The following is a 144,179-nucleotide window of genomic DNA, read 5'->3' as shown; positions in this document are numbered from 1 at the left end:
AGAAAAGCAGCAATTCTAGAATAGAAAAGTGACCACTTTCTGGAAGGTAGGATCTGCGGAGAAGTGAATCCAAAGCTACAGGAAGAAAGACCACGAGGTAGGGGCCGGCTCCTGGCAAGCAGTGGAGCAATGGAGCACAAATTCAGAACTTTTAGAAGTCGGCTCCATTGAGGGACGTCACTCCAGAGGCTAAGTGGGGGTGGAGCCCTTGCGGGGATGGTGTGGTCTCAGGACATGCAGGGACAGAAAAAGACCAGGGGTACCTGAGTGTGGCAGAGCTCCCAAGTATCACAGTGGGGAAGCCAGCTACAGAAATGGAGCTGAGGAGAGGGTATCAGCTTGGGATTACCTTAATCTGTGATCTGAGGTGCAGTCGGGCCACTGCTGTTCAAGCAGGAAACCCCACAAGTGGCAGATCTGGAGAGACCCTCTCCTTCCTCTTCTGGGAGGCGTGGGAGCACACTGCAGGAATCAGCTGGGTTTGGAGACTCCAAACTGGGCCATGCACCAGAGACAGAAACACTTGGTCACAGGCTGGGTGAGCTCAGAGCCCGGTGGGAGACCAGGGAAATGGGAGTGATTGAGCACTTTTCTCTGAGTGTGCACTGAGAAGTGTGGCCCCAAGTTCTTGGCTCCTCTGGGCCAGAGATTGGGAGGCCACCATCTTCATTCTCCACCTCCAGAACTCTACAGAAAGCATTCAGGGAACAAAAGCTCCTGAAAACAAACCCAAGCAGATTACTTAGCCGGGCCCCTGGCAAGGGCAGTGCTAATTCTGCCTCGGGCAAAAACATTTGAGAATCACTGTAACATTTTAAAGTTTTCCTCTTTCCTGTTTTAACCTCTTTAAACTATTTTATCAATACCTTTTTAAAAAATCTTTTTAAATTTTCATTGTTATAGTCATATTCTATCCCTTCATTGTATTAAACTTATTTTTTTTATACATATAAGTGTTTCTTTCTTGAAAATTTTGGGATACCGTTTCTTCTAACAGATCAAAATATACCTTAAATCTAGTGTGTGGCTTTGTTCTACTCTCCAGCCTGATCACATTCTCTTTTTTTTTTTTCTTTTTTCAACCAACTTATCAATTCCTTTTTTAGAATCTTTTTTTTAATTTTCATCTTTACAGTCATATTCCATCCCTTCACTGTGTTTACCCTTATTTTTGTATTTATATATAAATACAAAATATTTCCTTTCTTTAAAATTTTGGGAGGCAATTTCTTCTAACAGACCAAAATACACCCAAAATCATGTGTGTAGCTCTGTTCTATTCACCAGTCTGGAAAAAAAAAATTTACATATACACACACACACACACACACACACGTGTGTATATATATGTTTCCTTCCTTTCCTCACTCCCCAGTTTCAGGTCTCTTCTGATTTGGTTATTTTATCTTTTTGTGGGGTCATTGCTACCCTTTTAGTATTTTGTTCCCTCATTCATCTATTCTTATCTGGATAAAATGAAAAGGCAGAAAAACCCACCTCAAAAAAAAGAACAAGAGGCAGTACTGACAGCTAGAGACCTAATCAATACAGATATTAATAAGATGTCAGAATTAGAGTTCAGAATGACAATTTTCAAGATGCTAGCTGGGCTTAAAAAGCATAGAAGATACAAGAGAACCTTTTTCTGGAGAAATAAAATCCCTTCCTGGAGAAATAAAAGAACTAAAATCTAACCAAGTTGAAATAAAAAAAGCTATTAATGAAGTACAATTAAAAACAGAGGGTCTTACTGCTGGGATTAATGAGGCAGAAGAGAGAATTAGTGATATAGAAGACCAAATAGTGGAGAATAAAGAAGCTGAGCAAAAGAGACATAAACAACTACTGGACCACAAGGGGAGGATTTGAGAGATAAGTGATATCATAAGATGAAAAAATATTAGAATAATTGGGATTGCAGCAGAAGAACAAAGAGGGGGGCAAAAGGTATATTGGAGCAAATTATACCAGAGAATTTCCCTAATGTGACAAAGGGAACAAGTATCAAAATGCAGGAGGCACAGAGAACCCCCCTCTAAATCAGTAAAAATAGGTCAACACCCTGTCATCTAACAGGAAGACTTAGAAGTCTCAGTGACGAAGAGAAAATTCTGAAAGCAGCTTGGGACAAGAGGTCTGTAACATACCACAGTGGAAATATTAGATTGGCAGCAGACCTAGTCACAGAGACCTGGCAGGCCAGAAAGGACAGATATGATATATTCAGAGCACTAAACGAGAAAAATATGCAGCCAAGAGTACTATATCCAGCTAGGCTGTCATTGAAAATAGAAGGAGAGATAAAAAGCTTCCAGGACAAACAAAAACTAAAAGAATTTGCAAACCAAACCGGCCCTGCAGGAAAAATTGGAGGGAAATTTGAGAATCACTGCAACAGGACACTCCCCCAAAAGTCAGCAAGAATATCCAGCCAAGACCAAGTTCACCGATCAATGAGAACTGCAAAACTTCAGAGCTAGGGGAACACAGCATATAGAATTCATTCTTAGCAAAGAGAGAGCCTAAAAGTAACAGACCAGAAAGGAACAGAAACAATATACAGTAATAGTCACCTTACAGACAATACTATAGCACTAAATTCATATCTTTCAATAGGTGCTTTGAATGTAAATGAGCTAAATGCCCCAATCAAAAGACACAGGGTATCAGAATGGATAAAAAAATTTAAAAAGACCAATCCATATGCTGTCTGCAAGAAACTCATTTTAGATCTAAAGACACCTCCAGATTTAAAGTGAGGAGGTGGAAAAAAATTTACCATGCTAATGAACATCAAAAGAAAGCTGGGGTGGCAATCCTTATATCAGATCAATTAGATTTTAAGCCCAAGACTATAGTAAGAGATAAGGAAGGACACTATATCATACTTAAAGGGTCTGTCCAACAAGAAGATCTAACAATTTTAAATATTTATGCCCCTAACATGGGAGCAGCCAACTGTATAAACCAATTAATAACAAAATCAAAGAAACACATTGACAACAATACAATAATAGTAGGGGACATTAACACCCCCCTCACTGAAATGGACAGATCGTCTAAGCAAAAGATCAAAAAGGAAATAAAAGCTTTAAATTACACACTGGACCAGATGGACATCACATATATATTGAGAATATTCCATCCCAAAACAACAAAATACACATTCTTCTCTAGTGTACATGGAATATTCTCTAAAATAGATCACCTCCTGGATCACAAAGCAGGTCTCAACAGTACCAAAAGATTGAAATCATACCACGCACATTTTCAGACCACAATGCGTTAAAACTTAAACTCAACCATAAGAGGAAAGTTGGAAAGAACTCAAATACATGGAGGCTAAAGAGCAACCTACTAAAGAATGAATGGGCAAACCAGGAAATAAAAGAAGAATTTAAAAAAATTCATGGAAACAAATGAAAATGAAAACACAACTGTTCAAAATCTTTTGGATACAGCAAAGGCGGTCCTGAGAGCAAAGTATACAGCAATAGAAGCCTTTCTCAAGAAACAAGAAAGGTCTCAAATACACAACCTAACCCTACACCTGAAGGAGCTAGATAAAGAACAGCAAATAAAGCCTAAACCCAGCAGGAGAGGAGAAATAAGAAAGATCAGAGCAGAAATCAATGAAATAGAAACCAAAAGAACAGTAGAACAGATAAGCAAAACTGGAAGCTGGTCCTTTGAGAAAAATAATAAGATTGATAAACCCCTGGCTGGACTTATCAAAAAGAAGAAAGAAAGGACACAATTAATAAAATCATGAATGAAGGAGGAGCGATCACAGCCAACACCAAAGAAATACAAACAATTATAAGTACATATTATGAGCAACTATACACCAGCAAATTTGACAAAATGGAAGAAATGGATGCACACTTAGAGACATATAAACTACCAAAACTGAACCAGAAGGAATTAGAAAACCTGAACAGACCCATAACCAGTAAGGACATTGAAGCAGTCATCAAAAATCTCCCAAAAAGAGTCCAGAGCCAGACAGCTTCCCAGGGGAATTCTGTAAAGCATTTAAAGAAAAACTAATACTTATTCATCTGAAACTGCTCCAAAAAAAATAGAAATGGAAGGAAAATTCCAAACTCATTTTATGAGGCCAGCATTACCTTGACTCCAAAAACCAAAGATGCCCACCAAAAAGGAGAATTACAGACCAATATCCCTGATGAACACAGATGCAAAAATTCTCACCAAAATACTAGCCAATAGGATCCAACAGTACATTAAAAGGATTATTCACCAGCGAACCATAAGAGACTATGGACTCTGAAAAACAACCTGAGGGTTTTGAAGGGTCAGGGGTGGGAGTTTGGGGGAACAGGTGGTGGGTAATAGGGAGGGCACGTTTTGCATGGAGCACTGGGTGTTGTGCAAAAACAATGATTACTGTTATGCTGAAAAAATAAATAAATTTTAAAAAAAAAGGGATTATTCACCATGACCAGGTGGGATTTATTCCTAGGCTGCAAGGTTATTTCAACATCTGTAAATTGACCAATGTGATACAATACATTAATAAAACAAAGAACAAGAACCATAGGATACTCTCAGATGCCGAAAAAGCATTTGACAAAGCACAGCATCCTTTCTTGATCAAAACACTTCACACTGTAGGGATAGAGGGTACATACCTCAATATCATCAAAGCCATCTATGAAAAAACCGCAGCAAATAGCATTCTCCATGGGGTAAAACTGAAAGCTTTTCCCTTAAGTTCAGGAACATGGTAGACCTGTCCACTATCACCACTGCTATTCAACATAGTACTAGAAGTCCTAGCCTCAGCAGTCAGACAACTGAAAGAAATAAAAGGCATCCGAACTGGCAAAGAAATCAAACTCTTACTCTTTGCAAATGATATGACACTATATGTGGAAAACCCAAAAGACTCCACTCCAAAACTGCTAGAACCCATAGAGGAATTCGGTAAACTGTCAGGATATAAAAATCAAGGCACATAATTACATTTCTATACACCAACAACAAGACAGAAGAAAGAGAAATTAAGGAGTCAATCCCATTTACAAATGCACCCAAAACCATAAAATACCTAGGAATAAACCTAACCAAAGAGGCAAAGAATCTGTACTCAGAAAACTATAGAGTACTCATGAAAGAAATTGGAGAAGACACAAAGAAATAGAAAATCATTCCATGCTCATGGATTGGAAGAACAAATACTGTGAAAATGTCTATGCTACCTAGAGCAATTTACACATTTAATGCAATCCCTATCAAAATACCATCAACTTTTTTTTAAGAAAATGGAACAAATAATCCTAAAATTTAAATGGAACCAGAGGGGCACCTGGATGGCTCAGTGGGTTAAGCCTCTGCCTTCTGCTCAGGTCATGGTCTCAGGATCCTGGGATCGAGCCCTGCATCGGGCTCTCTGCTCGGCAGGGAGTCTGCTTCCCTGTCTCTCTCTGCCTGCCTCTCTGCCTATTTGTGATCTCTCTCTCTCTCTGTCAAATAAATAAATAAAATCTTTAAAAAAAAATAAATAAATGGAACCAGAGAAGACTCCGAATAGCCAGAGGAATATTGAAAAAGAAAGCCAAAGTTGGCAGTATCACAATTCCAGACTTCAAGCTCTGTTACAAAGTTGTCATCATCAAGACAGTATGATACTGACACAAAAACAGACACAAAGATCAATGGAACAGAGTAAAGAGCCCGGAAATGGACCCTCAAGTCTATGGTCAACAAATCTTTGACAAAGCAGGAAAGAATGTCCAATAGAAATAAGACAGTCTCTTCAACAAAGGGTGTTGGGAAATTGGACAGCCACATGCAGAAGAATGAAATTGGACCATTTCCTTACACCACACACAAAAATAGACTCAAAATGGATGAAAGACCTCAATGTGAGACAGGAATCCATCAAAATTCTTGAGGAGAACACAGGCAGAAACCTCTTGAACTTAGAGGCAGCAACATCTTCCTAGACATATCACCAAAGGCAAGGGAAGCAAGGGCAAAAATGAACTATTGGGACTTCATCAAGATCAAAAACTTTTGCACAGCAAAGGAAACAATTAACAAACCAAAAGACAACTGATAGAATGGGAGAAGATATTTGCAAATGGCATATCAGATAAAGGGCTAGTATCCAAGATCTATAAAAAACTTAGCAAACTCAACACCTGGAGAACAAATAATCCAATCAAGAAATGGGCAGAGGACATGAACAGACATTTCTCCAAAGACATCCAAATGGGCAACAGAAACATGAAAATGTGCTCAACTTCACTGGGCTTCAGAGAAATACAAATCAAAACGTCAGTGAGATACCACCTCACACCAGTCTGAATGGCTAAAATTAGCACATCAGAAAATGACAGGTGTTGGCAAGGAACCCTCCTACATCATTGGTGGGAATGCAAGATGGTGCAACCACTCTGGAAAACAGCATGGAGGTTCCTCAAAAAGTTGAAAATAGAGCTACCCTATGACCCAGCAATCACACTACTGGGTATTTACCCTAAAGATACAAATGTAGTGATCCGAAAGGGCAAGTGCACCCAAATGTTTATAGCAGCAATGTCCACAATAGCCAAACTATGGAAAGAACCTAGATGTCCATCAACAGATGAATGGATAAAGAAGAGGTGGTATATTTATACAATGGAATACTATGCAGCCATCAAAAGAAATGAAATCTTGCCATTTGCAACAACATGGATGGAACTAGAGGGTATTGTGCTAAGCAAAATAATTCAATCATAGAAAGACAATTATCATATGATCTTTCTGATATAAGGAATTTGAGAGGCAGGGTGGGGGGTCATGGGGGAAGGGAGGGAAAAATGAAACAAAATGGAACTGGGGAAGGATAAGAGACTCTTAATCTCAGAAAACAAACTGGAAAAACAAACAAACAAATTCCAACAACTGGGTTGCTGGTGGGGAGCAGAGTGGGAGGGATAGGGTGGCTGGGTAATAGACATTGGGGAGAGTACGTGCTATGGTGAGTACTGTGAGTTGTGTAAGACTGATGAATCATAGACCTGTACCTCTGAAAAAAATAATACATTATATGTTAATTTTAAAAAGAAGAAATAAATTAATAGACTACAGAACGATGAGCAAGAGATATGGACAGTTCACAAAGTAATGTATATTATTCTTAACCCCCTATGAAAAGAATCTCAATCTTGCTCATAATAAAAATAAAGCAAATAAAGACTATACTTAGTCACTCAGGCAAAGCGACAAAAACCTAGAAGTTTGACAATCTACTGTTGCAAGATTGGAAGAAATATGCATTCTCATACATTTCTGGTTATAGTAGAATGAAACCATGGATCAGAAATAGGCCGTATCTGTAAAAATTCATATGTCTTTACACCTCAAGCACTTCTAGAACTCCATCCTCCTGGCAAAAATAGCAATTATGTATACAATTATATTGCAGCATCACTTATTACAGTAAAAGTCTACAAGCAGACGAAATAGCTATCAAACAGAAACTGACTCAGGGGTGAGCAAATTACAGCCCTTGGGCCAAATCCACCAGTCTGTTTTTGTACAGCCTTTAAGTTAAGACTGGTTTTACACTTTTAAAGCGTTTGGAGGGGGAGGAGAGGGAAAAGGGACAAGTAAGTTTCTATCTTGTCCTTACAAAAAAAGTTTGCTGAAACTGTGAGTGGGTAAATCAACATGGTACACCAAGACAGTGAAATTCTACACTGACAAAGAACAATGAAGGGGTGCCTGGGTGGCTCAGTGGGTTAAAACATCTGCCTTTGGCTCAGGTCATGATCTCAGGGTCCTGGGATCGAGCCCCACATTGGGCTCTCTGCTCAGTAGGGAGTCTGCTTCTCCCTCTCTCTCTGCCTGTCTCTCTGACTACTTGTGATCTCTCTGTCTGTCAAATAAATAAATAAAATCTTTTTAAAAAATCGTTAGGAAAAAAAAAAGAACAATGAGAACTAAATGCAGTAACTGCAATGGACTGACACATACAGAATCTCTTTCAATACATAGGTTGATAATAATGTTAAAGAAACCAAAAAGAAAACCATGCATTGGTCACTTTGTGAGGATACTGTTATAGACTGAATGTTTGTGTCCCCCGAAGATTCATGCATTGAAGTCCTAACCCCCAATGTTATTGTATTTGGCAATAGGGGCTTTAGGAAAACATTAGGGTATATGAGGTCATAAAGCTGCAGTCCTGATGTAATAGGACAAGGTTTTTATAGGAAGAGACACCAGAGCACTCTCACTCTCCCACCATGCAAAGTATCAAGGAAAGAATATGTGAGCACATTGCCCAACCGCGCCACCTGCATGCAACAGAAAAGGAGCATCTCCCCAAAATCTGAACGCAACTGGGAACTTTGTCTTGAATATAACCTTGACCTCAAGAAGTGTGAGAAAATCAGTGTATTTAAACCACCCAGTTTATGGTATAGTGTTATAGCAGCCCATGCCAACTAATACAGATGCCAAAATTCCAACTTATTTTCTAACAGAAAAATAAAAGGAAAAAAAAATGAAAACATTTAACCTGATTTTTCTGAGTAAGCAAATAATTTGTTAAAGAAATATCCCACCTAATAAATCAAGAAGAAATGATAAAATTTAGTATCACCATTTCTGTCATCACTAATAAAATACTGTTTCTAGGCCATTATAATTAGTAGCTGCTACCGTTACAAAGAGGGACAAGACATCATATGCCTCTAGATTTTTTTTTAATCATCATTTCTAAGTCATCTGTTAAAAAAAAAAAAAAAGCCTTAAACTAGTTACGCCTTTAAATGTGGTGACTAGTTTGTAGAAAGTACAGGGGACTGAAAAATGTTTTTAATCACACTACAGAAATAAACTCGGTAAAACTCAGACTGTGGGAATTTCTACTGAAAAAAGTGACCAGATTTTTTTCAACAAATGAATTGCCAAGAAGATACATAGAAAACCTAAAGATTAAAACAGACTTAAAAGACTTACAAATAAATTAAAAGATAGGGGTCTTGTCTAGATCCAAAATTAAGCCAGTTGTGAAAACCATTTCTGAAGCAATTGAGGAAATTTAACGTTTAAAATTACAAAATCAACACCTGTCAGAATGGTTAAATTAACAACACAGGCTACAACAAGTGTTGTTAAAAATGCTGAGTAAGGTGAATCCTCTTGCACTGTTGGTAGGAATGCAAACTGGTGCAGTTTGGAAAACAGTATGGGAGTTTTTCAAAAAATTAAAAATATAACTACCTTACAATCCAGCAATTATACTACTAAGTATTTACTGAAAGGATACAAAAGTACTATTTCAAAGGGATACATGCACCCTGATATTTACAGCAGAATTATCAATAATTGCCCAACCATGGAAATAGCCCAAATGCCCACCCACTGATGAATGGATAAATAAAATGTCATGTACACACACACACACACAATGGAGTATTATTCAGCCATTAAAAAAAAATGAAATTTTGGAGAGGAGTCAAGATGGCGGAGAAGTAGCAGGCTGAGACTACATCAGGTAGCAGGAGATCAGCTAGATAGCTTATCTAAACATTGCAAACACCTACAAATCCAACGGGAGATCGAAGAGAAGAAGAACAGCAATTCTAGAAACAGAAAATCAACCTCTTTCTGAAAGTTAATCTAATATATATATTTTTTCTTACTTTTTTATATTTTTTCTTTGAATTCTTTTTTAAATTTTTTCTTTTTTTTTCTGAACCTCTCTTTATCCCCTTTCGACCCCAAGATTTGGGGTCTCTTCTGATTTGGTTAAAGTGCATTTTTCTGGGGTCTTTGCCACCCTTTTACTATTTTACTTGCTCTTTCATATACTCTTATCTGAACAAAATGACAAGGCGGAAAAATTCACCACAAAAAAAAGAACAAGAGGCAGTACCAAAGGCTAGGGACCTAATCAACACAGACATTGGTAATATGTCAGATCTAGAGTTCAGAATGACGATTCTGAATGTTCTAGCCGGGCTCGATAAAGGCATGGACGATATTAGAGAAATCCTCTCTGGAGAGATAAAAGTCCTCTCTGGAAAAATAAAAGAACTAAAATCTAACGAAGTTGAAATTAAAAAAGCTATTAATGAGGTGCAATCAAAAATGGAGGCTCTCACTGCTAGGATAAATGAGGCAGAAGAAAGAATTAGTGATATAGAAGACCAAATGACAGAGAATAAAGAAGCCGAGCAAAAGAGGGACAAACAGCTACTGGACCACGAGGGGAGAATTCAAGAGATAAGCATCCTTCTAAAGAATGAATGGGTCAACCAGGAAATTAAAGAAGAATTGAAAAAATTCATGAAAACAAATGATAATGAAAACATAATGGTTCAAAATCTGTGGGATGCAACAAAGGCAGTCCTGAGAGGAAAATATATAGCAGTACAAGCCTTTCTCAAGAAACAAGAAACGTCTCAAGTACACAACCTAACCCTACACCTGAAGGAGCTGGAGAAAGAATAAGAAAGAAACCCTAAACCCAGCAGGAGAAGAGAAATCATAAAGATCAGAGCAGAAATCCATGAAATATAAACCAAAAAAAACAATAGAAAAAATCAATGAAACTAGGAGCTGGTTCTTTGAAAGAATCAATAAGATTGATAAACAATAGAAAAAATCAATGAAACTAGGAGCTGGTTTTTTGAAAGAATCAGTAAGATTGATAAACCCCTGGCCAGACTTATCAAAAAGAAAAGAGAAAGGACCCAAATAAAATCATGAATGAAAGAGGAGAGATCACAACTAACACTAAGGAAATACAGACAATTATAAGAACACACTATGAGCAACTCTACGCCAACAAATTTGACAATCTGGAAGAAATGGATGCATTCCTAGAGACATATAAACTACCACAACTGAACCAGGAAGAAATAGAAAACCTGAACAGGCCCATAACCAGTAAGGAGATTGAAACAGTCATCAAAAATCTCCAAACAAACAAAAGCCCAGGGCCAGATGGCTTCCCAGGGGAATTCTACCACACATTTAAAGAACTAATTCCTATTCTCCTGAAACTGTTCCAAAAAATAGAAATGGAAGGAAAACTTCCAAACTCATTTTATGAGGCCAGCATCACCTTGATCCCAAAACCAGACAAGGATCCCACCAAAAAAGAGAACTACAGACCAATATCCTTGATGAACACAGATGCAAAAATTCTCACTAATACACTAGTCAATAGGATTCAACAGTACATTAAAAGGATTATTCACCAGGGGCAACTGGGTGGCTCAGTGGATTAAGCTGCTGCCTTCGGCTCGGGTCATGATCTCAGGGTCCTGGGATCGAGCCCCGCATCGAGCCCCGCATCGGGCTCTCTGCTCTGAAGGGAGCCTGCTTCCTCCTCTCTCTCTGCCTGCCTCTCTGCCTACTTGTGATCTCTCTCTCTCTGTCAAATGAATAAATAAAATCTTTAAAAAAAAAAAAAAGGATTATTCACCACGACCAAGTGGAATTTATTCCAGGGCTGCAAGGTTGGTTCAACATCTGCAAATCAATCAATGTGATACAACACATTAATAAAAGAAAGAACAAGAACCATATGATACTCTCAATAGATGCCGAAAAAGCATTTGAAAGTACAGCATCCCTTCCTGATCAAAACTCTTCAAAGTGTAGGGATAGAGGGCACATACCTCAATATTATCAAGCCATCTATGAAAAACCCACCGCAAATATCATTCTCAATGGAGAAAAACTGAAAGCTTTTCCGTTAAGGTCAGGAACACGGCAAGGATGTTCCATTATCACCACTGCTATTCAACATAGTACTAGAAGTCCTAGCCTCAGCAATCAGACAACAAAAAGAAATTAAAGGCATCCAAATTGGCAAAGAAGGAGTCAAACTATCGGTCTTCGCAGATGATATAATACTATATGTTGACAACCCAAAAGACTCCACTCCAAAACTGCTAGAACTTGTACAGGAATTCAGTAAAGTGTCAGGATATAAAATCAATGCACAGAAATCAGTTGCATTTCTGTACACCAACAACAAGACAGAAGAAAGAGAAATTAAGGAGTCAATCCCATTTACAATTGCACCCAAAACTATTAGATACCTAGGAATAAACCTAACCAAAGAGGCTAAGAATCTATATGCAGAAAACTATAAAGTACTCATGAAAGAAACTGAGGAAGACACAAAGAAATGGAAAAATGTCCCATGCTCCTGGATTGGAAGAATAATTATTGTGAAAATGTCTGTGCTACCTAAAGCAATCTACACATTTAATGCAATCCCTATCAAAATACCATCCATTTTTTTCAAAGAAATGGAACAAATAATCCTAAAATTTATATGGAACCAGAAAAGACCTCGAATAGCCAAAGGAATATTGAAAAAGAAAGCCAAAGTGGGTGGCATCACAATTCCGGACTTCAAGCTCTATTACAAAGCTGTCGTCATCAAGACAGCATGGTACTGGCACAAAAACAGACACATCGATCAATAGAACAGAATAGAGAGCCCAGAAATAGACCCTCAACTCTATGGTCAACTCATCTTCGACAAAGCAGGAAAGAATGTCCAATGGAAAAAAGACAGCCTCTTCAATAAATGGTGCTGGGAAAACTGGACAGCCACATGCAGAAAAATGAAATTGGACCACTTCCTTACACCACACACGAAAATAGACTCCAAATGGATGAAGGACCTCAATGTGAGAAAGGAATCCATCAAAATCCTTGAGGAGAACACAGGCAGGAACCTCTTCGACCTCAGCCGCAGCAACATCTTCCTAGGAACATCAGCAAAGGCAAGGGAAGCAAGGGCAAAAATGAACTATTGGGACTTCATCAAGATCAAAAGCTTTTGCACAGCAAAGGAAACGGTTAACAAAACCAAAAGACAACTGACAGAATGGGAGAAGATATTTGCAAACGACATATCAGATAAAGGGCTAGTGTCCAAAATTTTGGGGGAATTTAGCAAACTCAACACCCAAAGAACAAACAATCCAATCCAGAAATGGGCAGAGGACATGAACAGACATTTCTGCAAAGAAGACATCCAGATGGCCAACAGACGCATGAAAAAGTGCTCCACATCACTCGGCATCAGGGAAATACAAATCAAAACCACAATGAGCTATCACCTCGCATCAGTCAGAATGGCTAAAATTAACAAGTCAGGAAATGAGAGATGTTGGCGAGGATGGGGAGAAAGGGGAACCCTCCTCCACTGTTGGTGGGAATGCAAGCTGGTGCAACCACTCTGGAAAACAGCATGGAGGTTCCTCAAAATGTTGAAAATAGAGCTACCCTATGACCCAGCAATTGCACTACTGTGTATTTACCCTAAAGATACAAACGTAGTGATCGGAAGGGGCACGTGCACCCGAATGTTTATAGCAGCAATGTCTACAATAGCCAAACTGTGGAAAGAACCTAGATGTCCATCAACAGATGAATGGATAAAGAAGAAGTGGTATATATACACAATGGAATACTATGCAGCCATCAAAAGAAATGAAATCTTGCCATTTGCGACAACGTGGATGGAACTAGAGGGTATCATGCTTAGTGAAATAAGTCATTCAGAGAAAGATAATTATCATATGATCTCCCTGATATGAGGACATGGAGATGCAACATGGGGGTTTAGAAGGATAGGAGAAGAATAAATGAAACAAGATGGGATTGGGAGGGAGACAAACCATAAGTGACTCTTAATTTCACAAAACAAACTGAGGGCTGCTGGGGGGAGTGGGGGTTGGGGGGGTTATGGACATTGGGGCGGGTATGTGCTATGGTGAGTGCTGTGAAATGTGTAAACCTGGCGATTCACAGACCTGTACCCCTGGGGATAAAAATACATTATATGTTTATATAAAAAAATTTTTTAATGAAATTTTGCCATTTACAAACGATGTGGATAGAGCTAGAGGATATTATGCTAAGCAAAATAAATCAATCAGAGAAAGACAAGTACACATAATTTCACTCATGTGGAATTAAAAAAAAAAAAACAGATGAACCTATGCTAAGAAAAAAAGAGAAAAAAGAGGGAAGCAAACCATAACACTCTTAAAGATACAGACCAAACTGAGGGAACCGAGGGTTGATAGAAGTGGGCAGGGGCACGGACCAACTTCCATTTATAATCAAAATTCTTCATATGAAAATGAAACCAGAAAAAAAGGAAAAACTGCAGCATCACCACCACTCCCCAGAGGCACTGGGGATGAAGTATGTATTGTGAATTTTCAAATTGATAACTACCTATGGTTTCATTAACAATTAATCACCAAGCATGAACATTGCTCTGAAAATTCTATTCTTCTTGGAGCCCAAGTTACACATCATCCACAATGATCCCCCTTTCTAAAGTCACTGTGCCTTACATCCCACATCCCACAGACTTTTATTATAAACCACTGGCTCCCAAATTTGGTTAGGAAGCAAAATTACCTCAACTGTCTTTTTTTTTTTTTTTTCTCAAAATACAGATTTTAGAGCCCCATCCCAGCTCTACTGAATCAGAAACTCTGTGGGTGGTGTTCTTCTCCTCTATTTTTAACAAGTTTCCAGTAATTCACATGGAGTTAGCACAGAACTTACTCTGGCACTAAAATTTAAACCAATATTCCTGAAGATTTTAATAACATCCATGTCCCCTTTTGATAAATATGAAGATTTTATATCTACCTTTAATGTTATTAATACAAGCATAAAAATTTAGAGAACTTGTGAACTTTTAGATGTTTATGTGTACGTGTGTGTGTGTGTGTGTGTGTGTGTATGCACATGCCACCTCAGCTCTCCAAGATTCTCCATCCAACCCTTGAGTTGATCCTCTATTTCTTTAATATTAAGATAAGGTAGTTAAAGTCATCTTCAAACAAGTACTATGTTGTATCTCTTTCATCAACTCCTTCACAGCCATTAGCTTCACCATTTGGCAGGGTAATTCTTTCATTCAGGAATTATTTCCTAAATATCTAATATATGCCAGGCATTGTGCTAAGGATACCACAGTATGTAAGACATGGTCCTTGCCCTTGGGAAAACTGCATCCTAGCACAAAAGAGACAGCTAATAAGATAAGTCAAAGTGGTGATGACTTCTTTAGAATATAACATTAATAGTGGTGCAATTGGCTGATTTTTGAAGTGATCTCTACTTTTGAAAGGGTATTCTGGAAAGATTCCTATGAAGAGATTAACATTTCATGAAAGACTTTACACACTGAGAAGGAATCAATTATGAACTGGTAGAGAGGATGTTCCAAGTAGAGGAAATGACAAACACAATGTCCTGAGGCAAGTTCTACATTCAGGAACAGAAGGAAGACCAGACTTCAGAATGGGAAGCATGGAACTGGGTGATATTTTGAAGCATTAATTTTTATTTGATTGCTGTAGTAAAATGTGAAGAGTGAATGCCACTTTCTCTCACAAACATCAAGAAGGGAACAAAGTATGTAAATGATTTTTTTGTTTTTGCCCTAAGTGATGACCAACAATTTTTGTCTTTCAGAAACTGAAGCAAAAGTTGCCAAATTCCTCAAAAACACTTTTCTGCCCTGCCTCAGGTTGTTATAGTTGGGGGTGAGCAAGGAGGGTGGTCAAACCAACAAATAGGAAGACTTCTCAGCTGAGAGAAGTACAGAACATATGTTGTAGTCTGGGGAACCATGGCTAGAGCTCTTCAAACCCAAACTGAACCAAAAAGATAGAGAGGCACTGACCTTCATGGGCCAAGAAGGGCTTGGACAAGTTCATCTGTGAGAAGCAGAGTAGGCAGAAGGTTAGAGCCTTTTTCCAATTGCAGAGAACTGCTAAAATCTACAGAGAATTTTCACACCCTTGGAAGGTGTAGAAGCCTTTAGAATACAACTGAAATTGAGCATCTCTCCTAGAAAAATACAGAGATCAAAAAAGTCAGTAAAAATCAGAAAAATAAAGAAATGTGACTTTTCCTGCCCTTGAGAATTATATAAGACAATTCATAGCAACCACAGTAAACAGTAACTACAATTAAACCCACAACAAAATAAAAACAAGATTACCAGTACTTGGTGCTTTCTGGTATGATTTCTAGTCTTTACAAACATCCCATGAGTCAAGGGTCCTTCCTCCACTCCCCTTATTCCCAGTTTAATGATGGGCCACTGAGACTCACATTATGACATTCCTTAAGGTCATAATAATTCATAAGCTATAAATCCACTCACATACTAGTGCTAAGCACAGTGCTAGGCACATTGTTGTTACTAGTAGATTTATTTCACCAAGTACTTAATCTGCCAGTTGAAGAATCTCTAATTCAAGGATTAGTTGGTCTGGTTTACTATGAGTTACTGGTTTACTATGTTACTAGTTACTATGCAATTAGTCTGTTACATAGACTAGTAACACAGAGCTACTAGTTACTATGTAACTAGTCTGATTTACTATGGTTACTACTAGTTGGTCTGGTTGACTGAGTCACTGATGTATTCAGTATATATAATTTAGGAATCTACTATTAATGAAGTGCTATGATCCTAGGGACAATAAAATAAGACAGATGCTCTTCTAAGCAAGCAACAATCTATCAGGAGATTAGAGCATAAGCCAAGTACAAGGAATCAAGAAAGACTGAACATCTCTGGGAAATTTAAAGGGAGGAAAGATGACTTGCTTTGGGATACCAAAGAGAACTCTTACAGAAGAGGCATGAGACAAAGAAGTAATTTTAGATTCCCAGTGACAGTCAGAACCACCCAAATCTTGTTCATACTTTGATGAGGGCTGCCTAAGCAATTATCTTGTATATTTGAGTATCATAAACTAGCCTAATTAATTCAAAACATCCCAACCTTCTCTCTCAGCAGTGGATTTCTTCCTGTATTACAGGGATATCTTCATCAGTTCTAGTCTTTACACAGCTCAAGTGAACCCCATTTTTCCCCAGAAGAGAAAATAACCAATCTCCATAGACATTGCGCTACTCCAGATAGTTTTTATGCTGTACTGACTCCCAAAACAATATAAAATTATGTAAGATTACATATATATTTTGCATATATGTGCAATATGTATTTACATATATGGAATATAAATATGCAATTACCTTGTGACTGCCTGTCCTTTGACTTATTCTTTTTCGGCCAAGTCCACCCCATGCACTGGAGCTGGGGAAAGGATGGAGGCCTGAAATTATGTCCGTCTTACATTACCCCACCACTGCAAGTGATTAGACTCAGACCTGCAGCTTCTTTCAGTATCTCAAACTGAGAAGATGGACATTTGGGAATTATGAAATGCCTTTTCTGGCATGAATATTTGAGAACACTTGGTCGGGAGAGAGAAAATGTCAACAAATATGAAGAAACAACCAGAAGCATTAATCCATGTAACCCACAAGAGGTGGAATTACCAAGAGGGTAACTGTCTTGGCTCCTGATGATTTTTCTCCTCCTGGGTCTAGTCCCTTAGATTCTTACCATAAATTCTCCTTGGTTTTCTTAAGCTAGTTAGACTGTTTCTGCTACCTGCAACTAGAAGAGCACACATACATACACAGGACAAGAAGAAAAAAAAAATTGTGACACACACTGAACATGGGAGAAATCACTTTTTTCCATTTGGTGAAGCAAACAAAATCAATTCCATCAGAAGGCAACAATTCACGTGATGGTGAGTACCAGTACCCAACAGCGGGTCTGTGTACTTTTATGGGCGGGGGGCTAGCACTGCCTGTTCCCCAGCTAGGACTGGGAAGGCACTGGAGGGTGTCTTTCACACCCTCATGATCACGGCAATTTGAGAGCAGAAACTAATGAATCCCACAGTTGGGTTTGGGAAGCTTTTGTCTCCTTCAGCACCGGGGAAAGCCCAGCTGGCTTTACTGAGGCACGGGGCTGGGAGGAGTACACAGGAGGAAGCCAGTTTCCCAGGTCGAAAACAATTACTGAAAAATTCTATCCAGGAGCCATGTTCCAAACCACAATGTGCAATGGTAAGCAGAAAACAAGTAGCTGTGAACAAAAACTTCTGCCTCTGTGTCCCCTTCAGATGACAAATTTTATCTCTATTGGGTTAAAATCTTCCTCCCTTTCATTTGCTTCTGCTTCCATAACATGACCCTCTATCTTGTCTCTTCTCTGAATTTTCTTGGCTACAGACCATGCTGTTTTGTCCTCTTTCTACCAGAAGATACACATTCTGAGTAGGATCCAGGTCAAATTCATTTCCCAAATTGAATGGTATAGTGCCTCACACAGAAAACCTGTTTATGAACACGGACTCTGCCACTCACTTCCTGTGTGATCTTGGAAAATGTTCTTCTCCAACTTTGATCTTCCTTACCTATGTAACAGAGCTAATAGCCCCTCGCTCTTGGATTATGGCTAAGTGACCACTAAGATGTCGGTAAGTTATACTTCATGAATAAGCACAGTACCGGTAGTAGGCATTACTAGCAAGCACTAGCCTAATCAGTGACTGAGCCAAACCATGCCCCCTTCTCTCCTACACATTGTCATCACTGTCCTGCCTGATTTCTATTTTAACTCCACAAGTGCCCAAGTAGCCAGGATTCATCCACTCTACCAGTAGGGGGAACTAGCCTAGGAAGAAAGCACGAGATAACCATGGTAGTAAGTACAGGATAAATGACTGCCTTGTGCCCAGCTTTGAAATGTACAAAAATTATACCTGCTCATGCCAAATTAGAAATGGCTTCTAAGTGCCTGATGCTACATTCATCACCATGTCCCACAAAGATGCTGACTGAAGGTTTTCAAAAACTTCAAAAGGCTCTTGAAATAACTGCATATTCATTAGGCAAATTAGTTCTAGATTATTTTTAAAACCATAACTTGGGGGGAGAAAAAAAGACCAACAAAGAATTTCAATAGAATTATGCAGGAGTTGTGTTTGGAATACAAAAATGGAGAATACTATTCATTCTTTTTGAAAGCATTAAATGATATTTTTTGAAAAAAAAAAGAAAAAAACAAGTAGAAGAGGGAGAAGGGAAACTAAAAATAAAAGGGCAATAGAGGAAAAAAAAATCTCTCTATGAAACTTGGACCTGGGGAAGTATATAGAATTTCTCTATCAGTTTGGGTTATGGGGAAACGCATGTGTTGCCACCTCTGATGGGAAATATCATTGTGAAAATAATAGCGACCCTCAACATAACATTACATTGGCTGAAGTAGGTGATTATCACAGTCTGACCCCTAAAACAAGTGTCTGCAGTGATCTTGCTCATTGAGAAGCCATGATCTGGTGTAATGGACTGGGCTACATTTTTTTAGGCTCCATTACTCCTAAAGGAAAAAAAAAAAAAAGCAGCTACCACTTCACCCACACATCTTAAGAGGGTGGAGAGTCAGGAAAGGCAAAGCAAAGCTACCAATGTGGTGTAAGGTGGCTCACAGCTTCCTTCTTAAAGCACATTACAAAATGGAAAGACAAGTTCCAGAACATGGGCTTAGGCAGGGCTCTTCAGAAGCAGGGAGTGTAGACGCAGGTGTTCACCATGTGGGAAGGTTAAAGGATGCACTCCACTCCTGAAGCCACATGTGGACAGTATTAAGGTATAAACTGAAGAGCCCAGCAGTAGTTCTGGTTACTTGCCAGTGCCCACAGAGGTTGATCACTTCACCATATGCACAGGGCTGGCTGCCTTTCACCTGGCAGAGAAATCAAGAGGTTCATTCCAAAACCAACCCCGTCTTCTATGATTATAAGCACAGAGCTACACTATAGGACTAGTATAGGAGGTAGAAATTGAAAAAATGATTAGAGAATTAAATTTATAATTACAAACCACAGCTAGTGCTCTGGAGTTAAAAAAAAAAACAGAGCTACAGAGAAAAATAAAGGGCATTATTAACACTGGGGGAAGGTGAATAGGCAGAGAAGACCAACATTTTTTTGACAGTATAGTACAGTGGTTAAGATCCCAGGCACAGCTGTCCAAAAGATTTCCACTTAAATGCAAACCAGCTCCCTTTCTAGCTCTGTGACTCTGACTTTGGGTAGGTCATTTCCAAGTTTCAGTTCCCTCATTTGCAAAAATGGGAATAAGAATACCTAAATAATACCTAAAGATATCATGGTGTTTTCACTAGAGTATAAGCACTTTTCAGTACAATTGTTATTTTCAGACATAAGAGTCTGAAGCAGATCACACCGGTATATTAGTTTGCTAAGGCAGTCATGTAAATGCCATAGACTCGGTGGCTTCAACAAGAGAATTTTATTTTCTCAGAGCTCTGGAGCACTTAAGTCCAAGACAAAGGTGTTGGCGGAGTTGGTTTATCCTAAGGCTTTGCTCTTTGACCTCCCGGTGACCACAGCAAGAAGATGACCACAGCACAGGACCTCTCCTGTGTACACACACATCTCTGAGATCTTGCGTCCAAATTTTCTTTTCATAGAAGGACACCAGTGAGAATGGGTTACAGCTCATTCCAGAGGCCTTGCTTTAACTTAACAACCTCTTTACAGGTCCTATTTCCAAACAGTCACATTCGGAGGCACTGGGGGTTAGGGGTACAATATATTATTTTGGATGGTAGGCAATTTAACATGTAACCACAGGTTGATTATGGAAGCTAATGGATCATAAAAGATGCTGCTTAGTCACTAGCCAGTCAGAGCAAATGCTGATTATACAGAACACAGAGAATTGACACAAACAAGTTATTGTTCCTCTTATGATTATGACCATTCAGTGAATTTTATTAACATTGCCTTTACTCAGGGACATGCCATCTTTTCAGGGACAGAGATCCAATGTTTCCTAGAGGCCTGATTCCTGAAAGCAAAGTACTCCTCAGTCAATTTCAACTTCTACACCCTGCCTGTCCCTAGAATTAGGCAAATACCTGGTGCCTTAAAAGTTACCTAGTGAGAAGAGACAGGGCGACAACAGTTGCATGGGAAAGGAGAAGGAGACTAGGGAAGATCGGTATTTGAAGACAAAGACCAAGAAGAAAAACTTTAAGTGGAGCGAGGGAAAGCACCATGGAAAGGGCTAGTTATAGCATCCTGGGTGCAGGGTGCTTCAGGAGTCCCATACCCAGATTTAGTTGCAGTCCAGGGGTCAAGAGTCAGAAACTTCACATGGTCAGAGAGACTCCCCGCACACCTCATTTACATCAAACAGATTCTTCCTTTTCCTCTGAACCCAAATGACTGGTTTGGTTTCCCTCCTGTGGGGTGTCAGAGTGAAGACTGTAGAACTAAACTATATCACCCTCTTTCACAGTATCTTCTTATCTCTCTCCTTCAGCTTGGTCGGCCTTTATTCTGTTCTGTCCATGTGCCGCATTGCATCTCTCATTTACGCCTTCATTTCATCCTTGTGACCTCGACAGCTCTGTTATTTTACAAGTAATGTTTTGTGAGTCGCCAAGGGTCACACTACAAAGTACGGGCAGAGTTAGGACATGAGTCCGGATTAAGTCTGAAGTCTGTGCTCTGAAGCACCGTGATATCCAGGGACCGTACATCCAGGACAGAGCAAGTGTCAAAGGACCAAGCCTGGGCCCAGGTAGTGAGCAGCAGTAATATGTAGAGGACAGATTGTAGCCGTGGGGGCAGTCAGCACCACCAGGGCATAAACAGGTACCATGGAGCCTGAGGTCAATGCCAAGATTTTAGGTCATGGTATTAGGAAGAACTGAGGACAAAAGGAAGCTCCCAGGTCTGAAAGCAAGGAGGAGGTACAAGGTTGAGTAGTTCATCTTTGATTCCTCCTCTCTCTCATTCTCTACATCTAATTCATCCCAAAATATTGGTCTCACCTCCCACATAGTTATCATTCTTTGGCCTTTCCTTCATCCCAACTACCACCCACCTCGTCCAGATGTCTCAGTTGGTCTCTCTACTCCCAGGTTTGCCCCACTACTACTTTCATTCTCCTGCCACCACAGTGTTCTGTCACATAAATCTGATTCTAGCACTTTCCATCCCATATGTCTTCTGTAGCTCCCCATGGTCCCTAAGAGATGGTGTTGGATGGAATGTTTCCAAGGCTTTCTGTGGTTCAGCCGTTTCCAACCCCATCTCTCACTTGTGAGAGTGAAAACTCTCCCATCAGTATATCTGAAGTCATCCAGAATGTTCTCTCTAGTCTCCAGATTTTTGGCAGTATTCTGCCTGCTGTCTAGAGCACATTTTCTGTTACCACACCTCAAGTCTCAGCTTGGACAGCACTTTTTGGAAGCCTTCTCTGCAACAGTAAGAATTGGAAAGATAAACTTCGTCGCATCAGAAGCTCCCTCACCACCATTTCTTTCAACCCTCAACAGTCACTACCAAGGCAACTATCATTGTTATGATGTCACATCCATTTCACGAGTGCTATGAAAAACTGTGGGTGTAGACTATTAATCAGAAGAATAAAGAGAGACAGACTGGAGAACAATTACCTATAATAAATATTAAGTAATTATCACCGGAAAAAACAAGAGATTGAGCATATGGAGGAGAGAAAGCCACTAGTTCAGAAGGGGAAATGGACCTGCTCTGTACAGAGCAGTATCACTAATCACCTTCAAAAGGAATCCAAAACCTTGATAATCCTCCACACCCTTGTCCCTGATAGCTTTTGTCTCAGAATTCTGAGCAAACTTCTCTAGGCTTTTCTGAGGAAGAACACAGAAAAGCTGCTTGATTTCTCTGGTCACCTGGGTCCTTGATATCACCATTCTTTGAAAATCCTTGGTCCTTAGTTTTCCAAGTACAGTGCAAACGGACAGCATGGAGATACGGATCTTCTTAAGCAAGCCAAATGCTGTTCTGCCTTTGTTCTTTTTCCATGAGACAAAAGTAGCCATTAATGAGCAAAATACACATGTAAGCCTACCCACACTAACTCCCTCCAAGTCTAATTACGTGCTCCCTACCATCCTGTGGTTAGTCTACACAATTGCCTCATGAATGTCCCCCCCACATATCTAGGACTAAGTTCTCTGAAAATGGGAGCCATGTCAGAGTTATTCATTTGTTAAATCCGCTACCTACCAGGGTGCCTGCATTTAATGGTATGTTCCACCATTGGAAATTGTGGTTTTGAATAAATGTTTATGCCATTAACAGCCCACACATGGCCATCACTGTTCACCAGTGGGACATCGATACCTGAAGTATTTTCCCTCACTGCTCACCCCCACCACAAATTGTGGCAACAAGAGCTAAATGTGGGGATGGTCTCCCCCCAGGCACACCTAGAAACATCCTCTTCAACTGCTTTAGGAATAAAAGGAAAAAAATAAATAAATAAAGGCTCAGCTAGGAGTGAGAAAGCTGTGAAATGGCAGAGTTCATTTAGAGTTGATTTGGACATCTTTTCTTAATAACATCTAGACAAATGTTTAAATGTACTTGAGGTCCAATTCATGAAATTGAAAGTAGAACATGGGCTCAGAACACCAATTACTTGCCTCTTTGTCTCCCCCATTTCTTTGAGAAAATTTAGTGAGCTAACTCCTAGCATGCCAATATAATAAAGGACCCGACATTTGGGTAAATTATAGATTAGCTGCATCAATTGTTCAGCTTTTAAAAAGAATTTTCCAAATAAAAAGTTTTTTTTTAATTTTAGTGCATTTTGTTCAATGTCCTACAGTTTTGAAAAACACATCATAATAGAACTGAAATTGTCTCATGGCATTTAACTACATTTGGTCTAATTTTCCTAATGTTTTTCCTGTCTGCTCTATTAAAGCAGGACAAATTGTCACTTTGAGATGAAGACTAAATGAAGAAATAAAATAACTACAGACTTTTTTTTTTTTTTTTTAACAAATAGTCACTCAGACCTGGAGGTACTAGATGACAACCAAGCAAATGGTGAGGTTTAAATGGGAAGTAGGTGTTCCCGATGGTTTTCAGCATTTCAGAGTGCTGTTATTTTCATAAGCTGGCTGTGTCACCAGGACAACTCTTCTGGGCTGGGGCTATAGGGTCTTCTGACCTCTGAGCCTCCTGGCAGATTTAAAAGGAAAGAGTACAAGACATGAGGTCAAGCATAGCTGCACCATTTGCTGGCTGCATGGTCCTAAAAAGCCCATGGGTAGAAAACAGACAAACCTGGGGCGCCTGGGTGGCTCAGTGGGTTAAAGCCTCTGCCTTCGGCTCAAGTCATGATCCCAGGGTCCTGGGATCGAGCCCCGCATCGGGCTCCCTGCTCAGCAGTGAGCCTGCTTCCTCCTCTCTCTCCGCTTGCCTCTCTGCCTACTTGTGATCTCTGTCTGTCAAATAAATAAATAAAATCTTAAAAAGAAAACAGACAAACCTGAACTGAGAGACCCCCTACAAAATGACTGGCCCAGCCTCTTCAAAATGTCAATGTCTTATAAATCAAGGAAAGGCCAAGGAACTATTCTAAAGAAAAGACAACTAAAGAGACTGAACCCAAGGCATCATCCTGGACTAGAATGCTCGATCAGAAGGAAGAAAAAAAAAAAAAATTCCATAAGGAACAATGTCAAGGCAACTGACAAAATTGTCATTCTTCTGCTGATTTGTTACCTTTTCACATTTTTTCATCCTAGGGAAAACCCCATGAAGAGAAGAACATTAAATATGTCTGCTTATGTATCACTAGTATTTAAGGGGCCTTCAAGGAGGTCTTTGAACCCATGAATGAATGCTTGAGTGGGATCAGCTCTGCCAATCCAAGCATTTCCACAAACCGCCACGACTTCTTAGTTCTGTGCATGTTACTTCACAATCAGTTATTTCTTTTAGTTCTCTTCAAATCAATAAATCAAGTTAAAGAAAGGCTATGAGCTCCATTTTTCAGATTAATCACCACACCATCTCACCCAGGTCCCTAACGCCACTGATAAAACCAAGACCGGAATGAAGTTCTGGCACCACGGGCTTTGTTCTTTCATCACATGGTGCAGCCCCAGGAAAGCAGGCACGTTCAGTCTTCCCGTCTGATCCGATACCTCTCAGCAGCATCTGGAAACTTGATGTGTGAAGACTTGACAAGGCTTCATTTTCCTCTGCTGCTTATCTCTGACACAGTGCCTTCGGCGGCTGAGGGTGATGGGAAGGCTTTTAACCTGGTGAATCAATAGCTGATCCCTGTCCACCTCCATCACTGGAGTGACACGTGGCAGCCTCAGAGACATCCCAGGTCTTTAAGGCATCTTGTTTGTTGCCCTTGAGTCCCACTTTGGCAATTTTCACCACATTAGCTTGTCCTTTGGATAGGAGATGAAACCCCTGGTAATCACATAGGGCATGACTTTCGTCAACAGCAATGGTCGCTGCATTTTTGTCCTTGCTCCGGCAAAGTAAAAAGCAAGCACCGTGATTTTCTAAGAAGTCCTGGGCAAGGGATTTATTAAGCTACCTACGAAATTCCAATTTCCACTTACAAGGAACTTGCAGTCCAGTGGGGGAAAATGGGCAATCGAGCAGTTAAATGGATGCCTTCAGAAGCAAAGGACAGGATAACATGGGAAGGGGGGAGAAATCAATAAAAACCCTTTCCAAGGAGAAGGATACCTCTGCTGACATCTGAAGGATGTGTGACAGTTACCCAGAAATTCTCAACATTCGTAAGAGAAGGGATGGTGCCTTCAATGGTCTGAAGTGACAGAGGGAACACCAGAAGAACCTGAAAGAGTTCCCCGTGCCAAGAACTTAAGGTGTAAGCTAGGCACAGCAAGAGATGTAGCCATAAAACCAGCCAGGGCCCGAGCGCCTAGACTTTATCCTAAGGGCAATGGGAAGCCAGGATTAATTCTCCATCTGATGATTTTTCTTCAGGCTTACTTGGAAGGATCGTATGACACTGCACAGAGACCAGTACTGCTTCTGTCAAGGTCTCCTCGGGAAACAAACCACACTACTTATTTTAACAAAGCAATCTTCAAGGAAAGAGTTATTAATCAAATGTTGGAAAAACATAAAGACCAAAAGGAGACATAGAGACATCAATGTAGTAACTGCCAGAAGCAGTTACCATTTCAAGGGCCACAGAAGCAAAGAGAACAAGTTGGCGTTATCAAAGCGTGTAAGCTGAGGGGAGGGGCGCTGTAGAGTTCCAGCCCAGCTCTCTGAGGAGAGGATGCTGCGTGGTTGCAAGTCGAGAAGACCCTGCAGAGGTGGGGATTTAGCTTTCCGAAGAAAAGCTGGCTGGGAGGTACAGAGATTTCCAATAGGCCGCCATGGCATAGGGCCGTGCCAGTGTTAGACCAACAGACTGGAACCAACTATCACTGGCAAGGTGAAGCAGCACTGCTGCGTTACATAAACAGGTGACAGCAAGGGCCTTCTTCCTTCTCCAGCTTCACATCTTCTTGGCTCCCCCAACCCACCAGGAAAGCCTCCCAAGAAGCCATGTGACAAATGCGGTCAGCAGAGTCCCAGCCCCAGTATCACGAAGCTGAGCAACATGGGCATACCTGCTACTAAGGGACAAAGGTTATGGACCACCACCTCCAAGGTCTGCAGCCTTCTGGTTCCCAGGGAAGGGGAGCAAAAGAAGGAAACGAAACCCATCCTGGAAGGCTAAAATACAGGGAAGGAATCTGGGCATTGGGAGAATCATGGCGGCCCTACTTTCACGGACTGGAAGAGTCAGGTTCATCAGGCTCAGCTGGAGGCCACAAACTGCCACAGGCAGTTTACCCAGGGGCTCTTCAATTTCACGTGTAACCCCCACTGCAGATGCTCTCCTGAGACTCCACCTTTCCCTAACAATGGCTGTCATACAGGTGGAACCCTCTAACCTCCTTCCCCTCTCTGAGCAACCACCTCTTCTCTGACCACACTCAGTGTGAAATACCAGATCAGCCTAGCAGAAGAGCACCTGCCACATGCCGAAGCCCATGCCCATTGGAACCCCTCATTCTCCTAGCCGCTGTGAGTGCTTCAGGAGGTTTGGGGCTCCAGTTCAGCCCCGTGAGACTGAGAAACAGGCTCTGCTCTGCCATATGAAGCCAGAAACTGCTGCAGCCATAGAACCACCACAGCTGGAAAGCCTACTTAAACATGGGACTACAACATCCAAATGAGAAGCCCAGTGCCGAGAAATGGATCCTGGTGACATGAATGGAGTCTTGAGCTACAACTAAAGCCAAATCTATTGTCTGCAATTTTCAGGTAGGTCAACTATTAAATGTCCGTTGTTGTTTTTTTTATTCAAACTTTTTGAAGTGTAACAGCAGTGTCTTCCACCTTTTCTCCACTTGCAAACAATTTTTTCTTGTCCTCCCCCTGGATCACAGTACCAGCAGGAAAATGTCTTCATACAATAAAAAACAACCCTATTAAACAAAGTAAAAATTGTTTAACTTCACTAGTAACCAAAGAAATGCACATTACAAAGAGAATGAAGGCTTCTTAAATTGCCCCCTTAAAAATTTTTTTTAGGGACATCTGGGTGGCTCAGTTGCTTGAGCATCTCAGGGTCAGGGTCCTGGGATGGGTCCACTTGTCTGGCTCCCCACTCAGAAGGAATCTGCTTTTCCTTCCCCCTTGTGTGCTTGCACACTGTCTCTCTCTCAAAATACATACATACATATATACATAATCTTTTTGGGAAAAAAAAAACTTTAAAAAGGACAATAACAACTCTAACAAAATTATGATAAAACAAAACATGTGCATTTCTGTATTGCACATGACTGGGTAAATTGGTATAGCTATTGGGAAAGCACATTGTAACATGTATTCATGGCCTAAAAGTGCTCAGTATCCTTGACCCAGTAATCACACACTCATACATTTATCCTAAGAAGGTAGTTACAGAGATAATTCTCTATCTGGTTTGACCCTCCTGGTAGAACTCTAGTTGACTCATGTCCTATTTGATGACATTAAACTGTACACCACGTTCTACATATAGAATACGGTGTTCCTACCCATATGAAGGATGCTACATTGGATTTCTGTCTGTCCTAATGAAGCTTGGGTTCACTTCTCTTTTGGAGTTTATACTCATCTTGTTAAACCTCTCACATATAACAATTATGCATATCCTGCTTTGTGAGTCCTTCACATGTTTGTAACGCCCTTCTGCAAGAAGACTCGAAGTTCTCCTTACTGTAACCCTCCAATATCCCAGTCAACAAACACGTGGCCCATCCTACCACATAGCGCAAACTGTGGAGCAGCTAGCACAGAACCAGTCACAGCTAGCGATGCATCAAGAGACTAGGATCAAGGGCTTTCTGGGAGTATTTGCACTCAAAACAGGGGGAAAGAGAGCCGAGACTAATCTCAAATGAGTCAGTCGTAATGGAATTCCAAGCAGCTTCAGAAATTATCTCAGATTCCTAAGTTTTCCCGTGGTACTAAAACCTTAACACAAAGATGACCCATGGCCACACGTATTCAGTTGCCCCTTTCTGGAGCCAAGGAGAAGCAGAACATGGATGGAGTCTGCAGGAGCTCAGGCTCCTAGGACTGCAGTATCTCCTGATACTTCATGCTCTTTTGTAACTCTTTGTCTTTAAACATTTTCCTCTCTCCCTACAATCCCCCTTCCCCCGCTGGCTACCTGATGAATTCCTTCATCAATGCATAACAGCAGCAAGGCCTGCTCTGTGCTGTTTGCTCTAAATCTCTCCTTCCCGGAATGCAGGAGAATGCTGTTCCCTGCATTTATTATTATTCGTGACAACATAGCTTGGCCTCCAATTACTTCTTTACCAGGCTAATGTTTCCAGAATACCATGAACTCCGACTTTGTCTTTTACCCTTGCATTCCAGCAAGGTCACATTCCAGTACGGACACAAAGCATGGCCTATAAACACTTGTTTAATTAGCAATACATTTTACAATGATTGCACCTGAATATTTTGAAAGCTGTTGGGGTGAAAATGTTTCTGTGTACTCTTGTCCAGGCAGTCCTGCAAGTTTGTATGTATACAGACACACAGACACAGACATACTTGCACATGCCAGGAGGCCTCTCTTGTATGCTCTCTGTGTTTCACTATTAACAAAGGGAGTTCTTGGCCAGCTGGAGACTTACCCCTGAATAGCACCACACATCAATCACAAGAGTTTGGGCTGATACTTCAAGAGGTAAAAATATTCAGTGTTTTCACCCAAAGCATGACATTTTGTCTAATGTTATTAATTTTGCACCATTAACACTTTATACTACCAAGAAAAAAAAAAAAGAAAGAAAGAAATGCTTCTCAGGTCAACAGTTACAAATGGCTAAGGAAAGACAGATTAATTCCTGCAACAGTGAGTTTAAATTATCCAGATGACAAGTATTTAAAAAACAATTTGACAGAGATTAATTAGCTCTGTGTCTTCATACAGGAAAATCTTCCGTTTGGCTTGAAATAACACTCTGGTCTGCGTAGGGTGTTATGTATACAGCTATGGTTTACTTCACTCGCTCTGTGTTTACCTCAATTTCCACTCTGAATTCTCCACTCTCACTCAGAGCTTTTCCCCCAGTTATATAATGCCTCCATTAACGAACACATTATTACTTGTACTTGGTGGGTTACCAACCCTATTTTCAGGAGAAGCAACCATTTGGTAAGAAAAAATGCAGGTGGACCTCCCCGGAAGACATTCATGAGGCAGCTGCCTCATACTCCAGATGTATTTAAAAAAAAAAAAAAAAAGAAAGAAAGAAAAGCCTACTTTTCAAAATTATTCCCCATAAATTCCTTAAATTACTGTATATACTCATGTTGAGCTTTATATACGAGTTTGAGAAATTAAACCTAAATACACCATCATATAGGTGTGCATTTATCTTCAAGTTGCTTTTTTGGAAGATTATTCATAGTAGGGGGAAAAAAAAGGAAAATAAAGGAACCAAGCAATTCCTTTTTCTTTATATATATATATATATATATATAAAAGAATTGGAGTATTCAAGTACGCCAACACTACAAGTAACATTGCAATGGAACAGAGAAGTATCAGGAAGATGGTTTTGATTCAGTGATAGGGAAAAAAAAAAAGTCATAAGCAGTATTTGAAGCAGCAAAAACTATGGTTTAGAGCATGGATTCTGGAGCCCAACTACCTTGGTTCAAAGCCCAGTTCCAGCGCTCACTAGCTGGCGGGCTTCAGCCCGGTTACTTCACTTCCTGATTCCTCAGTTTCCTCCTCTGTGAAATGATGTAATATTAGCACTTCCACCATCAGGCGTTGCGCCGCATAAATAAGGATAAATGAGGCTTAGAACTTAGAATAGAGCTGTTCATGCAGTTCATGTAGTGCAATATCGACACTGGCTCTTAACGTTTAGAGTAGGTTTGTTTTTTTAATACAATGAAAATATTACACACACACACACACACAAAAAAAAAACTTGAGAGTATGCCAAATATTAGCAATGATTAAGTCCATAATAAGGGCAATTTTTACATTTTTTTAACTCTCCAGGAATAAAGATAGCACTTTTTTGTTGAACATTTGTAATTTTTAATTAAAATCACCTTTCCAGGGGTGCCTGGGTGGCTCAGTGTGTTAAAGCCTCTGCCTTTGGCTCAGGTCATGATCCCAGAGTTTTGGGATCGAGCCCTGCATCAGGCTCTCTGCTCAGCAGGGAGCCTGCTTCCCTTCCTTCCTCTCTGCCTGCTTCTCTGCCTACTTGTGATCTCTGTCAAATAAATAAATAAAATCTTTTTAAAAAATAAAAAATAAAATAAAATAAACTTTCCATTTATGCTTTTGGCTATCAATAAAACACCATTTTTTTTAAACTAGCACATTAGAAAGTAATATATCCGCAGGTTTTACTTGAAACTAAGCACAAATCCATTTCACAAGTTAAAGAATTCAAAGTCTATGATATAAAGTAAGGTAGGGCTATGGTTTTGTTTAATGTTTTATTCCCTGGCATCAATTATCCCTATATGGCATTCAGAAATGTCACTCATTTATTCACGTAATTATTTTAAGTATCTGCTCTGAGGATAGAATGCATAAAGCCCTTGCCCTCAGGTATTTTTACATTCTCTTGGGGAGCGAGTGGGGGACCAAAACAAAGTATCAGTAACATTTGCAGGATGTTGGATGACGATTGGGTCTGCAAATTAGGAAGCAGAGGTGCAAGGCTAGGGCAGAGTGGAAGGAACCAGAGAGAGCGCTACAGTTTTAGAAGAGGGGAGTTACTAAGCCTTGCCAAGAGGTTGGTAGACACCAGAACTGATGAAAATTTCTCTGGTGCATATAAATATTCATTCCATCATTCCAGCAAAAGTTACTGAGCACTCGGTCCATGTCAGGTCCCGGGATGGAAGTCAAAGATGCTGCAGTGTCCGAGCTGTCACGGGTGCCGCTGTGCTCAACCAAGTCTAAAAATCGTATGGTCACAATACTATCTAGCCCTTTACAGGAGAATTTTCTTGACCCCCTGCTCTTAACTATGATCTCATCTGAAAAACTCATTTGAGGATGTGGGGAAAATCATTCTCATGACAATCTTTTTAAATAAAAACATTCACAGAGTTGGGAAATGTGGACTGTGCTTTTAAGGTTTAATACATTTAATGCTTGAGAGGAATTACAAGAAGACATTTTGTGACATTTGAAGCTGTTTCGATTTCAGCTGCCAGTTATCTGACACTCCAAAATAAAAATCACTAAAAATTTGCAGCCCGCTTTACTTCTAAGTTCACAGAGGAGACCTGTGATTCTCCCGATGCCCCTCAAACGCAGATATCCTTCTTAGAGATGTTGTGGTTTGCAAGGCAATGAAAACCTATACATTCAGGACTTTGGGTGTTATTAACTAAAAATAGCATCTATGCCTCTTTGCAGGCTCAAACACAGAAACTTCCATTTTAAGTCTAAAGAAAATTCATGTTTCAATTACATTCCACGAAATCTCAAGTATTCACTCCTTCCAAATTTTTTACTCAAAACCTACTAGGTGCCTAGCATTGCCATTGCATAAGGAACAGTTACATTTCAGACACCGTCAGTCGATTTAGTATTACATACCCTCACCAATGCCACTTTCACTTTTTTTAATTTTAAAAGTTATTTTTCAATGATCTCTACACCCAACGTGGAGCTTGAACTCACAACCTCGAGATGAAGAGTCCCGTGTTCCTCCGACTGAGCCAGCCAGGCACCCCAGTATTTTCGCTTTTAAGTGAGAGGAAGCAAGTATGTCCCTATTATCTAGGAATTTCATGGTATGTTAAATAACAGAGAATTCGAACACAGATATAAATAATCCTATCATTTAAATTGTCCAGAATGTGTGAAGAAGGTTCTAGAGAATAACAGGACATCTCAATCCTATTTGAAGACCAAGAAAGCTTCTTGGAGGAGGTGGCATCCGTGATGGGAACAAGAGGAACGGGGCCAAGTAAATTATATGTAAAACAGTACCCTTGTCCCTTGTTCCAACAGTTACACACTGAAATGCTAAGGATTTGGCTAAACTGGGAACAGGATAGAGTATTTAACATACTCAAGTTGGACATTTTATTTTTACCCTTCTACATACAGACATAAACTTACCAATAGCTCAGCTGAGTCCGGAAGAACAGCCAACACGTCCACTGACCCAGGAAAAGGCAAATCCTACATCTAACTCAGCCTGGCTCTGTGACCACAGCTTGCCATTGTCCCAACGTGCACCCATTCCCAGCTCCTCGACCCTAAGGAAACTGGCCAGGGTTGGAAACACCTCCCAGCTCCCATTCCAGTTTGTGGGACACTGGACTATTCTGAAGAGAAATCAATTTCAGAGCCATTGGATTTTACGTTAAGGTTTCCAAATGCAAAGAGAAGAAAATGTCAAAAGCTGTCATTTAAGCTCAACCCCATGCTCTCTACAACTCCGGCAGCCCACTTACCCCACCCTCATTGACACAGCTGCTCCATGTATTTCTTTTCTGGAAAGAACCATCAAATCTTTGGACTCTTGGACATTCATGAAAATAGACACTGGTGCTTTATGAAATGCCATTTCCCCTTTACCTGCTTTCCTGGTCCCGACACTATTTCTTCGTTGCAGGGGATGCCGCCCAGAGTCAGGAAACAAAGCCTAGGATCTCAGGCTCTACAGCCACCGAAGTAGAAAGCCATTCTCCCTTTACAGCAAACATGGATGTGGAAAGACATAACCACACATCTATTTGTCATTTAATTCTCACTTGACAGTGGAAGAAAAATAATGAGAGAAGAGAGATGTGACCTCCACCACTCTCGTGGCTATTTAGAGGATGCTTCCCAAACATCAGTGGTACCCGGAGGTTGTTCTATAGTCACCAACGGGTCCCAACTCTCCTCTCTTCTGAATATTCACCTGTAATGATTCTGGAACCAAAAGAGCAGAATTCGAATCCCTAATCTTGTTCACATTGGCTCTGTGATCTTGGGCAACTGAAATGATTCACCTGAGCCTCAGTTTTTATACCACATGCTCAAAAAAATATTAATTTACCTTCCTATATCCCCCTTGCTATTCTGCTGTTTTCATAAGCAGGGTAATAGGGATTAAAGACTATTAAAATGTATCTCTCATTATGGTATAGAGCCACTGCCTTGAGCGTTCCAAGAAACAGCCCCTCCCAGAATCCCCAGAATCTCTTCATAGTCCAGCAACTAAAGGCTAACTCACATATCTGGGACATTTAAGACCCCACAGCTGGTATCCTTTCTGATTCATTGACGCCCAAGACATTCCAAGTGCCCCCAAAGTATCTGTACTTGTTCCAGAGATCCCAAGGGCTAGCCATGCTTCACCTATGCATTCCTCCAGGCCGAGGATCCCCGACCAACCTGACACACACATACAGGGCAGTCTAGCCACTGTGCTCCCAGATGTCATTATCATTCCACTGTCAGAGGGTGTCCTGAGTGGCACGGTGGGATAGGTATGCCTTTGGAGGCAATGTAGCCACTGTAACCCAGCTGAGGAAACCCTCTGTGCCTATCTGGCCCCCGGAAGGCTTTGACTCCCCACCTTGGGATGACATTCCCTCCAATTATCTGGTGGCCACTGGTGGAAATTTCAGCCACTGGTAGCCAGGTTCTGAGAAAACCAGAAAAAGATGGGTAGAGCAGATGGTCAGGCCAGGAGATAGGAGCCACTGCAGGCTCAGACCAATGGCAGGAAGTTCCAACTGCATGGCTCACACTCCCCAGAGAATACAGTGAAGACCAAATATAAACTTGGTCATCTCAGAGACAGAGGGTACATGCTTAACCTTCCCATTGCACCACCGTTTGGCCTGAAGTGTATTTTCAATTTAATTAAACATGACATTCTAGTAAGCGATTTTCATGGCTTAGTTAATAGGACAAAATTTGGCTATATAAAAATCTTGGGCAACATTTTAAAATCTGGGGGAAAAACTTTAATGTAATTGCTTAGTTCAGCAGAAGCTCAAAGAGGGCCTTAAACAGTATTACTGATTTTAAAAGAAATTCTGTACTTGACTGCAACTCACCTAATGACTTGAACAAAATGGTAGGTACAAGACTTAGATGTAATACCCTGTCAAACCACAAGGTGTCATTTAGTACACCACAGCCATGCCACCAAAAGAGAACACCAGTGTCTAAAAAAAGTAAAATAAAAATCTCAAGATCAGTAAATTTTGTTTTAATGAACTATGTGTATTACAATCTCATTCTCGGTAAGCAGTTTTTTGAGTTCAGAAGTTTAAAAAGAACACTTTATGTATAGCTTGATTTATACATTAACTATACTACTGTAATGTAGTATATATCTTAAGTATTTTTACATTACCACCCTGGCATTTACTAACCAAAAAAGTGTGTAGGTGGGTCAGCTAGCACAATTATCATCTTCTTAGTTGTTATGCAAGCACCACCACTTTGCACAATACACACCGGCAAATCTGGATGTCCCACAGACCACTCCTCGTCTATGATTGAGGACAGAGCTGTGCACCATCAGGATATCCAGATAAAGATCAAGGAAAATGACAGATGTGCACTGTTGTTGTTGTTATTGTTGTTGTTTTGGGTGTGGGAGGAGAGATTCTCAGCATCCCTCCTTAGGGGGATCAACCCTCCCTTACTTCATGTGGTCCAGCCAGAATTCATCAGGAGCCTTTCTGTGGCCTATGGCCTGAGTTAAACAGCATTAAAAAAACAACAAATATTTTAAAAAGCAGCCTCATACCATATGACAGTCAGAATCTGGGAACATTGATCTCACAATCTAAGAAGACAAAAGGGAAAGCTGTTCAATCCCATCAAGGTACCTTAGTCTTGAAAGGCTTAAACTTTTCCGCAGCAATCCCACTTCCAGTCGACTTCCATTTACATCTTGTTGGCCAGAACTGAGCTATATACACCTTGTAAGCCAACCACTCACATGAGGGAAGAAATGGTCTCAGTGATGCCATTCAGGGTATTCCCTACATTCCAGAACACCCCTAAGACAACTTCAGCCCAAAGTCAAAGGAGAGTTCTTAGACTTAAATTCTACATCTACTACACAAGTTCACCAAGATAGAGCTTAAGAATGCCAACTCATTTAGATTGATATTTCTGTTTCTGTCAAAAGACACCAAACACTGTAAAATAAACCAACCACTTACCTTTTGACCCTGACAAAAATGTATACACTAACTATGCAAATATGAAGCTGGGTCCAAATTATGGGCAAGATTAACCCTTCCTCTACTTTCCATGCAGTACCTGTTGGCCATCAAGTAACAAGTATGTTAAGCCTTTGGAAGAAGTCCAATTACCAAGCAAACAATCTTTTCAGAGTAGACAATTAACAGACACTATTTGCATAGGAGGAGGCTTTTTTTAATGCAAATTGTTACAACACAGGCTAAATGACTTCAACAATCTACCCAGGGTGGGCTTTCAAAGAAATTTATGGATTCATCCTTCCCAAGGACTCCCGGCATTTCGGCATTTCGTGTTGGTTTTTCCTCCAGTTGGGATAGCTTCAGCATCAGACTCCATATGACAGAGATGCTGTCCACCTACACAACAGCTCAAGCTTCACTCTTACGACAAAATGGCTGCCTCAGATTTAGATCCCACATTCTTATCATTAATGATCTATGGAAAACAGTAAGTCAATTCATGGCACATAGCCAGGTCTTAGGACCTTGCATTGTCCAGAACAGACTTATTTGGCTAAACCTAAATTAGTAACTGCAACCAAGGGGAAGAATATGAAGGTTGGCATGGGTCAGTCATAGTATATCTTCTCCTCTGTCAATGGGATCAGCCCCCCCCCCCCCCCAGCCACACTTAAGTGGGTATGTTCAGAATATAGTCCAAGGGAGGGAGTGGAAAGCCATGATTATTGGTCCAGCAAACAACAAATTGCTCCTACACATCTGAGTTTGTACTTCCTTGGAAGAATTTTTCCAGCAAGCCTCCAATTTCCAGGAATATTTCCGAGCTACATTGTACTGACCACATGACTCATGATTCATTCAATTTAAGACAAAAAAAGATTAATGAAACCATGGCATTTATTCTGCAAGTACCCTAGAATCAGTCAACATACCAGAGGCAACTTCCTCAGTTGGTTCATGGTTTTGTGGCTACAGCTCTCACAGATGAAGCATCATGTCAAAGTGGTTTCTGGATTCATCCTCCCTGTCCTATAAGCGTCCCTAATCAAGCTTAGAAATTTAGTTGCTGGCATTAGACACAAAGATGTGAAACCAAAATTGGGCTAAGGGATGACATGCCAGCCCACATTAGCACATGGATCATTGTCACGCATAACACTGAGCACACTGCTCAACCAGGAAAAAATTCCAAAACCTGCATCTATCCATCAAGCTCCCAGCTGCAGCCTAGACCCAAAGCAAGAAATACGGAGGGAATGCTCAGCTTCCAAGGATCTATCAAGCAAGGAGATGAAAAATGAGCATACCAGGACCTGTAGCCCAAATAGGATGTACTATTCCAACAGCTCAAGTCCCCAACAGTCAACGAGCAGTAGTGGGTTGCACTCTGAACATACCCGGGATTGGATTCAGAAGACTTATTTGACAAATTACTTTGCTGCTTGGGTAATTCATTGTGTATCTGTAAGACTTGGTTTCCTCTTCTGTAAAATGGGAGCAATATAATGAAATAGGTTACTTTTGAAGCAACCACATGGCTTATAAAGGAGCCACACTGTAAATACAACAACCGTTTTCATAATCATTGCACATGATTGGACCAGGAGTAAAATCTGGCCAATACTGGGCCAACTCTATTTCTTTCCCACATAGTATTTAGAATTAGGCCTGAAAGGGAATAATTAGACTCCTTGAGAGTGGTGGGACCAGGAACATGGAACCTCATGCTGTCATCATGGAGAGTTCATCTCTCGTACTAACCAGAAGAGAGAAACAATCTATGCAAAAAGATTTTAAAAGACACACAGAAGAGCTGAAAGGGAATCAGGAGAGTCCCAGCTGCATTCTAGGCCCTTGCAAAAATCCCAGCTACAGTCCTGCCAAAGTGTTCCATGGCAAATCCCTTAATCTTACATCAATCCTCCTCAATACCCTGCTCTGGTTAAAACATTTAAGTTGGTTTCTGCTACTTTTAAGCACATAATTTTTTAAGAATTCCTCATGTCTCACTCCCTAGGCAGCTCTGAGAAATAAGTGAGATAATATGATTTGCCATAGGCAACCTAGTATAAAAACTGATAAGGAGGATTCATTTCACGATTGACAAAAACAACTGATCTGACCAAAAGTTCTGAGTTTAATGAAAAACAAATTATGTGGCCAAAAGGAATCTGTTAACCTGTAAAGATGTTTAAGATTTGTCATTAAGTTGATCATCAGGTTCCCAAAATAGAATTTTGTACCAGGAGTCAAACTTCTGTAAAGAGCCAAATCGCAAATGAGTATTTGAAGCTTTTTGGGCCACATGATCTCTGTCCTAACTACTCTATGGAATCAAGAAAGCAGCCATAAGTAATATGTTAATAAAAAGATGTGGTTGCATTCCAGAAATGCTATTCGTGGACAACAAGTGTAGATTTCACTTAGGTTTTTCAGGTCACAAAATTGTATTCTTCTGATTTTTTTTCTCAGCCATTAAAGATACGAAAACATATTTTTAGCTGTGAGCGCTACACACATACTAACACACACAGCTTTGAAAATCAAATTAAATTAAAATCCTGCGTTTCAGGGATACTTATTTTCTTTTTAATAACTGTAGGGGCCTATTTAGCCAGAGTGGCCCCACCTCGGTTGAACAGCCATTTTGTTGTTTATGCAGTAAAACTTAAACTGACCCTGCCCTCCCCGGGGGGGGGGGGGGGGGTTGGGGGGGTGGGAGGGGACTTACTTAAAAGCAAGTCGGGAAACCAGTCCCATGTAACAAAGCCCAAATACAAGGGTGGGTCAGGTCAGGTGGAGATAACAGCCAATGCAGGCATGAGTCCGGTCAGGTGGAGACATCCAATCAGTAACACACTGATACTGTCTCCCTAGCTACTAAGGGGTGTGGGCCCCACCTTTTGGGTGCCAATTCTGACCAAGGTGATAGGCTAGTTCAAATAGCTACTATGGGGTGAATTGTAATTCAATTGGCCACCCGCGTGTGACCTAGCATGACTGTGCAGCTTTCTCTGTGTGTTACAATCTCATTGGCCACCTGTGTGTGGCCAGGCCCAACCACATGGCCTTTGCTCTATAAGTTAGTCTGTAAGGCAGGGAGGGGTCGCCTCTTTGCAAGGGACGGCCCTGGCCAGTCAGTTTGATTCTCCATGCTTGGCGCGAAATAAAGCTTGGCTTGACCTTTGCTTTGTATCAGTCCCGTTCCTTTGACCATGGACCCATTATTGGGGGACCCAACAATAACATATATTTTCTGTTTTCCTAGCATAGGCATGTATTACTTAATTTTAGTTATATATTTTAAAAAGAAAAAAGAAATGATGTCATGAAATGTCATTCAAAGACAAGGAGAAGGAAGAAAAAGGTCAGGGTTGGAATGTGCAAGCCCTCCTGTGCCCTCCATCTTCCTGGGGGCTAGTCCAGGAAGTCTCACTGAAAGCCAGGACTGTACCACTTGGGAACGCAGGAAATCCTATCTGAAATGAGCTTCCCCATCAATACAGAGATCCTTTACCAAGTTCACAACCTCAACTATCCTAGCCTCCAGTTCCATGAGTCATATTAAAAACCCACAGCCTGGAAGGACATAGTTTTGGGTTTGTTTTTTTTTTAAGATTTTATTTATTTATTTCACAGACAGAGATCACAAGTAGGCAGAGTGGCAGGCAGAGATGGGGGAAGCAGGCTCCCTGCTGAGCAGAGAGCCCCACAAGGGGCTCGATCCCAGGACCCTGAGATCACAACCTGGGCCAAAGGCAGAGGCTTAACCCACTGAGCCACCCAGGCGCCCCAAGAACACTGTTTCTAATTGTGGCAGATCCAGATTGAGCAGGTAGTAGTTGCTTTTCCTTTTAGAACGTGAAACAAGATGAAACCAGAGAGGGAGACAAACTATAAGAGACTTTTAGTCTCAGCAAACAAACTGAGGGTTGTTCGAGGGAGGCGAATAGGAGGGATGGGGTGGCTGGGGGATGGACATTGGGGAGGGTATGTGCTATGGTGAGTGCTGTGAATTGTGTAAGACTGATGATTCACAGACCTGTATCCCTGGGGCAAATACATTATATGTTAATTTTTTAAAAAGGGGGGGTTAGCATCCATCCCAACTAACCACAACGCTGCATAGCAGCCCTTTTAGCTTACCCCCCAGCAGGGGCCGGAAGGAACTTAGGTGCGCTGTTGCGTGTCAATGTCCAGGGCTTACCTCCTGTGTGCCAGGCATGATGCTAAGGGCTACTCAGAAGACACACTCTCTCCACCACTAGCAGTACAGCATGCTCCCCAATCCTTCCTGTCAAGGCTTACTTTAATAAATATGAAGTTAAAAGCGCACCAACCATAATGGTGCAATACTCCTGGAACACAGGGTTTCATTTTAATCCTTCACTTGACCTTCCATGTCTAATCACCCTAGCTGTGAAGAGGCTCAGAAAGGCACAGTGATTCTCCCCAGCCAGCAAGTGGCCAAGTCAGGATTCAAACACAGATCTTCAAGTCACTAAGCATCCATGACCAAGGGCTTAGGACAAATGCAGAATTTCAGGCCCCACACTCAGACCTCATAGTGAATCTGCATTTTTGACAATCCCCAGGTGTCATGTGCCCAATAAAGTCATTGCCCTAAGAAACTTCTTCAGATTATAAGGAAAGAAACGGGCTGTACTAAGTGCCTGTGGGTAAGGCATTGTGCATTGGAAGAGATTTTTTAATGACAAAATTATCCCCATTTCATGCCCATTAGTGTTGATATATAGGTGAGGAACCAGAGGCTGAAGGAAGTACCTTGCCAACAATCACGGTCTGTGAAAAACAGGGGATTTGACTCCAAAAACCCCAACACCTCTCCATCTGCCCTTCCTACTTTCATATCAGGGACTCAAAGGAGGTGGAGGACCACACAGCCAACTTGGAAGATGGTTCAGGTGACCTTTGGGAATGGAGTTTACAACTGATGTCGTAAACAGAGTCATTTCTATTTTATACATTCAATTTTTAATTTTAATAGGCTGCATTAGGGCACAAGAGATATAGGGTACTTAATTTTGTCCATGAGAAATTTTTTAACCTCTTCTAATTAAGGATGTATAGTATCCTTATGAGGTTTGTCCAAAAGATGCTGAAATGGCTGCCTTTGGAATGGTCAAGTTCCTCATCGGTATTAAAAGTGGAAACAGAAATTAGTCTCAGGGCAACTATTAAATCCTCGGTCAGCTGAAGAGAAATGTCTCTGATGAACACTGAGAAATGTTGGATCTTTTCAAAACAAGGAAAGACTGAACTATTATTTTCTAATTAGGTCAGGAGGGTGGGGGCATTTACTTGTTAACAAGTAAATGAGTAGTATCAGGAAATTACTACTAAATACATCCAACACTGCCCCAGGAAATCCAAGGCCTTCCACAGGGGTGTCTCTAGAGAATGCTGGGGGACCCCGGGTGGATACAGCAGGCATGCCGGAGCTCCTCCCCACATCCAACTACAACGTCACCTCTCCCAGTACCTGGCTTGTAATTTACATTTACCGTGCAGTCTCCTCGCTACAAAGTCACTAAAATGTTGGCAATCCCAGCTCAAGAAAACAAGATGAATCAAGAAAGAAGAGGATTCGGGGTGCCTGAGTGGCTCAGTGGGTTAAAGCCTCTGCCTTCAGCTCAGGTCATGGTCTCAGGGTGCTGGGATGGAGCCCCACATTTGGCTCTCTGCTCAGCAGGGAGCCTGCTTCCCCCTCTCCTTCTGCCTGCCTCTCTGCCTGCTTGTGATCTCTCTCTCTCTCTCTCTCTCTCTCTCCTATATCTGTCAAATAAATAAATAAAATCTTTAAAAAAAAAAAAAGAAAAGAAGAGGATTCTAACACTATTAGCTATGGAACCCTGAGCAAGTGGCTTCACCTCCTGGGACCCCATGTTCATCCTTCACAAGACAGTTCAAGTCTGGTTCCATTATTTTTAGGGTCCTTCGTGTTCTGATGTAGTTTTATTTCATCATTTTAATTACCATCCAATTTCATTTTTTCTTTTGCTTTATTTTCTTTACAACAAGGCTTTTTTTTTTTTTGTAGGAAGACTTATTTTCAAAGACATATAAATTAAATTAAACTAAAAAATCCCTCCCAAGTATACCCTGAATTTGCATTGCTTTTAACAAAAGCTAGCAGAGATGTTTTCCACGTTCTCGCCTGGGGAGCAGAGAATTTAAAGTCAAGCTGTAGGGAGAGCTGGAGCCTTCAAAAGCAAGTAATGCTTAATCTGTTCTATTTCTGAAGCACGAAATAAAACCAAACAAAAAAGAGAAATAAGCTACCGCTTCACCAGTGCCAAGTTTTCTCATGCATAAATAGAGATCCATCCAGAAAAACAGCCTTCTCAGTCGGGTGGGACAAATCCTTGTGTGCTTTTGTGGAAAATTCCCCAAACTGGCATCAAGGACACGGTCACAGCTGCCGCCATGTATGGCCAGAAAACCACACAGAAGCCGTGAGATGCCATGAGTTCTGCTGGGGCGAGTGAAAGAAAAATCTACTCCATCCCTTGATCACATAGCATAAACAAGAGTGACAGTTCTTGAGCTGACTCCAAGACCATACTGAGCAAACCTTGTGTAAGAGAAGTCTGGTATTAGACCTTCAGTCTCCATTGTGTGGGTGTCTTTTCTTGGCCCACCAAGGCCCCTCCCTCCCCTATCTCCTCCGCCATGAATTTGAGAGGTTAGTGCTGCTTCCCCATGGACCTACCAGTAGTCCTGACCACGAACCTCAAGTAGTTACCAAGTCAGGTACCAGCACCAGTTCTGGCCACACATTCTTGCACTTTATCTGTGTAGACCTGTCCTTGATTTTTTTTTTTTCTTATTTGTTGCTGTAAGTCTCGGAATGTTAAAACACAAAATCCAAGAACTTCCCCACTGCCCACCATAGTTTATGTCAAACACTACCTCACACACAGTGAGCGCTCAACAAATGTGCACTGAATGAATGGATGGTCTTGACTCACCCCTTGCAGAGCCAAATTGACTTGGATGGGGGCCCCCCATCTCAGAGTGTTTAGGAACCTCTTTCTCATCTTCAAGGGCAAGTTAAGACTTCATCTCTCTCTACGTTTCCTTTTAATGTTACACTGCGGTAACACTAAAGATTTTGAAAACATGAAAAGGCAACCCATAATACCATCATCAAAGCAAAGCACTTCTGTTCACACATAAAGTATTTCCTTTCAGTTTTTATTCATAAGCAGATACATAGTTTTCACAAAATTACAGCCAAAGAATGTTCACCATTTTACTGGGTTGCTTTTTATACTTACTATTATACACATTTTCTAGGCTACTGAGTATTTTTATAATATTAATGATAGCTACCATTTCAGAGTTTATTTGCCAGGCACTTTTCAAAGCCTGGTATTACCTTGTTTTATCTGCATAGTAAGTTAAAGGTACATAGTATTATTTCCATTTTGTAGATACCCCTTCCAGACAAGGCCCTTACACATGCACACTGTAGTTCTCGACCAATTTCAGTAGGAAATTCTTTTTAAGAATGACTGGCTACAACTTATATCCATCAATGGAAAGTGCCAATGAACAATGATGCGTCTCATCTGTAGAGATTATACCTCTTTTAAAAATAATTACTCACGGGGCGCCTGGGTGGCTCAGTGGGTTAAAGCCTCTGCCTTCGGCTCAGGTCATGATCCCAGAGTCCTGGGATCAAGCCCTGCATCGGGCTCTCTGCTCAGCAGGGAGCCTGCTTCCTCCTCTCTCTCTTCCTGCCTCTCTCCCTACTTGTGATCTGTCTGTCCAATAAATAAATAAAATCTTTAAAATAAAATAAAATAAAATTCACATGGAAGAAAGACGCATAGGCCCACATATAGCTCAGTCAACTTTAAAATAGGAAGTTAAAAAGCTGGCAAGCAGATGCTAAAACACACTACAAAGCAGTAATAATAAAGTAAACCAGTGGAGCAGAATAAATATCTTAGAAATCCTTATGTGTATATGAAAACCTCGTATGTGACAAAATGCAAGTAAAAAAGGGGTTGTTTAAAAGAAGGTGTTGAGAAAATTTGTTCACTACATGGCGGGGGGGGGGGCGGAATCAAACTATAAAAACATTCTAACACTATACAGGGGCGCCTGGGTGGCTCAGTGGGTTAAAGCCTCTGCCTTCGGCTCAGGTCATGATCCCAGGGTCCTGGGATTGAGCCCCACATCGGGCTCTCTGCTCTGCAGGGAGCCTGCTTCCTCCTCTCTCTCTGCCTGCCTCTCTGCCTACTTGTGATCTCTGTCAAATAAATAAATAGAATCTTTTAAAAAAAAAATTCTAACACTATATAAATAGGGAGACTCTGGATAGGCTTAAGATAGAAAAGCAACAGAACTATAGTGTTAACTAAAAAAAAAAAAATTTCTTGAGCTTCATAAACAAAATAAATAAAACAAAAACATATACAGGGAATCCGGCTGGCTCGGTGGGTGGAGCATGTAACTCTCCACCCTGGGATCATGATTTTGAGCCCCCTGCTGTGTATGGAGATAACTTAAGTAAACTTAAGCTTAAAAAAAAAAAAAAAAGGTACCAACTAGTTGGGGAAGGAGGGAAAAGGTGATTGATCTGGTTGCATCACCACCCGGGTGGGCCCAGAGCACGGAGAGCACGTAAATTGGCATCACTCCACAATTGCACTAAAGTCCACAGATCAACTGTAAGAACAAATAAAACCGCAAACTGCTCAAGACTTCGGCCTCACTACTAGATCAACAACAGTGACTCCTTCAAAAAGCTCTTATGGAAAATGACAGAAACCCAGGAAAACTGGGGAGGGACAGACAATGAAGATACTAGCCCTACACACAGAGAGCAGGCTGAGACTGAAGAAGTAAGCAGGCACAAGCCCCCCCCCACATTAGTGGGGAACAGATACGAAAAAACAAGATAACTTACCTAGGAAGCTTCTCTTAGACGCTGCAAAATTGGGAGAACTCCACCCCCAACTGCCCTGTCTGATGAGTTTATAAAGAGGCCTTGACTGGCTTCCACTGTGAACATCACACGGATGTTCTTAATAGCACAAAGCTCTCTCCACACTGTGTCCTTGAAAATGACTCCAGCTGGGGGAAGGTGGGAGGAAGGGAGAACCTCTGATTGCCTGGGTTCCAGACTATGGGTCAACCAAAGGTCACATCCTCTTGATGACCTCCTCCAATAGGAGACAGTTGCCTAAGACTGAATTAAAAGCACTTCCAGAAAGAGAAAGGCCATACTAACTGTGACAAAACTTAGTAAGAAGAACAACTACTGAAAAGGGAGTTAAAGGTTTGCAGGACCCAAGGTGGCAGCCTCAGAAAGGAACAACATCTGAAGGAAGAAGAAACATTTTAGAGTCTAGGTTGGTAAGGGAAAAGGAAGCATGTAGAGGAAATTTGATATCCTACGAGACCAAAACACATTTTTTTTTAAATATTTTTATTTATTTGACAGAGAGAAATCACAACTAGGCAGAGAGGCAGGCAGAGAGAGAGGAGGAAGCAGGCTCCCTGCGGAGCAGAGAGCCCCACGCAGGGCTCCATCCCAGGACCCTGGAATCATGACCTGAGCTGAAGGCAGAGGCTTTAACCCACTGAGCCACCCAGGCGCCCCAACACATTTTTTTAATCTTTATTTTATTTTAATTTTAAGAGAGAGATCACAAATAGGCAATGAGGCAGGCAAAGAGAGAGGGGCAAGCAGGCTCCCCACTGCGCAGAGAACCCAATGCGGGGCTCGATCCCAAGACCCTGAGATCATGACCTGAGCCGAAGGCAGAGGCTTATTTTTTTAACCGGAGAATGCCTGGCAGTTTTCTTGCTATGACAGATAGACAGATGGACAGATTATTGACAGATACACATTACAGACATCACATCTCACTTCCCAGTCATGAAAGTTGCTGAAATAAACACTTTCAGTCTTCCCAAACCTGATCCTGATCTGTTTTAAAGCAAAACAGACTCCAACACAGTCTACATGGACAGTCTACATCTCTACAAACTTGGAAGTATAAACCTGAAACCTAAAATTGAAAGCTTTAAAACCGGTGAAATTCTCCCACACCATGCCAAAATGACAGAAGAAAACTACAGAAGCAGAAGAAACTGCATAGCACAATACTCCAAACCAAATCCAGTATTTTCAACCAAGCACATGGAACAATAAACATACCTGAGTCAGATTATTAAAATCTAAGGAACCAGAATGGACATAAAACAGGAAGAAATAAAGTAAAAGTAGATGAAATGAAATACAAGAAAAAGAAAAAAGTCATCTCGGGAACCAAAAATTAACTTGCAATTTGCCCTACTAAGTTTAGAACCAAATGAACATTTAATAAGTAGAAAGGATACAGAAAACCAACTAAGATAATAAATATAAGATAAAAACATAAGAAAAGGTCAAAAATAAAGTCGTTTACATGGAAGATGAACCAAGGTGATCCAGTTAAGGAAAACAAAACAACGCAGGGGCACGTGGCTAGCTCAGTCAGTAAAGCCAGCAAGTCTTGATTTCGGAATTGTGAGGAGCCCCAGGTTTGGTGTCCAGATTACTTAAAAATAAAATCTTTAAAAATAACAATAGGGGCACCTGAGTGTCTCAGCCATTTAAGCATCTGACTCTTGATTTCAACTCAGGTCATGATCTCAGGGTTACAAGATCAAGCTGGACATTGAGCCTCCAGGTCGACGGGAAGTCTCCTTAAAAGGTCTCTCCCTCTGCCCCATCCCCGCAACCACTTGCACACATACTCTCTCTCTTAGAAAAAAATAATAAATTTTTTAAAAACACAGTACAATAGAACCAATATTCTAAAATATAACCGTGAAAAGATTCAGGAAATGACAGAAAATCTAAATCCGCATACGAAACAGGCCCACGAGGTACCTGGGGAAATTAGCCCAGAATAATCAACGCTCAGATATATCCTAACAAAACTATTAAACTTGAGAGATAAAGAAAAAACCTGTAGCCTCCGCTCAGGCAAAAGAACTAGAAATTTTAAAAGAGCAAGAAAACTCACCTGGGATCACTCTTCCCAAGAGCAATATACAAACCAAGGCAGGAAGCAAAAGCAACATTTGCAAGAACTCAAGGGGCAGACATGCAAAAAAAGGAGTTTATATCCAGCTAAGCTGTTCAATAAAAAGGCCATAAATACACTGTAACTTAAAAAACATTTTTTCAATGCAAGAACTTGGGGAATACTGTACTCATGAGTCCTTGAAGAATCTGCTAAGGGGTGAATTTCATCCAACCAAGTTATGACTAAAGAAGTTTAGGCAAAAGGAGTGACAGGAAAGATTTAATACATCTAATTTTAGATTTAAGGCTAAGTCAAAAATGGAGAGAAGAGCAGAATAATATAAAATGCCATATAGTCCAACAAAGGAAATACGAGGTGAAGAAAAAGTGAAAGGGAAAAGTAGAAAAGAGAATGAATTCACTGAGGTTACACAGAAGTATTTCTCAAACTTCTTGTCCTCTGAAATCCTTTACACTTCTCAAATTTTTAAGAACTTCAGAAGGTTTCTGCTTATTAAATTTTTTAAATTTACATTCAATTAGCCAAGGTATAGTACATTATTAGTTTTTGATATAATGTTCAATGATTCATTAGTTGAATATAATTAATACAGGTAGCAATATTTTCCATATTAGCAGTTAAACCTGCAAAGTTATTTACTTAAAAATAACAATAATAAACCTGTCACATGGTAACATCAGTAACAGTTTTATGAAAAATAATACTGTTCCCCTGAAATATAGTGAGAATAATGGCGTCATCTACATTTTTTGCAAATCCCTTTAAGGTCTGGTTTAATAGAAGATAGCTGGGTTTCCATAATGCTTCACACATTTCATTAGCCATCAGGGTGATAACATTATCAAGTATCATATAGCCCCTGGAAAGCGTTCATGTGAATTCTTGAGAAAAAGAGAGCAGGAAAGCAAAATGATGTCTTAGCGTTATTATGACAACGGTTAGACTCACAGACTTCCTGAAAGGATTTCTGAGACCTCAGGAGACAGCAGTTTCAGAACTTTCATTGTGCACAGGAAAGTAAAGAGTGGGAGGATACATTAGAAACTGACAAATTAGGGGCACCTGACTGGCTCAGTAGGTAGAACATGTGACTCTTGATCTTCGAGTTGTGATTTCCAGTCCTACACTGGATATAGTGTTTACTTAAAAATTAAAATATCAAAAAAAAAAAAAGGAAGCAAGCAAGCAACTGACAAATTAGATAATGAAGGTTAAGGAAACAGTGGAGAAGGGCATTAAAAAGGTGTAAGTACAAAGGTTATCACTGAAACACAAAGAAAATTAAAAATTAAAAAGCAAAGCAAACTTGTCAAGCAGAGAAACAGAAAAATAAAATAAATATTTTGTTAAAATCATAAGGTAATTATAATTGAAATAAAATGAGTGTATAGAGAATCTAGCAAGCATATCAGTAAATGTGAACTGGCTTAACTCATCTTTCTTTTTTTTTTTTTTTAAAGATTTTATTTATTTATTTGACAGACAGAGATCACAAGTAGGTAGAGAGGCAGGCAGAGAGAGAGGGGGGAAGCAGGCTCTCTGCTCAGCAGGGCTCCCAGGCACCCCAACTCATCTTTCAAATTTCATCTTTCAAAATTTCATCTTTCAAAATAAAAATATTTCCAGGGCGCCTGGGTGGCTCAGTGGGTTAAGCCTCTGCCTTCAGCTCAGGTCATGATCCCAGGGTCCTGGGATGGAGCCCTACATCGGGCTCTCCGCTCAGCGGGGAGGCTGCTTCCCCTTTTCTCTCTATGCCTGCCTCTCTGCCTACTTGTGATCTCTGTCTGTCAAATAAATAAATAAAATTTTAAAAATACATAAAATAAAAAATCAAAATATTTCCAAAATGACTCACAAAGAAATATCAAATCTATGATGTATACAAGAGTTATGCCTGGAAACCAGTGACTCGGAAGGACTAAACGCAAAGTGATGGATACGGACACAATAGGCAAAGGAAATCAGTAAGAAAACAGTGTCTGCAATGCTGATAGCAAAGTAGAATGCAAGCCAAAAACAAATTAAGGAAACAAAAAGACCACTATTAATACTACAAGCTGTAATTCAAAACAGAGATAAAACATTTAGAAATATCTATATACCAAATAACACAGCAACCATCCTTATAAAGCAGAAACTACAGGAGAAGCAAATACAAATACATAAAGGAAACTGCTAATGTACTTGAGCAACTTATTCTCGTTATAACATAGATCAAGGGGACAAAAAATTAATAGGGCTATAGAAGACTTAAATAACATTGTCAGTAAAACAGATCTTAGAGGGCCGTGGGTAGCTCCGCAATTACGTGTCTGCTTTCAGCTCAGGTCACAACCCCAGGGTCCTGGGATAGAGTTCTGCATCAGGTTCCTTGCTCAGCAAGGAACCAACTTCTCCTCCCCCCACCCCCTGCCCATCGCTTGTGCTCTCTCATGTGCTCTCCCTCTCTCTCAGTAAAAAAAAAAAAATCTTAAAAAAACAAAAAACAAAAAACAGATCTTACAGAAACATGTCGAACATTAAACCCCTCAAATAGAAAATACATTCTCTTCTCAAGCCCTAATGAACATTTGCAAAATGAATCAAATACTAGGTCACAAAGAAAGCATCAGTAAGTCACACAGAAGAAATAGTATAAACTCTAATTACAATTTCTTCTTAAAATTAAGAAAAATCTTGCATCTGGGAATTAAAATTTTCCTCTTTTTTTTTTTTTTTTTTTTTTTTATTTATTTATTTGACAGCGAGAGAGAGAGATCACAGGTAGGCAGAGAGGCAGGCAGAGAGAGAGGGAAGCAGGCTCCCCGCCGAGCAGAGAGCCCGACGCGGGACTCGATCCCAGGACCCCGAGATCATGACCCGAGCCGAAGGCAGCGGCCCAACCCACTGAGCCACCCAGGCACAGCAAACACAGGATGCCTGGGTGACTCAGTCGGTTGAGCATCTACCTTCAGCTCAGGTCATAATCCCGGGGTGGTTCTAGGATCGAGTCCTACATCAGGCTCTCTGCTTAGCAGGGTGCCTGCTTCTTCCTCTGCCTGCTGCTCCCCTTGCCTGGGCTCTTGCTCTCTAACAAAAAAATAAAAATCTTTTTTTTTTTTTTTTAAGATTTTATTTATTTGACAGAGATCACAAGTAGACAGAAAGGCAGGGGGCGGCCGGGGGGAAGCAGGTTCCCTGCTGAGCAGAGAGCCCCATGTGGGGCTCAATCCCAGGACTCTGGGATCATGACTAGAGCCAAAGACAGAGGCTTTAACTCACTGAGCCACCTAGGTGCCCCACAAATAAATAAAATCTTAAAAAAAAAAAAAAAAGGCAAACACAACCCCAAATTTCAAATTTCTAAAATGTAATAATAATGGGGATGCCTGGGTGGCTCAGTCAGTTAAGCGCCTGCCCTCAGCTCAGGTCATGATCCTGTGTCCTGGGATCAAGTCCTACATTGTGCTCCTTACTCAGTGGGGAGCTTGCTTCTTCCTCTGCCTGCTGCTATTTCTGCTTGTACTATTATGCTCATTCTTGCCCCCCCCGCCCTCTGGCAAATAAATAAATAGAATCTTTTTTTAAAAAATGTAATGATAATGGAAATACTACCTATCAGGATCTATGGAATATATTCAAGTAATAATCAGAAAAAAGTAATTGACTGGGGCACCTGGTTGGCTCAGTGGGTTAAGCCTCTGCCTTCAGCTCAGGTCATGATCTCAGGTCCTGGGATCGAGCCCCGCATCAGGCTCTCTGCTCAGCGGGGAGCCTGCTTCCTCCTCTCTCTCTGCCTGCCTCTCTACTTACTCGTGATCTCTCTCTGTCAAATAAATAAAAATCTTTAAAAAAAAAAGAAAAAAATAAGAAAAAAGTAGCTGACTTACATATTTGTAACAATAAAAACAAATATAGAAATTAAGTTGCAAACTAAAACTACATTTTTTAAACTCCAGGGGGACCAAGTCATGGTAAGGGAAGCCCACAAAACTCTGAGAGTTACTTCCAGAAAATGTTTTTTAAAAGAACAACCAAGTTCACTAAAATGAAGCATATAAAAACAAAATAGTAGTTAAAAGTGAAAACTAATATAGCAGAGAAGAGAAATACATGAAATTTAATAAATCAGAATTTTGATTTCATGTATTGAATTGTATTGTAATACATATATTGAATACATGAATTTCATGTATTATATTTATTTATGAAAATAAATTTCATGTATTTTGAAGAGTATTTAGGAAGTGGGCATATCACTAGTTAGCCTAATCAAGAAAAAAAAGGAAAGAAAGCACAAATATATAAAGAAATAATAAGAAATGGCCACTGAGATAAAAGAAAACTAAAATCATGAGACCACTTCGCTTACCTCTAGGCAAATAAATTTAAAAACCCATATCAAATAAATAATTTTTTTGTTTCATTTTAAGATTTTATTTATTTGAGAGAAAGTGAGAGAGATCACAGATGGAAAAGGAGAAGCAGACTCACCACTGACTGAGAGGAGAGCCCAATGCAGGACTTGATCCCAGGGCCCTGGGATCATGACCTGAGCCCAAGGCAGCTGTTTGACTGACTGAGCCACCCAGGTACCCCTCAAATGAATAACTGTTACTGAAATCCTTTAAGTACAGTTAGGAAGCTTAAATGGGCTAATTTTCATAGGAAAAAAAATAGAGAAATGTATCAAGTTTATATACCCCACAAAAGAGCAGCAGGCTCAGAAAGTTTCACAATGAAATTTTACTGAACTATCAATAACCAGACAACCCTAATGTAATAAAACTTGTCCCTAAGCATAGAACATAAAGGATAAATTTTGAAATCATTTTATGAAGCAAATATAGTGTTGATAGCCAAATATGGCATAGTCCAAATTTTTTAAAGATTTGTCTGTTTGAGAGCACACACGCACACAAGCGGGGGAGGAACAGGCAGAGGGAGAGGATGAAGCAGATTCCCTGATGAGGACCCCATCCCAGGACCCCGGGAATATCACCTGAGCTGAAGGCAGACGGTTAACAGACTAAGCCACCCAGGTGCCCCAACATAATCCAAATTTTTTAAAATAAAATTACCAACTAATATAATTTGTGACAATTGATTTTAAAATATTCAGTATTTATTAGCCAACAGAATCAGTCCCCACACTGTGAAAATAATATGCAGTAACAAGGCAGGATTCGTTCTAGGCACTCAAAGTACACTCAATATGGGAATTCTATTAGCAGAAAATACCATAAATTTAAGGAGAAAAGTCATGTCATTACCCTCATAAATGATGAAAACTTATTTATTTATTTGACACAGAGAGAGAGAGATCGCAAGTAGGCAGAGAGGCAGGCAGGGCAGTGGGGGGTTGGGGGGAAGCAGAGAGCCTGATGCAGGGCTTGATCCCAGGACCTGAGATCCTGGGATCTCAGTTAAGGCAGAGGCTTAACCCACTGAGCCACCCAGGCACCCCTTTGATGAAAACTTTTTAAAAATTCAACATCCATTTCCAATAAACACACATGCACCATGATTCCCAAACTACATCTTCCTCAGTGTAAAAACACTACTGATATGTGTGAGATGTGTACCTCCAAGATGGCCTTAATGATCACTATACCCATGAATTCACCTCTGCGTATAGACCTCTCCCCTTTCTGAGCAGTGCTCATCTGTGGACCCAGTACACAAACCACAGAAATGATGTGGCATGGCATCCAAGGCAAAGTTACAAAAAACAACTGCAGTGTCCACCTGTTCTCTCAGATCATTTGTCTGGTGAAAGCCAGCTTCCATGTTTTGAGGATACCCTAACAGCCCTATGGAGAGGACCGCACGGTGAAAAACTGTGGCCATCGACTTACCACCTCTTGAATGAGCCATCTTAGAACCAACAGCTTAGTCTCAGTTATCCGCAGCCCCAACCACCATCCTGGCGACCCCTTCATGAAACTCCTGAAACTCCCGAAGGCCAGAATCGTAGTCCACTCCTGAACTGTGACCCACAGGAAATGTGTGAGCTAATAAATGGTTATTATCGTGTTCAGACACCAAGTGTAGAGGTTATTTGTTTAAAAGCAAGAGATAACTAGTACAACCTGTATAAGACAACCTTAAAAACACCATTGAGGAGCGCCTGGGTGGCTCAGTGGGTTAAAGCCTCTGCCTTCAGCTCAGGTCATGGTCTCAGGGTCCTGGGATCGAGCCCCACATGGGGCTCTCTGCTCAGTGGGGAGCCTGCTTCCTCCTCTCTCCCTGCCTGCCTCTCTGACTACTTGTGATCTCTGTCTATCAAATACATAAATAAAATCTTAAAAAAAAAAAAACACCATTGAAAGACGCAAAATCAGATGTGATCAAATGGAAAGGTGATCCGTGTTGTTGGACAGGACAGCTCAGCACTATAAAAAGAGGACTTCTCCCTACTCTAATGTATAAACTTAAAGCAATCACAATAAAAAATACCAGTAAGGTCTTTATGAAGCTAGGTAAGTCACAACAAATATTCCTAAGGAAAAACAAATAGGCATGAAGAGCTAGCTAGTGCACAGCTATGAAAAGGGACTAGTCCTATCAGATATTAAAACAGTCTATAAAGGGGGGGAGGCACCTGGTGATTTAGTCGGTTAAGCATCTGCCTTCCGTTCAGGTCCTGATCCCAGGATCCTGGGATCAAGCTCCGCATCCGGCTCCTTGCTCAACAGGGAGCCTGCTTCTCCCTCTCCTCCCTACTTTTACTCTCTGTCTCTCTCTCAAATAAATAAATTTTTTTTTTAAAGTCTATATAGGTTCCATCATTAAAACGGTGTAACAGTACCGGCACATGAACAAGCAGGCAGACTGGTGCAGAAGCATAGAGCAAAAGCCCACAGAAAGACCCAAGCACCTTTGGAAATATTACGTATGATAAATGTGGCTCTCAAACCCCTGGGCAAAGGTGAACATTTTTTTTTTTTAATTGTATTAAGACAACCGGAGGGTCTTTTGGAAAAGATGCAAGTAATGCATTCTTCACATCATACGTAAAAAAACTCCACATGGATCCAGAGATATAAAATGTAAAGTAAGATTTACTTATGCAGATATACAGGTAAAAAATTCAACCGTACTAGTCCTACAAGACAACACAACTGAATTTATCTATAACATGAATATAAGAAAACTTTCTAATGAAGACTTAAAATCCAGTTGAAAAACTTAAAAGATAAATGTGACTATATAAAAACCAAAAATTTTTTTCATGGAAAAAACCACATGACAAATGATAGCTGGTGAAGAATATTTGCATCACAATAGATCACAAATAAAAAGGTATTATCCTTAATATACTTAAAAACTCATAAAGGGGAAAAATGACCAAAACCTCAATAGAATGATGAATTAAAGGCACAAACAAGTCATAAAAAAAAAAATGGTCCTTAGTCACATGAAACTATCTTGATTTTACTTGTAATAAGAAAAAAGCAAATAAAATTGCACTGCGGTACCATTTCTCCTCTCTGGGGTCGGCAAAAATTTTAAAAGCTTGGCACCACATTGTGCTGGCAAGGCTGTGGGGCACTCTCTTTCACCGCTGGTGGGAAGGCGGATGATAGAGCCCTTGCAGTGGGGAATTCAGCAATCTCTAACAAAATTACGTATGTGTTTCCTTTTCATTTAACAATCCCAGTCCTTGGAATTTACCCTGAAGATACACCTCTAACAGTAAGAAAATACATGTGCATTAGGTTCCCCAATGGAACATTATTTGTAAATGCAAACTATTGGTAATGACCTAAATCTCTGCATAGGGGATTGATAAAAATCAATTATGATTCATACTCACAATGGGGTGCTTTATAATAAAGAATAAAAAAGATCTCTGTGAGTTAATATGAAGTGAGTTCAGCACATATTGATGTGACAAATACAAAATGCAGATGTATTTATATTCCCTTATTTCCCACAGACACAGTGTTAATGTAAAAGTAGCTAGTTACAAAGGAAAAAATGGTCATTGGCAGACTCAGCTTAATTAAGTAACCAAAGTTATCACTGTCCGTAATGTTATAAATTGGTAACATGTGCCTCCTGATGTGATGTCCTGAGAATATACTATCAGCTTTGAAAAAAAAATCATAATCATGAGAAAACATTACACAAACACATACTTTGGAACAACGTACAGAAAAAAATAGTAAGGGTATGAAAAATAAAGACTCCTGAGAGACAGGAAGAAAGGCAGGCAGGCAGGTAAGCAGCAAGCAGGAAGGCAGGTAGGAAGGAAATAAAAGAGATATGACAGATAGAATCCTGGATTGGAGGGAGAAAATAACTATAAAACTCAGTATCAAGACAATTGACAAAATTTGAACTTGCATAGTGGATGAGATAATATTGAATCAGTGTTAAATTCCCTGATTCCATGCTTGTACTCTGATTATAGGTTGTTCCTGTTCTTAGAAAACATACACTGAAATAACTAGGAGCAAAGAAATACGTTTGCAATTTATTTGTGAATGGTTCTTTAAAAAACAAAGTATGGGCGTCTGTGTGTGGAGGTGGGGAGAAAGACAGTGGTAAGTACATGGAGTAAAATGTTAGTGAGCCTGAATAAGTAATATACTGGAATTCCTGTGTATTAGTTTTACAGCTTTTCTGCAAGTTCGAAGTTCAAAATGGGTTTTTAAACGTGCATTTCCATTTAACAAGTCACAACATAGACAACATTCACCAGTGGTTGAAAGTATGAGAAAAGAAATTTGGAATGGCTAAAATCTGCAAGCACATGACTGATTATAAAAGGAATTCCTGCAAAGGAACAACAACAAAACAAAAACAAAAACAAAAAAACAGCTATCCCAATAGAATAAAAGACAAAGGTTATGAACAACTTACAGAGGTAGAAACCCCCAAAAGCTACCAAATGTATAAAAAAAAGTTCTCAGAATCACTGGTAATTTGAGAAATGCAAATTTAAAAAAACAACGAAGTATCACTTCACTCTATTTTATAAAAGTAAGAAATCTAAGTCAGTCTAAGGATTGGCAGAAATATGCAGATGTAGGAATCCTTACGCCTTGCTAACAGATATATATATATACTCCTACATCATATACATATGTGGAACTATAAACCAGTATAGCCATTCTATATAACAATCTGGTACTACTTAGTTAATCAAATTAAATATATGTACACTGTTAAAGAAAATCTTCACTGGACACTCATTAAAAGTGTCAAGGAAGACTTAAAAACTATTGCAATAGGGGAGAGAGACTTAACTCAACTCTTCTGAAATGAAAGGTGCGGGAATTAAATGCTGGGGTGAGCTAACGGAAAACTGCTGGAGAACATTCGCAGTAAGGTCGGTCCATGTGACCAAAACATCTAGTCCGATAACCATCACTCTTCAGAGTTAGGCTCCTCCCCTCCCTGGGATATGGAGACTATATTCTTCCTTGATTACATTTCATAGTTCCTTAAGAAATATATATCTGGGGTGTAGACATTTATAACACAACTGCAAGCTTTCAGAAGTAAATATACTGAGAAAAGAAAAGTCAGGGACTTATAATCAGGAGGAAACTTCTCTAAAGTTTAGTAAAGCTGAAGGGGATATTAAGAGAGTCTTAGACAACACCCACTGGCAACTTCACTCCTGATGATGGAAATATGGAAAGATGAGAGAACTAGAAAGAGGGAAAGAGAGAGGGGGACAGGCAAGTAGATATGTACTAGTGTGTCCACTATAGGTTGTACTCAGGATGAAGGAGTTGGAGCCCCTGGATAGGTTAAATGTGGTGGGTACACATTATGGAAATGATACATAATTCCTCACTAAATCCCTTTGGCCTGATTTTTGCATCAGCTGTAGATTTTTACCCTGACAGGTTCCTACCCTACTACGTGTCTATCAACTTTTCAAAGTTAAGCTTTCTCTTAGACAGTGGGAGCTTGGTCCTCCCATACACATTGTACACTGGCTCTTAAGGCTTCTGTCTGCAAGTGACTCATGTCTCGGCCAGCAGCATTCCACTGGCCAAACTAATTCACTTGGTCATGCCCAGTTGAAATGAATGAAAGAAAAATTCAATCCTACCATACGCACAAAAGGTAGAGAGCACGTAATATTTAATGAGCTGCACTAACACTAGCAGACTGCCAAAATGCCAAACTTAAAAATGGTTTGACTGTTCATGAGAGACAGAAAGATCCATGGTAAAGAATTACTGGTGATTTTACGGAGGCATGAATTTGAATCATGCATGTTAATGAGATGAGGATGGTTGGAGAGAGCACCAAAGCAAGTTTCTTCTCAAAGAATGAACCAAGGTAACTGCCCAACATCCACATCATGTCCCATCACACTGCAACTTCACTATTCTCTGTTGTTGCAAATGCACTCATTCTTATAAAAGAAACTTAAGTTCCACAGGGGAAATTATCTGCTATAAATTTGAGGACTATCAGAGTTCTTGGGACATTTAGTTTTGAACATCAGGGTCCATTCACCAATTCATCGGTCGCCTCTATTGATCATGGCAAATGTTCATATCAACTACTGTTCTCAGTCACAGCACCTCTCAATTTGTAAGACTCAGAGTAACTAAGATGTATACCAACTGGAATTCAATGAGTCCAATGTATGAGACAGTCATACATCAAAGTGGATTGGGAACTGTGGACTTCTTTACCCTAAGCTATTAGTGTGATACAGGAAAGGGCAACAGATGTGGAGCAGAGACTCACTAGCTGAATAATCTTAGGCATGACATTGACCCATTCTCAGCCTCAGCATCATTATCAGAAAATGAGGCTATACTCCAGCAGATGATCTCCCTCTTCCTTGCCTCATTTTGTTCCTTGTACTCCTCACTCCTTTTAAAATTATGCTATGAGAAACTCAAATTAGGAAAGAGAAAAGTTTATTTGTCTCCATTCTGAAGAATCTAAACACCCAGTGTCCTTCTTTAAAAGGAGACCAGGTCCTAAGGAGCTACTTTGCACCTTTCAGCAGGGACAGACTAGAGGACTCACGCCCTGATACCATAAGGGAACCAGAACCCTGATCTCCACAGAAGGAGATCAAAGAAACTAGAAGCCTCTGAATGATCTCTTAGCATGGACCAAAAGGCGGTTCAGTGAGGAAAGTAAAAACCTCTCATACATCACCTTCTGCATTTTTCATACCTGAATGCCAACCTGGACATTTCATGAAAAACCAATGGTTACAATAATAACTGTTATCACCAGAGGCAGCTGAAATCAATAGGTTTTCAAATCATTATGACCTCAAGGATTATAGTGTATGTCAGCGTAGAATTCCTCAGAGACCATCTGGGTAGGGGCATATTTGAAGTCCTTTAATTTGCTGGATGGAGAACCATTACTTACAGTTTTCATGCCCTAGACCCTCTTCCCATCTGTTTAATCGGGGACTCTCTCAGTCTTGAGGAATGAGTTATTCACACCAGCATGGTCATGCCAGTTAGAGAAAATGTTTCCAACTAAAGTAAGCTGGGAGAGTTCTTCTGGGTCACTTGGGGAAGGGTTGTCCAACAGACTTTCTGGGTTGATGAGCATGATCTGTATCTATGCTGTACTACACAGTAAAGAGCCAATAGCCACGGACAGCTGTTGAGCACCTGAAATGTGCTTAAAGTCACTGAGAAATCTACCTTTCGATTTTATATCACCTTAATTTAAATTTGAATTTAAATAGTCACATGAGGCTAGGGGCTACTGTATTGAATAGTGCAGATTAAAGAGAAGGTTTTTGACCCACAGACCTCCCAGTGTCCAAGCACAGCCTTCAGAAGACATACAAGTTGGCCTAAAACTGTGTATAAAATGTCAACTATGCAAGACAATACTATTTATCTTCCAATAATACATAGTTATTCTAGATTAAGTATTAAAGAAATTAGGGTGGGTATCTACAGGGGTGTGGATGAGAGGTGAAGGTGAAAATAACTAACATAAAATAAAATAAAATAAAAATAAGAGCATGGATCTGCACAGACTAAAAATGATAATGGAGCATGAACTGAAGAGTATAATAACTCAACTCTTTGTGCCCAAGATACAAAAAAGAAAGAAAAAATTGTCTGTACGGGTATTTTTCAAGGTCAGACTTAGCTTTCATCAAATTCTCAAAGAGGTGCAAGATTCCACCAATATGTCAAGAATCTCTGAGCTAGGGGTGAGAAACCTCAGAACAGAGGGATAGAAATAGAATGTGGGTTAGTTAAATAATATAATAGACCATTTTTATCTGACACAGTTGGGATTGGCAGTTGGCTAGTTAACCAAAAAAGTGAGAAATTTTATCTTAAAGTGAGAAGACATAAAAAAATAGTACTCGTCAAATATTTTTATTTCAATTTATAATAAATGAAAATACATGTATTTGCCTTTACCAGTCTTCTGGTGTGGAGCCAAGGACTTTTCCTTGTGAATGAGTGCACTGACTGGATTTCTACATTATATTTCTTCCATAAATCAAAACCATAAAGCGTTTTCTGGTTTCCATTGAGCTTCTCTAAGTAGAGCAAGAACATAAAGACACTTCTGAAGCAATCTCAGTGGGGAATCCTTCTAGACTTTCACAATTTTGCCAAAATGTGCTAGCTATCTAATCCTCATGTAATTCAAAAACAATTATTTTCACTGTAACTTAATGACTCTTTCCAAAGCAAGAAACTGGATTTCATAAAAATACCCTCTCTTATTCCAAATGCCAACAGACGTGGTAGGCAAAATAAGTGCCACCCAAAGATGTCCATGCTCTAACCCAAAGATGTCCATGCTCTAACCCAAAGATGTCCATGCTCTAACCCAAAGATGTCCATGCTCTAACCCAAAGATGTCCATGCTCTAATCCTCGGACTCTATGAATACCTTGCTTTGCAGGACAAAAGGAACTTTGGAAATGTGATCTTGAAACGGGGAGATTATGCTAGATTATTTGGTGAGCCCAACATAAGCATAAAGGTCTTGTGAAAGAGAGAGACGGGGAACCAGACAGAAATATGAAAATACTATGCTACTGGCTGAAGATGGAGAAAGGAGCCAGTCACAAATCAAGGAATGAGGATGGCATCTAGAAGCTAGAAAAGGGAACGATTTCCCCCTTAGAGTCTCAGGAAGAAACACAGCATCTTAACTCTAGTCCAGTAAAATCCATTTCAGACTGACCCCCAGTAAGATAATAAATTTGTATTGTTTTAAGCCACCAGGTTTCTCCTTATCTATTAAAGTGGCAATAGAAGACCCATACACAGTTTATAGAACAGTTAATTAAATGATTATAAATGAGCATAAACTGATTTAGGATGCAAACAACCCTTGCAAAACATGTAATACAATGAGTGAGACCAGACGTGGACAAACATGAGTGAGGTACACCAGCAAAGATTATTCAAGATGATATGGGCATCAATTAGCATGTTCTATAGGAAAATGGTGAGCATTCAGCCATCCAGCCAACCAAGCTCTTAATCCTGAGAGAGTTTACTGGCTCCTTTTGAAGTGGTCATTATATGTCAGGCACTGTACTAATCACTTTACAACCATTCTGTAAACATACACTAATCTCAATTATTTTTCACCAGTGAGGAAGCTTAAATTCAGACTTGAAATGATTTGCCTCAGACCTCACAGCTAGTAAACGGCAGACTTACTAGCCAACACGTGCTCTGTGATCCCTCTGATTCAAAAGCATAGGCTTTTAAAGCCCCTTCCAAACTGGAGTTTCTACAATTCCCAGATGCTAACTCAAACACCCCATTTTATAGATGACAAAATTGCAATTAGTCTGACTGACCCTAGCTCGAGTACCATAGTAGTCAAGGTCATAGCAAGAAATAGAATAACCAAACATGATAATTTGAAAGGAGGTGTATAAAGGACTTCTCACAAAACATGTTTTACACACACTCAGAAACACATCAAGCGAGGGGCACCTGGGTGGCTCACTCAGTTAAGCGTCAGACTCTTGGTCTGGGCTCAGGTCACAAGCTCAGGGTTGTGGGATCGAGCCTGGTGTTGGTGTCAGGCTGTGGGCTCAGCAGGGAGTCTGCCTGAGAGTTCCACTCCCTCTGGGCCTCTGTGCTCCCAGCTCCCCTCTCCCACCGTTCTTTCAAGAAAGGAAGGGAGGGATCAAAATGGAGTTTACTCCATCTCAAGCAAAGAGGGCAAATAAGATCACATGACAAGGACTAGACACAGTATTAATAGTCTGTAATCAGAAAATAGAAATCACGAGCTACAGAGACATTTTCTTTGATGTATCTAGCATTACACAGCATTACTATGAAATTCCTTATTTTTTTTTTTAAAGATTTTATTTATTTGACAGAGAGAGAGAGATCACAAGTAGGCAGAGAGACAAGAAGAGAGGGGTTGGGGGGAAGCAGGCTCCCTGCTGAGCAGAGGGCCCGATGCGGAACTCAATCCCAGCACCCTGGGATCATGACCTGAGCTAAAAGCAGAGACTTAACCCACTGAGCCACCCAGGTGCCCTACCATGAAATTTCGTTTGAGGTTTGATAAATATGTGGCCACACAAGGACTACAGTTCGGCCACCTCCTCCCAGTGTCACTTAACCCAGAGTGAGCCTTTGAGTCCTCATCTGTAAAACATCTCCTACCATCTTCACAGGGTTGCTTCAAAAATTAAATGAGATAATGGATATGGAAGTGCTTAGTAAATAAACCAAAACGTCCCCTACAGATAAGAGAGATGAAGATCAGCATAACCAACTATATCACGAGATGAAAGCAATCTACTAAGGGCTCCCTCTGGAGTAAAATTTTAGCTCATCAGAAAAATGCTGGGTTTTGTTTAAAACCATGTTGATGTTACAGGCTTGTCACCCAGGACCTCCCATCACTGCCTCTGATGTCTGAGAAATGCAAATTAAGTAGCATTTTAAAAGAAAGCAAGATGACAAATTGAAGTCCAGACAGGTTCCTCTGCAATTACAACCTAACACTGCAACTGGTTCTTGCTAAAATGCTTTCATTAAATCCAACTGCTCAATGCCCTTTCGCCGTGCATGGTTTTCAGCTGTGGCTCTACAGTCACACATGCATTATAAAATTAATATGCCAAAATCACAGGCACTTTGGCCTTGAAGTTTTACTCAAGTTCTTTAAAGTATAAACAATACAGTGATGACTGGGCTGCCCAGTCCTCTTTTCTGAGGGAAGTGTTTTTGTTTGAATGTATAAATTGGTGAGTCAGAATGGATGCTAAGTGAATTGTCAAAAGGACTATCTTAATTTTATATCTCTCATACTCCTGAGCAAAATATTTACTAACTAAGCACTAGAAAGGAGAGGGTGGCAGGTGGACAAGCAACCGATGCAAAGAGGCAATTCATAAAATATATGTAAGTGATCAGTAATATTTAAAAAAAAAACAAAAACAAAAAAACCTTCAACTATAAGCTCCATGACACCTTGGGCTTGCTTTGGTGAACTGTTCTATCTCCACAGCCTCCCATAGAGGTAGGAACATAGCAGACACTTACTATTTACTGACAGGATAAATGAACTTCCCTGGTGTTCAAGTAAGTACAAAATAAAACTGTAGTTAAATCACCATTATCTATCTAACAGATAACCAAAATTTATTTTTTTTTTTTCATGATGAAACCTGATGTTGACAGGGCACAGAAAGAGCAAGTGTCAGTATGACTCTATTTTGGAAATTATTTGGGAGGTGGAGAGAAAAGAGAATGAATGAGAGAGAAAGAAGGAAAAATGTAGAGACTGGGGGTCTTTAAATTCATCTATTCCAGCTGCCTCATTTTGCAAATGACAATGTCACTCATTTGGTCAAGATGGGACTGGCTCCTGGCCTCAAGAAGCCAAACGGTGGAGACAGACACTGGACAAAGTTATTGCAAGCAGAAATGCAAAGTGCTATCGAGGAGTGTAAGACACCCAGCCTAGAGTGCAGTGAGGACAGTTTCCTGCAAGTGACACTTCAGTGAAGACTTAAAAGAAAGATGAACTTAAGTAGAAAAAGGAGCCCAAAGGCTTTGGACTTTAAAGAGTCAGTCATGGTACAACTAAAACTCCTAGACATTATATTTGAAACAAGATAAGATGACTAAGAAAAGTGGAGCAAAGAAGGCAGCCTATCTAAGGAACTTGAGATCCAAAGAACAACACTGCAATGCGTTTGCTGGGTTTTCATTTTGCTTCATATATGCGAGACTGAGCTCTGGAGAAGCTAGCAACCTAGAAATGCCTCTTTTCTGAGAAAAATATAACATCCTGCTCTCTCTCGGCAAAGGACCAGGAAAGGAGCCACCCAGCAAGATAGAAAACATTTAGAAGACAGTCACTGGGGACACCTGGGTGGCTCAGTGCATTAAGGCTTCTGCCTTTGGCTCAGGTCATGATCCCAGGGTCCTGGGATCAAGCCCCATATCAGGCTCTCTGCTAGGCAGGGAGCCTGCTTTCCTTCCTCTCTCTGCCTACTTGTGATCTCTCTCTGTCAAATAAATAAATAAAATCTTTAAAAAAAGAAAAAAGAAAAAAAAAGAAGACAGTCACTGTACTCCATGCCGTAAAAAATACTATGGCTGCTACCTCAACCCATGCCAGCAAAGGCCAAGTGAGGAGCCCCGACTTCCACTCTCACTGGACTTTAACGGAGGTTCACGATCCCCCTGCCAGGGTGATGTGAGAGAACACTGAATAGGGAGCTGGGACTTTCATCCCCACCAAGTGGTAATGAAAACCCTCTCCATCCCCTCAGTGGAGACCATGTGAGGGGACTGAACTTCTACCTCTACCTGGAAGGAAGGAGCTATTCCCTTCCCTCTCTGCAGAGGTGGTGTCAGGGGAGACCCAGTGGAGAGTCAGAGTATGCAACAATACCACAGTAACAGTGGAGACCAGGTAGGGAGCAGTAATGAGGTACTTTTATCCCTCCTAACTAAGAAGGTATCAGTGGGGACTAGCAGAGAGCCAGAATCCCCAATCCCCAGAATCCCCACCACACTATAACAGGGAAGGTCTCCCTGTCCCACAGATGTCTATGGAAACTAGGCAGGGAACTTTTACGCCATGTACCAGTTAATAAAGCAGTACCCACCCTTTCCCCTGCTGGAGTGGTATCACAACAAGCCAGCTAAAACAGACTGTCTAAACAAGATCCAGCATCTCATAACATAATACCCCAAATGCCAGAATTCAGTCAAAAATCATTCTTCATATCACAAACCAGAGAGATCTCCGGACAAAAGCAAAAAATAATCAGTAGATGCCAACACCAATATGAAAGAGACATTAGAATAATCTGGCAAATATTTCTGAGTAATCATAAATGTGCTTCAGTGAACAGTTACAAACATGTATGACACAAATAACAAAATAGTCTACAAAAAGAAAGACTAGAAAGAAGAACCAATTAGAAATTTTAGAACTGTAAAAATAATAATCAAAGTTAAAAGCTCCATGGATGAGATCAAAAGGAGAATGGAGGGGACAAGAACAACAACAACAATTTGTAAACTGAAAGACACAGCAATAGAAATTACTCTATCCGAACAAGAGAGAAAAAAATGAAGTGAAGAAACAAAAACAAACAGAGCTTCAGGAACCTATGTGGCAATAACAAAACATCTAACATTCCTGTCATCATAGTTCCAGAGTACAGGAGAAAGAGACTGGGAAGTACCAAAAAGAGTACCTGAAGAAATGACTGGAAATTTTACAAATTTGGCAAAAGACATAAATTGGCAGGTTGAAGAAATTAAGCAAACACCAAACAGATTAAATCCAAAGAAATCCACATTGAAACACAATGCAGCCAAACTTTATAAAATTAAAGGCAAAAAGAAAAAAATATTGAAAACAGTAGGAGGGAAATGACAACTTACCTATAATAGAAAAATAGTGATTTTTCTCCCATCAAAAGCCATAGAAAGTGGCTTTTGCCACTTTCTGCAAGTGACACTTGCAGATGCCATAGAAAGTGGCACAAACATATTTCAAGTGCTAGAAGAACTGTCAATCCTGAATCCTATCTGTCTGATGAAAATATCCTTAAGGAATTAAGTGGAAATCAAGATGTTTTCAGATAATGAAAACTTGAAAAACTTTGTTTCTAGCAATTCTATCCTAAAAGAATGGCTAAAGTAGTTCTCTAAACAGAAAAACAATGATAAAAGAAGAAAATTCAAGATATCAGGAAGGAAGGAAGAATACAGTAAATAAAATATGGGTAAAAGCAGTAAGCTTTCCTTCTCCTACTGAGTCTTTTAAATTATTGCTGATGGTTAAGCAAAAGCTGTAACACTGTCTGATATGGTTCGCACCACATGTAGAAGAAATATTTCATTCAGGCAATTAACTATAAACATGAAGAGGCAGGAATGTAAAGGGAGGTAAGGTTTCTACACTTCACTCAAACTGGTAAAATGATGACACCAGTAGACTGCAATAAGACACACAAACACACACACACACACACACACACACACACACACACACACACATCCAAGGGAGGAAAACAAAAACAGAACAAAGGAAGAAAAAAACAGAACAAACAGAAATCAATTAATAAACTGGAAGACTTAAGCCCTAACATAGCAATAATTACATTAAATATAAATGGTCAAAATCACTAATTAAAAGCCAGAAATTGGCATAGTGCTTTAAAAAACATGGCCAAACTGTATGCAAGAAACTCACTTCAAATCTAACCATACAGGCAAATTGAAAGAAAAATAATTGAAAAAGATGTAACACACAAGTATTAATAAAAACAAATATAGGAATTCTTATTAAAGGCACTCTAGCTAGAGGAAACTTCAGGGCAATTAAAAATACCAGGGATCGAGAGAAAAGGGATATATATATATATATATAGAGAGAGAGAGAGAGAGAGAGAGAAGGGTTAAGCCAAAATGAAGATACCTCAAACTTAAATGTGTATGTACTGAACAGCAGAGCTGCCAAATATGTGAAGCAAACAATCAATAGAAATAAAATGTGAAGCAGACAAATCTATAGTTGTAGATGGAGACCTCAATATCTTTCTCTCAACAATTTATAACACAAGACAGAAGATATGTATATAGAAGAATTTGAAACTAACATCAACCAACAGGATCCAATCAATATTTGTAGAATGCTACACCCAAGAGCAGAATATCCATTCTTTTTCAAGTGCCCATGAAACATATACGAAGACAGATTATACATCCTGGGCCGGAAAAGAAGACTCACCATATTTAAAGAAATAAAATTATACAGGTGTGTTCTCCAACCAGAGTGGAATCAAACTGAAATCAATAGCAGAAAGACAGCTGGAAAATCTCCAAACAATCAGAAAGTAAACAACACACTCCTAAATAATCCATGGGTAAAAGATAAAGTCTCAAGGGATATTTTAAAAATACACTGAATTGAATAAAAATGAAAATATACCATATCAAATTTTGTGGAACACAGTTAAAGCAGTGATAGGAGGGAAATTTATAGCACTCAGTATATACATTAAAAAAGTGAAAAGTCTGAAAACAATAATCTAACCCCCCACCTGAAGACCTAGAAAAAGAACAGAAAAATAAACCCAAATCAAGCAGAAGACAGAAATAATAAAAAGCAGAAATCCATAAAACACGCCAGTAAAGTGATAGAGAAAATCAATGAAATGGAAAGCTCGTTCTTTGAAAAGATCAATAAAACTGACAAACACCTAGCAACTGACAAAGGAAAAAGAGAAGACACAAATTACTAGTATCAGGAATAAAACAGAGCCTATCATTAAAGACCGAGCAGACATCAAAAGGTTAAAATGAAAACAGAAAGTACTACACATGTAAATTTGAAAATTTAGATAAAATGGACCAATTCCTCAAAAGAAACACAAATTACCACAACTCACCCCAAATAAAATAGAACATTTTAATTCCATTTTAAAAATACCACATTTGTGGGCATCTGGGTGGCTCAGTGGGTTAAAGCCTCTGCCTTCAGCTCAGGTCATGATTCCCAGGGTCCTGGGATCAAGCCCCACATCGGGCTCTCTGCTCCACAGGGAGCCTGCTTCCCTCTCTCTCTGCCTACTTATGATCTCTGTCTGTCAAATAAATAAATAAATAAAATCTTTACCAAAAAAATACCATATTTGTGATTAAAAATCTCCCTCGAAGAGAAAGCTTAAGCTCTAGGCAGTTTTGTTGGAGAATTCTAGCAAACATTGAAAGAACACCAACTCAACACAATCTCTTCCAGAGACTGGAGTGTTCACTATGTGCCAGGCGCTGTTCCAACAGCTTTTACATGTCTTGAGCTCATTTAATCCTTTGGATAACCCTAAAAAATGGGCCCTATTATTACTCCCTCCCATATGAACAAACAAAGCCCTGAGAATTTATATACACACCTAAGGTATGACATAACCAGGACTCCAATTTAGGTTTCTAGGATATATCTGGACAAATCAATGCTCAGATTTCTTGTACATTAATCCTAATCTATCTCCCAATAGATAGTCAAAATTCACTTTTTCAAAGGGAAACTCAGAGCTGGCCAGGACATGTTCTTTCAACAAGAAACTTGGGATACTACCATAGTTGGCATTCTCTGTAGAAATATGTGTTTTGTAAACAAAAGTAAAGGTTACTCCTGTTGGCAACTGCCATACAATTTCCATCTAGATGACAGTTAAAACATATCTGAGAGAATACAACCAGAAAAGAGGTTTATTATTGGAAATGGTTAAAAGCTTCACTATAGGAGAACCAGCCGCACCACTATAATTACAAGAATCAAGAATCAAAACACCGCTTCATTAATTTTTTTCCTTGTGTTTGTTATTTTACCCCATCCAAACTAATTATACCCCTTCCCATGGATTTTATTTAACCAGCACTGTAGACAGAGTGCTTAGAAAAGCTGCAGTATACAGGTATATCTGAACTGCCTCCATTTAGGAAAATACGGTATGTCAAAAACATTATACTGACAAGCAAAATTTGCCCAACTAGTGTTTTCTCTCAACCAAAGAAGAAATATGACTACCTCCCAATAAATGAGAGAAAAATAAACTTTAACAAATTCTCTTCATACTTACGTACCTCCTTCTCAACACCAAGGACTCGTGCATTAACTTAACCCTCAAAATAATCCGTGATGCCCCTGATGGCAAGGCCCACCCAAGTTTACAAGATATTTGCCCCATTTTGTATCACAAGATATTGGCAGGGGAGGGCCATGCTGCTGGGATGCAAGGCTGCCTCTGAGGGACATGGAAATTCTGGGAGTTCTGGGGACTGGGGGTGGGCTACATCAGGGTCTCCCAAACTTTTCCAGAGAGGAACCTGACTCCCACTAGCAGAAGAGGGCCCTGGAACCTTTGGCTACCTGCCAAGTGTTTGCAGTAGGCTAAAGGATGGGTGATGGGCACTCTTGGTATTTTCAACAGATTCAACCTCCTATCACACCTGCCATGTTCTAGGCAGCATGCTAAGCAGCGCTCCAAGCAAAAGGACTTGAGGGCTTCTGCTTTTTCCTAAATTAAGGTTCCATTCCAATCCTACAGTCTACAAAGTTACACGTTTAATACAAAAACAAGGTTTCCCACAAATCTTTGAGAAAAAGGAATGCTTTAAGAGGAGCATTCTGCTCATTATACCTTCATGGTAAATGGCTTCATCCATCCCTCATGGAGATGACTATATATTCCCAAGGGTACAAATACTGTTTTGGAAACTGGAGGTGCCACTCCTCAGGTAGAAGTTTCTGAAGCGGATCAGGGGGAAATAAATGCCTGCCTGACCCTCTACTCTTCCCCAATTCTTCTCTGCAAAATCCTTGCCTTAGTAAGGCCCCAAAACATTGTTAGCACTTATTTTTTCCAGGAGAAATAGTTCTCATAGCACTTGACAGAACAATTAACACCTAAGGAAACAAGTTATAAAGCTAGCTTCTGACTTCGCACATACAAAAAGACTACTTTCCATACTGGAATAGTTCCAACTGTAATCTGATGCTTCGTTTAATCCAATTTAAAACTGTAATTAAAAACTGTAGCCATGTAGTGTCTCAAATGTGCCTCCAAGTTTTCCAAAGTCTTTAGATCCAATCATGAAGACCAGGAGAAAGCTGCAATAAACTTCTCTGTGTCTATGAATATATACAGAGAAATGAAGACATGAGCTGAGGCTCAAGCGGTCACCCTAGGTTTCCTCACGGTCACCCTAACCTACTCAATGACAGGTATAACCTCAATATGTTTTCTCCCTTTCTCTCTCCCTCTCCTGGCCCCATACCCTGTTTCCAGTGACAAAGACTGGATTCTGGGGTAATTCATTTGTTAAATTCTTTCTAGGCACTTTACATAAGCCTCCTGTCCTGGAGACTAGGGGAAAAAAAATTTTGTTTTTGACAGATTGGCAAGAATGACTTTGGTTTTGAAGAGATTAATGATTACATCCCTAAACACAAACAACAGAAGCTTCAGTCTGGAAAGTAATTTCCCCTAAACCTCTAAAGAAAATCGACAACACGGTCATTTCCAAGTTGGTGCAATTGATGGACCTGTGAATTCAGGGGGACATCTAAACTCACAATAAGAAAACAAAAACATACAAGTGAATAGTTCATATTTTCTCCATCATCGGATCTAAAAGTTCAGCCTGGCACCAACACAAAGAAGGAATGATTCCATCAGCAGCCTAACAGATGGCAGGCACGAAATGGCTGTAACCTTCTCCGAGAAGGCTGGCGAATAGCTCCATGGAGTTTAATTTACCAGGATGGGGGCTGCTGTTTTCTGCCTGGCGCCTCCTGCACAGCAGGCTGGGCCACAGCTTGGAGAACTGCCTCCTAGGGTCCAGCAGTGCAAGCTCACAGGTTAACCCTTCGAGACAAGCAAGGGTCTTGAGTTACTACAGCAGCCTTCTTCTGCACTGGATTCTGTTCCAACAAATGCAACTCAAACTTTTGATCATAACAAAGCCAAGTGAGCACAGTAGAGTATTTTTAGGATCGCTTTTCTTCCACTAGTATTTAAGAGACACCAGAGCACTTTTTTCTTGGACAGTAAATTACATTTTTCGGAAGGCCTAGAGGCAAAATTCACCAGAAGGAGTAGGGCAAGGGGAAGGTCTCATATTGCCAACTCCTTCTTCCAGCTAGCTACGTAAGGGTTCCCACTTAGGGAAAAACAGACATTATTTCTGAAGGTGGTAGGAATTTCCACCCATGGCTTCCGGATCAGCTGGGGAGCTTTACACTATCCTGATGCCAGGGCCACCACCTAGAATCTCTGGGGCTGGGACAAAAGCATCAGTGTGTGTTAAAGCTACCCAAGGGGTTACGATCGGCCATCAAGGTATGCAAGAAATACTGCATTTAAAATTTTAAATATTGCTATTTGTACATTTCTAGAAATTGTTACAATAAGTTAATATAATTTCTATTCCTAGCCCCCATTGCACTGGGCTTGTCATTGTCAGGATTCCACCTCTCTACCTACCCCAGTCTCTCCAATGCTTGTGTGAAGGTTCTCTGGAGTTCACAGGATTAATCCACACTAGTTAGCATGCCCCACCCATACATCAGGGAACTACTGCCCTGCAGCCGTGAATCCAGGAATGCCCTTGGAGCAAGCTGTGATAGAACAGTCTTAAAGTAGAAGGTGTTTATGCCTGAATATCCTGTACCCGGCAAGCACTATGCAGTGGGGATATGCTATGTGGCTCAGATGAGGAGGTGGTCTCATGCAGGGCAGCTCCACTCTTCTACCTATAAGGCCCACCCTAGAGAGAACTGGTTACCTTTCAAAAGGTACGATGTGTGCCTCTAACTCAGGCAGGATCATCCACAACCATGCAATCTGCCAGTGAGGCTTCAGGGCCACCAAGCTATATATTTATGTGTTTGATCTCTTCGCTGCATGTCCTGGGCTGTTTTTTTTTTCGGCATCCTTTAAATGAGCAAATATTGTTTGATTTATTCAGGAGGTCCATCAACTGGTGCCCACCACAGCGATCTGTCTGTAGAATGTCAGTGCAGGCCTCCCAGAAACCCCTGGATCAAGTCCAGACAGAAGATAAAGGCTCTCTTTTTCCTGAACACAGTAGGTGCTCCATAAATGCTGGCTGAACCAAGGATTCTACCCCTAAAGGCACTCGGCTCTAATAAAAGCAAAGCATCGACAGAGCTGGGGCAGGGCATTTTGAAAACAAGGAACAGCAAGCCACTCAAATTCATCCAAGTGAAAAGCAGACCAGTGAAAGGATCTCATGAAGTCTCATGGAAACACAGTACAGAAAGCAGAGCTGAGCCCCACAACTCAAAAAGCAACGGCCACATCTCCCTCTCTCTGGGGGTCATGTGACTTCCCGCTGCTGCCTGTCTGTGTGGTGCTTCGTTTCTTTTCTCTTGGCCCACCCTGGACCCTTCCCCATGAGTACATGGCCCCCTCAGATCACCCAGTAAAAGGAGCCTCTGCTTATTTCTGGGAAAAAGTTTACTGACTTACCTCGGGACTCACCTGGGAGAAAGTTCACCGCCTCACCATATGGTCAGTGTAACACCCGCATCTGGAACTGTTGTGAAGGACGAGGACCATCACTACCAGCGACAAACACAAGCTCTGCGGGGTGATGTGATACCGCCAGAAACTAACGATCATGCGTAAGTATCAGTTGTAACACCTTTATTTCAGAATGTCCACAGGACTGAATTTCAGAGCTATCCAACTAATGAACAGCTCCGAATCACAGTAACACTGAATCAAAAAGACTTTTATCCTGCACCGAAAACGTGGCCTGAGAAATGTTCATTTGAATTTAATTTACTTACGTTTCACATTATGCAGCTGTACATATAAAACCATGAACACAGTTGGGGAAGACACTGGCTTCTAGACCAAAAGACGTCATTTGTAGCAACATCTCACCAACCTTGAGGTCAAACAAAGGTTTGACAAGTGTACTTGGGCAATCAGGAAGTTATAGGAAAATAGCAAAATACCGTCACTAGGTCAATGCAGCAACGTTCGTTCGTTTTACTGTTCTCAGGAAAGCCCTGTACAGTGTGCAGGGACTTGAGTTCCCAACCCCAGACAGAACGGAAGGAAGTTTCCTATAGGCAGGCTAGAGAAACCACTAGAGCTCAACGGGCAGAGCCGTCCGGTGGAGGGGCTTTAACAAACTCAAAGAGGGCCTGAAACAATGAAAAACATAAAGGATGACCTTAAATTTTTTTCATTATTTTTAGTAGATTGTTCACAAAAGCAGGGAAATGTATACTGAGAGTTACAATGTCAATGGTTCAAAAAAAAGCAAAAAAGACGTATAACTTCAAAAACAGCCTTGACTTGTCTGCACTGTGTACCCTCCAATGTCTGACAAATGGGATATCATTACCACACATATACCGCTTATAAAATACACAAAGTGATTTATATAAAAAGAATACAGCACCTTTTTTTATCCACATATGATTGAAACCATAAAAGCCCCTTCGTGGTAAAAGCACCACCATCACGTACGGATAGCCTCAGTCCGCTTATCTCTGCATTAAGAACTTTATATTGTGTCCTGAGCCATCAATTCTATTGATCAGTGGACCCAAATGACTGCCTTTTTACATGCTAGGAGACACAGAGGGCAACAACACAGCCCCTGAAATCAATGTTTCTCAAAACAAGGTCTGTGGAACAGCACGACTGAATCTCCTGGTGAATTCACTTTAAAACACAGATCCCCCAACCCCCGATGAAATTTCATGAATCATCATTTCCAGGGGACAGTCTGGGAATCTACAGTTGAGCACTCCTCCCCGAGAATTTCTGGTACAAGCAGAAGTGTGGGAATCACTCTACAAAATCACTGCTTGAAGGGTAGGCTCAGGGGCACTGGGGCGGCTCGGTCAGTTAAGGGTCTGACTCTTGATCTCAGCTCAGATCTTGATCTCAGGGCTGTGAGTTCAAACCCCATGTTGGGCTCCACACTGGGTGTGAAGCCTACTTTAAAAAATAAAATAAAATAAAGGGTAGGCTCAGCCACCCAGTCAGGAGGCAACTAACTGGCTGGGCCTATGAATTAACCTCTTTCCACACTTACTCCTAACATGCCTGGTAAGCTGGTACTCCTCCTGGTTTTGACATTTCTACTTAGTCTTATCACAGGAAAAGGATTCTGACATACAATAAAAATAAACTCTAACAAGTTCTCGTTAGTTTTTTTAAAAAAAGCATTACGATTTCGAAGCCATATATGTGAAGCTCAGAGCAATGGATGCCTGCAGAGTTTTAAAAAAAAATACTGAGTTCCTTGGGAATGGGAAGAAAATACATCTCAAGCTTACATCCAGAATGGGGAAATGCAAATCTATTAAAAATTGGCTGGGGTGTTTAAACTAGGCCTTACCACTCTTGAGGCAGAGACTGAAAACTACCAGCAAACACATTTTGTAGGGCTGGCACAATGTTTTAAACAGTTCTGAGTTACTGCTAACCTGTAAAAACTGGGAGAATTCTTTTCTTTAAAAAATATCTGTCTTTTCCTACCAAAGTGGAAAGTGGAATCACCAGAAAAGCCAGCCACACGGCCACAGTGTGGGGGAGCCAAGCAGCAGCTGCCCATCTTTACACAGGTGTGTGTCCCCCTAGTCTCCCACTGGCCACCTGCCTCCGTGACTCACCAGATCACCTGCCAGGTGCCCAAAGCCATTTGCACTGGCCGCCCCAGCTCCAGGCAATTAAGGAAAAATTCAGCCTTCACTCTCTCTAGTTCTAACAAAAATTCTTGCTACAAAGATCCTTTTCTACTTCAGAAGTGTTGAGAAAGAAATCAGATAATGTCTGAAAATCACCGAGAATTCACTATAGCGCTCTCATCCCTAGTGGCCTACTAGAACCACCCAGGGAGCTTTAAAAAAATAGAGAGGCTGGGGCGCCTGGGTGGCTCAGTGGGTTAAGCTGCTGCCTTCGGCTCAGGTCATGATCTCGGGTCCTGGGATCGGGTCCCGCATCGGGCTCTCTGCTCAGCAGGGAGCCTGCTTCCCTTTCTCTCTCTCTGCCTGCCTCTCTATCTACCTGTGATCTCTCTCTGTCAAATAAATAAATAAAATCTTAAAAAAAAAAAAAAAAAAATAGAGAGGCTGGTTCCACCCAACAGTCTCCCCACCCCCCACAGAGATTCTGCTGTATTGCTCTGGGGCATAACGGGGTGGGGGGTGGGGGGTAAAACTCCCCAGGTGGTTCTAATGAACACCCAAGGCTGAGAACTCCTGCCTTCAGAGGATGCAGTTGTTGAGTACGAAGCATTCAGTTCATTCCAATGTCAAACTCCAAATAGGGACTTCTAACCTCTCACCTTTGTGATAATTTACATCACCTTTAGCCATCACAATGGGCTATTATTCCAAAAGCCTACCAAATGCCATTTACAAACTGGAAAAGGAAGTCAAAGTGTGTTCTGGTTCCTACCACTCCTTGTCCCTCCAACACACCTGAAGAATGAAAAAAATGAGGAGAATTATCCTACGGGACAAAACTCAAGCAGAACAAACAGCTCACACACAGTAAGAAGAAACTCACACTGGCAGGCTTATATGAAATAATTTCTAGAAGTGCTTTGAAATTCATCACGGCACTAAGTGAAAATTTTTCAAATAGTAAAAAAAAAAAAAAAAGAACAATTTCCCCTGGTCTTCCCAGTAATGGCCCAATTTTTAGCTTAAGCAGATAAATTCCAAATTATTGCCTCTCTTCAAGTGTTCTGTTAGGTAGTGTGCATTTATATTTTGGCTTCCAATCACGGGAAATGCAAACTACCGTCACCTAATTTTCAAACCGTGATACTACCTTACAGTACATCTGAAAAGCACATTTTCTAAATGGTTTCGCATAATAACAACTTCTGTTTACAAGACTTCTCCTCGGCAAGAGGCAGCATGCTGCACTCGATAAACGTGACCTCAGATCCGTCCCACAATCTCACGAAGTTAATCCTGTAACCCGTTGTACAATTAAAAAGAGTGAGCTTCAGAAAGATTGGAAATTAAGTACATGATCGATCACTGAGCTAGTGGGTGGCAACATTTGCACTCAAACACAGGTCTCTCAGATTCCCACACCCGGGCTCTTCGCACTGAACTATCCCCCCGTCTTTCCATGCTTAACCACCACGAGACAGAGACACCTGCGCCCAGTTCTCCCAACCTGCCAGTGAAACACAGAGAGGCTAACAAGCTGCTCCACCCCTCACAATGCCAACGCTATACCCTGCCTCCCCGCTCTCTGGGCCATGTTCTTCCAGAAGACCAAATCACACAGCTGATATGTTACATTACAGAAGCTATACTGATAGCCCTTAGGTAGTATTTATGGTAGAACATTACTCTAAATATGGCTTAGCTTCAACACAGGCCTGGTACATTCTTTTCTGTTGTAGGCCACCTAAGCATCAGGTATCAGCTTCAACTCCTTTATCTGTCCCAAAATCTTCTCCTGCATCCTATGAGCAATGATGCTGATAAACACGGGCAAAAGTGCCACTTGCCAGGCCTCTGGCCTGTCCTTGGCGTCCCTGATACCATCACCAGGCAATCAGCAGGACATCCTGAAGAAGGGCAGACGTCACCTTCTATGGGTTTTTTCCTTTATTTGTAAATCATAAAGACACTGTGCCATAAAAATCCACCTAGACGGTCTCATGTCCAAGAGCTTCACACCCTGGCAGGAAGGTCTCCTCTTCTTTAAGCTGCTGACACTGTCTCCTTAAGCCTGTTTTTGGAAAACTGCATCAGTGATGGGTTCTGGCCAAGAAGTGATTCTCGAGCAAAAGTAGCACAACACAGGTCCCCTGCAAGAGAAAAACAGGCTTTATCACCTAATAAACATGCCTCGCCAATCAATACTTACTTGCCTCTTTTCTGAAGCAACTCTTAAAATGAGTCACTTGAATGCTATCACTATGGATAATTCTTGAAGAAACTGCCATTTCTGCCTCTTAATGATCTTCGAACAAAGCTAGCGCCTTATTTTATTAAGTCCGGTGACCCAGAGGAGCTGGTCCAAAGGGAGTTAAGACAGAGCTAAAACTGAAGGCTTAACCATTCCAGTGTGAAAGAACTCTGCTGTGTTGTCAAACCTCAGCAAGCCCAGTCTCCTGGCTGCCAGCGGCAAGAACAAACACATGTCAGGGCTATCGGTTTTATTCAGAAATGACAGGAAATCAAACATCTATCAAATGGACATGTCAACAACAACACCACAAGCATACTGGTTAGTGAGACTTATGCACCTCCATTTTGGCTCATGACAAAATCACCTTCTAATAAGCTTTCTAATTTTCAAATGCCCACGAAGATACACAGGCCAGAGAGACGCACACTCATCCAAATCCCACAGAATGGTTTTCTTTTCTTTTTTTTTTTTTGTTTTTAAATTAAGAACTACAAAATTCCCAAAGTGGGAAATTGAGTCCACTATACACAGCACCTAGAGTCCAGCCACATGGCAGGGCTACTTTATCTGATTAACAAAACGCTGACTTTTCTACTCCCTTATGCACGTGCACTGGAACTTCACAAGCAATGGTAATATGACTGTTGCTATTTTAACTTCATTGTTGTGACAATTTCAATGCTTTCTTAGGCCTTAAAATAAAATCATCCGAGTGGTGAGGTTAGAGCTAATACAGAGAAAATAAACTATCACACTATTAACTCTGAAATACAGGTAAGATATGGCCAAATACTATATTAAAAAGGCTAACCAAACACACAAGGCTCCTTGATCATAACTTAGGAGGGGGCAAGCTCAAGCGTATGGGACAGTAAAGCTTTTCTGTAAAGGACCAGACAGGACTGTTTTAAACCTTGTGGGAGGGGAGTTCTCTGTCACAGCTATTTGCTCCAGTGTCGTAGCCATAACGAAGCCAGTGACATAGCTGTGTTCCAATAAAACTTTATTTACAAAAGCAGATAGCGGGTTGGATTTGGCCTGAGGGCAAAAACTGACTGACCCTTCCTCTACAGCCTTAGACCCGATAGCTACCCCCCTCCTTTAAAGGTGACATTTAATTGCTCATAAAAACAACCACTCTTCCATTTTCCATGGAGCCAATTTTGAGAAAAGAAGTTCCACTAAAACAGGCATATTTCAAGCTTGCAAAAAACTATGTAATAATAGCCAAGAAAAAAAAGGGAAGCAATGAGCTGGCAAAAACACGGCAGCAACAACAAAGCTGTAAAATGTTCTGTATCATCTTTGGTACGATGCTTACATAACTATGTATTTGTCAAAACTCACCAAACTGTACACTTAAAAATTGGTCAATTTAATGGTACATAAATAATATTTCAATAAAGTGGATATTGACAAAATGCGTAAAGCCTCAGCAACAGGCTCTAATCTGGATTAGATTTATGATGTAAGGGTATATATAAATGTATCTATATACATCCTTTACTTCACATTTGCCTCCCTGGGTCATAAATTAAGAGAGCTTGAATTATGTAACTCCTTCAAAACCTCTGTTGCATTATATGCCCTGAAAACAACTGTCCCACATTACACTCCTGGTGTCCCCACACCTCGACCACTTCACCTGAAAGAGGAGGGTCAGTTGCTTTTAGAAACAATGCAAGGCCCCAAGTTCATGGCTTAGCTTTCAACTACAGTAAAAACAAAACAAACAGAACGCCCAAGAACATCAGTAATTTATGACAACAGGTGAGGCTTGCTGAACTTTCTCATTTCACTTAACCAAAACACAAGTTGGTGTGAGTGTCATCTCTGTTCTTTTCAGTTGTCTTTCTTCCAAGGTGGAGCATGTCACCATATAAGCAGGAAAAAAGAAGTTAAACAGGATGTGGCTGAGATGCTAAAATCAGGGAAAAGCCACACAAGAAAATCATTCCTCTGATTAATCTGAAGGCAATAAAATACACGACAATTTGAAAACCCCAGCTATTAGCTTCCTCAGGGCCCTTGTATTTTATCTGTCTTCACTCAGGGACAAGACCTCATTTAAAGCAACTGTTCTCAAACTGTGGGCCCTGGACCACCAGCAGCATCACCATCACCTGGGAACCTGCTGGAAATACAAATCCTCGGACAGCACCCCAGACCTACTGACTCAGCGACTCTGATGGGGGGCCCACCAATCTACATTGAACAAATCCTCCAGATGATTGTGATATTCAGGGACGTTCCAAATCATTAATTTGAAGTTTGAAAATCAATGTATACTTCTAAATGGAGTCCCATCACATTCTCTCATTTAACTTGGAGCTGACCTAAGACCTCACCCTTCAGAGTAAGATGGGATCCATGCTCAAGTGCATGAACTCTAGAGCTACTTGGTGAGTCTCATAAAAACGCCTCAAAATTTTTTTTTCAAAGAACAGAATAGATGTAGGAACACAGCAGTTTTTTTTTTAAGTTCTTTTTTTGGTACAACAGTTAATTCCCCCCAGGGGGCTGCACCATTCCTGGAAGTACTGCAATACCAAGTAGATGCGTGGAGTGGACGGAGCAACTCCCATTCCATCTCCTAATTCCAAAAATCCATTTAATATAATGTCCTCGGATAGAGGACGTATCAGATATTAAACTGATTAAGAACAAGTATTACACTTGATCTTGGCCAAAAGGCCGAGAAGCGATGAAACACAGCATTTTTAGATTGCATTTCAGTATTTCTGAGAACCTGCCATGTGCTATGCTTGTGCTAAATGAAATTATCTTACTTAGCGTCCTGTCATGAATAAATCCATTCACGGGCCAGGCTGGCATGCATTCAATGTCGAAGAACTTGTATATAAATGTTCATTTTGCTTCTTCTTTGGTAAACTGTCCTCACACTTTATTGTGTATCACAAGTAGAGTCTAAGGTTGCTTATACGAAACCATGTATACTATAGTAAGCCAACATAAGGAAATCTGAGGTCATGATGAATTACCCATGACAATGTTTGCTTTACTCCAAGGTTTTATCTTCTCACGTGTTAAAAATCCAAGACCAATAGATTTGGTCAGAAGCAAATCCATTACAATCATTTATTTTAGGCTCTGGTTCTCTCTAAAATAATGTTGTTCTGCCCTTTCCATTATGGACACCATTCTTCACGTAGACAATAAAAACTTAAGGGAAAAAAAAATTAAGTGATTCTAAACCTGCTTCCCTGAGACCTCAACAGTGTTTGTCGTCAACTAGATGTGGCAAGTGCCGATCCACCAGCCTCTACGCACGGCACCCTCCCCCAGACCGGAGAGTGTCCTCGAGATGTCAGAATCCTTCTCTATGGCATTTCAGGCAGCCTCTCCCAACCACTGGAAGGATTTATGGCCAATAAAATAGATTTATTTCACTGGCCAATCAAAGCATGCCCCTTTCTTATTTCTCTTCCTGCTCAAATACAGCTTTTAACCCCCTCCTTTCATTGTTCCCAGAACAATACAATTAAGCTTCAGTTAATCCTCAACCACAGTCTACAAATCGAGGGCACCCTGAGGGTCGCAATCATGCTGGATTGTGCTGAGCAGTTTGAACAATTTGAAAGCAGTTGTAATGCAGCACGTGGCACCACACTGCTCCGAAAATCAAAGAAGTAAGTAAATGACGGTCCTGAAGAGATCAGGAAACACCTGTGAGGCCGTGTCCTCCACCAATAACTGGGAAGTGTGCGGGGGAGTAGCCCAGGGAGGTTGATGCATTATACAGGGGTTAAAAGCATGAAAACATGGCTGGAGTAAATAATCCCGATTATGCTTCTGGTACTCACTGATGATTCTTTATTCGGCTAACGGGGCACCACACTGCTCCTTCAGCAGCATCTCCATTATTCTAATTCCCTAGAGAGAGAAGAAAGAACCATCAGAACAGTTCGGGGACAAGCACTTTTACATTCATCGTGACCCTTTCCCTTCAAGGAATCCAAATCGGGGCCCTAGTCTCATTTCAGAAAAGTAAGCTCATAGTCACACTTTATATTTCTGCAATATTTTTCTCACCAAAGTCACATACATTTTCTCTACATGGGCTCAGAATTAATCAAGGGAAACAGGTACAGGGGTTTAGAATCTCCATCTTAAATGTAAGAAAACAGGAGAAGAGAAGGTAAGTCACTTCTTGAAAGTGGCCCGCTCACTGGCATGCCAGAGCTGAATCATAACGGCAATAACAAGTGTTCATCGAGCACTTACAAACGCGCTACGCTGGCTGCCCAGGTTTTCGTGAGCATGGTCCTGGGCAGTGGGTGCAGGGTGCACCATGGAGACCCCTCCAGCACCTGGGCACCCCTTCCCCACCTGCCAGCACTGGAGGCACAGCCACCCTCACCCAAAGGTAAGCTGCCTTATCTGAGGTCGTCAACCCCTCTCCCGGGGCAGCCCACATCCAAGGACTGGTAGATAGAGAGGTCTATAGACCCTGGCCCCTTCCCTCAACTCCAGACAATTGGGAAGGACACCCCACGTCTGGAGGTCCTCATGGAATCAGGTGAAACCTTCACGGTAACACTACCTAGTTTAAAGCCCCTCCTGCCTGAAACCTGTTTCCGCCGCTCCCTTGCAAAGGCTGTTCCCAGAGGCTCTCTCCAGTCACCCTCTGCACCAAAGTCTCCATCTCTGAGTCTGTGTCCCAAGAGTCAGCCTGGAACACGTGGTTTGATAAAAACCCCTGAACAAGTACTATTCTTATTCCCATTTTACAGATGAGGAAACAGTAACTCCAAGAGATTTAAACAATTTCCCCCAAATCATGTATCTGTTGAGTAATAATGCAGGGAAAGAACAGAGCCATTCTATTCTGGCTTCAGAGGTTCCCTGACCCTTCTCACAAGCTCCCTCCATGACTACACATCCCGACCTTCCATGCACCCACCTTGCCAGTCAAAGTCTGCCCTGGAGGAAAGAGAAAAGCAGATACTCCCTCTTTCCTCATTCAAGAACAAGTTCTGCAGACCAGGGGACAAACCTTCACAGAGAAAGACAACATGATGATGTAATTATGAACGAGAGTTTTACGGAAGTCCGATATGGATGTGGGGGGATCTGGGATCTGGGAAAGGGAGACACCGTTCTCAGGGACTAGAAAGCAGTCTACAGGGAACAGGAACGATCTAAGCTAACCTCAAACACAAATCCTGGGACCACACACAGGAAGACTTTGATTTAACAGGACTCAAGCAGGCCTCAGAGTTGTGCACCATTAGTCAGCACCCAGGGGATTCCCGTGATCAGGCAGATCTGGGAAACACTGAGGGAGCTTCAAGAGAAAGTCTAGAGCTTCCTACTAAGGGTTTATTCGGTGACACAGCAAGCAGGTGAGCCTCTAGAGAAGACCATAAAATATATTTAGTGCCAAAGTACACCAAACAAAATGTAACATATCCTTGAGGTTTTAGATGCTCCTTCAGATTGCGGCTAGCCATCGCCACCAATACTGCCCCATCCTACATGGAAGAAGTATCAGTTAAAGGATTCTGACAAAATGCTGACCAGCACAGACTTGGGGGGAACTATAGCTGCAAACTTTAAGACTAGGAGCACTGCTGTCAGAGTCACGAGACCTGGGTTCTGGTCACAGTACTGCCAAGTTATTCTGGGGGTTTTTAGCTGAGTCACTTTTTACCAAGGAGTAACTAAGATTGGAGAGCAGAGAGGACAGCCAGGCCAGAGGGGTAGTGCAGCTGCACACCAGAACTGGGAGGGGAACCCACAGATGTACCTGCGGATCCCCACGCCCTGCTAAGACCCACACCGTCAGCATTTCTAGGGCTGGGGCCTGGAACCTGCAGATTTGTAATATACCTCACGTGGTTCTGAAGCCAAACTAGCTCATTTACTAGAATCTGTGAATGGCAGCCTGACACCACCTCAAAGATCCCTCCCAGCCCTGCCAGTCTGAGAGTGCATTTTGGAAGATAACAGTACATGCTGCCCTCTGGTCCTCTTAGAGCTACTGTCCTTGCAAAGACTTAGGGGGTAAGAAGGAGAGTGGGGACGAAACCACCAGTGCAACGAAATTTAATCTAACACTTTCCCTAAGATTTAACCGTTCACTTCTGCTCTTATTCACTCATTAACAGATTCACTCAATAAATATGATGCACCTACTGTGTGCACTAGAGATTAAAGGGTGAACAAACAAGACACAGCCCCTGCCCACATGGAGCTTACAGTCTAGTAGTTTCCATTCCCCTTGGTCCCATCTGTTTGTTTCAACCAAACCTTGAACAATAATTAAATGCCTTCCTTCTATTTTCAGGAAGAATAAAAATGGACACGTTGATTCCATTGCAACCTTCTCTTTGCATAAATCTGGTGGTATGTCTTTAAAAACAGGAAAGCACACTCCCTCCTTAGGAAGTGAGCACTGGTGAACTCTCCCCATCCGTCCAAATTAAGAATGCCACCACTTACCAAGCTGAACACTAATTGACATAAGTGAAGACTTTGAGGTTTGCCTTGGGAATTGAAAGACGTTATTTATTGAATCAATTATGTTCACAATGTGACAGCTGATTTTTCTTTCCCTTTTGCCCCCCTCTCTCATACCACTTTAGTCTTTTTAAGGAGAACAGTTAGAAATAGAAGGTGAAGAACAGGGGCAGAGAGAGACCTATCAAGTGAATTAAGAAAGAAAAAAAAAAAAAACCTAACAGGGAGGCCAAACCATTACTTAGTGCCTCTCTACAGTATGGAGGGACCAAATAAAGCCTAATCGATAGAGTCCTTTCAAATAAAGTTCCAATGCTTAAAACTCAACCCCTAGGAGATCAGCCTTAAAGAGGCTAAATTTACACCACTTATCACACAATGATGCCTGAAATGCAGAGCAAACATTAAGTGAATCCACCTTTATAGATATGGCTTAAAAGCTTTTTGGACTGACAAACCATAAACCAGCTTGATTTTATTACTCCTCTCCCCTCTGAGATTTTTTCTATTACAAGGCTATCTTTCTCTATTTGCCAATGTACAGATAAGTGAGGCCTCTCACGGTCTCATTTCCCTAATACAACACTGTGCCGGCCAAGGTGTCCCAGAGCCTCATGGATTGAAAACACTTCAGAGATTCCCCCATGCTAACAGTCTCTGAGAAATAGCTGATTATTGTGGGAAACAAAAGGCTTGTCTTAAGGGGGAGTTGGAAAAAAATGGAACTACAGGCCGCTTGATCCAGACAGTGTAATATTTATTCTCTTCTCCGATGGATGCTTCCTTAAGCCCTGACTGACCTAGGAGGTCCCACAGACAGTGATACCAGACCCTGTAAAAATGGCAAACTTCTAGGGGCGCCTGGGTGGCTCGGTGAGTTAAAGCCTCTGCCTTCGGCTCAGGTCATGATCCCAGGGTCCTGGGATGGAGCCCCACATCAGGCTCTCTGCTCAGCAGGGAGCCTGCTTCCCTTCCTCTCTCTCTGCCTGCCTCTCTGCCTACTTGTGATCTCTGTCTGTCAAATAAATAAATAAATAAATCTAAAAAAAAATTGGCAAACTTCGAAAGCAGTTTTCAAAAGACACATCTATGGGGCGCTCTTAACAAAACAAGAACTGCTCACTTAATTATCACACCGATAAAAGACGGGTGCAGAATTTGGCACACAAAAGGTACGTGATGTCGATGGATTACAAGACTGACACACTGATTACTTTCCAATGCCAGGCTGAAAGAGGCTGAGTTTTAGCCTTACAGTAGCTTTCTGCCCAGTGGTTAGCCTTCTTCAAAGGGCAGTCGAAAATGCCAGGATAACAAGGGCAGCCCAGATGATGTGAAAGAACAAAACAAGTTAAGAATAAAGAATGGAAATGGAGAAAAAAAGTGGGAATGAATGATGTGAAAAGAATTTGGCAGCAGAGACAGGACCTAAAATGGGTCCCAAAGAATCTGGATTAGCCACGAGCGGTTCACAAAGGGCAATAAATTCAAATGCTTAAATTCTCCTTATAAAACCACTCACCCTTCAATAAAAACATTTAATCGGGGCACCTGGGTGGCTCAGTCAGTTAAGCAGGTTAAGCAGTTAAGCGTCTGCCTTCTGCTCGGGTCACGATGCTGAGGTCCTGGGATGGAGCCCTGCACTGGGCAACCTGCTCAGTGGGAGTCTACTTCTCCCTCTCCCTCAGTCCCTCCCTCCTGCTTGTGTACACTCTCTCTAATAAATAAAATCTTAAAAAAAAAAAGAATTTACATCAAGGTGACCTCACTTCTTTTTCTGTTTTTTTTTTCTTTCATTCAGTTGGTTTACACAAAACTTTCTTCACATCTTTTCATTTCCTCTGTGTAGAGTATCAGTATGACTAAAAGAAGGACGAGAATCTGTCACTCCCTGCTTAAACCCTTCCAGAGTGTTCCACTGCTCTCATAATACACACACTCACTATCATGGCTCCAGGGATTTTCCCACACGGCTCAGGGCCCTGCACAGACACAGGCTGGCTTCCCATTCAGGCAACATGCGCAGCTCCTTTCTCTTCCACACGCTGCTCCCTCCAGCAGGAACATCCCCGAATCTACCAGTGGCCGGCTACCTCCTTGCCATACTGAGGTCTCAACTCAGCGAGCACCTCCTCAGACACTCCCGACAGCCCTACCTGAAACAGCCTGGCCACAGCCTGGATCACACAGCTGGGTCCTACTCCTCTTTATAGCACTTGTCACCAAAGGAAATGACTATGCTTTTTCAAATATTTTGTACTGTCAGCCATCCCCTTCCCCAACAGAAAGTAAACTCCAGGAGATGGGAGAAACACGTGGCCAGGGGGCATCATCTGTGGGGGGGGAAAGGGCCAAATCCACATCTAGTGTTTTCATTAAAGGTAACAGAAAATGGGGTGCCTGGGTGGCTCAGTGGGTTAAAGTCTCTGCCTTTGGCTCAGATCATGATCTCAGCGTCCTGGGATCGAGCCCCGCATCGGGCTCTCTGCTTAGCAGGGAGCCTGCTTCCTCCTCTCTCTCTCTCTCTCTCTCTCTGCCTACTTGTGATCTCTCTATCTCTCTGTGTCAAATCTTTAAAAAAAAAAAAAAGTAACAGAAACACTGCTCAAAGCTTCTCCAGGAAGACATCTTTTGCCCAATAACGCATCTTCAATCTGATGTAGGTTAATTCCTTAGGTCTTTAGGTCTTCCTCATCCATTAAAACTGGGATAACGCCAAGCAATACTAATAGTCAAAATCAGTGGCACATACTGTATGCCAAGCACTGTGCTGAGTGCTTTACCTCCACTGGCGTACCTTATTCTCCTATCTGCCTTAGAGAATTATCCTTTTGTTGTGGGGGGATGAGATCTGAGGTTCAGAAAAATTAAGCATCCGGACCAAAGTCACACAATAACTAAGAAGCTGAGTCCTGATTTGACCCAAAGCAATCAGGATTGCGAGTCCAGGCTCCAGGATGTTTCAGCACAAGGGGGCGGCAGGCATAAATGAGACTGCATATGTGAAAACGCCTATTATAACGCTGGGTACACGGCAGGGGCTTGTTCTTCCCTTCCCTATTTACTATGTTCAAAAAGCCGGATAAATAAATCAGACACTGTAGCCCTGCTCCCAAACTAAATCGCATGATTCTTAATATATGAATCAATATTTAATCACCTCTACAAATTATTTTAAATACAATGCTTTTCAAGTAGGCATATCTGATAGAATGTATGACCTCAATATAATTTTCCCGTAGTAGCTAATAAACTCTTGAGTAAGATTCATTTTTATTTTGATAAGTAACCCAAAAATCTTTAGGTGTAACTGCAGAACATGAACAGATATAATAATTCAGTTGTCTGTGCATCACATGATAAAACTCCCTCTCTCCTTAAAGAGAATGTTTAATCTCACAGTTGGTTATGGAAAAGAATATACCCCCAAATAATAAAATCTAAAACCTGGAAAAGACACTGTATCACCTAGTCCAGAGATGAAAGTCTTTTCAAGGAACCGAAGGTGGCCCACCTGACTTAGAAAGGTATCCCAGGATCAAGTATCAAGATGAAAGAGGACCAAGCCGTTTCCATCTTGCCAGTTCTCAAACTCTGACCTGGCATGAACATCTTAGTGGCTAAAAGGCACTCAGGCACTGGTGTTTGCCTATTTTATGAAGTTCCTTCCCCAACCCTCTAATGTAACCCCATTAGTCTATTTTCATTTCAATTTTTTTAAAACAAACTCCACATAATTTTATTTTTCCTAACTTGGGCTATATGGCTTTCTCACCACGGACTAATCAACAGACCAGCCTCCTACCTAGTGCCACATGCCATCCGTGACATTTCTGACAAATGATCTTCGTTACCTGCTTGGAAACCTCCACTAAGGAGGGGCTTTCTACCCCTATTCCATCTGTCAGTCCTCATTACAAGACAGTCTTCCCGACGCTCAGGTGGCACTGCTTCAGTGGCTGGCACACTGAAGGGGTCTAGTACCAACTCTTCAAACAAACTGAAACACAACAGGGCTCCTGTCAATTCTCTTTACTGGCATTTATTCACTATTCATCAAATTTAAGCGCAGTCATAATTCTGCCTTGCTTCTTCCCCGTTCTGAGAGATAAAATGATTACCAGCACGCTTGTTGTCTCTAACAATAAAGCCACGAGATGCCCAGATAATTCTTCTCTTATCTTTGACCTCTCCCCTTCTCTTCACCCACATTCACATTAACTTCCATACGTCAACAGTTTTCTTTACATGTGAGGCCAGCCTGCTGTCTTCAAATCTCGTGTGTCCTTTGGAGAAAATATAATTTTCCAAAGCCATATTTCAGTCAAAAATCCATCACAACAACTCTCACCAATACTGAGGATAGTGGGCTAACTACCTGCCAGCGACCTGAGTAAGCTGAGTGACATTATCTCAGTTAATCCTCTCAACGCTCCCCACAGCAAGACACGTTCACCCTCACCATTTCCAGGTAAGGAAATTGGGCCGTAATGACAGTAACTTGCTTGGGGTCACAGAGCAAGTTACGTGACCAACCTGAAATTTAAACCTGGATTTCTCCAACTCTTTCCACAATGAGTATTTATTTACCTCTTTGTTTCCAGACCCATACAATGGGCGGAAGGAAGTGAGGAAGCGTATTTCCTTGTGGGGTTGCTGTGAGGGTTGCGGAAGCGACATATAAAGCTCCTGACACATGACAGCCTTTTATTAGGCATTCCTGCCCATTCTCCCTGGGGCCTGAAAAGCGGCTACTGATTTCTTAGCAGACCCAAATCTGTCTATGGGCCCCTCACAACAGGACTCCCACAACCAGGCATCCCCCGTTCAGTGGATGGTCAGTGACCCACAGGAAGTGTCCACATGGGCTCACCTCATGCCTGGATCAGATTTTTCCTGGTACATTTTACTTGATCTTCACATCACCTCTAAGAATTACTGAAACTTATATTTGACAACACTGAGCCCCGCAGGGTAAACCAGCTTTCTCTAGCTCACAAGGTCTTCAGCAAAAGGAACAGAACTAGAATTCAGGTCACAGGAAAGAACTGTTTATACAAAGGCTACAGCCCTACTAGGGTGTGCCAAGCACATTATACGTTGATCTGATTTAATTCTCACACTCGATGTACGAGTCAGTGACGTGAAGAAAATGAGGCTTAGAGAGGCTCAGAAACTTGACCAATAGCACCCAGCAATGAAAGTGCAGAATCCAGATTCACACCCAGGTTTCTGTGACTAAGCCCACAATACACCACCTCCTTCAAAAAGTACATCTGCAAGGTTCTCTTCTCACATCACCAAAAAATGACATGTTGCCTTAGGCACAGTCCCTTGCTGCCATCTCAAAGTTATTTCCGTGTACATGTGAATGATTTTAATTTATCCACTTAGGGAGGCAGGCTAAGATGACCAAGCCACAGGTAATTCTTTTTTTTTTTTTTTTTAAAGATTTTATTTATTTATTTGACAGACAGAGAGAGATCACAAGTAGGCAGAGAGGCAGGCAGAGAGAGAGGAGGAAGCAGGCTCCCCGCCGAGCAGAGAGCCCGATGCGGGGCTTGTAACCCACTGAGCCACCCAGGCGCCCCCACAGGTAATTCTTGAAACTGGCCTGAGGATAAGAGCACCTCACCTCATCTCCAAATGCACTTCGTTTTCTGTTGATACCAAGTGAAGCTCTCTCATGCACCAGGAAGAAGCTGGAAGACAGGCACGTGCACAGGAAACATTTCTATTTTGACCCAATATCTGCCAATTAGAATTCCTCGGTTTTATCAAAAGCCAACTAACTAGTGAGGCTGTTACTTCCCACAAAAAGCCTTTTATCATTTCTTGGGGATAAAACTCCAGGGAGGTTGAACATGGTCTGAGGTTACAGCTTTGAGCCAGAGGGCCATCATGATCATTAGCTATAGAAATAAGAGACCTCACCTTCACTCCCCCATCCTTCACATTACCTGTCCAACGGCAGAACCATGACGTCCGTGGCAAATACAAGCATTTAATATTACAAACGAACACAAACAACCAGAACAAAAGCTACAAATAAACAACTAAAACCTAAAATCACTACATGCAAATAACAGCCCCTGCTCTTTTTTAAGGCTCATTTATTTGCAAAGGGGAAAAAAATACCATGCCGAGTTCACAGATGCAAATATCCTTTAAAATCCCCAGCCATTATCCCCATTATTGCCATTATTATCAGACAATAAACTGATAAGGGGAAAGAGAGAGTGAAGAAATGGTTGTAATAACATAGTTGATACTCTTTAAAAATTGCTGTATTTCAATTGCTAACTAAATGGAAGCATTACTGGTTAATCCCCAGGATCTTATCCTTCGTATTGTTTGGTCCCAGATATTCCTCCATGAATTAGTAACTCCCACATGCATGATGTTCTAAATCTACCAGCCACCTTGAATGTTTAACAGTGTAATAAAATTCTTCCCTTCAATAAAAAAAAAAAAAAAGCTTAGGTTTATAAAAAAAGAAAAAATAGATTTGCACATCCTCCACTTGGCGAACTGCAAACGTGGGACTCCTTCTAAAGAACGGGCCCCTGTAAGCGATTCTGGCTCTCCTTCCGAGACTAAAGCAAAACCCTCCAGGCTCAGAGACACCTGATTCACACTTCCTTTGGAATCTGGCCAAGAAACTGAGGTTCCCTGGAGGTCATTTGTTAGACCAGCGGACGTGGAAGAGGGTGAGCTGCTGGTAAAGTGAAGCAGCAGGGCTCTGTAGCCTGGTCATCAAGTACAGAGACCAACGGTCTGACTGGCTCACGTGAACACGGGTTCTACCACTCAGCACCCGTGTGGTTTGGCGCAAGTCGACTCACCCCGTCTCCTCATCTGTAAAATGGTCATAAACAGTCCTTACTGCAGAGCAGTGTTAAGCAAACTGAAGGAGGTTTAACACAGGTAAGTACTGAGGGTGATGCCTGGGGCAAAGGAAGTGCTCAACAAATACGACCTGTTACTACCTTTCTTTCACTGCTTTTAAGACTATTTTAGTGAATTATTAATAAATAATTTAATAAATAAATAAAGTAAGCTAGAAACAGGGGTGCCTGAGTGGCTCACTTGGTGTAGTGTCTGCCTTCAGCTCAGGTCATGATCTCAGGGTCCTGGGATCAATCAAGTCCCGTGTTGGGCTCCCTGCTTAGTGGGGAGTCTGCTCGCTCCTCTCCCCCAGTCCCTCCCCTACACCGCCCATTCACACTCTTTCACTCCCTAATAAATAATCTTTTAAAAAACTAGGATAGAGGGATGCCTGGTGGCTCAGTCGGTTAAGTGTCTGCCTTTGGCTCGGTCATGATCCCAGGGTCCTGGGATGGAGTCCCACATCGGGCTCCTTGCTCAGCAGGGTACCGGCTTCTGCCTCTGCCTGCTACTCTCCCTGCTTGTGCTGGATATCTTGATCTCTCTCTCTGACATATAAATAAATAAAATCTTAAAAAAAAAAAAAAAACTAGGATAGAAACATGAAGTCTTCATACATTTGGAAAAATCATCCAGTAACATGCACACGTGTTCACTAACTGAATAACTACTGACTGAGCACGGACTATGGGCCAGGTGCTGAGACCCACACTGAAGCCTCCTATTCACTAAGACAAAGAATCACGACAACAGTTACATCTTGGTAACAGTACTTCAGGGCATCTTTTCTAAGGTGTTGACACAAAATATGAAAGATCCCATGTTTAAAGATGTTTCACATGGTCTCACTGCTAATGGGAAGCCTGGAAACAACTTCAATGCTCAATCCTAAAGAAACAGGGCAATCAGTTATTTTACGACAACTGAACGAAATATTATGTGGTCATTAAAATGTTGGCTTTGTGGTTTCTATAGTTGCTGTGGTAGGCATTTGTGATATAATATTACTTGAAAAGAGCAAGACATGAAATTGTACTTATACCGTAATTATGGCTGTTTAAAAATCTGCATATAAAAGACTGAAAAGAACATGCCAATTTGAGCTATAATAGCAAGATAACAGTTATCATTTCTGGAGTATTTAATATGTGCCAAGATATTTTAAGCACTTCTTTATACCATTCCCTTTTATTCTCCTGCTCCGAAGGTAAGTACTATCATTCACATTCCATCAGAGGCTCAACGTGTACACACCCTATGAGAGGGGGCCCAGAGATTTAAGGTCGGGCTCCCAAAGACAGGCTTATCAAAACCTCTAAAAACAACTATCTGTAGCCTTCATAGGAAAAACAAGTTCTCACTTAGAAATTCCTTGCATTTTTCTTTTCAAATAATAACTGATTATTTGCTGTGTGCCAAGTCTTGTCCTGAGCATTTCATGCATGTAACTCATTTACTTCTCCCAAGTACTTGATGAAACAGGTCCAATATGATCCTTACTTTAGAGGAGGAAAATGAGACTCAGAAAGTTAAAAGGCTTACTGAAGGTCACACAGCTGATCAGCAGGACATTCTGCTGGTCTTCAAAGAGATCTAGGGCAAAAGAACCTACATGGCTCTGCTGAAAATACATATTTTATGACACTTATGTGCAGGTAGCACTTATTCAAAAACATTTTAAACAAAACCTTAAATTTTTTTGTTTGTTTACAGACTAAAAGAGTCTTTTTGGGAGAAGTGCAGCCATTTTTAAAATTATGAAATATTCAAACATATTAAGAAGCGGAGAGAACAGAAAAAAACAGTATGCTTTAAAAAATGTTAGTGGATTGAGCCGCTGCCTTCGGCTCAGGTTATGGTCTCGGGGTCCTGGGATCGAGCCCCGCGTCGGGCTCTCTGCTCCGCAGGGAGCCTGCTTCCTCCTCTCTTTGCCTGCCTCTCTGCCTACTTGTGATCTCTCTCTCTCTGTTAAATAAATAAAATAAAAAATAAATAAATAAAATTTTAAAAAATTTAAAAAAAAAATGTTAGTATCTTGAAAAGTAAAAAAGCTACATCCCCACCAGAGGGATGTAAATCTTAAATTGGTGTCAGTATGAAAGGAGCCATTCTCAAAAACCCACCATTTTCCTTTACTAAGGAAATTCGGAGAAAAATAGAAAAATAGTTTAGCTAGAATCTAAGTAAGAAAGCTAGACAAGAGGGACGCCTGTGTGGCTCAGCTGGTTAAGCCGCTGCCTTCGGCTCAGGTGACGATCCCAGGTCACGATCTGGGATCGAGTTCCGCATCTGGCTCCTTGCTCAGTGGGGAGCCTGCTTTTCTCTCTGCCTCTGCCTGCTTGTGTTCTCTCTCTGATAAATAAATAAATAAAATCTTTAAAAAAGAAAAAAAGAAAAAAAGCTAGACAAGAAATAAGAAGTCAAGGTGACTCAGTTTATTAAATATCTGACTCTTGTTTTGGGCTCATGTCATGATCTCAGGATCATGAGATCAAGCCCGGTGTGGCGCTCCACGATGAGCCTAGAGCCTGCTTAAGATGCTCTCCCTTGGGATGCCTGGGTGGCTCAGCCGGTTAAGCCACTGTCTTCGGCTCAGGTCATGATTCCAGGGTCCTGGGATCGAGTCCCGCATCCGGCTCCTTGCTCAACAAGGAGCCTGCTTCTCTCTCCACCTCTACCGGCTTGTGCTCGAGCGCGTGCTCTCTGATAAATAAATAAAATCTTTAAAAAAAAAAAAAAAAAAAAAGATCGTCTCTCTCTCCATCTCCCACTCTGCCCCTCTCTCCCCCCTCACTCTCAAGGGGAGAGGAAGGAAGGGGACAAATTCCAGGCAGCAGGGGGGGATTCCAAAGAAATGGAAAATGACAAAGAAATATCACTCCAACAAACCTTGGTTCACAAGCCACAGGCTTCTTTCCTCCTTACCCGGCAGGCACTCCAGCTTTGTGCCCCTGTCCTGCTGGGGCTCTGCCTGGTACTACAAGTCTCACAAAGGGTGGTCACAAACCAAAGGGGTCATTCAGCAAGAGATAACATTATCCCACAGAGTGGGGAGACAGAGTAAGAAATCACCACCTACAGAGGAGGAAGAATGATCAAGGGGAACAGCTGGACACCCCAGAGAACCCACAGAGCATTTAATTAGTATGCTGCAGGGCTTAAGCACACAACTGAAGTTTAACTATTGGATGTACCTTTAAGAAATTAAATTACCTTTGCAATTCAAGTTGCTGTACCCAGAGTTCTGTACTAATTCCTGATCTGAAAAGCCTCAATGACATTTTCTTGGCCTTGCTGGTTAAACTAAGAATCTTAATTTAGCACAAAGAACCCAGCTGAATTCAAGTCCAGTCCGACAAAAGATTTGATCCACAAAAACTCTGGGCCTCAAATACATCTAATCCACACAATCGGCAGACACAGCCCCAGGTTTTCCAATATTTCAATGCCACCTGGCCAGAGCCATTTCAGTTTTCAATTCTGTGTCTGCCTTGGGTTTCTATGAGGTGTGTGAAGATTTATGGTGGCCACAAATACCTATGTTCTCGTTGTCTCTGTTTTTGAATTTAGCACAACAGGGTGGGAAAATGAGCTCCAGAAGTAATAGATGGGTTGCAAAATTCTATCTGGAACTGTGGGGAGAACATGGCTCCCACATCTCCAGAGACTCCTGGGTGGGAGTGAGAGTGAAGGAACACTAGGAAAGCAAGCATCACAGTAAGTGTTATGGAGACAATGACATTTTCTCTGTATTTTGACAAGTGTTGACTTCAAGGTCATCAGACTCCAAGGTCATACCCCATGCTGATGGAGACTCACCATGCATTTGTCCTGTCTCCTCAGCCAAGCTTTTGGGGGGAAAGGATTCTGCCCTCCAGGACAGGGAGTCAAAGAATATGGCAGTTAAGACGATGGGCTCTGATGTCAGACCCTGGAATTCTAGCTCTGCCACCTGCTGGCTGAAGACCCTGTGCAAGTAAAACAGCCTTTGTGCCACCACTCCCTCATCTGCAAAATGGAGCCGTAGAATAGTCTCTCTCTCCCTCAGAATCATTGGGAGAACCCACTGCTTATAAAATAGTGCAGTGTTTGGCTCATGGTAAATACTCAATAGATTATAGTTAATATTAATATTGTATCCAGTTTTCTCCAAATTTCCCGAACAGTCTGTGCTTTCAGAAAGCATGATTAAAAATAAGGCAACATATCTATAATGGGGTACCCATAGCTCAAAGATCTTTGTAATAAGCACTTTATTTAGCTCATCTGAGTAGGACTATCAAGTGAAACTGTAACTTCCCTACCACATGCTTACTACCCCCCTTGCTAACTAGTATTTTATGCAAGCATGTTTATTATTTTTAAATATCTTATCACCAACACCTCAACCCTCGACTACCTATTTGTTACATGAATTATCTCTGACAGTCCTGGATCCCCACTTAGCTTAAACTCCTGAATGTTTAGGAAGGCTTAAAAACTATTTGTTAGAAAAAAAATTCAAATCTTGGTATTTACACACTGAAGGAAAGGAGAACAGCTCCAAAGAACAACAACAAAATCGTTATCATGTCAGAATTAAAACCAACTCTCCTAGTTCAATCCCTGGAGTTCAGAGCAACCAATCCAAGCAATGTGCCCACTTGGCCACGGCAGGGTCACCACTTGGATTTCCTGATTCTCGGCCCCTGCGTTAAATGTTATATGATGTACACAGACGTGACTTCAGTTCACTATGCAAATAATGCCAATGACACATCTAGAGCTCAAGAAACCACTTTCTGCCATTTCACCTAAGAGCCTAACCTCTCAGGTTCATTGCGTTTCATAGAAGGCAATGCCCCATAGCTGCAGCTGGGTGGTTGCAAAGTTTCCCCCAAAGCTTTACCACTGAGCAATCTACTACCACCCTGATGAATTCAACTGAGCCATCAAGGAATTCTGGATTCTCAAGTCCCCTGGTCAAGGTAAAGGCATTGACTTAATCTCAGGGAAAGGACCAAAGACTGTTACCAGTCACAGCATACTCATTTTTACCTAGAGGTTTTCACTACAAAGGCTACCTTGCTCGGGACTAAAACTCTACAGAGCTAGCAGGACAAGCTGAGCTGACAGGGAGGGGACAGGTAAGCAGAGGGCTGTTACTATCATTCAACTGATCTAGCAATAAGCTGTTAAAAATCAGAACTCCTGGTAATATTCTCACAGCATCTAATGAATAAATAGGAAATAAATCAATCTATTTGAGCACTCAAGAGTGGGATTAAAAAGTATTATCAACAGAGGTAAATTGAGAGCAAGGAAATAAACCCTGTGGAAGTCAGGACAGAAAATAATTCATCAGTTCTTTCAAGTGGTTCAAGTGATGTAAAATGTCTTGAAAAGATTCACATAACCACGGAAATACAAGTACCCGACATGCCGTCAGCAGATTATTACACTGATGTTCGTATGTCATACTTGTGACTTTCATTTATTCTTCTGAATGACATTTTCATTTGCTGTCTTCCTCTATTTCTGGGTTTTGAATGTCCACTCTTTTTTAGGGTTGTGACTACCCTGCATGTGTAGTCTACCAGGCATTCATTTCACAGATGAGGAACTGAGCAGCTCAGGGCAACAAGTCTGAGGTGACACCATCAGCTTGGAGGAGGACTGAGGTCAAACAATTAGTTAACGACAGAAGCATTAACTTTCAACGTCTTTGTAGAAGAATCAGAAGACTGGAGCTAACAATTTCATTTCCTCTTCTCAATAATCCTATGAGGGTAGAATAACGAACCCTGCTTTCCTAATGACAAAGGAAATTCTAAGAGGTTAGGTCCTTCATTCAAGTCACACAGCAAGAAAACTGGTAATACCCAGTTGGCTTCTGATGGAAGCTACAAACTGGCAAAAATTCTTTTGTAAAGAAATCTAGCGATTTGCATCAAAGACCTTAAAAATGTGCACACTCTTTAACCCAGGAAGTGATGAGAAATATACACAAGTATGTGTATTCATGGATTTACCACAATATTATCTATAATGGTGAAAAACAGGAACCAACAACAGGAGCAATTCTGCCACTGGAATATTATGAAGGCAGCAAAACTCATGTTTTCAAGGAAAATGTTACCACTGTGTCCATAAATGAAAAATATGGGCTAAATGAACAGAATAATCCCAATTTTGTCTTCCAAAAAAGTACCATACATACATACGTATGCCAACATACACAAAGACACACAGAAGGAACTAAATCAAAATGTTACATGTGGACACAATAGTATTAAAATTACAGATTTACAAATGATAAATAATGTTTAAAACACCATAAACTGCTGCAATATAAAATTTTTGTTCAGATAAGTATTTAAGAGGGTACTTACATATAAAAATAACTTTCTTATCAGAGAACTTCTCTTAATGCTAATAATTCTTGAAGTTTCTCTATGTGCCAGCCGTATTTCATATATGTACCCTCACTTCATCTTTAAAAGAATCCTATGTGGGGCACCTGGGTGGCTCAGTGGGTTAAAGCCTCTGCCTTCGGCTCCGGTCATGATCCCAGGGTCCTGGGATCGAGCCCCACATCGGACTCTCTGCTCAGCAGGGAGCCTGCTTCCCTCTCTCTCTTTGCCTGCCTCTGCCTACTTGTGATCTCTGTCGAATAAATAAATAAATAAATAAATAAATAAATAAATAAATAAAATAATAATAACAATATGAGGTACGACCACCATCACTCTGTTTTGGAGATGAGAAAATTCAGGGTCCAAGATGTGAAATGTGATGTGTAGGAAGTGAAAAAACCAGAGCATGGACCAAAGAGGACTTCTCTGAAGCTTCACATTCAATCCCGTGTTAAACACATAGCCAGCCAAAACCTTGTTTCACGCTGAATGATCTTTGTTCAGGAATTGATATCTAGTATGATTATCAGGATATCTGTAATTTGCTTCAAAATATGTCAGCACATACAGTATCTTATTCACGTGCCTGTGTCAGTTGACCTGATGCAGGCTGCAGGCTCTATGGGCTGGGCTATGAGCATTCTTATCAGCAAACCTCCAGAAACTTCAGTTACCTCTACCCTTGAAAACAGCAGGGGCTTTGATAACTGGAATAAGGAATGTTAAAATTGTGAATTTTCACTGGTAAAGCTAGTGGCTTCCTAGTGAGTGTGCCACATGGACTCACCTTAATTTCATTAGTGGAACTTAAAGATACAGGGATCAGCTCAAAATTCCAGAGATAGACCCATCCTTGCACAACGAAGCTCTAAGATTCTATCCAGCAAGTCCTACACCAGCCAACTTTAGGGATGGCACCCAAAGTTTATGCCTAGATGGTCCTATGACTGCCCACTGGATCAGAAGATCTGGCTGCCTGAGGCTATCTTTAAAACAGCTGAATCCTGCCTTTGGAAGTGTCAGCTGTTCTCAGTGAGCTAGCTGCTTATGTAATTCATGATCAGAGCACCTGAAAGGACAGAGATTTAATCAAACTGATAAAAGAGGTGAACTATTTCATGCCTACTTATAAACAAAGGGTTAACAAAATGTCTGCATGCGTTGCAGAATTTTTATAAGCTGGTAGTAAGGTTGTGAGGGGGCAGCTGACCCTTAAGAACTTCTAATTATCATCAATTCCCAATAGGTGTCAAAGGAATTTAACAGTTGTACGTGCGACTTGGCATATCATCAGTTGAGGTCAGAATGGTAGGCAGTGCTGACATTGCTCCTAGTGATTTCCTGCCTCTTGGTGTTTATGCCCTGTGTAATTCCCCTCCCTTGACGGTGGGCTGCATCTAAAGCACACAATACAAAAAAAGAAATGGGCTTCACTTCTATGATTAGGTAACAAAAACTATGGCTTTTCCCTTGCTAGCAATCCCCTGCCCCCTCTCTTGCCTGCTGCCATGTTGTGAGAGCCCCATCCAGCAAGGAGTCAAGGGTGGCTGGTAGACTCCTACCAGCAACGACATGAATGCATCTGGAACTGAATCGTCCCCACAGAGCCTTCCAATGAGATCACAGCTCCAGCCAACACCTTGATTACATCTCTGTAAGACCATGAAGCAGAAGACCCGACTAAGCCATGCTCAGACTCCAGACCCACAGAACCCGAGGGACAGTAAGTGCGTGTTGTTGTAAGCTGTGGGGCGCCAGGATAATGTGTTATACTGCCATAGATGACTAACAGAGTTTACAGAAATGAGGCAACCAAATAGTAGCCAGGTTTTTCAAATGCCCATTTGGACTACTACAAACACCGTGTCTCAGGGTACGTGTGCATGTGCGTGTTTGTGTGTGTGTGTGTTTTGTATACAGTGTGTGTGTATACATATACAAACACACATGCACTTATATATACTGATATGTACACAAGAATAGCATCATCCATCTCAGGGAATTATATTCCACTATTAAAATAGGTTTTTATAAACCCCCTAAGGAAACAGCATGCTCAGATATCTTTAGCTGAAGCATGTGTAGGCCAGACCTTCTTTAAACTGATGTTCAAACTGTCTGACTTGCCCACATTGTTTCAGTGACAAATATTTCATGTGCTGTTGAGTTCAGCCTCTCTCCACTTCAGCCTCCCGATCAACACAAGAATAACGATGGGAAGAATAATGGAGCCTTGCCAGGAGAGTGGCTAGGATAACAAATTATTTTATTACTCATTGAAAATGTCTTAAAAAAAAAAGAAAGAAATAAAAAAAACCTCTACCCAAGTACATCATGAGAGCTCTGCATTTCCATAGCTTTTACAGTGTCTCCAAGCACAGAGACAATGGAGCTAAAAAAGCACACCTGCAGACAAGAGTGTTCTCACCCGTATTATCTCCTAAGCCTCGCCCAGAAGAGGAAAACTGGAAATATGCAAGAACCACTTGGGAGATCACTAAAAAGTTCTTTTGCTTTTGGTTTGGAATTTTGCAGGTTGGGGGCCGGGAGACTGGAGACTGAATTTGGGAGATTCGGAGACAGTACAACCAGTGTGTATGAAGCACACGGTCTCAGTGGGAACTGTATCAAAACAAGGTGGCAATTTATTTGGAGGAGTGAAAAATATCTTATACTTTTTATGTATAAAACCAAGGCATAATGTTATGTATAAGCAGATAATCATATACCCATGGTATTAATATTTCATGGGGAGGGGACAAACGGGGAAAAAAAAATCTACAAAGACTCACTGGGTATGGGTGGATGATAATGAAGAAAAGGTTGAAGATAAAGACCCAAAGCCTACCTTCCCAGAACTGGAGACAACTGCAGAGCCGCACGTACCCATGGAATATCCTGATCTCTCTGTTGTGTCCTTCTTCTAGGATCCCTGAGGTGGACTTGACTGGCTTGGGCTCCACCAGCCCTGCTTCACAGCTGTTGGCCATTCCCCCTAGGCTCCAGAAATGTGTATGATGCCTTTCATGTGTCTCAGACTTCCCGCAACCTCTATTTTCTGTCAGAGATTTCTCTCTGTTTTCTGGATCTGGTTTTTTTTTTTTTTTTTTTTTAAGATTTTATTTATTTATTTGACAGAGAGAGATCACAAGTAGGCAGAGAGGCAGGCAGAGAGAGTGAGAGGGAAGCAGGCTCCCCGCCGAGCAGAGAGCCCGATGTGGGACTCGATCCCAGGACCCTGAGATCATGACCTGAGCCGAAGGCAGCGGCTTAAACCACTGAGCCACCCAGGCGCCCCTCTGGATCTGTTTTTTGAATGTGCTTGCTCGCCTCAAGGCAAGTTAAAACATGTACTTAAGTAGTATCCAGTGTGCTACTTTTCTATGGCACTTTTCAACAGTTCCAACCCATCAGGGATCAAAACTGTTCCCGAGAACCTGAAATTACGACAGGGACAGAGACTATGGCGGAGTCAAGAGACAACCGAATGCCTCTCAGACTGAGGAGAGCACCATATGGCATGCTCACTGGTGTCACCAGCCAACAGTAGAGTATATATAGCACCACTCTTCTGGACGGACTTGAGAAAAATACAGAGTAATGGTATACAGTCCATTGCGGCCATGGACAAAGATAGCTAGCTATCTCAAAAACAAACTTTGAAGCAGTTCCTCAAAAATTTAAACAGAATTACCACAGAATCCAGAAAAAGAATTGAGAGCAAAGACTTGAGCAGATATTTATAGACCCATATTCATGGCAGCATTACTCACAATAGCCAAAAGGTGGAAGAAACCCAAGTGTCCACTGACAGATGAATATAAATAAGACGTGGTACAAATACATAATGGAACAACGCTCAGCCTTAAAAAGAAATACTGACACACACCATGACATTGATAAACCTTGAAAACATTATGCTAGGTGAAACAAAAAGCACAAATATTGTACGATTCCACTTACATGGACCACCTCAAGAAGTCCAATTCATAGAGACAAAAATAAAAGGGCGGTTGCTGGGAGCTGGGAGAAGCAAGGAATGGGGAGTTAACATTTTAGCTACTAAGCTATTCTTAGGAAGGTGAAAAAGTTCTGGATTTGGATGGTGCTGATAGTTGCACAACACTGAATACACTCAATGACCGTAAACTGTGCATTTAAAAATAGTCAAACTGGTAAATTTTACATAACATGTACCTTATCACAATAAAAAATCTTTAATATAGTTTTTAATATTTAGGGTGGGGGAAACTGGGCAATATTTACTGTAGGTTTACCTCTACTTCTAGATCTATGATTCTGGCAGGTCAAATAACATCTGGAAAACTCATACTTTCTCTTCTCTAAGGCCCCACTTCCCATTGCAGACCATCGCATGTACTCAACAGCTCGTACTCCATCATGCCCCCAGGAGTCTAAGCCAGAAAGTATCTGTGCCGTGCTTGAATCTGGATTTGATTAGCAGCTCAAAAAGTGAAGGTGCTTCCACCCTGAGAATCCACGATTCCCTGAAATTTCCAACTGACGGGTGACATTTTTGCCTCGTCTTTTATGTCACCAACCACACCATTCCCCACATCACCTTCACGGGTGTGTTTTCTTCTTATTGAAATGCAGCTGGCACACACATAATATTAGTCTCAGATGTACCACGTGATGATTCGGTATTTGTATGTACTCATACCATCTGTCAGTGGGTATTTAGGTTGTTTCCGTATCTTGGCTAATGTAAATAATTCATTATTACATGGAGGTACATCTATCTTTTGAGTTAGTGTTCTCATATCCTTTGGATGAATACCCAGAAGTGGAACTGCTAGATCATAGGATAGGTCTATTTTTAATTTTTTTAGGAACCTCCATACTGTTTTCCACAGTGGCTGGAAAACCACTTACATCCCCACCAGCAGCGCACAAGAGTTCTCTTTTCTCCCACCGCCAACACTGGTTATTTCCTGTTTACTGACACCAGTTACTCTGACAGTTGGGAGATGGTATCTCATTGTGGTTTTGATTTGCATTTCCCTGATAATTTGTGATATTCAACATTTTTTCCTGTACCTGTTAGCCATCTGTATGCATTCTTTGGAAAAATGTCTATTTGGTTCCTCTGCCCATTTTTTTAAACATTTGTTTAGGGGTTTTGCTATTGTTTTTTGTACATGGTGTGAGGAAGTGGTTCAGTTTCATTTTTTCTCATGTAGAGGTCCAGTTTTCCCAGCACAATTCGTTGAAAACACTGTCCTTTCCCTACTGTATATTCATGGTTATTCTGTTATAAATTAATTGACCAAATAAGCATGGGTTGATTTCTGGGCTCTCTATTTTGTCCCTTTGATCTGTATGTCTGTTTTTGGGCAATACCATAAGGGTTTGATGACTACAACTCTTTCTATAGTTTGACAGCAGGGAGCACAATGCCTCCAGCTTCTTTCTCAACATTGCTTTGGCTGTTTGAGGTCTTCTCTGCTTCCATACAGACTCTAGGACTGTTTATTCTACTTCTGTGAAAAATGCCATTGAAATTTTTTTTGTAATATGAAGACACTTTCAAGACAGCACAATAACAGACTCACAGTCCACAGGAAAGCAGAAAAAAGGATATAACTAACAGCTGAACACACCCTCAACCTGTCTGGCACTCTGGAATTTCGACCAGGTAGGAACTGGGTAAAACCAGAAGCAGGGAGCTCCGACCAGAAGGGAGGACACTCTCCAGCCATTCAAAACCCTTTCAACTACCAACATCAGAGCCCCTCATTCCCCTGGCCATTCCAAGTTCTTCCATAGCAACTGAATTCCTTGCTTCTGCATTCCTCTGTCCTTCCTGTAAATACCACATCACCTTGCTCTAGCTCTAGCAAGCACGCAGCATCTGCAACCACACACGCGGTTGCCTGAGGGCAGAGCCAGTAGATGTGGCAGTGGGATATAATCATTAACAGCACACTCTACAGACCGCCAGGTCAGGGTTCAAATCCCAAGTTCACCACTAATTCTGTGACCTTGAAAAAAACTGCTTTATGGCCTGGGACCTCAGTTTCCTGATGCATAAAACAGGATTAAAAGTTCCTATGTCACAGAGTTTAGAAAAGTTAATTTGGTGGTGGAGGAGGCGCCTGGGTGTCTCAGTTGGTTAAAACATCTGACTCTTGATTTTGGCTCAGGTCATGATCTCAGTGTCCTGGGATGGAGCTCCACACTGGGCTCAGCAGGGAGTCTGCCTGGATTCTCTCTCCCTCTGCCCCTTCCCTCTGCTCACACTCATTCTCTCCCCACCAAAAAAAGTAAATAAAGCTGAAAGAGAGAGAAAGAACGAGGAAGGAAGGAAACGAAAGAAAGAAAGAAAGAAAGAAAGAAAGAAAGAAAGAAAGAAAGAAAGAAAGAGGGGCGCCTGGGTGGCTCAGTGGGTTAAAGCCTCTGCCTTTGGCCTCAGGTCATGATCTCAGAGTCCTGGGATCGAGCCCCGCATCGGGCTCTCTGCTCAGCGGGGAGCCTGCTTCCCCTTCTCTCTCTGCCTGCCTCTCTGCCTACTTGTGATCTCTCTGTCAAATAAATAAATCTTTTAAAAAGAGAGAGAGAAAGAAAGAGAGAGAGAGAAAGAAAAACAATTTAGGTAATGTGTACCATGCATAGTGCTTGGCATCTAGTAACCTCTTTTAACTACAGTTGTTATTTTAATACCCTTCTCAGCACTGTCCATAGTGCTAAGCACCGAGCACCAAGTGGGGCTCAATTCCCTGTCAAGCTGCCCACCCTAAGCTTTTAGATACCTGTGAAATAACGCTATATAAGACACATATGCCATTCTCGTGAATTCTCCTTCCTATTTGTGTCTCCAGCATCCCACCCAGTGCCTAGTTGATACCCAAAGTGTTTGTGGAACTAAATTTCTGAGTTTAAAACCTACTGTGTGTTCCTATGAGTTTAAAGAAAAAATAAAAATGTAACCATAAAAACAAAGTATAAAAAGCATGTGACTTCAATTTTTTTTAATTCTTGAAAACAGGAAGAACACTGTATGTATATTTAAACCTGTGTTTTTCAATCAACTGAAAACTCTCAAACACAGGTTTCAGACATATTTGTGGAATGCATTAAAATTCCCACCTTGTGGGACGCCTGGATGGCTCAGTCGGTTAAGTGTCAGCCTCCAGCTTAGGTCATCGTCTCAGGATCCTGGGGATCGAGCCCCATCTCGGGCTCCCTGCTCAGTGGGGAGCCTGCTTCTCTTTCCCTCAATTCCTGCTCCTGCTCTCTCACTCATTCTTTCAAATAACTAAAATCTTCTTAAAAAATCTTAAATTCCCACCTAGTAGACAAATTTAGGATCAGAGGAATAATGTGAGTTGTGCCTCATTACAAACACAAGGGGCTTTAGTGGCTAGACATTAGAACAGCTTCTATTTCAAAAACCTAGTTGTTCACCTGGCTAACAGGGGGCAGTTGTCATTCGCCTGCCCACAAACTTCCATTCATTCTATGAGCAAAGTGAGGGCCGAGGGATATATGAAAAGTCAGCTTTTGTCTCAGAAAGGCCCCCAAATTACAAGTCACCTCCAAGTGCAGAGAGGAGAGAAAAGCAATCACACCACCTTTGGAGGCACAGAAACACAAGCAACCTCACCTTGGGCGCCCGTATCCAGGGCCAGCTTCTAGCTGACAAACAGAGACAGAAACTTTGTGAGTGCCTCACTGTGCTTTTTCTGGATAAAAATAGATTATCAGATCCCACCTTCACCATCACTAAAGAGCCTCAAGGATAAAGTCCTAAAGTGAAAATAAAGTCACCTAAAACACTCTCATGGTAACTTCCACAAAAAGCCATTTATGTAGGCTCCGCTGTGAAGGTTTATCAAGAAGTGAGGCTGATACCGGAAAACATCAGCACTTGGATAAAAGGTAAAAGACAATTTAGCACTAGTGGCTCCTAAAATTGAAAAGCTAACTCACTAAACTAAGCCTCCTTAAAAAAAAAAAGAAAGAAAGAAAAGAAAAGAAAGAAAGTCAGAAAAGGCAAACGTAGCAGGAAAAACATATTCTTATTTCTGAGCAAAAGTGAGAAAAAAAGAGAAATTAGGTGGGTTCCTCACTTTAAAAATTTATAGTCATTTGATGATTTCTAGATCACATTCATCAGAAACCAACTACGACAGAGCTGTGCATTCTATCTCCTTTGTACTCATTTCCACATAAACATAGGAGCACTGACCAAGCTACTCTGAGTTAAGCGGAACTGGGATTAAGATTAATAAAACCACCTCTCTGCCATCAAGAACACAGAATCTACTATGAAACCATGCCAGAAACCTTTGGGACCATTGGCACATCCCACTACCTCCCTTCCCTGGGAAGTGACATCCCAACCCTGACCCACACACTCACAGCCCAAGTCAAGCCTTATTCATAAAACTTGACTTCTACCCACCTGGCCATGCTTGACCTATGAAAGGACAGTAAGGGTCCCTTCCAAAGAATTTGGAAATGAATGAAATAAGTAGACACAGTCTCTTTACTGGCCAGAGCTCTACAGACCATGCACACCTGGACGGTGGAGGCCCATGTCATACTCTACAGTCTGTGGAGCAGAGAAGAAAATCAAACAGATGCATTCTCTGCTGAAGAAGAAGTAGCATGGGCTCCTGGCAGCTCTCTGTCTGAAGCCTGCCTGCCTGCCTCACCACCCTTGCACCCTTACAGTGAGTGAGCCTAAAGCAGTTTCTGTTATTTGCAACCAAAGAGTAGTAATAACTACAGAGGGAGTAAGACCACAACATAAATGCATCTAATACACAGGATGGTACTAAGGAGGCAAACATTCTGCTTCATTTATCGGAACATATCTTGCACAGTAAAGGGGCAAGGAGCAAGACTTGTTGCAAAACATGGGGATGTGAGTCCAGACTCCACCCTTTGCTAGTCCCATGACCTTGGGCAAATCCATTTAGCCTATGCTTACCACAGTGCCTAATACAAAGCAGGTGCTCAGCATGTATATGTTAGAAAAAGGAAGGCAGACTAGCAGCCACCCACATTTTAGGTGCACTTATGCCTTCTAGACATTTCTCTTCAACACAATGGGACTAACAGTGTCTACTTTATGCATCTCACAGGATCAGAATATATACAACCAGTGATAGATTCAGATTGATGGACAAGTCGAACATAGACCCACCTGAATTAATCAAAGAAGATTTATACATTTTAGGTGGGGGTTGGCAAACTGTGGAGCCCACAGGCCAAATCCAATCCACGCCTGTGTTTGTATGGTCCACAAGAATGGTTTTTACAAATGAACACTTGCAATTTGATGGTAGGAAACACTAACTTTGAGTCACAATTTACGTAACTGTTATGTTCCGCCACAAAACAGAATCCCATTTTTCTCATTAGAAAAACTGTTACTACAAGGGCACCTGGGTAGCTCAGTGGGTTAAAACTCTTTGGCTCAGGTATGACTTCAGGGTCCTGGGATCGAGCTCTGCATCAGGCTCCCTGCTCAGCATGGAGCCTGTTTCCCCCTCTCTATCTGCCTGCCCCTCTGCCTACTTGTGATCTCTCTCTTTCTATCAAATAAATAAATAAAATCGTAAAAAAAAAAAAAATGTAAAAACAGAATAGTACTACTTAAAACACGGTATAGACCTTAGAACTGTAAGGTGGCCTCTGAATCACCTTCATGGAAGCCTAAGCTCCCACAAGCATGGAGTCTGAAAACCACAAGAACTGACCACCAGCAGCCTGTGAAAAGAATTACTTCAAGGGTTTGTGGGAATTAAATCAGATGAAAAATTAAAAATTCCTTTTATAGCAAGTGGTACATAGTAAGTGCTCAATAAATATTAACCATTATTTTTTAGGAAATAGTTGTCACCATACTGTATATAGCAAAAATATAATTATTTGTTCTGCTTATATCTCTTATTTAGACTCAAAGTATTTTTCATATAATTACATAATCTTCACTGGGATATTTTTTAATTTAATGGGTCAAAAACAGCACTTAAGGTTTACTGTGATTTGGATTTAGGTAATAAATAGCAAACATAATTATTTCTGCATCTATTTATTTTTGTTTATTAATTGTATTTTTTTTCTCATGACATACGCTATGAGCCTTATTCAATAACCCAAATGGGTTATTGGGTTATTGGGTTATCCATGGTTTCTTAAAATGAATGTTGTTTCAAAGCAGAAACAAGCTTACCTTCTGGGCACCCTGTCTTAAGAACGTGCTGGCAAAAGTTTCCAGAATGCAGTTGAGAAAGCCAGCCCCTGTGATTGAAATCCTGCCTCTCTGAATAAACTCCGTCCTGAAAAAAAAAAAAAAAAAAAAAAAAAGTGCATCTTTAATGTCATTCTATGTTTGGATATTTAAACTACAGAGATTTCCAACAGCATAATTATCACTTATGATCAGCACAAAACAATGTCCATAACAATTCAATAATTGTCTATTACAACAAAATTTTTGTTAAAAAGAGACTTATAGCTTATATATACAATTATTTTATTCAAATTAAAGAATATTTTTTCATATTGTTAAAGAGTAAATTTTAAACATCACACACAAAAATATTTTTAACTATGAGAGGTGTTATCTAACCTTATTACAGTAAACATTTTGTAATATAAATTTTCATGATATAAATATATAAAATTATGTTGTATATGTTAAACTTACACTATATGTCAGTTATAGCTCAATAAAGCTCAGGGGAAAAAGAAAACATATAGCTGCATTATTCTAAATATAGCAACTGCAGAATATAGGATCATACCTACGACATAATCCCATGATAAAATTATGATAGTCGAGGTCTGTACTCTATCTTTAAGATGTTATTCTACTTAACCCACAACAAACTTAACTAATTCCCATTAATATATATATAATTATGAATATATATATTCATTTCATGTAACAAATGGCTCTTAAAATTGAATCTGAGATAATTAACGGATGTTGAACTTTGATTAGATTACTAAGACTCTCTTAACTCAGTTTCCTCGTGTACAAAATGAGAATAATCATAGTATCATCCTTTCATAACTACCGTGAGAAATAAATCAATTGATACACATAATGGGAACATGAAGTGTTCCTGAGAAACAATGAGTATTTACTAAATTTAGCCACTATTACTACAGAGAGACAGGCAATAGAGACAGACTGGAAAGACAGAAGCCTGGGATAACTTCTTTTATCCTTGAGGGGAGAGGCTGGTGTGATTAGATGTGCCACTATGCTATTTAAAGTTCTACCAATACAGGCACCTAGGTGGCTCCCTCAGTTAAGCATTTGCCTTCAACCAGGGATTCAGCCCAGCACCGAGTTCCCTGATCAGTGGGGTCTCCTCCCTCTGCCCTGGCCCTGCTCGCATGCTCTGTCAAATAAATAAATTCTTTACAAAACAAAGGTCTACCAGTATTAATTATCTCCACTTCATAAAATGGATTAGGTAACACTTGAGAGTGACATCAGAAAGATGGCAGAATAGCAAACTCCAGGTCCTCACTACCCCATGGAGGTTCTGAGTTAACAGTACGTGGACCAACTGGCCTTCGGGAGAACTCCACAGTTTGCAGCACCCCAAGTGAGTACAAAGTCAAGAAAGCCACACCAAAGTGAGAAAGGAAGTTCACTCCATTTACCCACCTTAGCTCCCATTCACAGAGCAAAGCACTGTGCAACTGGGGAAAAACTCCCCACTTCTAGCTTCTCCCTCGGGAGGCAAGCAGAAGAACGGAATATCCAATATTCTGGCTTTTCAAGGGGGCTGCCCAACTTCTCACCTGACTCAGAATGCTGAAAGGAATGGCAGGATACTTTGGGGGCTGCTGAGAACAAAGGCGAGTGCGGAGGCCTATTAGAGCACCAGACTCTGCAGTGCCCCAGACAAATACCAGGCACAGCAAGAGGTCGTGGCAACTGGAGAACAGGGGTAGACCTCTTTAACTATAACATGGAGAACACTAGAAGGAGAGGAAAAATGAATTGCGGGAATCGGGAGGGAGATAAAGCATGAGAGACTGTGGACTCAGAGAAGGAGGGGAGGGGGATGGAGGGTTGGGTGAGCCTGGTGGTGGGTATTAAGGAGGGCACGGATTGGATGGAGCACTGGGTGTGGTGCATAAACAATGAATCTTGGAACACTGAAAAAAAATTAAATTAAGATGTTAAAAAAAAAAAAAAAAGAAAATGTCACACACAAATCTAGAGAAGAATCATCCTCAGAACAGGTTTGAAAGACCTCCAGAATCTCTATCCGGACTGATTAATAAAGGTCTTCCACTCCATGAAGCCAGTCCATTAAGACTGGGGAAGGCGGCTGTTTTTTCAAATGCTTGGATTTCCAGAAAAGATCGTGAAGTATGCAAAGAAACAAAGAAACATGGCCCACTCAAAGGAGCAAAATACACCTCTAGAGACCAAGCCTAAAAGAAACAGATCTATGACTTATCTGACAAATAATGCAAAACAATCATCTTAAAAAAAAATCCTCAGTAAATTAAAAAAAAACACAGAGAGACAACTAAACAAAACCAGGAAAATGATGCATAAACAAAATGAGATTATGAACAAACAGTAACCATTTAAAAAGCAAACAAACAAACACATTCACAAGGTAAAGTAAAAATAATTGAACTGAGAAATGTCCTAGAGGGATTCAACAGCAGACTTGAACAAGCAGAAGAATCAGAGGTCATTAAACACAAGTCATGTGAAATTATGGAGTTAAGGGAAGTGAAAAGAAAAAAGAATGAAGAAAAGCGAGATAGTCTAAGGGACTTTTGGGACATCACCAAATGGATCAATTGTACACATTATAGGAATGCCAAAAGCAAAGGAGAGAATGGGGCAGGTAGCCTATTTGAAGAAATAATGGCTGAAAACTTGCCAAATCTGAGAAAGGAAATAGACATCCAAATTAAAGAAGCTCAATGAATACCAAAAAAAAATCTAAAAAGACCTACATCAAGACAGAGTATAATCAAGCCATCCCCAAGTAAGAATCTTGAAAGCAGCAAGGAAAAAAGGAATTTATCACATACAAGAGAACTCCAATGAGATTTCCAGAGAAACCTCTTGGCCAGAGTGGCTGAGTGTCATACCAGCTAACAGAGTCAGAGCATTCCAATAAGGAAAACCACAAGGACTCAAGCAAGAGAACACAAAGAAACAGAGAATGTCTGAGAGGCCCCAAGTTATCTGAAAATGCCCAGTACTTAGTAAGGAGCTTAACAAACTCTGTTCATAGGAATGACCAGAGCATAAGGTGGGCACAGCAGGTATTAGGAGAGGAGACTGGAGGACAAATGGAGACCACCAGATGGCAAATGGTTTCCTCGTGCTGAGGAGTTTAGACTTTATCCTGGGGGCAGCAAGGACTCCACTTCTGAGGCCACCAAGTAACAGGTGCAGGCAAACAGTTACATGTGCACCACTGACTGAATAGCTTTTTGCCACCCTTAAATGCTTTCAGACCATCTCCTATCCCCCATTTGCAACAAAGTACCCACACTCAGTGAGTTCAGTAAGCATTTGTTATGTGAATAAATTCATAAATAGTAAATTTCTTTGTAACCAAAAATATTCAACAAGGAAAATATTTCCTCTAGCTTCATCCATCTCTATGGAAAAGAGACGAGAGTCATGTCTCCTATGTGTGGATTGGGGGAGGGGGGTGCATATATATATATGAGCACATTTGCTCACACTAAAGAAAGATACTCTAGGAAAATTATGGATCCAAAAATCTGTGATTTGGATAAAAAATAATTAGCATAACTCTTATTAGACCTTCTAATTCTCGAGTAGCAGGAGCCTCTACATTTCGATCGTGCATTCCATAAAAGGAAAGCTTCTCTCTCTCACACACGCAGAATTATCCTAGCCAATCTGACATAAATAGTCTAAGCAAATAGTCAGTCTAGGCAAAGCAGCTTCCCCCTCTTAGATTTAAGCCTATTTAAAATGATTTGTTCATGTAAAACTATATCCTAGTGACACTAATCTTTCCTGTCTTTATTCCAGATTAGTCAGAGCAGAATTTTACAGTGATTTTAATATTTAAAAATGAAAAGTTGAGCAGTCTTACACTCTTGGGAGAGATAAACTCTTCAGTCCTCAAGGCAAGTGTAGGTGAGGGATTAATAAAAGTCTCTGTTACATCATACTCTAACCAATATTTCTCTCTGCTACTTTTGGGAGATGTTAAGTGCTCAGAAAAGCACTCTCCTGGCTTGCCCACATATCAGAGAATAACAGGGCAGTAAAGCGGGGTCATGCCCTCACCATCACTGAAATGAGTTTGTCCTAGTATATTTTAAGCCTGCTAGAGAAGAAAATGTTGCACTTTCCCTCAATACTTCATTGACAAAGCACATCAGACATTTTCTTCTTACTACACATAGCCAAAGTAAATCCCTCATGCTAGATAAGCCTTCTTTTAAGTTCCCCGGCGAAACACAGCAGGATGCACATGATACAGTTTAATTTCAGCTCTTAAAAAAAGCAGCAGAAAGAAAAGAAAAGACGGACTGACGGATGGAAAGATGAATGGACAGAGCTAAAATATGAAAAGAATCTCTGGATGTTAGAACTATAGGTGTTATTTTTTATCTTCTCCCTTTTACTAATTTTCTATAATATATATTACTTAGTAATCACCAAAACCAATAATAATAAGGACCTGAGGATCATTTCTATATAAATAAAAAGTGATTCTTCAAAAGGCTCTGCGATCCCAAGGACAATTCTCAGTAAAGGTACATGCTAACTTCTGACATCATTCACTTTAAATCTCATTAAATCACCTCTTGATTTCCCTTTTTCCACACTGTGTAACCTCTGGTTTTTGTTCCTTTTGTCCTGAGACTTTCTACTGCCCCCAAGCTTCAAGTGTTTGACGTTTCACTCAAGAGACATAAAGACGATTCAAGTTTTCCTACATCTGTCTTTTATCTCTGCGAAGCCTAAAGGAAGGACCAATCACGTTTATGATGTAACATACCCGGGATCACTTTTACTCTTCAACAGTGTGTATTATGTATCAGACACCGTATGATCTTCTGAGGTCGTTACCCTTAAAACATTTTCTCTTTTTTACACATGAGGATATTGTGGTGAGACACTGTTCAATAACTTGCCCAGGGTCATACAGTTTGGTGGATGTACATTCATTACCTACTGCTTCAAAACCCCAGTCCTGCTACCATGTCAGTTAATGACACAGCCATCCTCCTTGTCTATGATACTAGAGAACACAGCAACGTGTCACAGTATTCCATTCCTAATCAACCCAAACGCTCAGCCCGTCAGTAGATAGTGTTTATTTTACTTCTAATGGCCCCTCAGCAGCCCATGTCATTCTCTTCCCTGCCACTGCCACGGCCACTGCCCAGGGTTAGGCCAGCTATTTTCTCTCTCTAGGACCACAACTGCCTCTCACAGGGGATCCTGGTCTCCAGTGTACGCTCTCTATAATCCACACTGCCCAAATCAGTTTCCGAAGCACCGGCTGATCTTGTCACGGACTGCTTACGAAGTTGCAGAGAATACACCGGCAAAGCTCAGAGGAGATTCATCCGTATCACTGCATGTAACCTGTCCGTTCGTTCTCACTGGTGTGTGGTGTTCCCTTGCTTGAAAACACTCAAATTATTTCTCCGATCTACTGAAGATGAACATGTTACAGGGAATCCAGGTACACAGGTCCGCAAGTGTCTCTAACACACAGGTGAGCTGCATGTCTGGGTCACAGGACATGTGCAGTTTCAGCTTGATGACAAACGTCTTTCTAAATGGTTATACTTGTGCGTGTGTGTTTTTTTTTTCTTTACTGCTTCAGTGTCAATTGCAATGGCTAGCACATGGTAGAAATATCAATAATGCATTAGAAACAAAAGCATGGAGAGAAGGAGAGAAGGGAGAGAAGAGAAGGAAGCAAAAGAATGAGAGAATTTGTAGTACATCTCAATATCCTGGTCAGGGCAATTGAACAATTGCCCTCGAGATTTCTACCTGCTACGGTCAGTAGGGGGCAGCCTTCACCTGGCTCAAAGATAAGTCACCACAGTATCTGGAAAATTACGGTAGGAGAGGAGGCTCTGATGTGTGTGGTGCCTGTACCAGAGTCACATCTCTCGCTCTGTCTGCAGGCAGACATAATTCAACACAGAACACAACGGAATCATGACAGAGCATGCACACCTCAAACCTAGAACGTCTCTGTGAAAGCGAATGCCAGTTTATACAACCAGTCTCCTACTTTCAGGTCATTTAAAAATGTGTTTCCTTCTGGACTGGGGAAAAATAAAAAAGTTCAGGGGATATATGGATAAATTAATTCCCAGACATGCAGCCACTAGCTCTGAATCCTCAAAACGGCAGTTTCCGGGAAAGCAAAAGCTCTTAATGAGATCCTGGCCTTGAATTATTGACCGGTTAGGTATGGCAAATCTGGCCTAATTGTTTTCATGATGGGAATTTAATTAAAGTGTCTTTGAGGGGGAAAAAAGTTTCCACAGATATTCCTGTTGTGATGACATCTCAGTTCTAATCACAGTGATTCTGGCCTTCTCCTGTGACCACACACAGGGACAGCCCAAAAGACTGAGTCCAACAGTGCTGGAGACACTCTCTGGCTCCTACATGAATTCCACCATGCCAGAATACCGGGACTCTCCCACCCGCCTTACCAAGCCCACTCATATCATAAGGTTTCCTCAGAGAACCAATCCAATCGGCAGAGTTCTCAATGAAGTGCTAAGCAGTGTTAGCCTACACACACACACACACACACACACACACACGGAGAGAGAAAGGGAACATAGTTAAGGATGTAGTTTTTGGATTCACACAGAATGGAGACCTGCCAACATAGGGAAGTACCTAATGCTATGTGAGGATCAGCCTCCTCAGTAAAATGGGATTAATAATACCTATTACATAGGTTTTTCCAGAGGAGGAATAAGGTAGTATGTGTAAAGCACTCAATGTCATCTGGGTAAGCATTCAGTAATGTTAGTTAATAATACTACCCTACTGCTATTACTACCACTAATAATAATGCCATCCGCTACTACCATCATCAGTATTCCCATTCACACAAAGACAAACAGGGTGTCTGGGAAGTTAAATGCTCACAGCACAAATCCAACTCTGGTCAACTCCCAAACCTGTGCACCTCAGTAAATTCTAGGTGACACTCAATCACCCTAAACCACTTGGCAATGAATCCCTCCCGAACCATTCTGGCATTCAAAGCCCTTCGCACACTGAAGCCCTCCCATCTTAACGAGCCTCCTCCTCGCCCTGCTATCACACATCACACTCGCACACTCTGCACAACCGCCATGTGAAACCGAACATCCACTAGCCTCTCCAGCCCCCAGTCCTGGGGCCCTCCCTCTCTGAGCTGCTCTCCTCTAACAAGTCCCAGGAACGGGTTATTGACCAGAGTCCTAAATTATTAATCGTGACCTGCAGCAGGGAATTCCGTGATACTACGGAATTATCAAGTGGTGGAATCTCAGGAACCCAACAGCCTTGCGCAGGTATGTATTACAGGGCAAGGTGGCTCAGTCTCCTAAAACACGGGCTTAAGAACTGATCATCAATTACAATTGATAACACTTTCGTTTTTGGTTTTTTTTAAATTTTTTATTTTATTTATTTGACAGAGAGAGATCACAAGTAGGCAGAGAGGTAGGCAGAGAGAGGAGGAAGCAGGCTCCCTGCCGAGCAGAGAGCCCGACACGGGGCTCGATCCCAGGACCCTGAGATCATGACCTGAGCTGAAGGCAGCGGCTTAATCCACTGAGCCACCCAGGTGCCCCACACTTTCGTTTTTTAAACTAGGCTCCACATCCAGTGTGGAACCCCAACACAGGGCATGAACTCATAACCCTGAGATCCAGACCTGAGCTGAGATCAACAGTCGATGCTTAACCGACTGAGCCACCCAGGTGCCCCATATAACACTTTTTAATAGCCTACCACGGTATTGCATTAAGTCCTTTATATACATACATTTCCATTAATTCTCACACAGTCTTATGAAGTAATATTAACCCCATTGTACAGATAAAAAAAAACTGAGGTTCAAAGAGGCAAAGTTGCTAAGGCCTCACGAAAGTAAGTGACAGGGCCACTATTTAGATCCACACAGTTAACCTCAGATCCCATATTCCTTCCAGCAACCCTACTACCTAGAAAAAAATGTCTATTTAGGGCAAGCTTTATTGACATCCTGAGTGGTGGGCAAAGTTTCAAAATCTACAACAGATTGTGAGCTGGTCCATTCAGAGTCTTGCCTTGGGAGATCAGGCCTCCCGGAGCACACATCCCATTTGGTGCTGGCTTCAAGGACATGCCACCTGTGCTGTTGCATGGTTTGCTACACACTTGGTTAAATGATCTATGTCCCTATTCCTGAAATTCTCAACCACTATGAACAAGGGACTTTGTTTCTTGTTTTTGTTTGTTTGTTCGTTTGTTTGTTTTTTTAAGATTCCACCCATCCATTTGTCAGAGAGAGAGAGTGAGCGAGAAAACAGCAGGCAGAGAGAGAAGCAGGCTCCCCACTGACCAAGGAGCCCAATGTGGTACTCGACCCCAGGGCCCTGACCTGACCTGAGCCAAAGGCAGACGCTCAACTGACTGAGCCACCCAGACGTCCTGGGACTTTGTATTTCCATTCTGCACTGGGCCCTGCAAATTATGTAGCTATTCCCCATCCCATTTCCAATGTAGGTCTATACAACACCGTCAAGTGCCATCCCCTTGGGGAGTTTTCTGAGATGTGCAGAAATGTGTGCTTCAGTTTAGCAATACCTAACCTTATACGAGCCTCAAACACATGCAAACCCTTAGAATCATATATCTACTTCTAAAAATGTGTCCTCAGCAAATAATCTTAGTTGAGGGCTTAGAGCAGCCTATAAAGATATTCATCACACCATTATGTAGAAGAGCACATAATGAGAAATAATGCAAATGCCCAACACGGGCATTTAATAAAACACACCAGAATAATTTTATCCAACAAATACATCTAAACAGCCATGGAAAATCATTTTAAAATGACATATTTAATAAGGAAAGACAGTCCCAAATGTAACGTTAAATTAATGTAAAAGTCAGAACACCATGTACAGTATGATTCCATGTTTGTAAAAATGATTTTTCTGCTGAATGAGTAAATAAACTGTAGCAAGGGCAGCATGCTCTAGGACGGTATGCTACACTGCACTGGTACGAGTACAGACGCACCCAGAGGAGGCTCCCAAACACACTATTCAACAAAAGAAAACGGACACAGCAGAGAACATACCCTGATTCTGTTCCACAAGAAGATCAAGAGCAGGTAAAATTAATCTATAAAGATGGCGGTCAGAATACAGGTTCCCTTTGGGGCCCCTGACTAGAATGAGCACATACCTGAAGAGGGCATGAACATACTGTTTTTTCTTATCTGTATACTTTAACCATCCTATGGTGAATAGGCAATACTTGTAGGGAAAAAAAAAAGAGGAAAGATTATCTGAACACATGATAACAAAGGATATTTGGAATAAGATTCATCCAGACTAGAACTATGTGAGGGTTAGGTTTTCCTGTCGTCAGACAGAAGGCTGTTGAGACATCCTTGATCAGAGGGGAGATTAAAGAACAAGCTAGAAACCACCACCTCAATTCCTCTCAGCACTGCAACTCTCCTGAGGTCAGACACACAAAAAGGGAGCTGCCTCCACCTTCACAAGAAATGTCTCAAAATGAAGCTCTAAATGCAGACCAGGAAGCTAAAGTCTACCTGGCTTTTTTATTTTCCATCTCTTTCCTTATTTCCCATATTATCCTTGACTGGAAAGACAACAACCAAGCTCCCAGATGTCAATTCTCAACCTGATGGAGAAGACAGATCCTTAAATGAGCAGATGGGCATCAGATTCCTGCTCTGTTGTCCTAAGACCTGTAGGCTGTTCTGCATGGTATCAATGCATGGTGATAAAGTATTATAATTTTTAATATTCAACATATTTACTTACTACAGATTTAAGAAACTAACCAAAAGAGAAAAAGAAAATTTAAGCAGCATCTCTGATCCATAAGAGCCAAGACTGCAACACAATTTTGACAGTAGTCAGACTCACTGAAATCTCCCTTCTTCCTCTCCTACTTCCACAGAAATTCCTTTCTGACATAAATTTAAGAGGACCCTCAACTGAATTCTGTTAAATTTTCCAGGAAGGTGCTTCTGCCAAAAAGTGTTTACTGTTTGCTTGACGAGCCAGATTATCAACTGGTCATGCTATTGGAGATTAACAGGAACTTTGTGAAAAATGGGTTTCAAAGAGGAGCTAGCAGTATGTTTCCACTGGGACCACAAGATACAGACCAGATATCAGGGGATCCCAAATCTATGTGCTCAACAGACTCGCCTCAAGAACTTCTAAAACACCGAATCCCAAGAACCAGCCCAGGCCTACAAAACTGGAGCCAACACAACAAATCTCGCTGTTTCACCTTCCCCCCCGAATCCTGCACTAACACACGACCCAAAGGGCAAAGAAGATGAAAACAAAAAGTCAACAAGCGTTGACTAAGATATTTCAAAAGTTCTTGCTTGTAAACGGCACAGAATGCTCCCCTAACTAAACCCTTGTTTCCAGCTCAATTATTACCACTATTTTCAAACAGCTTGCTTCACTAAACCGAAAATAGCATTTATTCACTATTAGTTCCAACAACAACTTTCAGGCATGTAGAACCTTATACTCTCCAGGTAGAGAGCATTCTCCTTTGTTATTTGTTATCTCAGTAAATCTTCACATTACTTTATGAGGGCATTCAGGCCAGCTTCCTGCCTTTCCCAAAGTCAAACCGTATATAAGTGACCCAGCCGCAAAAAGCAGGAGCAAGGTCTCCATGTTACTGGTGATTTCAAGATCTCCTCTATGTTGAATTTCCTACCAACTCATCTTGGACTCGCCCAGTTTGCACTTGAATCTCTTGCCAATTCCACCCCTTTTCAGTTTCCTCGTCCCCATTTCAGCACATAAGCAGCACGATCTGCCATTCTGTCAACAAACAGCACAGAGCCCCCTCTGCAAGCATCTGAGCACTGTGCTATGTACTGAAGATACAGCAGGACTGGAAAACAGAGAAGACTCGGATTATAGGAACACAAACATAAAAAGCAAATGGTTATCTTTTAGAGGGCAGTCTTTTGCACCAAAAATAAGACTCCTGTCAAGATACCATATTTACACAGAAAAGGCCTTGTTAATCAGTTTTCTGTAACTGGCAATGCATTCTGCTCATTGTCTGATCACCCGCTGGTGCCCTGGAAATTAAGGTGAATATAAGCATGGGGTATCATGTTTTGGGATGAATAAATACAGTGGTATTTATCTAGGTTATCTGATAACTACATCCTCAAGCCCTTTACTGTCAGGAATGGGGCTTAGAAATAATTCCCAAGTAAAGTTAACAAAGTCACAATATTTTAATATTCCAGTGATAGCAAGTTTGAAGGTCAACCAGAAAGGCTGGTGCCCAACACAAAGAAGTCACCAAACTGTCAAATTTGCTACTAGAGAGGAAAAAAAAAGACTTCAAAGCAAGGAAAAAATGGATACACACACACACACACAAAATGCCCAACCATCAGCCTCTTGAAATATGCAAATTATAGTATTTGTGATTCACCAGATGAAGACTCAAGGCTTGGGATGTTTTAATCCAGAAATTGAAAAATAAAAAATAAAAAATGTCTTACATCTTATAAGAATGTGCATAAGTGTAACTTCAATTATAATGAATTTTTTTTAACTGAAAACAGCTGCTCATCCCATTAATTTAATCCAGGTGTAAAGTTTGATTCTGGCTTTTTTGTTTCTTTTACTACATTCCAGAGAAATCCCTTTGATATTTTATAAATATTAGGTCAATACATTCAATATTATTAACCCACATATTCTTTGAGGCTACACCTTTTAAATCTCAGAAATAAGGTTTGTAGGCATCAATGAATAAACAAAAGCTGTCCCACATGGGTGGGTAAAGACACCAGCCACTAAGATAGTCAGCACTGAGCATGGGAGCATGGCCTTGTTAACCTAAAGCAAAAGCAACTCAGCTCGGCAACATCATGAATAAAGCGAAGTCTCCACTAAAGGTGATAACTACAACCTTGCTTCACGATAACAGAAAAGTTACTGCTGACCACAAAACCCATAGAGTTACGGCGAAAGAGCAAAGCCCAAGAAAATACAAGATGACTATTTTTTTTTAATTGCCTGGATAAAGTAAATATCCATCATTAAAGCCAAATCAAATTTGTATCAATTACAAGCCCACAGAGTAGTTTTTAAAAATCTATTTTTAGGAAAACAGCCAGGTGTGCCTGGAGGGCTCAGTCAGTTAAGCCTCTGGCTCAGGTCATGATATCGGGGTCCTGGGCTCAAGCCACACATTGGGCTCCATGCTCAGCAGGGAGTCTGCTTCTCCCTCTCCCTCTGATCCGCCCTCCTGCTCATGCTCTCTTTCTCAAATAAATAAAATCTTCAAAACAAACCCAAAAAAGGGAGGATGGCTTAGTTGGGTGGCTTAGTTGGTTAAGCATCTGCCTTTGGCTCAGGTCGTGATCCCAGAGTCCTGGGAAAAATAGGACACAATAGTAAGAAATTAATAAATTCATCTTGGGATGTAAGATTTCAGAAAGCAGAAACCATGACTGTCCATTTGAGGAGCCTTCAGCCCCAGAGCTGGTATGCTTGAGGGAACATGAAATTATAATGTAACTCTTGCCCAAGAAGGTGCCCCAAGTGCAAATACACCACTGGGAAGCCAAAGCTGGATCTGTGTTAAAAAAAAAATAAAAACACAAAAACACAGATCAAGGCTTAGTCATATTCTAAGGAACCGTTCTGGAGCCCATCTCTGAGTTGAGCCGACAGGCCACATACAGGGATGCAATGACATCTGGTTTCCCATTACATACCCACACCTGCTAACCAACACACAGCTTGAGGGTCTAATTTTAGACTCAACAGCTTTGACAGCTTTTTCTCTTAAGGCGGCGGGGGGTGGGGGGATGAGAGTGTTTGTCCGTATTTCATCTTCTGGGTATAGTGGCCACCCATCATTGTCACATTCCCTGGCAAAGGAGGGGGAAGAAATAATGTCCTTTCCTCGATGTCCCCCCAAGATTACCCACTCATTTAGAATGTCTAAAATGCCCTCCTTAAATCCATGTCAAGAGCTAAGACAACAAGTTTCCTAGAATGTGGACCACAGCTTTCATCACATTATCCCCTGCTCAGAAACCTTCATGCGGGTGCTGACTGCTGAAAGGACAAGACCCTTCCTCCATAACCTGGGATCCAAGGCGCTCTACAGTTTTGACATAACTCCACCCTTTACCCATGTCCATATTTCTAGCTCACCACTTTGCTCAAGGTGGCATCCATGATACCTGGACTCACGCCTTGGCTTGGCAACTTCCTCTCACTATACGTAAGTTATTTAACCTCAGCTTTAAAACACTGCTGGAGGGCGCCTGGGTGGCTCAGTGGGTTAAGCCGCTGCCTTCAGCTCAGGTCATGATCTCAGGGTCCTGGGATCGAGTCCCACATCGGGCTCTCCGCTCAGCGGAGAGCCTGCTTCCCTTCCTCTCTCTCTGCCTGCCTCTCTTGTGATTTCTCTCTGTCAAATAAATAAATAAAATCTTTAAAAAAAAAAAAAAACACTGCTGGAGAAGGATCTGGTTTTGACCTGGATACGGTAGCTGTCAATAAAATATTGGCCTAATATATCAAAAATCTAAAAAGAGTGTTTGGGAGAGGATAAGAACGTTAACAAATCAAAGGGGGAAAAAAAGTGTAATTGGTCAAACCTTTTTAAAAAAAAATATGATAATATGTATCAACATATAAAATGGATATAACCTTTGACCCAGAAATCCAACTTTGCTCCATGTACCTTAAAAGGCTATTGAATAACTACAAAAAATACATAATAGGGATTTCATCACAGCATCATCTGTAACAGCAAAAAAATGCAAAAAAATAAGTCTAAATGCCAATTAGGAATGAACTAAGAAAATTATGCAAATGAACACTATTTCTAGGTAATGAAAACTGGTTTTTTCCCCTAGAACTGTTTCATATGTATATGCACACACACACACACACACACATACATATGTATATATGAATAAATATATATATGTATATATATTTCTTTATTTTTTAACCAAATAAGCCCACTGGCTTTTTTTTTTTAAGATTTTATTTATTTATTTGATAGAGAGAGACAGCAAGAGAGGGAACACAAGCAGGGGAAGTGGGAGAGGGAGAAGCAGGCTTCCCACCGAGCAGGGAGTCTGATGATGCGATCCCCTGGATCATGACCTGAGCCGAAGGCAGACACTTAACAACTGAGCCACCCAGGTGACCCTGATTAATATTTTTTATAAGACACATGTATCTTATTCTCCAGAATCAAGGTATTGGAAAAATAACTTTTAAAAAAGACACAAAGGAAAAAGGTACTGAAGGATGTTTTCCTTGGCTCGTCAGGGCCAATTATCACTTTACATTTCACTGGTAAAGGTCCAGTTCAGACTAGCCAATTGCCCAGATCTCTGAGAAAACCGAAGCTAAAACAAGGTGGATGAAAGACTTTTGGGTTTTCTGTATAAAATTCAGGCAATTCTGTCCTTTTACTACTTCCATGTGCAAAACAAACACACAAAGACTCCCCTATATTCTGGCCACAGCTTCTATACTTAATCCCAAACACCCACGTTCCATGTGAAGCTCCTGTCAAGGGAGAGGCTGAGGAAATACACCTAGTAGGTGGTTCCAGGCACACCCGCTCAGAGGCTAGTAAGCCGAGGCCTTCACACTCCTCCGGGTGAACCTGGAGCGTCAGAGAATTAGCACCACAGGACCGAAATCATGGGGAGCAGTAACCATCCATACAAGTGATGGGTCTCCAGAATGAATTTTAAATTCGGGGGTTTTAGTTATTTGAGCTTGAGAGTCTTACTATCTCCATTTAAAATGACAGGTTAATAAAAGATTCAAATCATACAGAAAAACGAAACACAGTACAGGATCTTCTAAAATCTGCGCTCACAGCAGTAATCACTACTAATACTTGATGCTTGCTATATTTTGCCTTTGTTTTTAAGCCTATCTCAAAAGGAATTATCATTTCTCACCCACTATTTTGGCAAATTTTTTTTTAAAGTATGTTAATAGGAACTGCTGGCTTAGGGAAACAAACTCTTTTAAGGTGTACAACTCAACAGTTTTGCTATACTTAAGTTGGGCAACCATCAGTGTGAGTTCCAGGACATTTTCATCACCCCAAAAAGAAACTCCACGCCCATTAGCAGTCGCTGCCCACCATGGCAACCACTAATCTATTTCCCATCGCTATGGACGTAACAATTCTGCACATTTCAAATAAGTTGACTCTTAGGCTATGTGGCCTTTTGTAACTGGCTTCTTCCATACTGTTATCAAGCTTTCCCCACCTTGTAAAACCTGTCCTTCATTCTTATGATTGAATAATATTCCACTTATAAGTATACCACATGTGGTTACATATTCATTAGGAGACAGACATTTTCACACTCTGCCTATCAGGAACAATGGTGTTATAAATATTTCCGTACAAGTTTCTGTGTTTTCACAAAACACCTATGTTTTCAACAGAGTAGAAAAAGCTGGGTCCGGGGTAACTCTATGCTTAACTTTCTGAGGCCCTGAAACCCTGGTCTGCACAGCAGCTGCACCACTCACACTGCCATCAGTGGTGTGAGAGCCTTCCAATGGCTCCCCACCATTCCCCACACTTGTTACTGTGTATCTTTTTGACTGCACTCATCCCAGGCAGGTTTGAAGTGGTATCTCATCGTGATTTTGATTTGCACTTCCAGATATAGAATGATGCTAAGTAAGCATCTTCTCACATACTTACTGGCCATCTACACATCTTTTTTGGAGAAATATCTACTCAAATCTTTTGCTCATGTTTTAATTTTTTTTAATTCAAATATAATTAACATGCAGTGTTGTATTAGTTTCAGTGTACAATACGATTCAATAAGTCTATACACTATTCAGGGCTCATCAAAATAAGTGTACACTCTCACAAATTATAGAGACATATGTATATAATCAGATATATGGCTTACAAGTATTCTCATTCTCTGCACTGTCCTCTGACCTTCTTGACAGTACCCCCGAAGCATAAGTTTTCAATTTTGACGAAAACAATTTCACCTATTTTGTCTTTTGTTGCTTGGGCTTTTGGTATCCTATCTAAGAAATCACTACCTAATCCAAGTTCACAAAGATCTTCAGCTGTTTTCTCCTTAAGTTTTATAGGTCTTAACTCTCATTTAGGTCTTTGATCCATCTTCAATTAATTTTGTATTTGGAATGAGGTAGGGCTCTAACTTTATTCTTCTGTTTGTAGATATCCAGTTATGACAGCATCATTTGTTGAAAGAATATTCGTTCTTCATTGAACAGTCTTGGCATATAGCTTTTCAAAGTCTTCCTTAAATGTTTTATAGCTTGGCAGTGGCAGTGTTTATACAACTATGTTGAAACTCATAAAACTATACATAAAGAATAAATTTTGCTGTATGTAAATAATACACTCAATAAACCTAACAATTAAAACTTCTCCTTTAAAGAAACATTCACATATTGCCTATGTAAGGATCCTACGCTTCACAAACACTATACTACTATTTGTAATAAAGATAAACTGGAAACCATCTGAATCTCTACCAAAAATAAGCTGAAGAGGGTTGCCTGGATGGCTCAGTCAGTTAAGTGTCTGCCTTCTGCTCAGGTCACGATCTTGGGGTCCTGGGATCAAGTCTCGCATCAGGCTCCCTGCTCAGTGGGGAGTCAGCTTCTCCCTGTCTCTTCCCCAGTTCCTGCATTTGTGTGCATACGTGCTTTCTCTCTCTCTCAAATAAATAAAATCTTAAAAAAAAAAAAAAAGCTAACCAGATGTAGTATAATCATAGGGTTGAATACCACAAACAGTATAAAGGAATAAGCTAGGTTTTATATGTTAAATGGGTAAAGTTCTATTAAGCAAAAATATATAAGTACCCAATGACTGACACAGAATGAAAACATATATGTAAAAAGACACAAAACCAAGCTATACAGACTCTGTGAATACACATATAAGTACCTAACGGTATCTCTTAAAAGTCTGGAAGAATCCTCAGCACACTGATAACACTCACTGCCTCTCAAGAGAGCAAAAACGCACCAAGACTGGACAGGGTGATCAGAACAGAGTTGAACTCTGTTATTTTTTCCCCCAAAGGGAAATCTATTCATTAATCACTTTCAAGATTAAAAATTAATAATGTGGAACGCCTGGGTGGCTCAGTTGGTTAAGCGTCCAGCTCTTGATTTCAGCTCAGGGTCATGAGATTGAGCCTACATGCTGGACTAGCACCTGCTTGAGATTCTTTCTCTCCTTTTCCTTTTGCCCCTCCCCTCACTTGCCCACATGCACGCATGTGTGTATGATCTCTCTCTCTCTCTAAGATAAAAAGATTAATAATACGTACCTTATGTGAGTTGTAAACAGAGGTTAAGTATGGAATCACAGCTTTTTAATATATGCAGACATTCATGCATACCTGCATCCAACCTACACACACACACACACACACACACACACACACACACACACAGAGCTGATCTTACCAATTGGGATTTTCCAAACTTTCCCGGAAGACAGACTCTTCCTTCATGGATGCATATTGAGTCCACGTAAGGCAGTGACTCCGTATAGCCATGTTTCTTTCCTGAGGATTGAGCCAGGATTCCTCTTCCAACTGGATACTAGGTACCTTTAAAATGCTCACCTGTCCAACAGAGAGTGGAACGCTCTCTCAACTGAGGAAGTGCAAGCTACCTAAAGACTAAGCCCAGACTTGCTTTCAGTCTTGGGTAATTAAGAGGACAAGTGATGCTCATATGCAAACGATGGCTCACCGATGGCTGTTGAGTCCCTGATAATCAAACACACCATGACCTTACTAAATGCTGGTGAGGACATGCAAATGGCCCAGGATTTATGCAGGCTGTATAGTCCATGGCCTCATTTCCCTAACTGCTAAACACTAAGCAAATTATCCACCTCCTTCTGTCTCCTCTAGGGCTGGTTATGGCCTTCTTAAATTGATGGATTCTAATTGGGCCCACTGATGGGCTCGCATGCAGCAGGACAATATCAGATAAAATATCTTCTTCATTTTAAACTGTCCGGTATCTCGAAATGTATGGTTTCCAAGGTGGAGGAGACATGGGAAACTACAAAGGCAGCATTGTACAAGTCAGAGGTGTCCTTAAATTATTTAAGAATTGAGATACCAGACAAAGTTGAATGCCTTTTTAAATAACAGATTCAAAGCCTGTATATAGGGCAAAGGCAGGGTATACACCCTGTGGAAAAAGCCAATGATAATTTGCTGCATACAGTGCAACACATTTTCCCATGTGGAAAATAAAATAAAGTTCTTTTTCCTTGTCACATCAGCTTTCTTTCCTACAAAGAATGTGACAGTCTTAATGCATGACCAGGAAGTGACAGAAGCCACCGTTTTGTCTACAAACAGCAAACAGCACAGCAGTGTAATCTGCAAGCTAATGGGCTTCTCCATCACAGAATCACTTCCAGGTTGAAACAACCACCAGAGACATCGTACGAAATGCACATCAAGATGCTCTCGTCTTATTTCCTAATGATTCTAAAAGGACTCTTGTCAATAATCCCACTATGATTTAAGTAATGTTATTAAAAATTCCCACTTACCTCTGCCAACCATCACCAGAGTGCTTAAGAATTTCAAAGAGAGAAAACAATTTGCTATCATGAAGATTTCATCATCAACACCATTATAGAAACACACACAAAAAGACTCACTGAGAGCACTGAGAACATTATACTCCCTGAAATAACTTATTCTCTGACAGTAAAATAGAAACTGAAGCTTTTATCTTCCTTGCTAAAGATGAGACTAAATATTTATCATCTGCCCATTTCTGATCATTCTTATCTAAAAGTCGTATTTAACCATGGACAGATGAGAAAAGCTGGTCACTTCATGTAAAATGTGCAAGGTATCTTTACAATAATTATAGACCATCTCTGTGTCCACTAAGAGCCCTCCACCAAAGAGAAGCAGAAACAGACAGGGGAAAAAACTATCTCTGGTGGCATCTGCCAAAACTGAGGTGGATATCAGAGTGCTTTCTCTCTTTGAGAGCTGTAAGGTACACCTGGGAAAGTTCTCACACTCCTGTACATCAGAAAATGCTGTCTCTTTCCAGGACTATGTGAAAATCACCCAAATCTGATTAAATTTTAAAATGAATTTACCTTCCTTAAAATTTCTGGAACCACATTCTGACAGACTGCAATCCTCTTTCTATAGATGATCCCTGTTGACACATCTAGAAACAGAAAATTTTTACACTCAAAAAAATTTTTAAGGAAATGTATCCTTGTCCTATGTCAATAAAACCTTTCATGTCGATGTCAATTTTCTATATGTAGAATTCCCAAAGAAAAATGTTTAAGTCAAAAATACGGTGTTCCTGACCACTATTCTGGGCCAAATCATTCCAAATACACTCATCTGTGATCGAAGAATAAGAGTAAGACAGCTAATTCACACTGCACATTCTGAAGTCAAGGATAAAGAATCACAAACCATTCACTGCTCTGGACTATCAATGTCAACCCTCCAATGACAAGGGCCAATGAGCCTTTTGTTCAACTTCAACAAAGAGAATGTTTTAACAAAGAATGGAGAATCTGATTCTGCCACTTTCTATACCAACCATGTTTTCAAAAACAGGCTTCTGGCTACAAAATTTTAAATCTGTAATTAATTTTAAGAGCCACACTCTTTACTCATAGGGAATCAGCTTCCCAGTGACTGGTACTATTCTGCTTTGGAACTAAGTTTCCAGAATAGCACCAATAAGGTAAAAAAACAAAAAATAAATGTGAATTAAGAAAAAGGGAGACCGGTTCAGAGAAAAAAATAACCCTTGAGTGTTGTCTTTTGCCCTGTAAATTAATGTGACTCAGCCAAGCTCCTACAGGTTTCTCAAAGCTCTGGCTAGAGCAGCCTTGAACACTGGTGCAAACACCCAGACTACCCAGAAGCCACTGCCAGGGTAAGAAGTGGGCTTATCTCCTTGCCTGCTGGCATTCCTTTAGCCATCCCATCCAAGGTTTGCAGCACACATACTTAGAACAGATTAGCCACTCCTGCAGGCAAAGATGCCCCCGTCAATGGTTGAAATTATAATTAATGTTTTTATATCACTTTGCAATGTGCACATCGTTCTCTCATTTGATCTTCACAACAAACTAAAAGCAGGATTATTATTATTTTCCCATTTAATAAATGAAGAAACTGAGCCTTCAAGAAGTAAGGTTATGCAGGTAGTAATCAGGGCTTGAAATCAGATTTCTCTGATGCCAAATAACATATCCCTTCCACACTGACTGCAGATATATGGGAGAAAAAAAGTTTTTTTTAAGGATTTTTTCATTAGAATTAGATTTTTTTAACTTAGAATTATGGACACGAAGAAAAGACCCTCAAAAGCAAAAGACAGTGTCGTGCTCACCAAGCAAAGAGAAGACTTCAGACTCATGTAATGAACACTGGCTTATCATATGTTCTCCCAGAAGGTCCAAGAGCATATCAGAAGTGGGCCTGGGTGTCTCCAAAGGCTTATATACTGATTCTGTGCATCACTAAAGCTTCCTGCATGCCCCAGTTCTCAAGTCCAAGCAAGGCCAGTGAAAATGCTTCCAGTGAAATACGAATGACAGCGAGCAGTGAAAACTCCAACAGTCTCATCTGGGAGTGAGTAAACATCTCCTATAAAGGGCCGGACGGTACATTTTTAGGTCTCGTGAGCCTGACAGTCTTATCACAACAGCTCAACTCTGCTGTTGTTGCAAGGAAGAAGCCATAGACAATTTATAAACAAGTGGTCATGGTTATATGCCAATAAAACTTTTTTCACAACATCAAGCAGGACAAGCATAGTTTGTCAGCCCCTGCTCTGGTGCATACGGAACCACACTGTCAAGTATAGTTCCGATTCCACAGTCTAATCACTTTAGAGTCAATTTTACATACGTGCTACTAATCACAACTGTTCTGCCATCTATAAAATGATACATGAATATATTATAGGGATACAGCCATGTGATCTTGGGCAATTTGTTTAACCTCTCCATACCTTGGTTTCTTCCTATATTAAATGGGAGTAATAACAACACATACACCATATATTAGTCTGAAGCTTAAATGAGTTAATATGAGTGAGAGTGCTTGGCACATACGAAGTGCTCAGAAATGTTAGCTATTACTACTGTCATCAGTTATTAACTGAGAGTGATAAGAGCACATTAAGCAAGACTTCTGCTGCTGTGTCAGGTACTCTTTTCTAACACTTCAAATACAGAAATACACCTGTTTAAAAAGTAACAGGCTATACACACATACACAAACACCTTTAGAAAAATCAGTATCACTTAATGATCACCACCGAAGTGAGGTACACTCAGAAAACTTACCTCTTTTTTCCTCCACGGTTTTTACAGAGATGACATTTTTATCCATGGGGTTGGGATACTAAATGAAAACACATAAAGAAGAATTACCGAAGTGAGTTCTTTCCCAGCAGCCACAGTTCTCTGCAGGAACAGTACATATTTCTCAAGCAACCTCAAAGGCCCATTTTCAGTCAAGACTCATCACTTCACTACTTGGGACTAGATAAGGAAGAGGCTATCATCAACGGAACCGGTAGAAACCCAAGAAAAAGGTATAAACCCAAGAAAAATGTTCTTGAGATCCAACCTAGCCCTGGGCAGAGAAGGGAGGGTGAGCTTAACTAGGTTAATTACGGAACCAGAAATGGAGGGTGTCCCCTGTGCCATGCCGTGTGCCACATGCTCTATTTACTTACACCATCTTGTTTAAATCCCGAGTGACCGGGTCACGTGTTATCATTGTCTCTGTCAGAGATGGAAACTGCACGAAGATCAGAGAGTCTACGATCATCCAGCTAGTCAGTGGGAGAGCCGTGAAGTTAAACCAGGCCTAATACAAAGTGAATCTTTCCCTCGAATCATATACCACAGCCTGGCAGCTGGGCTGGCATCACAGGAGAACAATTATAGAAGTCATCTACTCCAGGTGCTCAATAAATCGTTTACCTATTAATTCCCCTGAAAGACAATTTGGATATAACAAGGCTGAAAAAAAAAAAAAAAAAAAAAAAAGGCTACCACTTTGTCCTGGCAGTTTACATATATTATTTCAGTTTAATTCTCAAATTAAAACCATGAGGTATTTGCTGCTTTTTCCCTCTCCCATGTGAAAAATAAGGCCCAGACAAACTAAGTAGTTTGCTCAAAACCACCCAGCTAAAGAGCTCCGAGACTAATTTACCCTCAGATATTCTCTACTGCCTTCTAAGCCTGCCTACCTAACCTATCCTTAAATCTCCTCAGAATTACTCAACTATAATCCTTTCTATTGCTCCAATACAAAGAAAAAGACTTCCGGAGTGGAAGTGACTTCCTCCAAGCCATAGGACAAGGTGGCCCCTGATCCGAGCCTGCTGATCACCCCTTGCGCCCTTTCTCTAGAAGCTCACACTGCTACATGATGTGACCAAACCTAAAAAGGAAATTATAGGCAGTCTCATCCAAGACATCACGAAGTGCTGAAGGGGGATGAAAGCAATGAAGAGGATGACAGACAGGGGAAGTCTTTGGAACCCCAGGGAAGTGGTATGCGTAACTCAGTGTGGGTCTCCTCGTCTCACAGCAGCTACCTATACACGCACATGTGAGCATGAGTGTGAGAGAGAGAGAGGTTGGTTAACTGGTCTTCACAGAAAAGGGTCGACTACTTTCACACATATTAAAGGTATCTGTGGCCTCAAAAGACACTGAATGAGAACACAGGTTCTGTGAGAACAGGAATACGATCTAGTTCAGTCACTCCTCTATCCCTACCACTAGCACAGCGTCTGGCACATAGCAGGCACTCAATAAATTTTTGCTGAATGAATGATCAGGAAGATGAACCTCGCTGGCCTCAGGGGTCAACTTGGAAAATAAACCTCACTTTGCCTGGGGACCTATCTATTAAGAGAATCCAGAGGGTGCGTCCTCAGCAGCCTTGACACTTCATTGTGCCCCGTGCCATAAACTCTGTCATTCACACTTCCCTCCTGGCAACTGCCATCTTGAGAACTTGTCACAAAGTGGATTCTTAAGTATTCATTCACTCATTCGTTCCTTCATTCATTCATTTTTTTGCTCCAGGAAAACATGCTCAAAACTACAATGACAGCTTTCTTGAAGTTTAACCTTCAAGTAACATCCACTAGGGAGGGTCAGGTTTAGCTACTCTGCTTCTCGGCAAAGGGCCTGACAAAGCACCCCTGAAGCAAGGAAAATATGTAAGCCTTACAGATCCCCTGAATTATGTGCGGGTTTGTGTGCATGAATAAAAACTTTCATACTAAGGTAAAATGAAAGTCTGAAAGTATTTCCTTCACAAGTCCTAGTTTGCTCATTTTGTATTCATCAATACTTCCTGACCGAATACTACAAATATACTATAAGTTGTAGGAAGATTACTGAACTAAATTACGGAAGGGATGTGAAATACAATCATCAGAGGAGGACAGTAATAAGTTTTAAAGTTCGGATTACTTCACTAAGTTATCAGTGAAATTCCTAAAGACTATAAACTCAGAAACTTCATACTTTTACATAATTTTAAGATTTCTTAGTAGGCCAAACAAAGGGCACTGACTGAAACAATAATGAAAATTCTCTATTCTTTCTTCAATTAAGAGGTTTTGAGTACCTACCATGCCAAGCACAGTTCCAGGCACTGAGGATGTAGTAAAGAAACAAACAAAACTGTAGCCCCTTACAGAGTTTCCATGTTAGTTGGGGAAAACAAACAAAAAAATAAACATACCAGGAGAAAAATCCATCAGATTAAGGGACAATTGGAAAACGGGAAATTATGGAGAGGGGTCACTGTAAAATACCAAAGGGTCACCCGTTAGACAATGCTTGTAAACAACAAGTGATCCTAAACAATTCACTTTAATAAAATCATCTGCACGGTTCAAGTCATTTTCTCACCCAACTACTTTGGGGAGTTGAACAGACACAAGCCTCATGTTTCCACATGAGAACGGGAAAAGAAATGAGAGGTTTATTTACAATAGCTAAATACCATGACGTGAAAGGCATATATTCTAACTTTTTTAAAATTAACGATTTATTGTGCTGAGGCTCCCCCTACCTGGCATTACTTGAAATGATCTAACGCCATCTTGTGGTAACTTGAATATTCATGATTTAGTTCATGAACCTTTTGAAGTCAGATAATAAGGGGTTGAGAGAGGGAAGGCTCTCAGAGACGGCGATCACCAGGAATGCCAATTTGAGAAGACAGGAGGCGGTGGACAGGTTTCTCTGGTCACCTTTTTAAACACGGTGTGACAATGGAGTGGATCAGGCTCAGACCATGGAAGACTTGGTGAGCATCCACTGATCTACTGCACTGGGTATCAGAGGCCATCCGGCATTATCCCATTTAGTACTTCCCCAGAGGAGTAAGCCCACTATTACTAAGACAAGAAGTTTGCGCTAAAAGCAGAAATGGCGTAAAGCCTGCACACAAGCAGAATCACAAAGATTTCCCAATCCCCACTTCTAACCAGCAACTCTCATAGAAGCAAAGTGGTCTAAACACCCAGATATCTGCCAAAACTGCTTGCCACCCCAAGACCTGGCTCAGTGGGCCACAAACTGTAGTGGCCTAACAATTACCACGTGGCGCCACGTACATTCGCCCTGCATGCCATATATCCTGGGGGACCTCCAGTATTTTCCAAGGTATATTTCACTTCATTTTGAACTTACTTATGATCTTATTTCCTTTACAGAATGTATAAAAGGATCCTTTATCTTTCCCCAAGATATAAATCTACTGCAAATATCACAGTCTAACAAGGGTAAAATGTAGACTTCTCTACAATGTCATACACTTTGCTTTCATTTCCTTTTACACATTGAAAGTTTAAGAGGCCCCAAACTGCAAAACACTGGATAAAAAAGAAAATCTATATTAAGACAAAGAACTATGAAATGTGAAAGGCCAAGAAATTGAGTCCATCTAATTACAGGAATAAAATACAATATATTTATGGAAGGAGCTTCCTGAAGATACAGTTATTCACCTTTCTTATTTACAAGGGGAAAATATACAAGCTTTCATAAAGCCTGCTATTAAGAGTAAGGAGTTTTTAAAATATCAACTTTCCAAAAAGCTCAGAAGTTAATGCCTGCCTTTTATAATACCACCTCCCCCCAAAAAGAGTTAATGACCTCAGAAGGAACCATTGTTTCCCAACTTTCAAATGGCATCATTCAAGAAAGCACAAGGAAGGGGCGCCTGGGTGGCTCAGTGGATTAAGCCTCTGCCTTCGGCTCAGGTCATGATCTCAGGGTCCTGGGATCGAGCCCCGCATCGCATCGGGCTCTCTGCTCCGCGGGGAGCCTGCTTCCTCCTCTCTCTATGCCTGCCTTTCTGCCTACTTATGATCTCTCTCTCTGTCAAATAAATAAATAAAATCTTTAAAAAAAAAAAAAAGCACAAGGAAGCAACTGAGCTGACAGGTCTATATGATTAGTCGTATAAAGGTCAAGCAGACCTAAAATAAGTCTGTATATTAACATTTCTGTTTTATAAGCACCATGAGAATCTTTGCTGCTTTCAAAAATGCATGTGCAAAGGGGTGGAGCTGCTGGAGAGACCTGGCCTTGAGCTAAACGAAGAAATCACCATGAACTGCGCCAATTTATTTTTTTAAGATTTTATTCATTTGGGGCGCCTGGGTGGCTCAGTGGGTTAAAGCCTCTGCCTTCGGCTCAGATCATGATCCCAGGGTCCTGGGATCGAGTCCCCGCATGGGGCTCTCTGCTCAGCGGGGAGGCTGCTTCCTCCCTCTCTCTCTGCCTGCCTCTCTGCCTACTTGTGATCTCTGTCATCTTTAAAAAAAAAAAAAGATTTTATTCATTTATTCGACAGAGAGAGAGATCATACGTAGGCAGAGAGACAGGCAGAGAGAGAGGGAGGAAGCAGCCTCCCCGCTGAGCAGAGAGCCCCATGCGGGGACTCAATCCCAGGACCCTGGGATCATGATCTGAGCCGAAGGCAGAGGCTTAACCCACCGAGCCACCCAGGCGCCCCAGAACTGTGCCAAATTAATGAGCTACACGCAACAGTGTATCTTAGTGGAAAGCAAAGCTAATTTTATACCAAGATCAAGTGAATCATTGATTAATCAAAATTTCAATGCTCAAGGACAAAACATATTTAAGTCAATAAATTTTTGAATGGTTGTTTCTTGGCCTTTCAGATCAGCAGGAGAATGAAGTAGAAAGAGCAAAGGACAAGGAGCCAAGACGTACAGACAGTGATGCTGCCATCTGTGAAGCCAGGGATACCCAAGGCCCATCTGGCTGAGATAAGTTATGGTTCTAAACAAAGGCCAAGGATGTCACATCACCATTATTCATTCAAAAATGTCCTAACGGGGACACCTCTGTGGCTCAGTAGGTTAAATGTCTGCCTTCAGCTCAGGTCATGATCCCAGGGTCCTGGGATCAACTCCTGCATCAAGCTCCTTGCTCAGCAGGGAGCCTGCTTCTCGCTCCCTCTCCCTCTGCCCCTCCCCTTTCATGTGCACTTGCTCACTGTCTGTCTCTCTAACAAATAAATAAAATCTTAAAAAAAAAGTCCTAATAATTGGCAATGACATAATGAAGTTTTTGTTGTTGCTGTTTTAACATATAATGTATTATTTGTTTCAGGGGTACAGGTCTGTGATTCATCAGTCTTAAAGAATTCATATAGTCAAGTTTTTAGAAGGAAACAGCTTACAATTAGAACATAAAGGAAAACCCTCCTACCTCAATGTTAAATGCATAATAAACCAAATGCGTTTAAAGATACAAAATCTACAAAATAACTGACCAGTACCATGATCCAATCAGACAAAAAAAAAAAAAAAAAGAAAGAAAGAAAGAAAAAGAAAAGAGAGAGGAAGTATCCCATATTGCAGGAGACTAAGACATGACAACAAAATGCAATGTGGGGTCCTGGACTGATTCTTAGATCCTGGACTGGAAAAATGACATGAGTGGACGACTGTGAAATTTCAGTAAGGTCTATAGGTGAGTTAACATCCTATCAATGCTAATGCCCTGGTTTTAAAAGTGATACACTGGTTTAGGGAAGCTGGGTAAAGGAATTCTTCCTCTGTTTTGCAGTTTTTTGTAAGTCAAATGGTTGCTGACCCTTGAACAACACAGGTTTGAACTGCGTGGGTCCACTTCTATGTGGGGTTTTTTTGTTTGTTTGTTTGTTTGTTTTTTTCAGTAAATACAATACAGTACTATATACGCATTTTCTCTTCCTTACAGTTTCCTTAACATTTTTTCTTCTCTAGGTTTCTTACTGTCAGAATACAGTACATAGTGTATATAGCATACAAATGTGCTCATCGACTACTGGTGATACGGGTAAGGCTTCCAGTCAGTGGCGGGGTCCTCATAGTTAAGTTCTGGGGGAGTCACAAGTTACACAGATGCAGAGTTTAAATTGTGTGGGGGCCAGGGCCTCTAAAACTATGTTGTTTTGGGTCAAGTGATTTCCCAGTGAAAAGTTAAGAAATAAAAGATAAAACGAAAATGAGAATACAGAGTGCTGAAAACAGAATGAGTTTTGAATCCGAGAGACCTCAGTTTGAAGCCCACCTGTGGGAGTCTTGGGCAAATTACTTTAATCTCAGCCTGCCTTAGTTTCATCTGTACAATTGGGGGGGGGGGATCCATCTCAAAGAGTTGTTAGAGAAATTAAAGGGAATAATGTTATACAAATGTTATATAAAAATAATGTTATTAAAAATAATGTTATATAAAGCACCAGGCCAGTGCTCAATAAACAGTAGAGGTTTTTGCTGCTAAAGAATGAAACCAACATTTTTAAAACTTAGTTTCAGGACTTCAGTGCCTATCTTGCAATTCACTGTGGTGTGGCACTGAGTATATGCCTAGTATCTTCCTGGAAACCAAACAGATTTAAGCAATGACTTAAAAATTATTAGAAGATATTTCTTCTTTTCCATATGTAAAACTTCGTATGTTCATGCTTTATTGATTCAAAGTCCATGTGACAAGAACTCCTGACACATTCCTATTAGCATTAGGAAAGGCATCATGTCAGAGAAGCAGGAGGACTAGAGAGAATATTTACTTTTTAAAAAGGCAATAAACTCTAAGTACTCTAAAAGCTGTCACAGATTTATAATTAAGATATGGAGTGCCTGGCTGGCTCAGTCAGTGAAGCATGTGACTCTGGATCCGGTAGTGATGACTTTGAGCCCCACAGTGGGGTAGGGATTACTTAAAGATAAAATCTTACAAAACAATTCGATCCTTGCCCCACACACTATGTCTGTAATATGGCCCTGAGAAAGCATTCATGATAAAAATTAATGTATCTCCCTCTGTCCCCTGGACAGCGAGCTCCTTGAGGGCTCAGGCCATGTTTTATTTACGTCCTCATCTCCCAAGGGCAAAATGATACACAGACTTATTATAAATGTCCACTAGTAGACATACGAAAGTTTCACTATTACTGCTTTGATAGTTAAAAACTACCCGAGTTTTTTTAGACTGATTAAGCCACAACCACCACTATGTAAGTTTCCAAGCACACCTTCACGTCATTTAAACAACAGTTAAAAAATAAGTCATAATTCAAATGTGCACCATTTATTCATGCTATTTCTTTTCTTTATTATTCCAGGTTGGTGAAGATTTCTGCAGACTACTTCTCTCAGCTTTTTATTTTCATATTCATAGAATCAATGTGAGAAATTATTGTTGTTAGTATTACTATCAAGATTTTTACCAAGTACTTTAATGCACCTACTGTGTGCCAACATGAAGTAGGTTACATGCAACTACGTGTGTTAGCCACTTAATTTCCCCCAACAGTGCCAGAAGACAGTTACTATTATCATATTTTGCAGAAGAGGACCCTGAGGCAGAGAAAAAGAACTGACTTGCCCAAACTCACACAGCTAGAAGCGTTCCGTCCCCCCGTCTGATGTCAGAGCCCATGCTCTTTCCATTTGCACCATTCTGCTTCATGTCGTACCTAATCTTCTTCTAGCAGGATTGAGGATAGGAAGATAAAAGAAAGACTATTACAGTGTAAGTAAAAAGATAAATGACCATTCCGTTAAACTAGCCCTATAATTTGTCAAATCATTTATTTTGGAAATATCAGTTTCCAAATATTTCAGGATTTTTTCAGGAAGAGATGTTCCCCACAAGTGGCAGATTTGCAAGGGAGAAAAGATAGGATCAGAAATGGAAACATTATTAATTACCCAATCAACTTTCTACTCTAAATGGAAATAGCCATTCATAAATCCCCTTTATGAGTTTAAGGGTAAACACTCAAACCATTTTGTTCAGCACAGCAGGCTCCTGGCTAGAATAAATAAAAACCTGAGGCCACTGTGTTGAAGCAAAAAGAAATTATTTTAACCTGTCCATTTTATTATAGGGCCGTAAGACTGAACCCCACACTAACTTCCATCTGAAATTACACAGGGCTAAACTCCAGAGTGGTGCATTTTATTCACTCACTCCACAAGATTTGTTAAGCACCTACTATGTTCTAGGATCTCTTTGGGTGCTTGGGATGCATCAGGAACAAATGAGAGATCTCTGCCCATAAAGCTTACACCCTATTCACAAAACCTGCTTTGCCTACAGCACAGAAAGAAAATCAACACAAACAACTCTATAGTATAGTATAGTAACTTCTCTGGCCTTAACTGAGTATAAACAAGAACATCCAGTCAACACAAGGGCCCTTAGAGTCCTTTTCAATTACTTTAAATTTTAGGTAGACAACACTGAAGAAGTGTTTGAATCCAGCTCATGAATGCAAACACAGCAAACAGACCCACGTAAGCTTGCAGAGATGAGTGAGCTCCTGGCCTGCACGGACACAACCTTGCCTGCTCTTTGTAGGTGGTTTTAAGTAAAAGGAAGGAAACAACTCTAAGTGGTAAGAGCTGGAAAGCTAAGAGTCATACAAAGAAACCTAATGCACTGTCAGGTGCACCAGCAATATAGTGCATGCAAACCACAGTTTAGCATCTGATGAATAAACCATTTTGGGTTTCACAGCATTCCTCCATAAGGGTTCATTGAGAAACACTACATTCCATGAACAAAGAGTTCTGTGGTGTTTGTTTTCAAGGTGCCACTTAGCTTTGAAAGCATGTAGCTAATATTTTGCCTGTGGTATCCAACAGGCAGGTGTAAGAAGAGCAAACATTCCTCAGGTTTTAAAAATAGTAGTATATAATAACTTGGAAGGCAAGTCCTAACATACCAAAAGACGTAGATCAGTAGACTCTATTTAAAATAGAACATCCTCAGTGCTGAAACAGCTTCAAACATACCATTGTGCAAAATCAGATTAAATGCTTCCAGAGATCCTCATATGATTGTTCCTTCTGCCAAGTGCCTTCCTTTGAAAAAAAATACATAAAGACTAAAAGAAAAATAAAAGTATATTAACCCACAAAGATCATTCCTACTACCTTACACTTATAAAAAGCTTATGCTTCTCAAATTCGCACACATTTGATCCTCACAACAATCCTGGGAGACAGGTGAGGTACGTGGCATTATTGCTTCGCAGACACGAAATTAAGGCAGTAGGGTTGTCGCAGGTCAGCAGGCACAGGTCTACAGCCACCTAGTAGAAGGAGCACTGAGACACAGCAGGAACCACACTTAGGTCCCCACACCCAGGAACTGGGTAACAAGCCACAATAACCCAGTTTTCTAGCCCTGCCAGCAGGTACTGCTTGCCATCAGAAACTAAGACTGGATGCCAAGAGGTGCAAGCTCCAAACACCACCCCCACACACACACTTCTCAACTGGTCTGATCCACCTCAGACACTGTGCAAGCCCTCCACCTAAAAGGGATGCTTGACTGTAAAAACCAAACCAATCAAAGCCAAGGTGGACCCCCACTGCTGACCCCTTTTCAGTCAAATCCTCCTTAAAACCCTCCCAGACCTTTCCTTGGGGAGCCAGACTGCAGAATCTTTATTCTGTCTCCCTGTACTGGAGCATTAAGCCCTGATAAAGCCTTGCCTGGAACACCCACTCAGCCTCCAATTCTAGAGCTTAGACAGCCCAAGAGCCTGAAATAGCCCCATTTCCTGTCCACTAGCCCCACTGACTGTGAGTTTGTGGAGCCCACCACCCAGATGAGACCTCTTTCTAATTTACACAAGGCCCAGTACAGACTGGTGAAAACTGTGTCCCAAGGCCACCCAAAAACCACTTTTAATGGGGAAAGCACAAAGATTAGAATCCAGATCTACTAACTTCCAGTTCATGGCTTCATGTAATGTAAGGTGAAATGCTCACAGTAAGTATATTTACTGATATCTCATAATTTACTGACTCACACAACCCCTCTGAGGCATTGTTTTGTAAATAAGAAGAACGAAGTGTGGTGTCACCCATAGTGTTTGCATTGTCCCATTGCTAGGCCTTTTCTGAAAATATTCTTTCCCTAGCCCTACCTTCCAAAATATCCTATTTACTATGAGCCTGTCACCTGGCCAAGTGTTTTGTAAGAATACTAAAACACTGTGACTGAACGCAGCTCTGTGCTGTGAATGACCTCACCTGTAAATATATGGCACACAAAAACCAGCCAGCTGAGCCCAGTCAACCCACAAAATCGTGAGACCCAAAAGTTTACCACTGGTTTAATTCACTAAGTAATAGGGATGATTTGTTATATAGCAACAGAAAACTGAAACACTGTATTATCTCACCTTAGCACACATCAATACTATACCCTTACATCAGGCACAGAGGGTCCCAGATAAATAAACCCTGAGAAAAGACTAGACAAAAGAACACTGGGATGTGATGAAGAGCACAGCAAGGATGATTCTGGAATATTTTTTCCCCTCAATAATCATCTGAGTGCCTATTATGTGGTAGGCCACACAGCCTGGAGATGAGGGATTGAGACTTTGGATTCAGATGTGAAATCCTGGCTTCCCAACAGCTGGCTGTGGAAACTTGGAAAAGTTATTTAAACTTCTTTGAACCTCAGTTTCTCTAGGTAGTGAAATGGAAATGGGCCTTAAATCCTTCCCACAGCTGCTGGATGAAGTAAACCGGATAATGTATGAAAACACTTCCTCCCCCTCCCTTCTTCCTTAAGAAACTCCTATATACACTTCAGCCATCATTTGACAAAGGCCACTTTTTCGGGAAAGCCCTTCCCAACGACCACCCTGGGAAACTTTAGCAGGACTTCCCTGCTATATTTGGTCCCAGCAACGTGAACTTTCTCTGTATAAATACACATCACCAATTGTAAGTATGTGCTCATTAGTTGTTCATTTATTAATGTCAGTCTCCCCGACTAGAAACCATCAGCTCCATGAGAAGAGCGTCTATTTGGCGGGCCCCAGCACTGAGCCTGGCACACAGGAGAAAAGTATCTCTAAACACCTGCTGAATAAAAGAAAAGCATTTAGCCCAGAAGCATGACCACACGCAAAGTCTTCTCTAAAAGAGAGCTTGGCATTGTGCTATGTGCTTCTTCAGGAATGCGTCCTCCCCCAAGAAGCTTAGTCTCATGAGGAGAAAAGGTATGTGCAGAAGTAACTATCCAACACTGGAAAAGATGGTCAGTGATGCCTAGATCAAGTGCTCCCCCAGTTCTGTCAAGATGGAGATCAGCTCTTGATAAGGATAATCCAGAAAGGCATTCCAAGGGAGCAGTGGCATTAGGGAATCCACACTCCAGTCCTAATAAAAAAATGGAGTATGGACTGTTTCTCCTTTGGGCCCAGAAGTCTGGCCTAAGGCAAAGTCTCCACCAGATCCACAATTCATGCTCTCATTCATTTATTCATTCATCATTTACTGGTTTTTACTGAGCACCTACTAGGTGAAAAATACAAACAATCTGACATGGGGGGCGGGGGCAGGGCTCTATGGCAACACCATGTTAACCAGTGTCCTAATCAATCCTTGCCACCTGGGTCCGGAACTGCATCACCCATAGAGGTCCCGGCCACTTAAAAAATTAACTTCTCCCAGCCTGTTTTGCTTCTGTATTATTACATGGGGCACATTGCCTGGTGGCTGCTGCCAAGGCAAATAATTCTTGCAAATCTTGCTTTAAAAAGTGAACGCTGGGGGCGCCTGGGTGGCTCAGTGGGTTAAGCCTCTGCCTTCAGCTCAGGTCATGATCTCAGGGTCTCTGGGATCGAGCCCCGTATCGGGCTCTCTGCTTGGCAGGGAGCCTGCTTCCTCCCCTCTCTGGCTGCTGCTCTGCTTACTTGTAATCTCTCTCTCTCTCTCAATCTGTAAAAAAGAAAAAAAAAATTAAAAAAAAAAAGTGAACGCTGAAGGGGAACCTAAAATGCCTTCTAATACAACACTCTTATCTTAGATGAAGAAAGCGAGGCCTAAAAGAGAAGATGACCCTTGACCAATGAAGTAACTAGAGTCAGCGACAGACTATACAGTTCAGGAGTCTCAGCTCCCAGGCTTGGGTGCTCTGCATTTCTCAAGAAATTTCCTATTCTACTGCCAGGAGCACAGTCCTAGGAGGAGCCCCTGGGATAAAGAGGACCACTGAGCAGTGAGCCTGGGGTGCAGTTATAGTCGTACGAACAACTCTAACATTTTAGAGGCCTAAACACCAGTCTGAGCACTTACTTACATGAATTATCTCACTTGATTCCTCACAACCAGCCCTTTCCATTAGTACTTTTATTTCCCCCATTTCACAGATCAAAAACATTAAGGCACAGGGAGGGTAAGCTACCAGCCGCAAGTCCCACGGCCGTTTCAAAAGATACTAAGGTGGTAGAGCAACAGTGCTGAATAAACCAGGGTGATCGATCGCTTCCACTGCTCCCACTGGCTTGTAATTGGGCGGGGGGGGGGGGGGGGTCCATGATGTACTACAAAGATTGACAAGTCACTTGCAACCTCAACCAGGCTCCAGAACGTGCATTCCCTAGGACTGTGGGGCAGGATGTGAACGTGCTGCCGCGCACGGAGCCTTCCCCGCACCCCAGGGAGCGGTGGGGAGCCTTCGAGGAAATGCACTTGCACCCACGCCCCGCACATCCCGAGGCAAAACCCGCAGCTGGTGCGCGAGAGCACGAAATCGGACTCCCGCGGGTGCAAGGGAAGGACCAGGGGCAGATGGCGGGCGCCCCAGGACACGGACGGCTGGGCCGGGGTTCGGGGTGGCTGGGGGTAACGCGGGCGCGGCCCGGGCAGGAGGGGAGGGTACCTTGCGGAGGAAGCTGGCGACCACCTGCTCGAAGGGGTACTTGTACACCTGGCGCACGTCCACCGTGACCCCCATGCCCACACGCCCGGCGCCGGGCTCTGCCGCCACCGCGGGAGCCCACACCCGCCCCGCCAAAGGGGCAGGGCAGGTTTTTTTCCCTCCCTTTTCAAACTTTGGAAACTTTATTGTCCTCCCGCAGGAACAGACGGGCAGTCGGGCCCCGCCCCCTTCCGCCACAGCAGGGTGTGGGAGGAGGGCCTCGGGAGGCGGAGGCACGGCCTCACTGGTCTGGGCCCCGCAGGCGCCGGGAGTGGCCCGCTCCGCCCAGGGCCGGGAGCCACCCCCCCCAGGGCTCTGAGGCCTGGGCCTCTGGAAACTTGCTTTTTTGTTGTCACCTCGCCTGAGCTTCTTCGGACGCAGCAGCCCTAAGAAATGTGATCATAAATACAGAAACTACCCGGCCTCCAAGTCTGGGTTGTAAGATAACCCTCCTCCGTGTTGCTGAGTCCCATGTGACAAAGGTGAGCAATTGCATGACACGCATGACCCAGGCAGCTGCCTCAAAAGCTTTAAGTTGGGCCCATATACCCTGGGAGTGTTCAGGAAATAAAGAACTCGCGACTTAGCATGTCTGACCCTGTAAGGGAATTCCTATGCTCCTCAAAGTTGAAACACCACTGAGCAAGGAACAAAGGGACATGGGAAAAATCTGAGTACTTTTCACTGGACTGCACGGATTTTCCAAGATCGAACAAGTAAATTCATTTATTCAGTAAGTTACTCGACCTATCACTCGACCCATCACATCTACTTTGTGCCAGGCGCTGTGGTAGGAACTGCACATTCTGTAGTGAATAAAGTAAGGTCCCCGCTGGCAAAGAGGATGGGTGAGCCAGGCAATCTGACGTCCAATAAACAAAATAGGAAAACAAACAGAATATTACGGGGATGGGGCGTGATTTTAGCTAGGATGAGTAAGGTAGTTCTCTGAGGTGGTGACCTTCACGTTTAATCTCGCCTGCTACCGACGTGGAGGCCAAGAAAATTAAGGCCATCCCACCTCAGGTTTAGCCTCAGTGTTAAGTACAGCCATTTCAGACCCCTGTGCCCAAGGGCTGAACTTTCCCCTACTTTGCTTTAGTTCCAGGAAGCCCCACACTGCTTTGGTTTCAGAGCCCCCCACCCTGCTTCAGTAACAGGAACCCATAAATACCCCTGCCTTAACTAGGCTCTGGATCCAAGTCCCTACTCCACTGCATCGAGTATACTTGGGCCCAAGCTTAAGCATGTCACGTTGATGAAGTTCCGAACCTAAGTCAGGTTCCGTGGAGTGAGGTTTGGAGCCAACGGCTAAGAAAGAATTCTTAAGACGTCTCTGGTGCAAAATGGTGGTTTATTAAAGCATGGGGACAAGACCCATGGGCAGACGGAGATGCAGCTGCCGGGGGTTGTGAGGGATGGCAGGTTATATACCCTGCGGTTGGGGGAAGGTGGGGGAAGGAAGTTTCAACGGAGTTTTCATATGCTAAAGAGGACCTACCAGGTGCTGGGAGTATCCCGGAGGTCTTCAGGCTTGATCAATGTTGTCCATTAACATCAAGATAGTTGGGAGATTCCTGGTGGTGTCACAATCCTGCTATCAAGCATCTTTGTTAGTGACATTTTGGTTCAGAAGAGATTTAACTATTTTATATTTCCTTCTACCTCAGCCTCCTTCAGTTTTGTGTATGGAGGGGAGGGCTTGAGGAACTGAGTTATTTGCCTCTGGAAATTATCAATAGCACAAGGTAACTTCTTTGTTTGTGGATCTCTAGGACATTTGTAACCCAAGGGGAACTATTTGTTTCTCGTTTAGGGTGGTCAGGGGTGCCTGAGGAATGTGGATGGAGAGGGGGTGGCAAGGTGCCAGCTTTTGCTTTGTCCTCAGCCAGCTTCCTGCTCCCTCATCAACCTCAGGGTCCAAGTCCCTACTCTGCTGTGTCGGGTATACTTGGGCCCAAGCTTAACCTTGTCGAATAACCCCTCGTGTGATTGCATCGGTGCTTGGCTCCTTGGTGGTCTCTCAGACGCGAAAACTCGGGCATAACAACCGACACACATAGTCATAGCTGCACTGCAAAACCATACACTTGGGTAAATCCAGCTTCCCATTACTCAGGGCTTCTCTCCTACCACTGCAAGAGACTAGAGACAAATACGCACCCACCCTAACAGCCCTGCTTTCAGATTCATAACCACTAACCTCAAGCGGCCTTTTAATGGTGCTGGACCAAAAAAAACACAAGCAAACTACATTTCTCTCATCCACTAACTGTCCCACAGTCTTCTCACCTCAACACCCCCAACACTTCCTTCCCAGCCATATTCTCAGGTGACTACCTTGCTTCCTTTTTTACTTAGTAAATAGGAAAACGCTCTTGACCACATCTGTCTACTCACCTGTCCAAATGCCCTGCCTTCTCTTCTGTTCCTGTGAGTGAACTGTCCGTGCTCAGTTTCAGGCCATTCTCTCCACTGGTCCACTGAGCCGTCCAGTGGACTCACAAATGGTTAACATACAGCTCTCCTTCTGAAAAACCACCAACACAAGGCCCTGATACCTAATGTTACAGTTACTGTAAACATTCCCACCACTGCCAATTTCAAACTACCAAAGTGATGTCAGTAAACACGGAAGTGGGAAAGACACGTGCAAAAATGCACTCGCGTGTGGTATTTCTACCATCCACATGCAGCAGACATGACAGCAAGAACATAGGTAATGGAGCCAGTGCAATCTTGAGAGGGAACAAAGCGGGAAGTACCACAAATTCTAGATTTCAAGATACACTACAAAGCTATCATAATCAAAATAGTACAGTACATACACTGTTGGTGGGAATGTGACTTGGAGCTGTCACTGTGAAAAACGGTACGGAGGGTCCTCAAAAAGTTCAAAATAGAACTGATGAGGGAGCAGGAGGCTGGCTGAAGACAAAGCAAAAGCTGGCACCTTGCACCCCCTCTCCATCCACTCCCCTCGGTAATATGTGTGACATTCCTCAGGCACCTCCAACTGCCGTAAAACAGAAACAAATAGTTAGCTTGCAGAGATTACAATCCTGCAAGATAGGAATCTCCCCCTTGGTTTACCAATGTCCTAGAGATTTACAACAAAGAAGCTATCCTAACAATAGCACAATTTCCAGAGGCAAATGACTCAGTTCCTCAAGCCCTAAATAAAGTTAAATTTCTTCTAAACCCAAATCTCACTAAGAAGGACACTTGAGTGCTCGCTTCGGCAGCACATATACTAAAAAAAAAGAAGGACACTTGATGGGAGAAATGTGAAACTTTATCTCTAGATCTCCAAGACAGTGTTGAGAATCATTCCCAAACATATGGCCCACTAATATACAACTAAAGGGTCTCACAAGAAGATTTTTACTACTAGTAATAAATAACCTTTCTCCCAACAATAGTTAGTCCCTCGAGGTCCTGGAGACCTTGCTTCCAAAATTCCTTAGAGACTAACATCATCCCCTTTGTTCTCACCTACCCAACTCCTGTGTATATAACCAACCACTCTTCACATCCCCGGGGCAGCAGTTCTTTCTGCCCACGGGTCCTGTCCCTGTGCTTTAATAAACCACCATTTTGCACCAAAGATGTCTCAAGAATTCTTTCTTGGTCATCGGCTCCAGACCTCAGCCCACCGAACCTCACCTAGGTTCTAGAACTTCATCAGAACTACCTATACCATACGATTCAATAATTCCACTATTGAGCATTTACCCAAAGAAATTGAAAACACTAACTCTAAAAGATATATGCATCTCTATGTTTATTGTAGGATTATTTAATGATAACCAATAAATGGAAGCAACCTAAGTGTTCATCAATAGACAAATGGATAAGGAAGATACTGTGTGTATCCACACATATATATGTATGTATACATATATGTATATTGTAAGGACCTATTATATTTTATATTTTAGCTAGAGGCTTCCATTGAGGTTAAACAATAAGCTTGTTCTTTAACCCTTAAACTGTCCCTGCTGCCCTTCCCCCAGGGGACTTACTTAAAAACAAGTCCTAGAAACCAGCCTCAGGTAACAAGGCACAGATACAACGATGGGTCAGGCCAGGTGGAGACATCCGATCAGCGGGGGGGTTGCATACTGTCTCCCCAGTTACCAAGGAGTATGGGCCCCGCCCTTTGCGAGCCTTTTGGGTGCCAATCCTAACCAAGGTGAAAGTGTAATTCAATTGGTCACCTAGCAACACTGTGCAGTTTTCTCTGTGTGTTACAATTTCATTGGCCACCTGTGCGTGGCCAGGCCCAACCGCATGGCC

The 144,179-nt window shown here is 41.3% G+C and overlaps 1 protein-coding gene and 1 non-coding gene across 3 annotated transcripts; both read right to left on the bottom strand.

The window, feature by feature from the left end:
• Positions 1 to 73,686: 73,686 nt before the first annotated feature.
• On the bottom strand, positions 73,687 to 139,992 carry PRELID2 (PRELI domain containing 2). 2 transcript variants are annotated; one of them, XM_046000884.1, is made up of 8 exons: positions 139,842 to 139,926; positions 127,325 to 127,613; positions 126,930 to 126,987; positions 124,704 to 124,777; positions 123,026 to 123,186; positions 105,465 to 105,570; positions 79,316 to 79,385; positions 73,687 to 75,387 (listed from the first exon to the last, which is right to left on the bottom strand). In XM_046000884.1, exons 3-7 carry the CDS (start codon positions 126,973 to 126,975, stop codon positions 79,326 to 79,328), a joined length of 447 nt encoding a protein of 148 aa, XP_045856840.1. In that variant the 5' UTR covers positions 126,976 to 126,987; positions 127,325 to 127,613; positions 139,842 to 139,926; the 3' UTR covers positions 73,687 to 75,387; positions 79,316 to 79,325. The 2 variants fall into 2 exon arrangements, with proteins under 2 accessions (XP_045856840.1, XP_045856839.1); XM_046000883.1 differs by lacking the exon at positions 127,325 to 127,613 and having other exon boundaries at positions 139,842 to 139,992.
• LOC123939377 lies at positions 78,007 to 78,197 on the bottom strand. Its single transcript, XR_006817834.1, has one exon. It is a non-coding gene; the product is annotated as a U2 spliceosomal RNA (small nuclear RNA).
• Positions 139,993 to 144,179: the final 4,187 nt, after the last annotated feature.

This window comes from Meles meles, chromosome 3 (assembly GCF_922984935.1).
Source record: "Meles meles chromosome 3, mMelMel3.1 paternal haplotype, whole genome shotgun sequence".
Taxonomy (NCBI): domain Eukaryota; kingdom Metazoa; phylum Chordata; class Mammalia; order Carnivora; family Mustelidae; genus Meles; species Meles meles.
The sequence above is the reverse complement of the archived record's forward strand: the minus strand, read 5'-3'. Positions and strand labels throughout refer to the sequence as shown.

What these genes read in the sequence shown, in the direction of transcription:
- PRELID2 (XM_046000883.1), bottom strand. Translation starts at nt 139,916, where the DNA reads ATGGGGGTCACGGTGGACGTGCGCCAGGTGTACAAGTACCCCTTCGAG. An exon ending in AACCGTGGAGGAAAAAAGAG is followed by an intron (nt 124,778 to 126,929) that starts GTAAGTTTTCTG and finishes TTCTGTTTCTAG; the next exon opens with ATGTGTCAACAGGGATCATC. An exon ending in AGTTTGGAAAATCCCAATTG is followed by an intron (nt 105,571 to 123,025) that starts GTAAGATCAGCT and finishes TTTTTTTTTCAG; the next exon opens with GACGGAGTTTATTCAGAGAG.